This window comes from Ciconia boyciana, chromosome 2 (assembly GCF_034638445.1).
Source record: "Ciconia boyciana chromosome 2, ASM3463844v1, whole genome shotgun sequence".
Classification (NCBI taxonomy): Eukaryota; Metazoa; Chordata; class Aves; order Ciconiiformes; family Ciconiidae; genus Ciconia; species Ciconia boyciana.
The window spans coordinates 157,595,418-157,739,596 of NC_132935.1; the positions used below are offsets into that span (position 1 = coordinate 157,595,418).

General features: G+C 38.9%; 1 protein-coding gene across 1 annotated transcript; it reads left to right on the forward strand.

The window, feature by feature from the left end:
* The first annotated feature begins 46,888 nt into the window (after positions 1-46,888).
* On the forward strand, positions 46,889-111,113 carry VIPR2 (vasoactive intestinal peptide receptor 2). Its single transcript, XM_072854691.1, has 13 exons — positions 46,889-47,138; positions 50,250-50,352; positions 64,671-64,778; positions 68,048-68,145; positions 85,191-85,288; positions 89,768-89,909; positions 92,865-93,015; positions 93,930-93,990; positions 95,328-95,397; positions 100,800-100,891; positions 104,110-104,239; positions 104,326-104,367; positions 106,062-111,113. The coding sequence occupies exons 1-13, from the start codon at positions 47,088-47,090 to the stop codon at positions 106,233-106,235; spliced, it is 1,320 nt and encodes a 439-aa protein (XP_072710792.1). The 5' UTR covers positions 46,889-47,087; the 3' UTR covers positions 106,236-111,113.
* The last annotated feature ends 33,066 nt before the right edge of the window (positions 111,114-144,179 follow it).

Genomic DNA, 144,179 nt, shown 5'->3' on the forward strand with positions numbered 1-144,179 from the left:
TGATTAATGGTCTAAAAGGCCTTTCAGGGATTAGGAATCTGGATGAACTGTTTAAAAGCATCTAGAGTTTTAAGAAGGCCCTTCTAAATGTTTTAAATTAAAACGATAACTTTGTAAATTGCATAATAATAATTCTTACCATATGGTGAACATAACTGCATTCAAAAGGCCTCATTCCAACTTCACTTGCTCTGATTTAACTCTCTATTCAATATATGGCAGTATATTCTTGTCATGTACAGCAGTAGATGAAATACAAATTGGTCACTAGAGATATGAGAAACAAAAACATGTGCTACTAACCCCTAGTTCATATCAACAATGCAGTACTTAAAAAAAACCTTATAAAATATTTGAAATTAACATGGTTATGGTAATAGCACCTCTGCTGTCTCCCTCTGTTTATAACAACTAGCTAGGTCCCTAAGAGGTCATTAGCTAGAAAGAAAGTAAGATCTACCTCTAAATTCAAATCAAAGATTACATTTTAGTTAAAGAATTGGCAGCATTGGTTACTCCTACCAAGTAGAGATTAAAGTTTATTTTGCAGGCTTAAGCACAACTCGATAGAGTGCGAATATGCAGTGAGGCTCTATTGGAAACAAACCCCAGATAGCTGGTACCCCTAACCAGGCATGCCACCTCTTACTAGCACATAGTATTGTGCTATGAGGACCTCCTGATTACAAAAATTATATTTTTTCCAGTTATATTTTAAAAAATGCTATAGATAAATAAACATATACGGTCAAAGACTTTGTGAGAGAATAATTAATTTAAAGAAATATTTACTGACTGACTGTGTCTCATTCCATTCCTGTAATAGCATCTAAATCTAACTGTGGGGAGCTTTTTTAGGTCAGGAAAAAAATTAACAAACAAATAAAAGAAAGAAAAAACAAATCTGAAGTAAACAAAAAATCTAGGCAAGAACTTTTCCTGTTTTCACATAAACTTCAACTCCACCTTATTTAGATAAGCCTACAGCAAATAGGTTAATGAGGAACTTCAGACCCAGTGGCTGGGAAAACTACTCAGAATAAATATACAAATATAGCATGAGTTTCCAAACTAGAATGATGCATAGATGTCTGAATTGTTTCTGGCACTGTTTCTGGCTCCTGAATTATATTTCCTCATGAAGAAATCCATAAAGTAATTTGGAATTCTCCCAACAGAGCTATCAGGTACCATATATGTATTGGAAAAAACTTACATGAATATCTGGATATGCCACGATCCTAATCCTCAGAACCAAAGATAACAAACTATATGTGATAAGAAAGCAGATGAAACATAAGAAAAGAAACCTCTGAAAAATAAAAGAGAAAGTTGACCACAACGGACCGAGTAGTGCCATTTACTGCAGCATTTTCAAACTGAAGAAAGATTTCACATGCGGCAAGGCTTGACTCATCACAGGACATCAACACTGACATCGTGAAGCCCTTTCTGTATGACAGTATCATAAATTCTGGAAAAAATGCAGTTTCCAGAGAAGCAATCTTTCAGCATGGGTAAATGAGAAAATACAGAGCTCTATCAACAAAAGGAAATCAGCCAAAATAAACTTTAACTTCTCAAAAACATTTTCAAAAACTCGAACAGACCCACAACTCTTCCATGTGAAGCAAAATCAATAAAAATCACATTAATAAAAGCAGCACAGAAAAATCCAAGAGGATTTACATGAATAATAAGGAAATTGATACAACTGTTGAAAGAGGTGATAGTAAATCACAAGGCCTACTACATTCATCTATAATATTCTTAAATTATAAGGGCTAAATAAATTATGAAGCTTAACCTGAGAAAAGTTCAACAACAGAATTAATAAGCCAAGCATGCGACAAAAGCATCTTAAAGAGAATAAAGACAAAGCTTAGCAAGAGCAAGGTAGATCTTAACCAGTCTTCAACCACATTTTCAGCCATAGAAGACGAATCAAAGATGCATCAAACAACAACAAATACTTAAAATATGCACTACAGATTTTAAGAAAGTATTTGATAGCCTCCTTCTTGGAATACTGAATAAGCAAAAAGAAAATAAATATGATATGATGGTTTTATATCAGGTATAGCTTGCACAGACAAAGTAGACAGACAATAACAGACGACGTTAGCATTGATGCCAGAGAGTTTCTCTCAACATGGCGTTTGGCACTGAATTTATAAGTTTTTAAGATGGAGTCGGACTGATAAAGTGAGAACAGAGTGGTCCCACAGCAGAACATTACTCGGGTTTTGCTAATGATACAGCTCTTACATAAGACAATCAGCTAACAGGCAAACAAACCAGAAGTTTTCAGCACTGTAAAAAAAGATGAGTTAATAAACAGTCATAGAAACAATATTGAGCACCCAATATTTTTGTATTTCAGCATTGTATTAGAGGGCAATGAGTAGTAAGACAACTTGCTTTCCATGTTTCTTATTAGTAATATGCAGATCCGAGAACTAATCAGATGGAAACTAACTATACTGGGAAGCCAGTTGTATCATTCATTAAACCCAATGAAATTTGGTCACTGCAAATTTAGGAACTCAAGACCAAACTAATCTTTGTTTCAAATATAATTTCCAAATTTACATCTGAATGTCTCCATAATTTTCAGAGCAAGTGCCTCGGGAAAATAGTAAATATTGAGCAGAAATTAATTTAAAACAAATGCATAGATTTTTCCTAAAGTTCAGTAATTCCAGTAGGTGCTAAGAATGAAGCTACAGGGTGTATCACGGTCTGACAGGAAAAGGCCAATGGAAGTAACTTGTGGTGGCAAGGTTTGGGAAAACTTAGAGAACATAAATGCGATGAAGAAATGGGAATAGAAAAGTTGTATTTTTTTTCCTAGGTCTTGTTTGACTGTATGGGAGAATCCAGATTCAGACAAAACCCAAACCATTGACTGTTTTTACACTCAGATCTCTGCACTGTTATTGTTACCTTTCATGCCTTGGGAAAAACTCATTTTTGAAAGAAACTGTTACCTCTCACAAAATCCCTCAATACAGCTCTGAAGTTATTGCTGTTCCTCATGAATGCAGTTTCCTCTCACTTTTATAACTGAGAAATATTGACCTTGGGTATTTTGAACCTGCATTTATAAAGCTGATGATGCTGATGGAATGAATCACACACACTTGCATTTCCATTTCATTCATATGTCTTTTGAATTGAGTCTTTTTTACACATCATATCCTGAATTTAGACCTTGGAAAATTGAATTGCTAGTTGAATTATAGTGCTAAGTGGCACTTTGGAATGCCTATTGAAAGTTCTTAGTTTTTTCTATTCGCCATATGCAGTACTAATTTTTGAAAGTCATTAGGGTTAGCTTATTCTTCTGAAGAACTATTTTTGGAAATGAAGAACTCATCCTGCCTCCCCTCTCCCTGCAGCCCAGAAGAGTTGTTTTGGCTGGTGAAGTGATGGATGCCGAGCGCGTGAGCGCCTGAGCCCCTCAATAACACGCAGCTGGTGGACGGGACCAGTCAGGGAATGCAGACCAGTTCATTGCAGAACTGGCCTTGCAGGTAACCTGCTGGGCAGGGTAATTGCTAGGCACAGGTGAAGCACGCAGTTCTCTAAAGCCACTGCGGGCCCAAAACTTATTTCTTTTGCCTTTGAGCCCTGAAAAGCTGCAGTCATGGCTGCATTGACAGGAGACCTCTGGGTACGTGGCAGGAGGAAGGGGTGCTGGTAAGCCCTTCTCTTTCCACCAGAAGCAGAGCTAATGTTCCCACCTTCTCTTGCTGGCAGGAAACTCTTTGCGGCTGATCTCTGGCTTGGATTTTGTCATGCTTCCTTCCCTTTTTTTTCAGCAGGAATGGACAGGTTTGAGCCCTGGTTCCTCAGTCTTGGAGCAGGAAAATGCAAATGAAATGGTGTCTACACTGCTGAGAGACCCTGAGCTGGCACTGTGGACTGAAAGTATGTCCGTGCATGTAATGCAGACGAGCCCAGGCCTGGCTTTGGTCAGTCTGGGCCAGCCACGTTAAAGGCCTCCTGGAGTATGCCCTCCTAAAACGATTCCCAGCCTGGAGGAAGCTTATGTCCAGCCAGGTCAGAGCTGACTAGAAAGCTACAGATCTTGTTTCCACTTTCTTTTGAGGCTTTCTGTCTCTATATTACGGCTGCCAGCCCTAAATGCATCAGTTCTTGCTTTGCTAATAAAGTAGTCTAGTGTTTCACTTAGTACTGGAAGAATCTATGGAACATCTAAAAATATATGTACCCTGCTCCAGGGCTAAGGCCCTTCTGAATGTGATTAGCCTTGAAAAATGTGGAAATTCCCAGTGCTTTTAGACCATAAATCTGTCAGGATGCATCCTTTTTCTCACTTTGTGCTATATGGCTTGAATATGAAAGGATTATTTTTTCATTCTGCCTTTTTCCAAACTGGAAAGACGTGATATGTATGTATTTATTTATTTACTTATTTGAGGGAAAATTCATTTTCCCATTCTTGATATTCCTGTTTATTTTATGATTGAGGTCATCATAAAGGGCTTCATTGAAATGTTTTTTCTTTCTTCTTGATAGCTTTTTTGATTTTTTTTTTCCCTGTGAAAAGACTACTTTTTAGTTGAGTGAATTCTGTTATTTCTATTGTCTTTTCCATTAAGCTTTTTAAAGTGAAGTGAGGGAGAAGGAATTGGAAGGAAGAAATGGCAGCTCAGCCAGCAACAAAAAATTCAGAAGCATTGTTGAGCTACCATGACTGTATCTACCGTATTTCTGTCGTGATCTGTTTATAATTTCCTGATCAGCCTGTGCGGTTCTCTGAAGACTGTGGCCTTAACGGGCATGGCCTGGGTCAGGTATGGTCCTTAAAAATAAACAAGTCAATCTTTTTCCCGCAGCTGCAACCTGTTCATTCTGTTTGTTCATGTATTAATTTAGATATTATAGATTAGAAAAAGGAGAAAGGAGATAGCTTGCTTCAGATAAATTACTTTTAAGGGCAGATCTAAGTTACAATTCTAGGAAAAAAACACTTTTTTTTAACGTTAGAGCAGGTATTCTAGATCTGTATGAGAGAATTAAAATAATAAGGTCTTTTTTTTTTTTTTTAGTGAAGATTAATCAATACTAGAATATCTCATCCAAAACTTTGCTACATGCTCCAAAACTGAAGGTTCACAGAAGATAAGAAACAAATTTGTGTTTGTGTTGCTTGGCAATATCAAGTCATGTAGCTTTGGGTCATTTCTAAGGTACATCATACGGAGCTTCCTTTTTTAGAAAAAATCTGCAAAAGGATTTTGTCATACAAATTAACATCCTTAAAAGCAAACATTAAAGCAAACATTAAAGCAAACATTAACATTAAAGCAAAAATGTTTTTTCTTAAAAAAAAGAGAAAAAAACAACACAAAAGTAGAATGCATCTAAATCAAATCCAAACAAAAGAAAGTATGTTTATGTAATAGATTATTTGTAAAATAATGTCATGTATAGACTTCAGTGCATAGGACAAAGGAATCTTGAAGACATTCTGAACCACTTAGCTGAGGAAATTGGTGAGGTTCCAGTCAACAAAGCAAACCATGCTGGTGGGATCTCATGAGTGGTATAGGATCTCCTTGTGTAGCTCTCTGAAGGAACTTGACCATAATAAGTATACAATAAAGTTCAGGGTAGTTCTCACATCCAAGCAAATAACAAACGTTCGGGACAAACAAAATCAGCGTAACAAGTATGTGCTTCCTAAACTGCTGACTAGATATACTTTAAGCATGTTCTCATATCAGTCTTATATTTTGGTGGGGAGACTAGCCCATCTCCTGTGTAATATGATTTTGAAAATAATAGATGAGACTAAACAATAGCAAAAGAAATGGAGAAGTAAATATTTTCAGACATGCCAGCTCTGGAGCCAGCATGGAATATTTGTCATGAATGAATAGGTTAAATGGGCACAAAAAAGCAACTAAACAAGCTAAAGTTAGTAATAGGCAGCTGCAGGCTGAAAGCTTGCCCAGTTTCTGAAGAGTGGCAAGATGAAAGATGGTAGAAACCTTATTCATGTTCTGTGTGTTTGTGTTTCCCTCAAAGAGAGCTATGAAGAGTGTTAAGAGGAAGAAATATATTCATACATCCTATATTGTCTGCAATTCTGTTGGCAGTCTGGACAGTTGGCAGAAGTCAAGAGCTTTAGGAGTTTTTTCTGTCTCCGCTGCATCCCAGAACTCTGACTTTCTGTGTTTGCGCCAATATGGCAAAATCTGTGCTCTTCTTATTAAACCTTCTTCAAACAAAATTTTGATTATGCATCTCAAAACACAGCACCCAAATTATGTTTACGCACTGTAAGTGCAAGAAAACTCTGTACATGTTCTCTTTGGTTTACATCAGGGTAATTCAGAGCAAACTTCAGCCAGTGTTTTGGGTACTTATTTTGCTTATTTTTCCTGCTTTTTGGCAAGGTACATCATAGACTGTTTAGTTAATGAAGTCTTGGTAACAGAAGATCTTGCTTCATCTACTTGCTGTTGGAGGTTGGTGGTGTTCAGGGATTTGAACGTTGCTGTATTTACTATCAAGCATTAATGGATTTGTAAAACAGCAAAATGAGAGCTGGCTACCCTGCTTCTCCCATAATGATTGCCAAGAGTTTTAACAACCTCTTGAGAAGTAATGAAAATCCACTGTAGTGGTCCTTCCCTAATAGCACAGATCTGAGTTATATCATTCCTTTCCTGGTCAGAGATTTTGTGAGTCCCAGGGCACACAGCCCCACATACTGGAAAATGTAGCCCAAGGGGAATGTAGCAGCACAAGATGTTCACAGTTTTCATGCTCACAAAATAGAGGCAAAAATTTAAATTAAACAAAAAAAGTGTTTGGGGTTTTGCTTCAGTCACTGAATTTCCCATGTAATCAGAATGTCCAGAAACTCTTCCTAGGAGTATTCAGGCTGCTTCTTCCTTCCTTAAACAGGGCGTAAGTAGAAGTATAGCTGTGGTTTGGTGCATGGGCAACAGAGTAATTTGTATTAATGCCATTGTTGTAGATTGTGGTTGGAATCCCTTTGCTTCTTTGTCTTTTGCAGATGGGAAGTTTGTTCCCCTAAATGCAACAGAATGAGAAAATGAAAACCTCCTCTCTCCCGCAACACAGAGTGAGGCCCCAGGCTGCCAGTGCTGAGGTCTGTGTGCAGATAGGGAGTGCAGTCCTCTTGCCATTGCAGACCTGCTCAGATTTACATTAGCATTGTCACTGGAGAAGATTTTGGGGTGGTTAGAAAATCTCTGACTTTTTTTTAACCACTTTTGGTCAAATAGAGGGCCAGACACACTTAAAATATTTTTTTTTTTTTTTTCATTTTCCATTGCCTGGAATGGAATTCTGCTTCATTTACTTCATTTACTTGTCTGGTCTTTCTTGCTATGTCCGACATTTGTGGTAATACTCCTACGCAGATGAAAATTCTGTTGTTATCCAAAATACCTAGATTTCTGCGTAGGCATTTTCACATTTTAAAACAGAGGAATAGAGCACACTACTCTGACAGCACTGTGAATGGGAATTGAGCACAGTTAATGCCAGAACCAAAACCTAGATGACGACTGCATAGACTCTTGGATTCTTATTATATGTTTGTGCGACTAAATTAAAGTCATGGCATGAACCCGTTATTTTCATTAGCTCTGGAAGTGATTGGTTTTTTTTCCTTATATTAAAATATTTTTGTTACAAAAATTGAGTTCTCAGATCCAAGATTTTCTGTCAGAAAAAGTAGGTTAAATCTGTGTAATCAGAAGTTATAAGTGATTTTGATGTCGGTCAGAATACTACCTAGAATGTGTGAAGTATTCTTGTAAATAAACAGTGTAGAATTCATCTCACTTAGTAATCACCAGTTAAAAGGTAGGCATGACATCTAAGTACCCTCCACCTCCGTGATGGGACAAAGGTACCTCCTGAAGGTACCCCAAACTGTTGGGATGAATCGCTTGTTCCCCAGTGCTTGTTTCTAGAACTTGCTTGTAGAAGGGGACTGGTAGTTTCACTCAAATACTTTTTTCTTCGGAGAAGTGAATCCCGTCTAAGATTAATAAATTTAAAGAAATATTGGCGGGGCGGGGAAAACCCAAACCAGACTTTCTGCAATGCAGGGCATTTGTGTGCCTTCCCACAAGTAAAATTATGCTTTGGATAACAAATGTGCCTATAAATATCAGGTAGCTATGGGAATTTTTAAAGATTGTATGTTGCTGGACGGATAAATAGAGACTGACTGCCAGTGCTAGCAGGATGGTAATCTTTCTCTGAAGAAAAAAACTTGTAAGTTGCTATTCACACGTGAAACATTGTAGAGGACAACATTTAAAAATCAGATATAATAGAAACTGGATTGAACTGATGTGCTTAACACACTGGGTAGATTTCAGTAGTGAACAAAAAGTAGAGCCCACCAGACTCTGGGAATTTTTTGCTAACAGGAAACCTTTTCCCCAAACTTGTAGGTTTTCCCACCTATATTAACTTGTCTCATTGAAGACACCTACTTCTGCTTCGAAACCTGTCTTCGGTATTTTCAACACACTCAGGGAAAAAGGAAGGCAAAGTTATTTGAGCTACAAATTGCACAGAAGCAGCTCTGCAGCCACAGGGGTGATGTGTGTGGTCTGGCCCTGCCTGCCAGGAGTGTGTATGTATTAAAAGATATAGGCTGATAACATATAAATATATGAGATATTTTACATCAAAATATATAGGTAAAAGATATTTATATCAACACCTAAACTTGTATGTTATATTACTATTCTGGAGCCCTGGCGAACTTTGCACCCCATTAAATCAATCTTTAATAAATACTTTTTTACTAGGAGACTGAGAAAATATCATGAGATGTTAAGGAATTTCCTCAACAATTGCTTGTTGATGTTACTATCATTGTCCTAACTTCGTCCAGCGTGACTTAGAAGTCCTTATGCCAAGTGATCTTATCTCTTTCGTCACCAGAAAACTTCTATATTTTTACAGAGAAAAGCAAAGATAAATAACATTTTCCCTCCCTTTCCTTGGTGAGCATGAAGCTTATCAAGGGATCAGAGGAAATATTAAAAGACTATTGTCCCAGCGTTTGCTGTGTGTTATTGGAAGCTAAATGAGGGGAACAGGAATAACCTATATACTCAGGAAAAAAACACTGCTTTGACACTCTACTCTCTCAAGGCATATATTCAAGAGGATTGCTTCTCTCCAAGGATTACAATTTTTTCATTCACATTCCCTGATTCCTAATTGTTGCTCAAGCTAGGGCTCTAGCGAGACATCTCAGCCCCTGACGGCAAGCCCTGTGTTCAGTGAGATGATGATTTCTTTTTCCCCTCACTCTGATCTGTGACATGCAAGTGCAATACCAAGTGTATGGCTCTAAATTTTCAGTTACACAAAATCAATCCGCATACCTGCAGCCAAGAATCATCATATCAGCAGCATGAATGCACCAGCGATTTCTGGTATCCGATATTTAACAGTTTTACAGAGTAAGAGTGTAGTCTTCGCTGACAGTTTAATAAACGAAAAAAATATATACCAAATGTAAAACTCAAGTTGTTTTGGAGTAAAGTATCATTTTTTAATAGGGTGAATTGCCTTATCAAATTCACAAGCAACTTCAAAATCTACCGAAGTAAATCCTCTTCAGGCACAAAGAATGGACAGCAGCAGAAAAAAAAGAAAACCTTCCCCCAAAAGGCCTGGGAAAACAAAGGTCCCTGATGTTACCTTAAATATAATAAATACTAATAGGTACCTGCTAAAATAAGCTTCCAATATAATCTTGCCATTCACACCAATGATTTGTGTGAATGGCGTTTCATTAATGGACAATTATGCTCTGTTTTCTTGAGCGAGTCCAGCAGGAGCTGATCCTCAGTTAACATTCACGTGGTTTCTACCACTCTCTTACCATCATGAATGTTAGTGTGTTAATGACTGTAAGGACTTTACAGTAAAGATGACTAGTTCTATTTCTAGTTACCGTCTATGCTTTGAACAGACGTCATTGGTGATCTTTGTTTTATCTTACGGATTGGGACTTTGGAGAGGGCTACTCTCAAATGTCTGCACAAATTAATTTGTGTACTAGCATTAGATTCTGCAGTGAACACTGCTAGTTTGTGGATTATGAGATTATGAGATCAGACATATGAATGGAGAAATTTTGTTTCACTCCTGTGCCCTTTAAGTAATTCCTTATCCTAGAAGTGAGCCCACTGTTTTCTCCATGGTCTTCTGTGCCACAGATTGCTTCTGAGCCTGCCATTCCTGTCTGCAGGAACTCCCCTAACGAACAGCTGGGCCCTGTTCATGTAGTGTTGCAAAAAAAGATTATTCATTATCCACTTAGAAAGGAGTGGAATAAATGCAGCCAAAGATCAAAATCTAAGGTGTTCTTTTTTTTGATCACAAATTATTAAAATGAGCTCCTGTGCACGTGAAGTAGGAGGATGTCAGACTTCACCTGTTTTTCAAAATCCTGGAGTTGGTGATGAATTTCCTTCCCAGACTTTGGCTCGTTGTACACACATAGTGACTATAGCTGTGAATACTATGTTGAGCTCTTCAGACTCTGCCTATGTCAGGCTTCATTGCAGTTTAAACCAATTTCTAATCAGAGTACAACTGATGTATTTAAATATGAATCACTACATTTGGGCAGAACAAGCATGGAAATCAGTTCATCTACATTTTCCAGGCTACATGAAAGTCAGTAGACAAGAACACTATTTATGTAGAGATTCTTGAATTAAATGAATGTGTTAGTCAGCATGTTCCTTAACATGGCATTCAAAAAGTTATTTCTTAGACTGTCTTCCAGCTGTTGTATAATATTCTGATTTCATTTATAATAGGTGCAGTCACACAAATTCTGTTGACGTCAGTTGTAGTTCACTCCTTATAATTAGTGCATAATACTCTTCTCATGTTTAATGCAGGGAAGTGGGGGAACTATTAATTTTTCTAAAATAATTAAGTTGTCATCAAAATATAATGAAGATAAGAAAATTAAACAAACTCTTTTATGAGTCTGAATGAAATTTGAACTGAAAAAAATAGATGACTATCTACATCTGGGTTTTTTTCCAAAAGTAAATAACCTTACTTAAAAGAAAGACAGTTCAGCTGGTGCCTTGACAAGTGTGTACATCTGTCACATTAGGAGCAACCCCCAAATACTTAAAGAAATGAATAATTAAGAATATCATAAATCTTATGCCACCCACATAATTACGTCACTTTAGTAATTTATCACTGCATAAAACAATAGACTTGGAACAGATTCCTCTGGTGCAGAAGTATCAGAGTGCCGACATCCAGCTTAAAGCTACCTTTGTCCCCCATCAGCTCTTGTCCTGAGCCTGAAATTGATGAAATTCACATTGAAATCAATGGAAAAACTCTTATCGACTCTAAAAAGTCTCAAACTAATGCAGATCTCTTCATAGATAAAAGACAGCATCTAGCCTATTATTGTTATTCATGCCTATTCTAAGCTTGAAGTAGTAACTTTAATGTCTCAATTAAAAATAAAACAAAAATCTAGTATGCTCGTTCAAAATGCTATTACAGTAAAAAATAAAACTAAGCCTGGAAAAAAGAAGGTATGAAGGTAGTTAATTAATTAATTCTCAAGAAGAGCATGAGAATTAGCACGGTCAATGCATCCCTCATCATGCAAAAGCTTCCACCAGTTATTCATTTAAACCTTTTGCAAAACTGCTTTGATAAAAGTATGCTTTCGGAAGAAATTCAAGTGCTAATGCCAAGACTAAACCACAAATACTTCTTTTTCTTCAAGCCTATTGGACAACTGAAGAATATCTATTTTGCAAAAGAGAATCTGAAAAAGTTTTCTTCAAAATATATATCTTCTTCTTCCAATTTGCAAAAAAGATTACTTTTCATTGTTGCAGAAGACCAAATTTGTATCTTTTGGCATGACCACAGGGATGGTTACATCTTGCAGATAACATCTCTGAGAGCTGCCAGACCTTGTAAGGACAGAAAATCCAATGACTAGAAGCATTATTTGTTTGACTGACTTTGAAGAACTCAATGATCCGTGAGCAGACAGAAACAAAAGACTCATTTGCAAGGTACAGCCTTGGGTATGTGGGGCTTTTCTGTGCACTTAATTTCAGGCCCAGTTAGCCCAGTATATACAGCTGAGAAATTGCAGCCTATTTTCCAACTTCTAAATAGGGAAAGACGTGGGACCTGATCCAAATCTCAATGGGCATCTCAATGAAGTCAATGGGCATCTTTCCACAGACTCCAATGGACTTTGAACTGGGCTCTTTGTTCCAAACACTGCTAGTAAGCAAAGCTGTGAGAAAGTATTGTGAGCGGTTGCTCTACTGAGCCTCTTTAGGAAAAAACCTCGTTCGTGAGATGTGGCTATGCACGTGAGAGTGTGTGGGTGTGTATACACGTTACATACAAACAGGACAAAAATATTTTCATAAGCAAATTGCTTTCCTTACACGAGTCCCTCCTATCCCAGCTATTTTGACTGAAAGTACTGTAAACAGAGCAGGACAGGTATTTGTACCATTCAGACAAGGATTTCTCTTGGGTCAGCATAAGAGCAAACAGAATTAAGTCTCTTCTTGAGTGAGGCATGGGATATGTCTTGGTCTCCTCATACGCACATGCAACCTAAGCTTTCCATGACCCCCTTGTTTTTGTTGCCATCTTTTCACAACCACTTGAATCACCCACACTGGCCTTACATTCCCTCCCCACCTCCAAATGGCTGGTGGCTCCTTGCTGTTCCTCCCTTCTACATCACTGCACCCAAATCCTGCCTACCCTTTGGAAAATCCTGCCTGTGTCCTGAATAAACTGTCTCTGTTTCTCCAGGGCAATTCTTAAGTGACTGAGGAGGAGAAAGAAAAAAAAAGGGAAAAAAGCCAGTGGGATTTTTCCGTCAATTCTCAATGAATTTCCATTGGATCTGCCCATCTCTCCCTTCCAGGCTCCAACTCATTCTCTTTTAGCTGTATCTGCAATGGAACATCTTTGCAAATGCAGACTTAACCTTGTCCACTATTTACTCCTTCTTTCACTGCCAGGCAACCTTGATTCTCATACACTCTAATTCATTTTTGCTCAACATATTCATACTATGCAAAGGGACAGTTTGAGGACTTTGCATTAACTTAGCTCTGAAAATAATTTTACTATGCTATAAACAAAAGAGAAACATTGTCCACACAAGCAATGTGTGAAGAGAGCAGGTCCCTAAATCTGCTGCTGAAAAAAAGTGATAACCTCCTTGTGTTTGTCTTGCTGAGCTAGTTGGTAGCTACAATGTTAGCTGCAAATACAGAAGTTCTGACTTGTAACCTAAAAGGAGATTTTGTTTCAGCCTGAGTTTTGGCTGTAGGAAACAATGCACTGCATTCCACCAAGTATCTTGTAATTCATCCTGAAATCCCCCAAATTCATCAGCTTCACTGCTGTTTCCTATTCTATCCTTTTGTTGTAGAGCTACAGACTGCTCCCATACTGTTAATAGTCCATTCAGTTCTTCTTCCTAATCACGTGTAGATACGTGATTGAAAGGTGATGGATACAACTACAATGCAGGCTGCTTCTCAATATGATAAATCAGCCTTTATTAAGGTCTTCCATACCAGAGTTAATTCAGTCAAGGGTACCACAATGCTATTAAGTAGGCAGCAACCCCCCCTGCTCAGAACTTAGGAGCAAAAGCTCATTTTTTTATAGGATTCAGGGATTTGGGGCTGATTGACTGGTTGGTGATGGGGTTTGGACTCTCCTTATAATCACGTCACTGCTCCAAAATTCTGTCATGTAAATTTTGTTTGTTCTTTAAGGGCAACTCAGGGAAAAGGATCTTTCTTGACAAAATTATCTGAGAGAAACCTGGATCCAGCTAAAGTCAATGGGAATTTTGCCACTGAATTTACTGAGACCAATGTCGCACCTCAAGGACTGTAGATATCTTACAACCCTGTTGGATCTGTTCTTGTTACATCTGATCAGAAATTTCTTGTTAGGGAAAACATAGGAACTAAAGCACTTATATGTACTGGATCCTCTCCAGTACCAATTCCTTTTTAGCTTCCAAGCAAGGCATGAAATATAAAAACGAGCACTCTTTTCACCTTCTGGACAGCCTCCCAGCCATCTGTCTGAAAAGTCACTATGTAGAAGCTTGAAAACTATCTTTTTTTTTCCACAGGTAGCTTTGGCTATGGCCTGAAAAGCAAGTTTCACTTGTTGAGTGGAACCACAGTATTGAGACTTTTCACAGTGACTTCTCCTGTTTTGGGGCAAGACTTTTGTAACATTGAGGCTGAAAGGAATATTCAACACTCTAAACCTTAGGCATGTAGCAGGTGCCTAAATCAGGAGCCCAAGTCCAATATGTCATCTCTGGTGGCTCTAGAGGAGGCTACAATGCACATAAGTTAGGCACTTACCTCTCTTCATTGACTGTAAAATTCACTGTGTTCAAAGCGAAGGGTAAAATTTACTTCCATGCAGGCAACCCAAGCAAGTAACAAATCTTGATCTCCTAACAGTGATACTAAATACAGATGGTGATCAGTAAACCATAAACTGTTGAAAAAGGTCAGAACTAAGAACCAACCAAAAGCCTGAATAGTTCTTGAAGCTATTCAAATCCCTTTTATCTGCTAAATTGGGTTGGACAGTCTTGTGAGAACTGTTTTTTTATGAGTTTTTTTAGATCTTTCTGCTTCTGGATAAGCTGTAAATAGCCTGAGAAAAGGCTTTCTCATAGTATTTTGGCTATTCCCACTCTAGTCCCAAGAGACCTGGGGCAGTGTGAAAACAAAGATGGAAAATAATTTTTAAGATTTCCTAAAAGCTTGAAGTTGAAAGAGAGGTGCATGATAAGAGGGTTGAGGAGAGAGGAGGTAGATGATGAGGCCAGTTTTTTGATCTGAGATGACTCCTGTAACACAAGAAGTTAGGATGACATTTGACAAGACCATAAAAATGCAAGAACAGCCCTACTCAGACCAAAGATTTGTCTAGCCTGGTATCTGACCAGCAGCAGATGCCAAGTTAAAAGTACAAGAACAGGACAAGCACATATTCATACCTCCCTGGGGCTGCTCCCAGTGGCTTGTGTTCTATGGCTTTCTTGGGCCGGTGACGGTATCCCACTGCTGAGCACTGCTTATTCAGGAGACGGGCTACGCAGCCCCTTCCCACGGGGTGCAGGGAGATTGTAGTTCCTGCACATCTTCTTTCTACCTGTGAATTCACCGCCCACCTACCAGCAGCTGTCCTCATAAGACACAAACAACCCCTGGTGCTCTGAGCTGATCTTTCGCTGTACAGCAGACAGTGCACAGGGTGTGAGCATGTTACCAGTGAAGAATATTGGGAGGAGATTTGACTTATTTATACCAGCCTAGAAAACAATTCAAAACCACTGTGGGAAATGAGGGAAGGCTAGAGGGAAAGACGGGCGATGAACCTCCCTCCCATTGACTGCTACTGTCAACAACAGCTAATTTCTCCCTGTATTCAGGTCCTGGCTTGTCTGAACAAAAACAGAAAGAGAGCTCTGTCTCCCAGGAGACAGGGATCAACACAGAGGGAGGAAGCGATGGCAATCGGGAGGCAGAATTACCTGTCAGGAAAGTATTCAGTGAGGCACACGTGTGTGTGTTTCCTGCGAACACGCTGGCCTCACAACATCCATCAGCACAGCTCACCCCAGCCCTACAGCCACCGCTCGCTGCTCCCTGGCAGTGGAAGCATAAGCCTGGGGACAGCAGAGCATCCGTGCCTAGGGCTGAGGGCCACATGGAAAGTGGAAAATTGCATGGAGCATTGTGTTAACAGCAAATCCTGATGCCATAAGAAGCAATTACAGTCTTTTAAATCAGGATTAAGCTTCATGAGGCAGAGAAGAAGGGAGGAGACTGGCTGATCTTAATCCAAAGTTTTTATTACTGAAACGTGTTTATTACCGTGTAATATATCTGCTTATTATAACAGATTATATTACTACTAAAACAGAAATCACAAAAAGACCTGTCAGTAAAAAGGAGGCAACATTTAACTTACTTGTGTTACAAATGTACTTTCTATCCTGATATGTCAAGCGGTCCCCTTGTAGAGAATGGGGTGGGAAAGGACTCCCTTAGTTCCTGTAAGTGTTAAAGTAGATGAAAGAGAATATGCAGCTGTAAGAGGTACCACTTCTATGCTTGCATAGCTGACTCAAGAATGTAAGTTCAGCAGCATTAAGAAACTGAATAAACCCCATGGCATTTATAAAATCCCGCTCAGCAACACAGCGGGGTGCAGGAATATTCTCCTTACAGACAAATTGTCCTTCCTTTAACAGCTAGGCAGCTGGCCAGCAGGGATTACTAACCTCATTAATATCTCATGTTTAGTTCTAGCTTATAAATAGAGCCGCAATTATGCATGTACATGGTCTATGCAACTAAGTGTTCTTATCGCTGTTTCCCTCCTGTCCTCTTCTCCAGTCTCTCCATTTATTTTATTTGTTTATTGTGTCTGAATTTAGACCATTAGCTCTACAGATCAGAACCATTTGTTTGTACAGTTAGCATGATGAGATGATCTTGTTCTGACGGGAGCTGTTGTAATACAAATATAATACAAATGCTGCTAATTTGTTAATGTTGTTAATCTGTTTGACAAAATCCTTTTGCAGTTATTTTACTAACAAAGGAATAAACACTCTGGTGAGCAGTATTTGGATTAGAGCACTGGAAACTCGGGCCAGAAGCTACGGCATACTCTCAACTTTTCCTCCTACCTTCATTTACGCTGATTTACACTGTAACCTCAGCTGTCCTTGTGGCTGTCTCTCAGTTCCTTGTGATCTTGGACTAAAGGCAATTGCTCGTTCCTGAAACCAGCTCTCTTTATGATCACTTCCCCTGCTCTTGTATGCTGGGGAAGACAGCAATGATATAAATGCTTACTGTGAACATAATTGGTTTTTCGTAGATCTGCTAAAATTGAACAATCAGTGGGAAAAAAGACAAAAAGTAATGTATTTTCTTTCTTTCATATTAAAAATGTAAACTAGATGTTTTCATCAGTCCATCAACAAAATGTTTCATTTGAATATCAGGCATCGCCCTCAACTGTGCCGTAATGAAAAGATGAGTGTGATGTTAGCCTCCCTAAAACTGGAGTTAGGTCATTGCACTTGGTTAGAGCCCTAAGGTTGACTTCTCTGTTCTTTTTAAAAGGTTCTCACATTCCCCACCACGTTCCTGCCCTGTTCTGTATGAAGTATAAAATACCAATATTGTCACTGAGACAAAGAGTGACATTATAGGATGGCTGTGGCCTCTTCCTGTGTGCAGTTGTGCTTCAGTGACTTCATTTCTGTGATTAGTATTTTATAGTTAGTGGTAGGGTATCCAGAGGGGAGTGAGATGCTTGGAAAGTGGGAGGGGTGCATGCAGATCTCTTCAGGAGAAAGGGAAATTTGATGTATGTTCTCCATTCCTTGGGTAAAAGCCTAACTGCTGTATCAAAGGGTACAACCTCTTCCAGCATTTTGTGAATCTAACTTATGACTTCTCTTTCACTGTTTTGATCAGATTAGCTCTAAAATAAATAGAAAATAAGTTATTAATAACTTTTTATAGTATGCAATAAGTGTATAATGAGTAATAATTTTCATTAACAACTTTTCTCTGAATTCAATCTGCAATTACAAGTGGCTTGGTGTTATTCAAAAGCATATTTTCCAGTTAATAAATGGCTTGTGGAAAAAAATCATCCAATGCTAACATTAGCTACAGATGAACATAATTCTCCCTTAGCTAAGATGTTTTCAGCCTGTTGTTGGACTCTTCGTGATTTCATGTTGCAGATGAAACATGATGATGACTGTGCTGCAGAAAAGTAGTTAAACAAACATCTTGTAGCTGTGAATTTACACAGGACAGCAAAGCTCAGCTGCATTGAATTTTTTTATAGTATCACAGTGCAACCCTGAGATTTTGCAGAAGTTTCTTGATATATTCCACATTAATATTTCAGAGCATCTGAAAATGTTTTTTACTCTATACAAAAGGGCAGTGGAGATACAGTATGCAACTAATGAAACAGCAACCAATAACCTCTAGCAGTCAGCAATCCAGAAAATCAGGGGTTTTTTTGGTTTTTTTTGATTTTTTGAGAAGGATTACTATAGCCTGAAGTTGTGAAAATGAGTCTTGCAACAAAACCTTCTCATATTACTTCAGGATATCTATTTAACTCCCCTTTTGCCAGCTTGTCTTCTTCCTACATCCCTTTTTTTGATTTCAGACAGGCTGTGTGAGCAAAATTTTAGGGCCAGGTGACAGATGTCTACATATAAACCTTCACTTAGGGAAAAAAACAAAACACATTGGCTGTATCCATACAAATATCTTGGCCCATTCTTGAACTCCAGAAAGTGCTTTAAAATTATTTGTAGTCTTTCATCAAAGTCATCAGTTCACTCAAAACTTGAGTCCACAACTTGAGCTCTGCTTTTTGGTATTACTGGGGCAATGACGAAGACTGAAGTCTTGGCTTGCCACGTGGACATAAAAAGCAGTCAGGATGCTGGCTTTCACAGGAAGCATCCACTTCGCACTGACACTATGTACACATGGTCCTGCTTCTCTGCATCCTCCTCCTCTTCCATCCACAATTGCACCCTCACTCCAGGGCTCAGGACTGGGACAGGTAGTGAGAGAAAGTGCTTGAAATCCTGCTGGTTCGCACCGGGAGCTGGAGAAAGTGCTGCTCCATTGTGCTTACAAATAGCACCGTTTCTTATTTGTTGCATCTGTGTTCTGCCATGACACTGCAGACACATTTTTTTCTTCTGTATATATTTATAAATATTCTATCAATCAGCTTAAAACAAATAAGCAAAACCGTCTATCAGGCATACGTATGTATTCATGGTTAATGTAGAGGTGAAAAGGGTAAAGGCAGTGGATTACTAGAATAACACTGGTCAGACTGCCAGTCTTACAGTGGTAAATTAGAAATGCATGATCCCTCCATAAGAATGTGCTTGAAATCAGTCATTTAAGGCCATGGTTTTGTAGACTTAACTATAGGTTAAAAGCATTTTTACTTCCTCAGAGTAAATTAACAAGGAATTTTCAGGAATTAGCACAGCAACTTTTATGGAAAAGTTCCACTGAATTTAATTACAACTAAAAAAATGGGAGGGGAAATTACATTAATTAAATATGTTTATAAAACAAATTTCAAATTATATAATTTGAAAAGAATTAAATAATTGTGCATAATTTGAAGCTTTTACAAAAATAACTAGCATATCTCTACTGTAGAGTTCTCCGAGAAGTTTTAAATAAATTTAGAAAGATTATTATGCTCTGTTCATAAAGGATAGAAATATTGAGTACAGATTTTTTTACTGTCTAAAAATGTTGTGTGCTTGGCAATCTCATTGAGTTCATTGGCAGAGCACAGATTTGATGACAATGGTTTGAAACCCAGAAAGTATCAGCTAGATATCAAACCAGAACAGAGTGAAAACAAAGGAAAATTGCTCTGTGCAATACCCTTGAAACAGGAAAATGCCTGCTTTCTTGAAGGCTTTAGGGATGTTGGTTTTCCAGATTCAATACAGAAAACCTTATTTTGCTCTTATTTAGAGCTGCCATCTAATCTGGGTTCACCACTGCAGTCTTCAAAAGGCGCTGAACATGTTTAGTCATTTATGGAATAAATTTATGCATAACTGTAAAGCTCTTAACTGCAATTGTTTTGTTTCATTTAATTCTTCCTTAAAAAGGTACTTACTGTTTTCAGTTCTGTATAACTCACCAATTTCAAATGAAACAGGAGTACATAGAAAGTCGATAAAACTCACTTGATATTGTTTTGTAACACTCTAAGAAACAGTTCCAGCACTTTCTGTGTCTTACACATCCGCAATTATTAACCATTTAATAAAAAGTGCAAATATACTGCAAATGAACTGGTTTCCTTGCTAAAAGCCCATCAGTGTCATGATGATAAGGCTAAGGTAGCATTATATATAAACATAAACATTTTTTCTATATAGCTATTCTGGCAGAAATTAATGTAGTTGGAATTGATTAATGTTGACCAGCATTTTCCATTTAAGACTGTGTTTGAGGTTGCCTACAATGTTTTATAGAATAGAATAGAATAGAATAGAATAGAATAGAATAGAATAGACTATTTCAGTTGGAAGGGACCTACCACAATCATCTAGTCCAACTGCCTGACCACTTCAGGGCTGACCAAAAGTTACAACATGTTGTTAAGGGCATTGCCCAAATGCCTCTCAAACACTGACAGGCTTGGCAGGGAGGGGGGTGGTGGTTCTGGTGGTGGTGCTTATAACAATTGCACATTAAAACAATCATTCCACTGAGAAATTAGGGGACCTCTGTGGTTTGGAGGATTGTCCTGGCTTTAGTCCTAAGTAAATCTTCCAAAATTTGCGTATGTTGCAAAGTTCTGAAAAATCATTTGGCAATAGAAACTTGCTAGTATTTAAATAGCTAGGTAACTCTCCTGAGATTTTACTTGTACTCAGCATGCTGCAATCCACGCCCGCACAGTTTGAGCTGTTCTTTCCTTGCAATTGCTCTTTTCTCTTGATGGTGCTGAAAACATTAAGAAGGTTTCGCTGATCTCTCAACATACTTATTGTATGGAAGAAAAAGTAACGGCATGGGAGAGAGCGGGAGAGAGAGTCTGCATGAAGCACAGAAGGAGCAAACAGAAGAAAGAGAGGAAAAAATGTTCAGGGCATAATATAAAAATGATGCATAGTTAGCAAAACCTGGAATCCTGAACGCATGCCAGAAGAGCATGCTGAAATCCATGACAAACACTTCAGTGATATTAAGAGGATATCTGCCTATAGGATATATACTGATGTTATTTTACCATTTTCACAAATCGAAATGGCATCCAAAATTAACTTAAGTAATGTAATGGTTGAAAAATCAAGCTTTCAAAAGATAAAAAATACAAGATGTGCATAGGTGTCACATGCACGGGTGTTATGGCGAGGTCCAGGAGACCTAAATCTCACTGAAGAACCTAATACTGAACTCTCATTATTGCTGGACTAATGAATGGCCTCAAGAGAGCCCACTCCATCCCACACAGAGTGGCAGCCCATGGCAGCAACATGTACACCTGTCCTCCCCCGTGGTTTTCACAAGCCTTTTTTGGCACTAGTCGCAGGGTGCTGAGGCGGGAGCCTCCAAGCAGACAGAACCCACCCTGCAGTCAAGCACCTCCATGCCCAGGATGCAACTGTATGATCACCTTGATGGCTATTCCCTCACTGCTTTGTTCCTTATACTTACACATTTCACCCCATTTATTGTTTGCTTGAACTTCCTTCCTCCCTCCCTCCACTGCCCCTTCCTCTTCCCTCTCTCCTTTGCCTCCTCCTGTCCTCTCTCCCTGCCTCCTGCGCTCACATTTCCATGAGTGCCTCTCCAGGCAACTGTGACATGCTTTAACAGAAAGCAGCAGGACAAGCATAATAGGAGCGATCTTTGCTTGGATACAAAATACATGCTTCTGTCATTCCTGATCTGTTTTCTTAAGCTCCCATTTCCCACACGTTACGTTACCAGTATGCGGCACAGCAGCACAGCAGTGCCTGGCCTTCACCGCCCACCCAGAGCCACCTCCCTCCCATGCTGGTGTGGAGCACTTGCCCATGCACCAGCGGTGGCTGCAATGCTCTACGGACACAGACAAGAGGGCAAGGATGTCTGCCTTTGCAGAGACCAGGTCTGGTCTCATTCCTTTTTTAACTCTCCACACACAAACTTCTCTTCCCTTGCTCTTCTTAAAATTGTTGTTATCACAGATCGCTCTGTCTTGGGACTTCTCAAGCTCACCATGCTAGAGAGGGACTTTATACAAAATTTATGCTGGTTTCTTGTCCATTTCACTCCTTACATTCCAATGAGACAACACGGTCTACGAATCACTTAGGGGCCGTTCATTATATTTATCACAGGAACATTTTGGACAAAAGACCTTCCCAGACCTTCCTTATGCTACCTCTGAAACCAGAGCCACGTAAGCTGGATGATGAGGACGATCAAGAGTTTGTGTTTTTGCAACAACCTCGTGGGTAAGGGTGCCAGCAGTGAAAAGGCTGCTGGACGCTGGAGGTGTGAGTGCGCTGTGGTTCATTTGCTATTTTCCTATTTGAGAGTGGATTGCCTTGTCTTTTTCTACCCAGTTCAGTTTTATGGGAGGAAACAAGCCATTTTTTTGAGCTGAAGGCTGAACTACAAGGAAAAGGAGGCTTGAGCTAGGACTTGGTGGTTGTCTGTTTTGTTGCCTTAGGTGACAGAGGAAAGTGGCTTCCTGGCAGCAGCAAAGCGTCAATTAATATTTAAAGATAGTTATGAGGGCTTCTTTTTCTACAGTCACCTGTGACCGAGGAGATCAGAAGTGTTCCACCCTAGCTAGTGTAATAACGGCTCATCTCCCAGATATACCCCCCACATACATAAAAACCCATGGAAGGTTGCCTGACTGCTGTCACCAGGGGACCATGTGAGGTGCTGATGTGTTTTTTGTTGGCTTTAGCCAGGCACGGAGGCTTCCTGCAGGAGGTGGCATCCAGTCCCCAGAGGATGGTGTACATGGGTCATGTTGGCAGGCCTGGCCTGAAGGCCCGGGATGTCAGAGGAGGAGTTCTCCACACGCTGTCCTTCAAAAGAGCTGAGGCCGTCAAGGCTTGTCACCCTGTTGCTAGTAGTCTGTAGGGGCAGACAGGCCCTTGGAGGTATGGTGGAAATAAGCGGCATCACAGAGGCTGAAGTTCAGTCTGGCTTCCCTCTCTCTCTGCGACAAAAGTCTGGTTGATCACGCCAAAGGCAGGAGGCTGCGCCTGCTATGCCAGGCTGCGTGGCAGGTCACAGGGTGGAGATGCGGTGTGGAGATGAGGGGGGTAAGCGCTGGAAAGCCCTTGCAGGATGGTGGAAAGGGAGTGGGATAGACGACTTTCTGGGACCACCTGTCTGGCATTCAATATTGATTTCGTTGGGACTGTCTGAAGCACTCTCACCAAAGCTTCTTAAAATTGCAGTTTGTAGGTTGCTAGAAAGTACTGTACGAAGTCCAAAGCAATTAGGCTCCAGGCATTTCAGCTTGGAACACAAAATTAGGTAGTTAGCTTCTGACCTTCATCTGTAGGTCCCTACAAAGGGCTAATAATAATGTAGCACCTCAGCTGGGTGCTGTGAAAATTAATCCATTACATATGTGAAGTATCCAAACACTCTGAAACTGAGCATATCAGAGCAGCCGTTGAGAAAATTGACAAATCTCTGTTCTGAGGAGGGTTTGGATAGCATGAATTAAGTAAGATCTCTAAGGTCACATACTGAATAAAAATAAAAGGAAATATTATATATCCATGCACTGAATGAGGCAGAGATACTGGGGGAAAAATATGATCATGTAATGAAGGTCTGAATTGTAATGCACACGCCAGAAGGCCAAAAGAAAGTTACAGGCAATCTTACGTCTTCTGTTCTGAAACTTTTGAATGCTTGGCTTTATGGCTTTAGCGCATCATTTCTTTTGACCCTCCTCTCTTTCCTTCCTTCCTTCCTTCCTTCCTTCCTTCCTTCCTTCCTTCCTTCCTTCCTTCCTTCCTTCCTTCCTTCCTTCCTTCCTTCCTCGCCTCCCACTCTCCCTTCCCTTCCCCTCCCCTTCCGTCCCTTCCCCTCCCTTCCCTTCCCTCCCCTCCCCTCCCTTCCCTTCCCTCCCCTCTCCTCCTCCCTCTCCCCTCCCCTCCCCTCCCCTCCCCTCCCCTCCCCTCCCCTTCCCTTCCCTCCCCTTCCCTTCCCTTCCCTTCCCTTCCCTTCCCTTCCCTTCCCTTCCCTTCCCTTCCCTTACCTTCCCTTCCCTTCCCTTCCCTTCCCTTCCCTTCCCTTCCCTTCCCTTCCCTTCCCTTCCCTTCCCTTCCCTTCCCTTCCCTTCCCTTCCCTTCCCTTCCCTTCCCTTCCTCCCCTCCCTCCCCTCCCCTCCCTCTCCTCCCCTCTCCCTCTCCTCTCCTCTCCTCTCCTCTCCTCTCCTCTCCTCTCCTCTCCTCTCCTCTCCTCTCCTCTCCTCTCCTCTCCTCTCCTCTCCTCTCCTCCCTTTTCCTTTCTTTCCATTGTGGTTTAACCCCAGCTGGCAGTTCAGCCCCACCCAGCCGCTCGCTCACTCACCCCCCAGTGGGATGGGGGAAGAGAATCGGAAGGATAAAAGTGAGAAAACTCATGGGTTGAGATTTAGACAATTTAATAAGTAAAGCAAATAAGTAAAGACATTTGCTTACAATTTAATAAGTAAAGACAATTTAATAAGTAAAGCAAAGCTACACACACACAAGCAAAGCAGAATAAGGAATTCATTCACTACTTCCATCAGCAGGCAGCCGTTCAGCCATCTCCAGGAAAGCAGGGCTCCATCACCTGTAACAGTGACATGGGAAGACAAATGCCGTAACTCTGAATGACCTCGCTTCCTCCTCCTTCCCCCAGCTTTTATTGCTGAGCACAGCGTCATATGGTACGGAATGTCCCTTTGGTCAGTTGGGGTCAGCTGTCCCAGCCGTGTCCCCTCCCAACCCCTTGTGCACCCCCAGCCTCCTCACTGGCGGGGCAGCTGTGTAAGCACTGCTCAGCAATAGCTAATTGATGTGTTATCAACACTGTTTTGGTCACAACTCTAAAACACAGCACCATACAAGCTGCTATGAAGAAAATTAACTCGATCCCAGCCAAATCCAGTACACTTTCTTTCTTTTCCTTTCTTTCTTTTTCTTTATTTCCATCCCCATCCCTTTCCCTCTTTCTCTTTCCAGAACAGCATTTTTGAATGTAGTATCTTTTCTGCCACCATGAAAGTGATTTCTACACATATGACTAACAACTTTTTAGAAGACAAATACCTCCAAGCATCTCAAATTGACTGGATTTTTTCCCAGCTTTTTAGAGCTTGATAACATCCAGAAAAAAATCAGAATACTCAGATGTTTTTGGTCTAACATGTGCTGAGCATGTGCCTCATCTTTACTCTGTGCTGAGATCCAGCAGAACTTGGATTCAGGACTTAAAGAACAACAGACCAAAGTGACAGTTCAAGTTTGTTGGTTTGTGTTTTTAAAAGGAATAAAATTCCTAAAACAACGAGAGAGATTTTGGGCCACTGATCCATATAGCTACATTAAGTGGCTTAGAAAATATTTCAAAACTATAATTGCAACCAGTTGCACAGTGCTAATGGGCAGAGTGATGAAAGAAGTAAATAATACTGTAATACTGAGGTATAGGGTGGGATGAAAAATGAGCTTGCAGCTTGTTTCTGCTCTTTATAACAAGCTTGTTCGTGCAGTGTGATCTGTATGGTTACCTCTGCCTCGCCCAGCCGGACAGGCAGGCGCAGCAGGAGCACCTCGTGCCCTCTCGCGGGGTACGTCAGCGGGCACAGCCACCGCCGGGCTCCGGGCTCTCTGCCGGGCAGGAGACAAAGCACCCTTCGTTCACAGCTGTTTCAGGGACTACTGCTTCTGAGCAGCAAAGCCACAGCCCCAACCCCTACCCTCAGTATTAACAGATATTTGTAGAGAGTGTCTACTTGCTGTGTGATCTTGGAGAAGTCACTTCATTTCTTTTTGCCCACAGTTCTTGAAAGTACGTGTCTGAACAGTGCCCAACAGCGTGGAGCCCAGGGCTAGGGCTATCACAGGAGGTCTCTAGGTGCTACAGTAACACAACAACTGGCTATTAACTTTAGAGCTCTGCCAAATCTTTCTGCAAATGCTTGGCAGCATTTGCAAACCACTAGTAACGCTTCCTAAATATTTAAGGCTTCCAGGTCACTGCAAATGAAGCACCTTACCCCGAAAGCTGGTGAGAGCTCAGCAGTTCTGAAAATCTGGTTGGTTTTATTTAAATGATTACATGGAAGACTAGCTCTTCTTGTCCTGTCTTCTTCCCATGTATTTTTGTGAGCACTTTAAGGATATTAATGGTAGCACAATGATAACTGAAAATCAGGTTCATATATTTTAAAACAAAAATGGACTGTTATTACTATATAGTCTGACTTCCTATAGAGGTGACTAAAATTCTCTGTGCAATTCCTTCACCAAGTCTCAGTTCACCTAAAGTATTTATTTAAAAAAAAATGCACATCTGATCAGATCAACATCTGTCTTTATTTAAAGATATCTATCCCATTCTTAATAAGCTACTTAGTAGATGGTTATTAGCACTGGTCAGAAAATACTTTTTCCATTGACAAAGTAATTTGAGGGTGGGAGTAGGATTCCACTTGGAAAAGCCAACACAGACTTGCTGGGGAAATGCATTTCAAGTAAATTTTGCTTTCATTCTTTTCCATAAGTGAAGTTACCTGGTTGAATTACAACTTCCAAGATGCGCTGCGGTCTTTATTCTTCTCAAAAGAAGCATAGTATATCATTGGTGAAAAAAAAGGAAATATTAATTGCAATCGAATTCCAGGTTCTGGATAGCAAGATGATGATTGTACCAAAGCCAAAATATTTTCCATGTGAATATTTATATTAAAAATTATGTGAAAAACAAAAACATGGTGAAAAATATAAAAACTAGAGATAATAAATTATCTTTTACTAATACTATTTTTTCTCAGCTAAAAAACCCAAACAAATGTACTCTCTTCAAGGCCACAGAAGATAGTGCTATGACCGACAGCCAGAAGGCTTCCAGTTCTGTTTCAATATTGGAGCAATGTGTGATGTTCCAGGGAGTTCTTCTGCCTCTGAATAAGATATCACAAAAAAGGAGAAAAGCTTCATGTTGATGCGGAATTTGGGAGACAGATGTTCAATTTCCTCCTTCAGCACAGACTTCCTATACAACTCTGAACACATCGTTTGGGTCTCGGTTGCAGGAAAGGCTCTGATAGCCTGATGCTGAGCCTTGCAATGCCCAACTCATAAGCTGCTGGTCTCCAAAGCAGGAGTCAATAACAGAAAGATAGGTTCTAGATCTCTCCAATGCACAAAGAAAGCACAAACAGATTGTAACTGGCAACACATGAAGCAGGGACTGCCTGGAATAGTCAACAGGCTATCGTGAGCATACTTTGAATTCTACGTCATGCTAGGTCCTTCCTCAGGGTTGCAGAAATAGTCCAGCTAGCTCTACCACCTGATGTGCCAAAACTCTTTAAAAATTGTTTGGGCAATATGAATTATTTTTACAGCTGTTATTGTGCACACTGCTATTGTTATCTCTGAGATCCAGATTTAGTTCCTTCCTCTACTATATCTCTTGCATTTCTGGAAGTGCCCTAATTAGCAGCTCTCAGCTATTGTAGGGGGAATTCTTTGTCCTCTTAGTGAAGCTCTACTGCTTTGCATAAAGCAGCGGTTCATGGGGTAAGAGACAAAGTCCCTAAATGTGAGTCTGGCAGGCTGGGGGGAAGGAGTCCTGCATTTCAGCCACTGGCCTGAGCACTGCTCATGCATCCTACTTGAGAGCTATTTAGGTAAAACACATAAGCAGTGTCCAGGCAAAATGCATGAGCAGGATTTTGGGACTCAGGACTGTCTTTTGAAAATGCTAAGCTGCTGAATAAAAGGGGGAGCTTCTGCCTGTGCTTTAAAAGAAAGAGCACATAAAATTGATTCATTTACTGTTTTTTTTTTCAGGTTCCCAACAGGGGCAACAGATGAAGGTATGTCTAATTTGTGAATCTGGAATGGCCTTTGGGACAATCTCTCCACAAGCTACTTAACTCTGTTAAGACCTGAGATCCTCAGGACATTTGCAGAAGCAAAGCATCGTGCAGCAGGGAAGCTCATAATCATGAATGCAGCATCTGTGAGGTTTTGACTGCTCCAACAGTAAGCAATAGCTGAATGAGAGTTTTGGGGATCACAGTTTTGTACTTGCCCTCTGTTTTCCACACAACGGCTTTTTCTCTTTTACTGTTATTTTACTAGTTTATTCCTTTGTTCTTTAATCTGTTTGTGTCTCAGTCTCTCATCTATGAAACCAGGGGGATGGGCCTACCTGAACTATCAGTTGAGCTCTGAAAGCAAAAGCTATACAGATTTTGAGTCATTATCGTTGTCATTAGGATCATATAACTAAGGTAGATGCTTAAAATAAAGCTAAAGCTGAGGACATGTATTCTTAGAGCAGTATAAATCAATTCCCTCACTTAAAAAAGGTGATATCCAGAAAAATATTTTTTGTTAATTCCTTTTTTTCTTTGTTTACAGTGGACTTTTATATGCAGTATCGTATACTGAGGACAGAGTTTTTTGCATTCAAGTACAAACCCCCAAAAGTCATACCACCTTAGTTACTATGGAAAGATAGCTATTAAGTTGCCAGAAATTCTATGAAAATAGCTGAATCAAAAAGGGAAGAATTCCATCAGTCTATCAATCCCCACATAGGAGAAGAATGCAGTAGTAGTTCAGGCCTTGCTACAAAGAAGAGAATTCATGGAAGACAGTAATGTTAGAAATGTTCTAACCATGGGAAAAATGTCAGTGGGAACTTTACCTTATTAGGCACTGATGAATGCACTCCTCCCTCAAGATTTTTCTTCCATGTGAGTTCCCTGCACTAATGTTCTCACTTAAGGCTAAACACAAATCCTTAAAAAGCCTGTTCTCTTCCATTGGTCCTGCAATTACTTTTTTTGTGGTTGATCCTATTTAGATTTTAAAATTCTAGAAGCCTATACTTTTCCCTAGAATAAAAGTTTTGTACTTTGGAAAATCTGGTTGCCAGTTTCAGTAGCAAGTTTTTAAGCAATTGAATCAATTACATTAGATGCTTATGGAAAACCTCAGCTCTTTCTGTAGGTTTGCTCTGCTAGATAATGCAAGCTAAAATACAATTTCCCCTCTCTATGGGGTATATGGGGTTTAATGAGGTTGCAACTAAAAAAAAAGCAATATCCCTTCTATTCTACTATGGGCAGACTCTAAAGTCTGTCTGGAAAGATTAGTAGAATAGTGACATATCCTAGATCAGAAGTGACATCCCAAGACCAAAGGCAGTGAAACTAGAGCTATTCAGAATAGAAGGGTTTCTATTGTGATACTAGAAGGGATTCTCTCATGGTAATGAAAATGTTCTGGGTATTCAGGGCTCTTTATTATTCGTTACTTAACTTCAGGAACTAAACTAACCCTTTTAAAAATATATGGCATTCATGACATTTGAAAAAAGGTATTAACAGATTACAACAAACATCTTCGTTTTCTCAAAATAATGATCCAACAAAACAAGATAAGAGCTCATATTTATGGTGTTTTTTAAGTTACGGGGGGGGAGGGAAGAGAGAAACAAAACCCCCAAACAATCTACCCAAATCCCCAGTTTTTTATAAATTGTATATAGCAGATACGTGTCAGCAGTGTGATCACAAAGGGCTCACAGCCTTAGGAAACTAGATACAATTTTTTGCAGACCACCTTGAAGACAGTGTTTCAAATTTGCAGCCAAGTATCTCCAGATAAACCCCTTAATCTTAAATCTTAGTGTGGGAGTTCATGAGAGATGAGAAGTTTTCTTACTTAAAAGGCTGAAACCCCAGCTGACATATGCTTTACAGGCTATAACTGAACAGATGTTTCTCTCCATGTTCAGCAAATAAAAATATTATAAAGAAATGTGTATACAAATATGAATCTAAAATGAAAATTTCAGGGTAATAATCTAGAAATAGAATTATGAGAACAATTTTTATTACTATTTTGAGGTCAGCTGATGTGACACTGAAATAACCTTAATCAAAATTATGTTGACACAGTATTTCAACAAGATTATACTATCTTTTTCATCAAGTTGTTTTAATACAGCTTGTTTTAATATCTTTATGCATTTTCGGGCAGGAAGTGGTGGAAGATATTTTACTACCTGGGGTGGGAAGTGGAGGGTATCTTACGTACCAAGTTCATTCACATGTGTGCCTATGCATGAAGTATGCAATGAAGTAAAGAAATAAAAGGCAGTAAATGAGAGATACTACAATCTCATTTTGGAAACTGCTAAAAGAAAGTTTACTTTTTGTTTAATTTGCAATTGGAATACACACACAAGAGAGGAATTGCACAATTCCTGCCCTCCTGGTTTGCTTGGGAATGCAATAACTATACTTGTTCAGGCTTTCCTCAGTATTTTGAGCAGATGCCACAATCTAATCTCAAGAAAATTTTAAGAAGAGCACCTCTTCATTTTCTGCAGTCTAGGAGACCAAATGCTACCTTCAGGCTCAGGAGAGTGGAATTCAGCCCCTGGCCCATGGACTGACCTCAGGAAAGCCACATCATCTGCCTGAGGAACTTCAGCTTCACTGCTTATTTGGGCTGGCAGGGGTCCTGTGTATGTCATGCACAGAGGTACAACTTCAACATGAGAAATGACAAGTGCTCTCCCAACAGAACAAACTTTTTCTGAGAGATGTGCTTAAGCCCCATTAGGTAAAGAAGAACTCTGCTGCCCTGCACACTGATTGGATACTTCTAATTGCAAGGCTCTGGAGCAAAATGATAATTTTTCCTCTCAGTGGACTCTACTCACGGGAGGTCCATGCGATGAAGTGCGTGCCTGAGACCCTGAGCTCCAGTGCACATGCCAGTGCAACAGAGAAGCCTTAGGTCACAGATCTCTCCAGTGTTTTCTAGAGGTTGGTTTGGGCTGGCCCCACTCATAGTGCTGGCTGTTGCAGTTCTTCTGAGACATGACAATTCCCCACGCTCACTTCACAGGCACCAGGGAGAGACTGTTATTACTTCATAATACTACCGATTAATGGATAGGGACAGGAAAAAGCAATTCACGTGTGTCTGAGAAACCACCAGAGAGATGTTTGTAACTGGGGACAGAGAACTGATGCGGCGGCACGGTTTGACTCAGGATGAGTAGGAACAACCAGAAGAAGAAAGAGCTGTACAGAACTCTGTAAGTGGTATGAAAGCTCGTATTTGATGTAATAGAAGAAGTTGCATTGGAGGTATTTAGAAATAAGAATGACTTGATCAAAACTTTTGGCATTGCAGAAGTCTGCATAGGTATATAGACAGAAGAGAGGTCAAGAAGAAAACCAAACAGCTAAAGAGGATGATCAGAGATCAAAGTAAAAAACAAATTCTCCTAGGACTGCTACCTTCTACTGTGGTAGGCACTCCCTACAGAGTGCTCAGTGTATTCAGTACCAATCTGGAGGCACTTCTTAAACTTCCTTATGAGACATATTGCACATGGAAGCAAAAAAGAGAACCTGAGCTTTGTCACTTTACAGTCAGACTTACTTTTAGACAAATAAAATGTTTTAAAGGAGTGCCTTTTTTATATGAATTAAATAGTTGGAGCACCATAGAGCAAATTGCTAAAATGAAAATTTTGCAATACTCTTTCTGTGAAAACTTTATGCGAAGTAGGTGAGTGCAGATCAGGTAGAAAGGCATGAAAGCTATCCAGTGGCTAATATTTGGTCCCATAATCAAGCACTGGTACCAAAGCCTTCAAACAGAATATCTGGGCTATTCCACTTCATCTGGAATGAGGAATTGGAAACAAAGACCTGTGCTAGCATTCAGGAATGTATTTAATTTTCTTTGACCTGATACCCAATTGTATGCTTTAAAATCTGGGGGATAATTCTCCATCTTCTGTTTGTGGATGGAACTGGTTTATAGCTGTTTATCTCATTTGTTTATAATTCAGTAGGAAGGATTTGGAAATTAGATTTATCTTTCAGAGAAAGTTATTATAGAGGAATGAAGCAGTTTGGAACAGAAATAATAAACAAGGATATGTGTTCATCTTAGCAATACTGACCTTGCAGGAAATTAATTTATATTTCTGTTTCTGGCTAATTCCAGAGAAAACTTTACTAAATAATACACAGCTTGTTACTGAAATACATTTTATAAGTATAAATATTTGGAGTTAACTAAACAGTTTGAGAATTTGTATTGGGACTCAATCCAGCCTTGTGGTGTTAAGGCTGCTTAGTCTCCACCTTGCAGCACATTTTTAGGATGGGATCCTAAAATCATAGCCAAAGTCTAGAAACACATTGACACATGCTTTTGGAAATCAGTCTTCCAGGAACATGAACAGGAGCTAGCAACTCTTCTCATTGGGGCAGTATGCAAGTACCAGGATTGAGCCCAGAATTTTCTGAAATACATTTTTCTTTTGTCCACTAGCAATTGGTGTTGGGGCTTATAGGACTGTTTCCTTTTAAAACCTTCCTTTTAGCCATTCTTTGGCCAATATTTTTTAAACTTAGCCTCTGCCAGATTTTTCTTGATTTAAGAAAAGAAAATTAACTGTGAGAGAGATCTGGATAGTCTTTAGAAATAATACAATCAAAGCTAGCCATACTGTCGTAATGAAGATTTTAAAATGACCATTAAACAACATGCTATTGTGTATCTTAAGATGGCCCTGACATACAGTGTTTCTACAGGAATTCGCGCCACATCCGTACATGCCTAATGAGATTCAAGGAAGTAAATAGTCCTTTCTGCATGCACAGAGTTTTTTCCAAAACCCCCCATACCTACTTTGCTGCAGTAGTCATGCCACTTCAAACTTGTGAGCAATGCTAAAGTCTGTGAAGAAGTATCCCACGTTCCCATACCAATGTGGAAGCAATTGGTTCTTTCTATCAAGTTACTTAACCGATCACTGTGGAAAACGACATGTTCCCAAGTAACTAATTGGTGTTGTTAAATCAGTTACTTCTCATTTATTGGTAACAGCAACAAGAAGCAGCTTTCCAAGGATGACGTTCACAGACTATTCCAAATCACTAATGACACTCATACGAGCATAACTCCCCTTCAGGAGACAATCTTTGTGGATATGTATATATACACACCCATGCTCTTGAGCCAGAGGCTCTTAAGTCCTAACAGTGTCTGCAAAAGACATTTCTCCTTTGTGTGCTCTATACTTGAGCTGGGAAGAAACCTGTTTCTCCTAGGTGTGTTTTTGCCTACAGCATTACACCTCACAGCATCATTCTTTTCTTCCTCATGTCCCTTTGCAAAACAGTATATTGGTTTTCCTTTAGAGAGGTATATTGTCTTTTTTCTTTACATTCTGCCTACTTTTTGTTCCATCACTTTGTAATGTTCAGCCTGTGTAAGGGGTTGTGTTAAATTGCTATTCCTCGCATTTGTCTAGCTTAGGAGAACATGATATACCATAGGAATATCACATTTATGCTACCAAGAGCTAATAAAGATCTTTCAGTTCGACCTCTGACACAGGCGAGCCATGCTGCAGACAGTAACTCATTGCTAATGCAAATTTTGTTTGGGGAGTAATGAAATACTGTGGGTCATTCCTGATACGTTGCAAGTCTTTGGAGCTCCCGTTGTGAATATTATTTTAAACTTCAAGGATGAGTGGACTCCTACCCTGTATGAAGTATGTTGTACCTGATTAATTTATAGAATAAGTGGTGTAAGAATCAATTTATTTGCCAAATAAAATATCAATCTAAATGGATCTTTCTGTGCTCGCTAGTTTGGGAACACAGTGTACCATGGACTTGGCTAATACATATTGCTAGTTGCTGCTTCTGCCCTTTAATAAAATCTTTTGAGGTTGATGCGATTTCAGCTTTCCACTTCCTTACAATTAAGTGGACACCAAAAAGTACTTAAGCAATCTTAAAATGACAAGTATATTCTCACTAAAAATTATTAATCTTGCTTGTCAACAAGAAATAAATGTGCACTTTAAACTAGTAAACAAAGTGTTTACTAATGTCTATACACTTACACAAAGTGTATAAAAATCCAAAGAGCAAATTAAAACTAATGTGAAAAAAAATTAACTAAAAGGCAGAGTTTTGATGCTGCCTGCCCTTCTCCTGTTCTTTGTTTCTTTCTCTTTCAGTTTCTTCTTACACATTTTGGGTAGAGCTGTAGAGGATTTAAATAAACAGGGATTATTTGCCTCATTTGTTCATCTCCCAGGGAATTGCTTCTAATCCCAGATCCTGCGCAGCTGCAGGTTACTGAGGATGAATCTGGAGAAGGAATTTGCCCTCTCTTCCTGTTAATTACTTGCAAAAGAACCAGCAAAGATACATTTGCTTATTGAAACTGCTGGAACATAAAAACTAACACCATCAGGACTTCCATACTAATCCAATACCCTGTCTCTGACAGCAGCAAACAGCAAATATGTAGAGCAGAGTGTAGAAACAGGACAAAGACAGTTGGTCTTTCATAAATATCCTCCCAGAATCCAGTGATTTGCATTCAAAGTGTTTCCTAAGCCAGTGGTAATATCTTTGTATTTAAATGTCTGTGGATTTTTCTTCCATTAATTTGTTCAATGTCTAACCTGTGTAAACTTTTAGGAACCCCAGCATCCTCTGGAAAGGTCTATGCATTGTCTGTGCATTGTGTGAAAAAAGTAGCTTGGTAGTTTAATTTCATGTCCTAACTAGTCTTTGTATTGAGAGAACGTACCAGCAATCTTTCATTATTCATCTTCATGCCACCCACACATGTCCCCTGAAATACCATTTAAAGATTTGTACCATATCAACTCACTGCCAATCTTTTGCACCAAAGATTTAAGTAAGAAATTGCACACTATTGTTAGCAGCTCAGTTCTTTCACTTGGGAAATCCTTTAGGATCCTTTGGGAATATTGTCAGACCTGGCAGTTACTGTTCTTTTTGTCTGTTTGTTCCATAACTTCTACCAAAATCTTGACTAGAGACAGATTTTCCTGAAACATCACTTATAAGCAAGGGTCTGCCAAGGTGAGCTCTCTAGACTCCTTCATTGTGATCACAAGTGCAAAGAATCCATTTCATTTTTCTTCTATGGCTTATCTTTTTTAAAATGTTGATGTACCTTGATCCTCTATTGGCTGTACTGATGCTCCCGTAGACTTGCTGCTTCTGACGTGTTTGAGAAAGACTTTACTATTAGTACTAATGACATTTGGAAGCTCATCTCCTGTACTATTCCACTTTTTCACGTGTAATATGTGGAGTTTTATGATTTTTCTGTTTTTTCTCATTTGGGCACATTTTCAGCTTTGAAAGGTTCTTTCTTTCTTCTAATAACCTCTCTTAGCCTTCTGTTCAGCCATGCAGGATTTTTGTCTTTCTAAAATGGGATGCACTTGCCCTGAATTCCTATATGGTGTCTTTGAAGAGCCTCTTTGCTGCTTGCCAGAGCTTTACCCTTTGACTATCCGTTTTATTGAGCTTCCTCCTCTGTATGTAATTCTTCTTTTTGAAAATAAGAGGAGTGGCATTCTTGTTTATGTATCTCCTACCACAACTGAAAATGAAACCACTGTCTAGGCCTCACCCAGAGACATCACTTATCCTTTAACCCAAGAGGCTCAGGGGCATCATACTCCATAGAAAGTGACAGACTGTTGAGTATTATCCTATACACCTTTCCATACATTATCATTCCATGAACATTTATTGCATTTCATCATTCCACGAGCAACCACCTATTTCTTCAACTTTGTGCTACCTCCTTGAATTTGATTCTTCCCTTATGCGTCCTTTCTGCAGCGTCATGTCTGTATCTTTTTTCCCATCAGCATTAACATAATCAGTGCACTCAGCCCTTGGCAGAATGGCAAGCCCTTTGTATTTCATAGTAGCTACAAGCAAACAGAAAAACTTACCATTCATTTTCAGAAACACATAATTCTTTTCAGAAATAACAGAAAGGCTCTTAGTTTCAAATTCAGTTAGGTAAGTGACCTCTACGAGCAATATATTCAAAATGAAGTAGTAATGAAGTTGCTGTGGCTACTGCAGTCAAAATCATAGCCGCTGGGTATTTTGAAATCCAGATACTGACCAAACATTGCACTCCCTAGGTAAGCTAGCATCATGGCGTGACAAGTGGGAGCTGGCAAATGACCTTAAGAAGCTGTTGAGAAAAAAAGAGTGAAATTACTACCATATGCTATCTAGTGTTCAGCCAGTACAAGGTGGATAGACAGCAGCACAGAAAGGCCAGATGACAAAACAATAAACAATGAGAACACGAGTAGATGACGCTTTGAATCTGAGCCCTGTAATTCACCATCATACGACAACCAAAATGCAGATCAGCAGTACAGGGTGATGACTAGCAGTTACGGGACAGAACTGAAGCAAAGACTTACGGGGTGTGTGAGTTGGGGGCTGTTTCAGTAATAGAGAATAAGTAAATGAGTAACATCAACATGTAAGTTTAGTATTGCATGAAAGCTAGTGTTAGCATTTGATCTTACAATCTTTCATGTCTTCCTGTGCCACTATGGACTGAGATACTTCTAGTGAGTAGATGCAGTTAGTTCATGCATAATGTAATTTGGAGCCCGTTTACTTTAGAGCAGTCCATGCAATCAAAGCTCTGTGATGAAAGCTGTTTTTCAAATAAAAAACATCAACGTTAAAGGTTTGTAACAAATTGGCATATGCAAATGCATTAAGAAAAAGGGGGAAAAAGTGGAATGACTATGAAGGGAAAGAGTGCACTGTGTGTGCTCTTGCTATGTTCTACTTGGACAGAACTTCAACATTTCAATCCAGCTTAAAAAAAAAGTAAACCTTAAAATCTCTGCAGACAATTGCTCATAATCATCTTCTAGGACATTCTGAACTTGTTCCTTTGTTTGGGGTTCTTGTCTTGTTTTAACTGCTTTGTGCCCTGTGTCATTGCTAACAACTGTGGAAGGAATATGTAAAATACCATCAAATGTGGAAAAATAGGACATTACATCCACTCCAGCCATTTTGCTCCAATGTAAATCACTACGTAAGGCGCAAGGCAATAAAGACTGAGTACCATTGTATTTCCACAGCCTGACCTTAATATTAAATCCTATGACTGGTGAGTCAGTTTCTGTCTGGTATTTTGACATTTGCCTCTCACTAATCATTCTGTACAATTCCAATAAAACCAGTATATATTAAAGCAGGGAAATTACATCTCTTAGGATTAATTTCTAAGTTTCCAACCCAAAATAGCATTGCAACTGGGGGAAAGTTGAACTGGCAATTCAGTTCGGGAGACTTGGTTAGCTAATTGTTGGCATATATAGTTAGTGCGTATCATTCCTCAATATATGAGGTGCCCCATGCTATAGCTGCGATAAGATACTTAAAGAAGGAGGAGGCTGTGCCATCATTTCCTGATGATCATAGGCCAGCCAGCTATGTGCTCACCTCAAAAAGAGCAGTGTGATTTATAGAAATTTTAGGTTTGAGCAGTATTTACATGGTTTCACAGCCAAGTGCTCGATTGTGTTCCCAGCTGAAGCCAATGGGACTGTTGTCATTGATCTCAAGGTGAACAGGGTTGGGCCAGAAATGCAGGATTAAGGCTAACGAGGCAATACGCAGTTTCTCTTGAGCATTCAATGATTCCAGTCTGAGCTTCCTCGATATCCACTGCAGCTACACAAACCCAAGGACACCCAACACCTCTCTAGAATCAGAGCAAAAGATTTTGGAGTTAGATTCTCAGGACTTAGCACTTGTTGAAGGATGATTCAGGAAATATGGGGCAAGTTTTTTGCCCGACACACATTTTTCCAGCAAAATGTAAGCATCTAGGGCCTACAAGCACTTTATTACATCTATTCAAGGCCAGAGGTGGCAACAGCCATCTTTTGTGCAATACCACATCAATAAACGCACTTTCCCAGGAAGTGGAAAATGTGGGTTTCCAGGGCCTCGTAAGCCTGAGAGGGTTTGAACTTACAACTCCTAGCTGTCCAATCTACCAGGCTCTCTGCTTAAAGACATCCTTCATGTGTCCTCTTGAAGCCAGGCCATTATGCAGCCATGAATCTGGCTGTCACTTTCTATCCATCTATTTCTAACAACTTGCAAACCAGTTAGCTCATCTCAACCAAAGAGAAAGTCTCAAAGATGTAATTTCCCTCCATATTTCATGAAAATGAATAACCAAACAGAAGGAAGGCTTGTCTGTCACCACCGTCAAGTGACAAAGAACAGCACAATCTCAACCCTCCTCTGGTCCCAGCATGCCTGTGGGTTGGTAATTGGGGCACACTCCTGCTCATTCACAATGATGGCCTTGATTCAGGTTGAACTAGGGAAGATGTGGAAATGAAGTCCTCAGCAACCCTGAGGCTACTGTGCCACGAGGGTTCATAGCTACTTTCTCCTACTTTAATGTTGCTTTTTGGTTTTGGGGTGCTTTTTTTAAGGAATTATTTCTGCTCAACTAGGCCTTTGTTTTTCACAAAGCTTTCTGGATACTGAATGGACAAAGGCATCTAATCTCTAGAGAAGGACAGAGCACACATCTGCCCCTAATATTTCATTTTGCAAACAGATGCCTGCTCACCCAAATGCCCGTCTTTCTTCACCCACTAACACTGGCAGCTTGTGTCATGATTGTCCTGCCTTTTCTTGCTTTTCAGATGTTTTCTGTTTAACTTGGGCACCTGAAGTGGGTGGTATTGATTTTTGTCTATGGAATATTCCTGTGGATTACAGGGGCTTGTTTTGTCAACATGTGTTTCTTTTACCCTCCTGTTACATGGGAAAATTCTTCATACAACCTTCAGTAATCCATTCTTGATTAGAGTGTCATTCCGATCACATTACACTGGACAATTAGGCTTCACTTACCACCTTACGCTGTTGAATTTTTCTCTTAATGGAGACAGCCATTTTTAGAGTGTTTAAAAGTTTGATTACACTAAAGATTAAGTTTCTCCTTTCATATCTCCTGGGTAGACTTGAGCCAAGCAATAGAAATCAAGCCCCATATCGATAACTACACTGAAATCTCATCTCCTTTCTAAAATTCTTGCTTTATGTATATCCCATTAGGCTGATGGTTATTCAAAGTTTATGACAGAATTATGTTCTGAATTTCTAAAGTATGCCAAGCTTCAGCCTTTTTCCTGAAGTGTCGAAAAAAACCCCATGGTGTAAACAATATTCTATCCTAAAGATACAAAAACTTAACAACCAAAACAACCTCAAGCTGCAACTTACTCTGACTAAAAATTTACTATGTATTTACTTGACTCTGTTCCAAGATTTAAAATCATGCAAAATTAACACTCAATCTTTTGACTATACTAATGCAATTTCTCCCCCTCTCCCTTTACCAAGACTAGGCATGGCCTGAGAGATTTTTCATCTCTTTTTTAATCATCCTTTAGTACAAGTCTTAATGTTTCATTTTCCCCTGTTTCTGGAGAAGAGCCCAGTACAGGGTTCCTGATACAAATACTCCCAGATTATCAAAAAACGAAGATCCAGATCCAGCTTTTGTAAATTGGCCTAAAATCTGCTTTGTACCAAGAAAAGGTTCCACTGAACAAAAGATCTTCAGAAAGTAGAGCATGGTAGAGACTTTTTTTTCCCCTCTAGTAAAATTTATGGTTGTTTTGAAAAGCCCCAAATGGAAAAAATTATGCAAAAGCGAAATATTTGTATTTCTGCCAAAAAGTCATATTTTTGATGGAAAATAGAATTTTTCCATAAAGATGGGCACTTTGTATAGAAAACTACTTTTTCTGTGTAAAAAGACAAAACATCCAGCAACCAATTTTCCGTAGAACAGTGATTTTGATGGAAAAGTTTGGAGAGGGACTATTTACCACAAAGTAGGATAGAGGCTTGGAAAAGACCTCTAGAAAAGCCCGGTCTAATATTGATGCACAGAGCTACATTACACAATCATAGAATGGTTTGGGTTGGAAGGGACATTAAAGGTCATCTAGTTCCAACCCTCCTGCCATGGGCAGGGACACCTTCCACTAGACCAGGTTGCTCAAAGCTTCATCCAGCCTGGCCTCGAACACTTCCAGGGAGGGGGCATCCATAACTTCTCTGGGCAACCTGTTCCAGTGCGTCACCACCCTCACAGTAAAGAATTTCTTCCTAATAACTTATCTAAATCTACCCTCTTTCAGTTTAAAACCGTTACCCCTTGTCCTATCACTACACTCCCTAATAAACAGTCCCTCCCCATCTTTCTTGTAGGTCCTCTTTAAGTACTGGAAGGCTGCTATAAGGTCTCCCCAGAGCCTTCTATTCTCTAGGCTAAATAACCCCAACTCTTTCAGCCTGTCCTCATATGGGACGTGCTCCAGCCCCCGATCATCTTCGTGGCCCTCCTCTGGACCCACTCAAGCCATGTCTTTCTTATGCTCGAAGCCCAAGAGCTGAACGCAGTACTCTAGGTGGGGTCTCTCAAGAGTGGAGTAGAAGGGCAGAATCACCTCCCTCAACCTACCAGCCACACTTCTTTTGATGCAGCCTAGGATGCGACTGGCTTTGTGGGCTGCAAGTGTACACTGCCAGCTCATTCAGTTTTTCATCCACCAATACTCCCAAGTCTTTCTCTGCAGGGCTGCTCTCAATCCACTCATCGCCCAGCCTGTATCCATGTTTGGGATTGCCTCGACCCAGATGCAGGATTATAAAATCCTCTTCGCTGGCTGACCAAGTTCTATCTTGAAAAGGAATTTATTTTTTTGCCATCACTGTTAAAATATTTGTCCAGAACAGCTACCTGGCTATCAGTCTATGCATTTACTCTCACCTAGATTAATTCACCTGTTATTCTGCCAAATTTCCGTTAGTCTACATAGTTCCTTTCCTGGTGACATATTTAATCTCAGTTTATATTTTATCAGGCTACTGAACCAAGAATTCTTTAAAATCCTTAGGTCTTCATTTATTTGCTCTGCACCTGCTGAATTCATCTTTCTTGACTGTGGATTGCTACATTTATATGCAACACTCCAGATAAGATCTGACTGGTCCTTTGTGTGTTACCTAGCCTCATTACTTTTCTAACTCTACAGCAAGTATGTCTCCCATATGCACTAAGATCACATTTATTTTTCACAGTCATGTCACATTAATACTTGTGTTTGCCACACACTGAGTTGTACACCCAGGACTTCCTGCTATTGACCTTTAGCTTATGGTGGAAACACCCGTTCATTGTTCGTTAGCACATGACCTTCCATTTTGCTCTATTAAATTTCCAACTTTTTTCTAGTACTTAATTTTCAGTTGATCCAGTTCTGTAAGATATCCAGATACTGTTTACTGTTGACAACACCTTGCACCCTTAGCAAATTTTTTTTTGTCAAAAATGAAAACAATTACTAAAAATAATAAAATATTTTTATTTTATTAATAAATAAAATTTTTCACCCAGCCTGATCTCTGAGGAACTTCACTGTTATTTCCTTTTATCCTATTTACACATCAGCATTATTTGTCAGGTTCATTTAACCACATTTTGACCAAATAAATTTTTCATTAAGCTCCATCATTTCAATTTTAACTAGCAATTTCTATGACACTGTATCAAATGCTTTACTGACAGCTATCTAGAATAAAACTAATGTCTTTTCATTGTATAGAAAATATCTCTTAGTAAAGAAAAGTATTGGATTAAGCTGGTACTGACTCCTCTTGATAAATGCTGCTTTTATTTTATTCTATTTTCCATTTGTCTTCCCTTCTGCACTTACTCTTCCCTACGTTTCTAAAGCCTTGCCTGTCACTCTATCCGCTCTTTTTTTCTGCAGTTTCTGAGTTTTGCCTCTAGAGTTTTGTGGCAAAGTATATCCTTTACTTTAAATTGTACAAAAAAATTATCGTCATAATAACAAAACCCCTAAAACTAAAGGGGACAATTTTCCTCTCATTGAATCAGAACAAAAGATACTTCAAATTTTCAGAATAAAAAGATTTTATTTCTTCATGTCCAGTAAAAGACTCAAAAATCACTGATCAAACCTGGAGCTTTGCAGTAAATCATAGCTAAAATGACATTAGCCAAGTATTTTCCATTATGCCAGATACCCAAATTATTTATTTTATATTTAATTTATAAATTTAAAAGATCAGATTCTACTTCATCTATACACATGAATGTAACAGAATACCTATTAATTTCATGTGTTCAACAAGTATTAATGAAAGGACCTGCCTATAATGGAAATATAAAAAATAGAATACCCTGGCCAAGAAATTGGAAAGGTTCATTATACTGAAGGGACTTCTCTCACCCTTTTGAAATTACAAAAGACCTGGGAGTCTTATAAATTTGAGGGAGAGACGACAAAATTGCATACTTTACGCTAACTATTATGGACTACACTCTGTGTCTCTGGTGAACAATGTCCCTGTGCCATATCCTGATGGAAGACGTCACAATTACAGACATGTCCTTAATCAAGCCATTTAAAAGTCTGTGAGTCTTGAGTTTAACATACCAAAAAGAAAAGTCCCTTTGTTTTCATAGAATTATTTGTGTTTCTAATCTGCAGAAACATATTTCTGCGTAGACAAGCTGCTTGCACATTACAGAAAGACAACTCTGAAGAGTTCTTCATATCACTATGCTGTTGGTTAGGAATATGTGCTGTTTGGATGAACGTGGTATGCTGATGTTGGTAAACTGCCATTTCGCAGGCCACTGCAACAAAGCAGCTTGTGGAGCAGTTTGAGCACCATCACTAGAAGGTATGCTCTCAGCTACAGCATGAAGCTACTCTTCATGCCTAGAGACAGCAGGGCACTGCTGGGGATGCTGAAATGAAAGAGAATGAAAAGGCTGAGGTGACACTTAAGGACAGCCTTTCCTTTAGAAAATCTCCCTCTGCATGGTATTGCTCCTTCATCTAAGAAACAAGCATAGGGTTCAAGAAATTATGTAGACATGACGATCAGTAACGACAGCAAAAGTTCGAAATAACTAGGAGGACTTTTTGAACATCTGCTGGAGCTGCAGATAAAATACATTGATGAGTTTCCTTTGTTTATTCAGAGAATCTGCATTTCATCTTCTCTACAACTACTACAACTACTACTACAACTACTACTACTACTACTACATCTTCTCTGCAGCTACTACAACATTTGGTGCAGGAGGGTCAACTGTTGGACAGTAGCAACACTGTGCTGCTTCTCACAGGATGGTGTTGTAGCCATATGTCCCCTGGAGCCTGTCCAAGGTCTTGAATTCCCATTGTCATGAGCAGGACACATATCATTTGCCCCACTCAGGCCTGGCACCTTCTTTGTTGTGCTTCTGTCTGACCATTGAAAGAGGCTCAATAAGATCATCTATGTTAATAGCTAACAATGCTAAAATTTTGGAGAACTTTAATCTTCTCCAATATAAAAGGTCGAAACAGCACATACATTAAAGTCACAATTCCTTTTTCTTGGAAACCCTCTCTAACATCTATTTCCATGGCTGATAAAATCTTCCCTTAAGTATTTGGACTGCAGGGAAAAAAAAGCCTAACAAAATGCAGGATGATAGTAGAGAGTGCCTTTGGGAGATTTAGGAATATCTAGCGACTTCACTAAGTGTGAAGACTTAGGAAGAGCATCCCTTTTGCAATGAGACTTTTGCACAGCGTTCCACATAAAGTGAAAGCAAAAAATATCTCTGTGGTCTCAAAAGCAGGACTCAAAACATGTGACATAGCTTGAGCAGCTCAAGAGATAGCCACCCTTGAAAGAGGCACGTTGTCCAAGATGGCTTGTACACATGCTTTGAGGGAAATCCTTCCAAGTTTTTCATGCAGTTCAGGTATTTCTGGCAACTGTATGTTATGCATTGTGTAAACAATAATTGTTAGATGACTGAACAAAAGAAAATCTCCTTTTAAACAATGAAAGCAATGTTTTTTTAGTCTTTATACATGACAAGAACATGACTTGTGGATAGAATACAAATTGTCAAAACATCTTGAACTCCACAAACAATTTAAATAAGGATTCGGCTCAAAGGGGATTGATTTCATTGCTTCAGTATGGAAAGCTGTCAGCTTCTTCTCCGTGGGCCTGATCAAAATCACATCAGCTACTTATTGCCAACACTGTATCAAGGGACTCTGAAGAGACAGAAGGCCAGGCAGAAGGTACTTGTTACTTGTAACTCTACTGGCATGTACCTTTCCTTGGTAGGCAGACTTTTCCAACAGCTGGAATTGGAGCAAACCTTTTGGCTCCTGCATTTGCCATGGGAGCAGAGAGCTTGCAGTACCTTGGCATTGCTTGCCGCTAGGTCCATTATGTGCCATGAACGTTCCATTTCCACTTTTACTGCCCTCTCTGTAACACCTAGGCTCTGTTGATTCAAAATAATATCTATTTCAATCAAACTGTATTTACTTTTCTACCACCCCTGTTGTGAAGAGAGGATGAATTTCTCACTGTGTTTGGACTCCATCCTTTTCCTCCATGTCTGTGAGTCCTTCTGTGCCTCTTGGATACATCCACAAAATCTCTCTCTTTGCTCTTTCCTTTGAATTTGACAGGCCATTCTTGGAAATGGCATCAAATCTATGCTGACTGTCTAAATTTATATGTCTCCTTGGTTCCTTCATAACCCTCTCCGGTCTTTGCTGCATAAGAGTATCAGTCTCATTCATATATATCTCTATGTATCAACAGCTGTTTTAGTTCCATCCTTTTTCTTTTTTCCCCTCTCTACATCTGCTATAACAGGGCACTGAACTGTGCTATGTTTAAGCGAAAAGAACTTGAATTATGTTTTCTGGGCTTCATTCATCAATAATTTATATTCTTTTCAGGCAAAAAAAAAGCGCACTTAGCTATATCTAAACAAAAATATTAGTATTTGATGCATCTCTTTCATCCGGTGTCTCTTTCATGTCAAAAAGTCACTGGGAACAGCGACAGAAGAATGGTTGAGAAATAACTGACGATTTTTCTTTTTGCCTTAAAATGCTGATTCATTGAACATAAAACATCACAAAAATCCGACTCTGCACAATATTCTGATAGAACAGAAGATACAAGTTTCAAAACTTTTGCCAGTTCTGGGATACGTAGACTGCCTACAACCCGAGATACTAGTTTCTGTCATTCCACAGAAGGAATAATGATGACAGTTCCCAAGGCTGTTTCTACACAGAATGTTAACACTAATTTGTTAATTGGTTTCCCAGGCTACTCAGCTTCACCAGCTTAATGAATCATTTGCTCGAAGAATCAAACACTGGGTTTTGGTGTCTGGCAATGCTTGTGTCCTCAGCTGCTGGGGCAGTCCAGCTGCTGGACAGTCTGCCTGACAGCTCCTCTGTGAAGGGACTGCTGTTGGGTTTACTGCTGGGTTTACTTTAAGAGCCTTGACATCTATAAATTTCACTCATGAGAGTGACTGGATTTAAAGACTGCTTTCTTAGAGGGATGCCAGTCATCACAAAGTGCAAGAAATAACTTCTAAAGAGACAGAAGACAGAAAGGATTTTTCCAAAGCCTTGCAATAATGATAAGACATCAGATTCCTGTAAAATATGAGATTAGAGAAATGGTTTTGAGACTGTTATTTTGGAAGGACCTATAGCTTTTAAGAAATTGCTAAGAGCACCCTCACACTGCATGTGTCAATAGCCAGGAGCACGAAGAGGAATCCTGGACACTGGTCTCAGGAGTCAGGGGGTTTGCACTGTGCAATTCTCCATTTCCAAGAGGTTTGACCTGAGAGTCTGCCTGGGAATCTCAGAGCTAGCAGCATAACCAGGTTCTTCTCCAATCCATCTGTTTTAGAAGTAGGTGCAATTTGGCATTTTGGTCCACCTGTCACATACAGATCAAAGTAAATCCAGAGGGGTACTACTTTCTGTTACAATTACAATATTTTCATTGCTTGATCATATGCCATCCTACAAGTTTTTCTTTCTACATTGTTTCCTTATGCTCTCAGCATGCAGGTTATAACACTGCTCATTACGATTTGTAGTATTTCTTTTTAATGATATCACAGAGGTTATAAACAGGCCTTTCTTCTCAACATATGAAAAGAATTTTTGCAAATGCATTAAAAAATATGAAAATTCTCTTCAGCTTTTTCCTAGAAGTGTCCTTGGTTTGCTTATAGCTGGTTATTTTGGATGGCATAAGGCTATTTAGGAGCATCTTATGTTGCCCACTCAGTCCCTTTTAATACAAAGTACTTAAATTACAGCACATGTAAGACAGTGGAAAGACAACTCTATTTTATTCTCATTCTCAGCTAAAAGACAGCATATAAACTGCTCTTTCTATAACAAAAGGCATGGGCTAACATAAATGACACTTAATTATATATTTTATATGCCTTGTGAGGCAAAACCAAGATCCATGCCTGGTGTAAAGTGCCAGGCAGTAATACGGAGTTGCCTTAAACTGTTGGTCCTCTATTGAGACCTCGAAAAAAACCAGCTTGAGAGGAAGAAAGATTTTGTAACACAGTTGCTGATCTGCGCAGTGGTAAGATTGACCCTGCCAGGGATCAGTTCCCTTACCCCACATCTGTGTGTGGGTTTTCGTGTGTGTCTGGCTTGGGGGGACCGTGCTCGATTATCTTAATAGTTTCACGGGCAACAGGCATCCCAGTGCCGGCACCGGTACGCTGTCAGGACGGGTACCCAGGCCCCTCGGATGTGTACGCATGAGAAGAGGGGCTTCTCCAGCACCTCGAGGCAGGCAGAGCGGGGTAAATGCCGTCCATAACCCGGCGGGAGCCCGGGATGGCGGGGGAGCACCTGCGGGTCGCCGGGATGGGCGGGGGACTTCCCGGCTGAGGGGAACGACTCGCACCCCTTATGGGGGGAGCAACGGCGGCAGGGAGAGGGAGGAGGAGAAAAGGAAGCCGAGAGGGGTTGAGGAGAAGCGGGAGGGAAGGGAGCTGGGGTCTAGAGGAGGAGCTGAGCGCAGAGAGGCGGCGGCGGGCAGGGACTCAGTCGGGCCGGGAGCTGACGGCCGCCGGAGCAGCGGGCGGGCAGGCGGGCGGGAGGCGGCCGGGGGCAGGTGCGGAAGCCGCCTACAGCCGCAGGGCGGCGGCCGCCCGCGGGGCGGGGGGCTCGGCTCGGCGCCCCGGCAGCGCGGCGGCGGCCCCCGGGCCCTATGGTGCCGCGGAGGGACCCGGCCCCTGCTCGCCGCCTTCCAAAGGGGCCCGCGGAGCGGCGCGGGGCAGCGGAGCCCGCCGGCCCCGGCACTTGGCTGGCATGAGGAACCTGCCGATCCTCCTCCTCTCCCTCTGCTGGAGCCTGGGGCGGGTAAGTCACCCCGCGCTCACCCCCGGCCCTGAGGGGTGACTCGCCCCTCCAGACCGCGGACGGGGTGACCCCTACGGCTCTTCCCGCCGCCCCCTCCCTGAGGAGCCTGTGCGGAACCCCCCGGGCTGGCGGTTCCCTCGCAGCTTCCCCCGTTCTCCGGAGGGGGGGGCTCAGCGGTAGCCGTAGCAGGTGCGGAGGCTTCGGCCCCGCCGACTCACTTCGGGAGGCAAGTGACTCCCGCCGCTCGCGCTTACCGGCTGTCCCCGGGCGGGGATCTCGCAGGGGAGGGGGCTCCCGCCCCCGCCGGGACCCCCAGCCCATCTCCCCTCCGGCGCTCCTGGGGACAGGCTCCCTGGCCGCGCAGGCAGCGGCGGGCCGGGCCGGAGGCGCAGGCGGCGGGGGGCGCCGCCCCGCACCCCCGAGCGCTCCTCAGGGGCCGGGACGGCTCCGCCCCGGCGGGGCAGCGCGGGCCGGGCCCGCTCCCCATCCCCGGCGGAGCGGCGCTGAGGGGGCCCGGTGCCGGGCCGTTCGTCGCCGAGTCCCTCGATCCCCGCTGTTTTTCCCGGCAGCCGGTGGCCACCACTAGTTTGCGAAGAGTTTTCCCGGAGCACTGCCCTGGTACGGTCGTTAGCAATCATAATATGGGGGGAAAAAGCCTGCATGATTAATTTCTCTTTCATGCATGCAACCGGATAACAACGTAGAAAGCATTCAGAATATTAAAGTCTTCAAATTTAGGGCATCTGCTTTTAACATCTTTCTATTTTTAAGCGATTCTTCAGTTGTTTGTAAAAGTCTGTAATGTTGCTGGAAACATAATTTACGAAAAATAAAAAAATCTGCCCTCTAAATCTTTCCATTTTTTGTTACTGTAAACTTAAAGTAACAGATCATTTCCACCAAAAGTCGGGAAACCGTGCTGAAGGTAAAGGTAAGCTGCTTGTCAGAAGAAATGTTTTTCCAGTCAAACTGCTGTTCTGGATGCCTTAAAAATTGTTAAGCCACTGAAAATGCAGAGAGGCTCCTCAGCTGGATTTCCAGCTAACTGTGTACCTTTACAATGCGCAATACAGCGCACGCAGTTCTGTATTCAGTGGTTACAAAGGATAACCTGCCCTTGGTAAAGCAGAGGGAAAGGTGCATGAGCACCAGCCCTGAAAGGTGGTGCGTGCCCTCAAAATCCATTTTGGGGTTCTTGATGTGTTTTGGGATGTGGTCAGTGCCACATAGTCTTGAAGCCTAAATCTCTTTAGCTTGGTGAAGGCCATCTGAATGAAACTGGTGTATGTATTAGAACAAAGTATATTACAGTTTGGCATGCATCTGGGTTTTGAAAAGTAATGCTGTGTTACCTTTGGGTACTAAAAAATTTATGTTCTCAAAGTAACCTTCGCTATTAGATGACTGATACTGAGAAACTTGCAGTTCTTTCATAAGTATGAGAGAGAAAAGTCACTTATTTGGCAGGTTTCTTAATAGCAGTAGCTGCTTTGATTTACCCCTCATTTAGTTAACATTTCCATTTACTGGAACCTACCTTTCCAAGACCCAGTAATTATTATACTTTTTGATGAGTAGGAGATCTACTCTCAGGTACCGAATATTTGCAATTGGAAAAGAAAAATATTCAAAATCTGTTATGTGAAATGAAAATACAATTAAAAACATTATATATATATGGGACTTTATTTTACATGAGGGCTCTCTGGAAAGTAGATAATACGTAACAAAACACATATTTTCAGTATAATGCTGAACTTTCTATTATAAGTGCTAGAAATCATAATTTATGTTAAGAATCTGTACAAATTCACTTAAAAAAAAAATCTGCCCTGAAAACATATAATTTCGATATAGAGAAAAGATGGAGAAAAGGAAGTAAGGTTCTGATGTTGTAAATGGTGAAATGAGACATTTGGAGAAGAGACAGATTTTCGTGAGTTTCCGTAACAGCTCCTGCTGTTATGCTTATAGTTGTTAAGCTGTATTTTTAAAAGCTGCGCAAATGGCTTGCCCACAAGGAGACTGCAGAATAACCAGGTTCTCAGTCCTAACTCCGGGTCCTAGGTTCTGAGTCCGTGATCACAGCTTAATTAATTAAGTATTGCCATTTAAAAAAATAGTGTCTCACAAATCAACTATTACCAGATTCTGCTATTAAATGTCTCCTAGGAAAAGTAAGAGAGAGAAAAGGGGAGAGAGAAGCTTGGAGAGAGACCACCCTGTTTGTGATACTGCAAGTGTGAGGATGACTGAAGTACAGGATAGTCACATTTTATTTCATGATGATGTTACTTCATTTGAGCTAATCTCACTGTCCCTTCAGCTCCAGTGACATTCCTGTTTTCCCCTTTGTCACCTACTACAGTCATTTCTCCCATGCAGTCTCTTATGGACTCTGCATGTTTCTCTGTTAGGTTCTGTCTGCCTCTGTGAATCCAACTGACTTCAGTGCAACTTCCCAGTGTCTTATTCCTCTCCCCAATACTGCTACATCCCTGCCTCTTTCCATGGACATAAATAACCCTTTTTGAAAACCAGGGAACTGGAGGCAGGGCTATAAACCAGCAAAGGCAATAGTGCTTTCATTTTTAAAGAAGTGGGGTTTTCTTCCTGTGTAGGACTTGCTTGAATCTAGTAATCATACTCTGGGTCCTTCAGGAGGTAAAATATACATGGTGGAAAAGGGAAGAAAAGCAAAATTTACCATGTCAAATAGAGTGCGGTTTGATCTGTTTTTATGTTCTGTGATTCGTATTAAACTTTCAGCTTCCTAACTTACTACAAAAGCAAAAAAAGCAAATGTGTTTACTTTCCTGCTTCAGTTTAACTCACAGTTTTTCTGGAGGAAAAAGTCTCATGAAACAATATTCGTTAATAACAGGAAGGAGCCAGTGAATGCTGTAGTAGATAACTTTAACATTTTGTTTTGAAAAGTCAATGTGTGAGAAGCTAAAATGGGCAATGACTGTGTTTGTAAAATGCCTAGCACATACTTGGGCAAAACCAGTGCCAGTTAAAGTTGTGGATTTCATTATTGGTAGTTGTATCCTTCATAAAGCATTTTAATTCGTGTTTCAAGACCCTGGCCTGTTTGCTGATTTGACACAGGTGAATGGTGTCCATCCAGAATGCAGATTTCAGGTGGAGATTCACAAGGAGGAAACAAGGTGCATGGAACTTCTAAAGAATGCAAAGCCAGTGGACTACAAAGGTAAGAAAAGATAAGCTGTAATGTAGAGACAACTGGAGTATTCAAGATTTTCTCCCTTTACCTTCTTTGCTGTTGCGGATGCAGTTGCTGTATTTGTCTGTACTGTGCTTGTAATTTTTTGTATTTTAGAATTTATGCAGATTTTGCATTAAAGGTACAGCTGCAGCAAGCATGTTGTGAGAGGTGTGCCAGGCGCTAGGCACGCACTGGGTGGGACATTAGATGGGAGCAAATGCATTCTCATGTTTTAAACTGTTGCTGCTAGTATTTTCTGACTAGCAGAGAAGCTGCAGGCTGGTGATGACAGAACCAGCAGAAAGAACAAGTCTGAGGAAAAGCTGAAAGCCTTGGATCCAAGCATCTCTCTCTAGTTATGGTTGAAAGTAAAGTACTAGTGCAGGAATGATCTCTGGGTTTCCCAGGCAGAAGATGTTTCGGACAGAAGACCAGATTCACATGCAGAGTACTATAGAGTCATGCAAAGGAAAAACCAGACAGTAGTGTTACATCCAAAACCAAATTCTCTCTGGTACTTTATTGTTTTTATTTTCTCTATATATAGAAAGATAAATATATGGACTCAGATATGGCCAATTGTAATTTAATAGAAGAAAGAAGGAAGAGGAGATGTAGTTTATTATTTTTTAATTTTAGATTTTACTAGATTTCCTTGCTACATTTTCATGTGAGTAGAACATAAGATTATGAAAAAATGACATTTTTCATGTAAGTTGGAGCTGCTGATAAAGCCATTTGTTCAGCAAGCAAAATACGAAGGCGACAGATAAATCCAGACAGCCAAATGAAAAGCAAATCTGTAATATTAAAGTAGCTAGGGCAGAACTTGGTTAAAAGTTTTTGGCTTTTTAGGAAAGTTGGAAGCATGTATTTATTAATTTTATTTTTTTATGACAAAGGTATTAATGTTTTATGATTAGTTACATTTTGTAAACCGTATGCCAGAACTTGTAAGCAGAAAGCAGTCTCTACGCACCTACTGGTGAAAAGGTAAAAGTGCTTCTTGGGGTGCTTCATTTGCATATGTTACCTGCCCAGCACTCCTCTGGTAACGTGTAAAATATTGAAGGGAAGGGTGGGCTTTCAGTGAGACTTAGAAAAAGGAGAAAGAAATTTTAGAACTGAACAGCAGCTGAACATTTTTCAGTTCAAAATACAGTTTTGATTTTTACAAAGTAACGTCATACCTAAAACTAATAATTACATTTCTGTTGTTAAATGATCTTTAAGTGGCTGGAAGTATTTAATTTCAAATTAGTTCTACAAAGCCATAAGCCTTATCGGTGTCCTGTGTTTTGATATGGTAGTCCAGGTATGTATCATCTCAGAATAACTGGGCCCCTTGGAATACTACAGCTCTTGCAGTGTGGTTGTTTTCCTTTGGTTGAACTAGGTGATACATAGTGTATTTGGTTTTTCATATTCAGTCCTTTTTGAATGCGCTCTGAAGATGATTATGATACCTCAGGGATCTGCCATCTGCAGTGCCCTTTGAGCATAAACATGAGTCCCAACTCATGATGCTTTCTCCACCTCTCTTCTTGATTTGAATGTGTAACTCCCTCAGTGCATACTCCAATATAAATTTGTATGCAATAAAATAATTAAAAGGATCATCAACAGTTTGTATTTTACTATAATTTTTCATTTTGATTAATCCAGATCAGTAATTAGAAAAATTATAATAACAGTGAATAATTTACATGGATATCTCTTCCAAGCAAAATCTTACTGGAATAATTGATCTACATTTAGATTTTTTTCTTTATACAAGTGGTGAAGAGAGACGGCTGTTACATAAATAAGACTAGTGTGAAGCCAGATGGTGAAATAATTGCTAGCACAGCTTAATGAATTAAATCTTGAATTAATAAATTCAGTATTAGCTATTATACAGTTTTGAAAGTCAAGCTTTCTTCAAGATCTACTTTTGTGATCCAGATGCTGGGCTGCTCCAAGGGTATCCTTGTGATGCACACCACTTTTATTTTGGGTACCCTAGGGGAAGAAGGACGTTTTCTGTCAAAATTTTCTTCACAGCCTCTTTTCACTGGAAGAGGGGTGCCTCCTGAAGGCAAACTGCTGTGTAAGAACTTCATGTCTTGGAAGCAGACAGTATGTCTGACGGTGTTGATTCAGCCCTGCAGGTAGTGATAAAACAGCAGTGGAAGGATTTATATATTTAATTGAATGCCTGGCTGAAACTAAGGGAATATTCCATTTTGTAGGAGGCTGGAATAAAGCCCCGTGGTAATGAACCCTTAAAACCTATATGTTTAATGTTATAGGAGAATTTATCCTGTGCTTCATGTTATAGATACTTTTACCAAGAACCTGTTCAGAAGAGCCTATGTTAAATATATGCATTTGCATTTCCAAAAATATCCATTCTCTATGTGTCCTTATTTTCCTAATAAACTCTCTGTATTCATAAAAGATGTAAGGAGTATTTTGAACGGAGACTTGCAGATTGTCACAGTGATACTCTGACTGCTGATAAAGAAGAATTACTAATGAAAATTGGCAAGCTGGAACTAGTCCAAGTCCTAGCTCCACACCTAAAATTTGTAGTACACTTGAAACATAATTCATTACAATAAATTCGCAAAACCTATTTCACTTTTTCCTGAATAGAAAAGGTGGTTATACAGCCCTTGTCATGCTTTTCTAACTTTAGTATGTGCTACCTGCCTCACAAAAGCTATAATGAAATCTAGTGGAAGGTCCTGTCTAGAATTTGGAAATAAAGGTTCACTGAGATTTTCCACAGGAGGCTCAGGCCTCCATTATCAAAACCAGTGGGAATTTTTTCATTAACTTCTTGGGCACCTGAGAAGCCTTCACGCCTCTATGTAACATGCTCCAGAATTTAGCTGGCATGCACAGCTACTGAATTTTGGAGGATCCAGATTTTATGGGACAGGCAGTTTCTCCTTTGGCCTAGATGGCAATTACGTGTGGAATACCTTATCTAATACTTCTCACCTCCCAGTTAGGGAGACATAAAGGCAAGATTTAAAGGTGACTCTGGTGGTTGGTTTTTTTTTTACATAATAAAATGATGTATAGTAATCTTACCTGAGCTGCCTCATAACAAGGGCTGAAGAATTTCACTGAGTAATTTTTGTAGTGCACCTAAAATCATTGACTACGAAGTCTGCGAAGGACTTGCTTACTTCATGGCTTAATAAAGCAATAGTGTGTTTTGCAAGGAAACACTGTATAAATACTGTGTAAATATTCTTTAAACAATGCTAAGGATATATTAAAACCCCAGGACCCACTTTGTCTACATTCTGCTCATTTGCCAATGTTAAACTGTTAGACATCTGGACCTCCTGCTTTGCACCCGTTGGGGGATTTTCAGGCATTAGCACATACTCTTCCGTTACTAGATAGTATTACACTCCACTTAGGGAAGAAAGTCGCTCTCCAAAGATCTGTGGCAGCACCTTCCTCTCTGTAGTGCTCTCCAGCAAATCTAGTTGTTTATTTTATGAAGACTGCATTAGCTTCCATCTGCATTTGTTTTCTTCATCCTTCTGTAATTTGACACCCGAGGAGGTATGGATGCACCTTAGCTGGAAGCCTAGGAGAGGATTTTCTTTGCACTCATTTTTGGAGGGCAGATTAATTCTGTTGTAAATAGCTCATAATAGCTACAGGTTTTGAGGTCCAACACTAATTCATCTTTTACCTACTACCCATGGCTTCTCTTCTTAAAAAAATAGAAAGCTCCCAATAAAAGTGATTGAAAATACACACAAAATAGCCAACTGCAAATTTCTGTCTTTATTCAGTATTTAGAATTTTGCCTTATAAAGTAATTGATTCATTTCCATTTACCTTTAAATGAAAAGTGAAATCTTATGGTAAAAAATGTTAAAACTCAGTCAGTAGACTTTATATCAGGGTTCTACAACAAAAAGTTCTAAAAAGATCTCATTATGAAAAAATGAAGTCTGGGGTTTGGTTTTTTTCGTTTTGGACTGAGTGGCTGCACAGTTAAATGAGTCTTTCGGCTCTTGCTTTTCAAAATGTGTTTTGTGAGACCCATATGTCGGACAACATTTTTAATTTTAGATATGGCATCTTAACTTTGAGGAGGGGATGTAGACGGAAAGATTAATGGTTTTGGAAAGAATTTCATAAACCTCTCAAAGAGAGGCTTCATAATGCAGCTAGTAATGGGAAATTGAAACAGACAGGACTACCAAAATGATACTCTCACTTACTCATAAATTTAAAGCAAGAGGGACCAATGGCACTATGTAATCTAATCTCCCGAATTACACTGCCAGTAGAATTCCACTCAGTGATTCCAGCACTGAGCTCATGATCTTGTGGATGAAACAGAGCACATCTTTCTGAAAGGTCTTCAGAACAGTGGGATGAATATTCAAATGTTGGACCCATGGCAAGTTGTCCAAAAGTTAGTTTATCCAACTAACCTCTGTGGTTAAGGTTATTTCTCCAGTAAGAAAGGTGCCTATTTTGCATTCCAAACCCACACATACAGACACACACTCATATATCTCTGTATTGTGCAAAAGAGGAACTGACTGTGAGCATAACTAAGCCAACCTGATGATCACTCTCTCCTCCACATCAGTAAACAGGAGACTTACACAAAGCCAGATGAGGCCTTTCTTTTGCTATGTGAAAAGGAATCTCCTCAAGGTTCCCCCTTTCTTAATCTTCCCAATCTCATCAAGATCTTCCATCAGTTTTTGTTTGGTTTTGCAGCTATTTTCTCTGTAAAATGAGTCGGTATTTCAGACTGCAGTGTTGCTTAGTTATCCGAGGTAGCATTAAAGGTAGAATTAAATGAGATATTGGGATCATGGAACTTCCTTTCATACAGCACCTGCAGCTCTTGGCAGGACAAATTTACCTTTCTTGAATCTCTGTGCTGCTGCTTTTCTAGCTGTAGTACAGACATACTGCTACTTTTTGGTTCACACATTTTTTTATGAGGGGAGCTGAAGGGGCTGCTTTGAACGTTTGTCTGTTTTGGTTTCCATTAATTGAAGTGTCATCGTTAGTGACACCACATAAAACTGATCATCCTTACGGTGTTGACAATGTCTGGGCTTTGTGGAAGCTATACTTAATTATTTGAGGGCAGAAGAGAGGCAGAGTTGGCTCATCTTTTGAGGAGGCTGGGCAATAGGTGAGAAAACCTTGAATGAAAGGAGTTGCCTACTGAAAAATAACCAACAGGAAATAAACGGTGAAGACCAAGAAAATGTCCTGATCAGCCTCATTCAAAAATCTCACATAATAAAGGTTACTACGAGTGACAATAACAAACTTTTTTGGAAAGAAGAGAGGCAACACGTGGCCACGGATACATTCTACAATTTTGAAAGTCTGAAATTTCTATCCCTCCGCAAACGTAAATAGACACTCAGCAGCAGACATTAATAGATGGCATTTGGAGCCCTGAAAAAGGAACGTGCACAGTCATAAGTGAATTTATTGTGTTTTTCAGAAGATTCTGAAAGAAATATTGCCCCACATAGTTTTGTGCTTGAGTCCTGATAAAGACAGCTGTGGCCATGGCAGTCTACTCTCCGTGACATCCAAAGTTCAAATACCAAAAGGCAGCAATCTTGAATACCAAAGAAGTAAAAAAGCTCCAACTAATACAACAAATGGCATATGAGTTAGACATAATCCAAACTAACAGAAATATATGGTCCCAATACTTTACAGAGACTTTAATATTTTGTGGTGGGGGTTATATGAACAGGAGATTGATACTTAATGATATTTTTTGAAGAATGTACAGCATGTCTAAATTGGGGTAACACGAAGATGAAGGTACCTCTTACAGCTTCAACTATACATCCATGAATATCTTTCCAGTGTAATAGAAAATGATGTTCTTATGGTAAGATTAGAGTGCTGTCCAGTTGTACAAAAATAAATGCTGTTGTCTCCAAAGAACATTTTGAGCAATTGGAAAGCAGGATTTACTTCGTAGAAAATGTGGATGGAAATATGTTTTCTTTTTCAGAGGGTTTTTTTCAAAGTTTTTAGCTGGCGACTTCCATATTTCCTTACAGTACCCTAAAAATATGTAAATTACATTAAAAATGAAAATTGGCTTAGAGATTTTTGATTCTCTGATGGCAAACTGTTCTTCAGAAAGGAAACAAAGCATTTCTTCTGAAATGTTTCATTTAGTGAAAAGCCAGTAATCCCCTAGAAATCTCAGTAACTGTATTTTTGCCATTCCTGGCTGGCTTTTGAAGACCTATAAACTGCAAACATTTTAGGTGAATATGAGATAAACTCTACTGGTTTCATCATTCTGTTTAACTAGTTAAATCTGATGTATACTGTAGCCTTCCCAAATTCTACTTGCTGTGCATGAGTAGTTTTTGTTGACCAGTAATTAAAAAAGCTTACATTCACATTTCCTCAGTATTTCTGACTAATCAGAGCTTGTATGCACTCTGTACAATTTCACAACAGCGCTTTAGTTCAACATAGGTATATTGGAGCTGCTTCTTGACCGTTTTGCAGCCAGTGTTTTCATTTTCACACAATTGCAGGCCGGCAGCTCCTTGAGGAGGGGGACTGGGGGCCCCTGGGGAGGCAGGGCAGGCAGGGCCTGTCCCACCCCCAGCCAGGGCAGCCAGGGGCAGCCCCAGCCCCGGGCATCGGGCACCTCCCTGGGGTAGGGACAGCTGGGGCCATTAGCCTGCAGGTGGGGGTCAGGATCTGGTCTGGTGCAGGGAACCAGGGTGTCGTGGTTCCACTAACAAGCCCTAGACTCTAACATACAGTAAGGCAGGCAAGCCCTATGGCAAGCACAGAAGCCTGCCGATTAATAGCTTAACAGCAGTAACAGCTATAAATTTTATCTAGCACATTCCAATCAAATCTGTCATTATCTCAAACCCTTTGAGCCCCACGTTGGGCGCCAAAAAGGACTGTCGTGGTTTAGCCCCAGCTGGCAACTAAGCACCACACAGCCGCTCTCTCACTCCCCCCCGGTGGGATGGGGGAGAGAATCGGAAGAGCAAAAGTAAGAAAACTCGTGGGTTGAGATAAAGACAGTTTAATAGGTAAAGCAAAAGCCGCGCACGCAAGCAAAGCAAAGCAAGGAATTCATTCACTACTTCCCATGGGCAGGCAGGTGTTCAGCCATCTCCAGGAAAGCAGGGCTCCATCATGCGTAATGGTTACTTGGGAAGACAAACGCCATCACTCCAAATGTCCCCCCTTCCTTCTTCTTCCCCAGCTTTATATACTGAGCATGATGTCATGTGGTATGGAATAGCCCTTTGGTCAGTCTGGATCAACTATCCTGGCTGTGTCCCCTCCCAGCTTCTTCTGCACCTGGCAGAGCATGGGAAGCTGAAAAGTCCTTGGCTAGTGCAGCAACAACTAAAACATCTCTGTATTATCGACACTGTTTTCAGCACAAATCCAAAACATAGCCCCATACCAGCCACTCTAAAGAAAATTAACTCAATCTCAGCTGAAACCAGGACACAGGGTCAGACACAGGAAGCTGAAGGAAGCTGCACCCACAGACAGAGGAAGCTGAAGGAAGCTGTGTGAGGAAGCTGAAGTCAGGTGGACCCACAACATCGCTGAAGGCCCAGACCTGAGCTTGGATGGGACCCTGGGCAGGGGCGTGAGGCTGATCAGGGCCATTAAGGCCTGTTAGTGCACTCAGGGCCCTGACAAAAGTAGATGGCAAATAACTTTATAGCAAAGTTATAAAGTTATATACTTTTTAGCAAAGTAGCAACAGTATTTTTGCTGCTATCTTCTTCCTATTACCGCTGTAAGCAGTACTGCTGCGTGTTTGCTTTGCTTCCAGTTTGCTAGCTTGCTATTGCTCTAGCACCTCCTTTTCCTTTCTCTCTTATTACTTGTGTGAAAATGCAGAAAGAATTTCAGTCCGTATATGTTCATAAATTCTCATGCGGCCTAAGTTACATGCTGGGGCGTTCAGACCTAGTGTCTAGAAAACATTGCCCATAAGAGGTGAGTTTGCTTCTGCTTTGTCAAGTTAAGTACAAAAATCGAAACTTTTCCCTGTTCAAAAAATAAACCCTGGACTAGCTGACAACTTTCTGGCTGATTTTCAAAGCTCCTTCTCTTTGTTTCATGTATCATGGATGCCTAGACAGTTTAAAAAATGCTAAACCTCTCTTTGAATTGGCAATTTTTAAAATCCAAATGCAAAGTGCCACCTAGTGGTTAATATATGGATAAAATGTATATATAAACAAAACTTTCCAGTACAAACTCAGTGTTATGCATTTTTATAGATGAAGAAGCACATGTAGGTAAGCAAACTTGTTGCTTAAAGACTGGGTCTCAGATAGCAGGATGAGGAGTGTGGTGGCAATACTTACATAAGGTGAAAAAAATGAGAAACAAAATGTAGTTTATAGTCTGTTACGTTTCCTTTCCTTATAAAGTATCTGCAAATGCATCACAAGCATTAAAGACCAAACATTAAAATAAAGTAAGTGACCTCATTTAAACTAACTAAGAATAGCATCTGCAGTATCATCTGGAGGAACAGGAGGGAAGAGCAGTAGAGGAGTGACACCATGGCCACACTTCTGAGCGAGTCATTGAGCAAAGGTTTTCTGGGAAGATTGTTTCCTTGGATATGCTGTGAATGACAAACCAGAGAAATAAATTATGCAAATGAAGATGTTGAAAAGAGATTGTTATATGTAGGGTGCAGAGGACTTCTAGACACCACAGAAATAGAGATGAAGAACCTATTTTTTTCTCTTTGCTAGCTTTATTAATAGGTAAAGAGGGAGGTAAAGAGTATAGTAGTAGAGATGCACAGGAAAAGTTGGGGAGCTAAGGCAGATCAAGAGCTGGACTGGTTTTATATGTGTACATATCAGGGTGAAAGGACAAAAACATTCAAGGCTTGAGAATTTATTGAAGCTGGATGCAAACAGAGACTAAATCAATGAACAAACATAAAAGGATATAAATGTACATTAAAATACTTTTGGATACTTAGAATAATTTTTTAAAAATAAGATAAAAAAATTGCACACATGAAAATAAACATTGGAGCATTTTAAGTTTTATTTAAAATGTGAGGTATTTTCTGTAGAATTATTGGTAGAATTGTTACTAGAATTAAAAGTTAAAACCTTATTTAAAGCTATAAAAAATATGGTTTGTATCTTAATTGATTAATATCCTTTGGAGATAGTAGGAAAGAGGCTTATCTATGCGGGAGATGGGTAAAACTTCCAGAGAATAAAAGCATACATAATGATTTTATGAAAAGCGGCAGTGATGGATGACATTCCAGAAATCCTAACACTGAATGAATTAATGGCTGGACAGAGGGTAGTAGAGAGTAAGTGAATAGAGTAGAATGTCAACCTTGATCAAGCTAGATATTCTACGTGTAGAAAGAGACACATTTAACATACCATTTATTGCACCTTCATTTTCCAACAGTCTAGGTATTTGTAGCACTGTAGGCTGCTCTATAGTCACTGGCAAGAAACAAGCAGTTGTTGGGAGCAATTATTCTGGCCTGTTTTCATGTGTGTTAGGATGAAGTGAATCATGCTCTGTCACCCTCTGACAATATTGCATATGTCATTATTGTTGTAAAAGGATACTATTGTGGGTAAAGAGCAATATCTACTTGAAGACCTGTGAAACTCACCAAGGTCTCCAGTTGTGCCACATCTTGAATTTCCAAGATCAGTGGGAAATTAACTGCTAGTTTCAACTGTGCACAATTAAGCTCGTGCTGTACAATAGAGATATGTTGTTGGGATGGAAGAGACAAATTGATGCAAGTGTAGTGAGAATGGACTTGTTAATTGCATCCCACCTCTGCATAAGGGTGTGTTTTGCTAAGAGAAGAAAAAGATATATGACTGCAATATTGTCAAAAATCTGTAGTAATAGGAGGAGGGGGAAATGAGGAAAGGTGTGAGTTGAAAGCCCAGAAAAGTGCATATTGTTTAACAGTTGTACTTCTAACAGCCCCTAGCAGTGCACCAGTAACACCATCATTTCAATATTCAGCCCTAGACCAGTTTTCAGAAGCACACTGTAGTTGTTCAGTGACTATAATGCCTCCAGGAAATTTCAGCAGTTTTCTCAGATTTCCCGTACCATAATAAATAAGCCTGTAAATATATATAAATTGAGGCTTAATGTTCTTCTTGGAATTCTGATGACAGCCACTCAAGTTTCACTCTCACGACTGTTGATGCATCTGAAGGTAGTCTAGGTGTAGGAAATACATCTTTTGTGTTATTTCATCTATTTGATTTAAGGAGTCTGAAAAAGTATCATTCTCTTCTGTGCCGTAGATGCCTGTAAAGTCCTAAAATACTGAGGAAAAACTGAGGTAAAAAATACATTCCTCAGAAGACATTAGTGACTGGTAATGTTTTCAATGTCAAAAATGTGTACATTAATTTCCTTCCTGCAAGCTAGCTTCGAGATCTGATACAAATTGTGTTGATTAATCTTGGTGGGGATAGGACTTGGACCTCTGTTTTTCTGTATAATATTTCATGTAAGTGAAGCTTGAATAAGAGTTTTGTGTTTTTTTGTGGAAAAGGTACTAATGGAACTCTGAAGCCCATGTTGTTCAGCTGCCTTTTTAGCAAAACCTTGGCCCTGTCCATATAGCAGTGTAGCAAAAATTTATAAAGGCCTCTGAGCTGTTTGCAGATTACTGTAGCAAATCCACCATGTTACAGAGAGTATACTGAACAAAAGGGAAAATTTGTGAAAGTCATCAGCTTTTATGGGTGTGCGTGAACATTTTCATGACTCATCTCAGCTCTCACTTGTTAGTGGAAATGCGGATGAACTAAAAAGGTCTGAAGTCGCACAAGATGCTAATTATTCTTGTGTACTCCAGGGCTTGTTTGTGCTGGCTCAGGCAGTACATCCATCAAAGCCAGAAGAGTTTCATTTTGTCAGTATAGTTCTGAGTGCTGGCAGATGAAGAAAATAGTTTCTTTGTCTTTCTTGTATGTCACGTTGTTGATGTTGTTTCTGGCTTAAAATCAGTTGGAAAGGAAGCATGACCTGAATTGGCTGAAGTAAATATTCTTTTACTTTGCATAAGCCCTGGTGTTGCATCATAGAAATGTAGGACTTGATTTTAATCCAGTACTGCAACTTAGGAAGCACCTAAGCGTGTTTAAGTTCCATTGACTTCAAAGGATATGAAGATGACTTGCTCAGATGTAAACCTCTTAAATTATATACACATAGCCAAGTCAACATCACCTCAGAGATATCATTACTAATGCGAAAAGAAAAGCCACAAGTGCCAGAGGGAGTAGAAGGTAGTCAGGTAAAACAGAGCATAGATAAAACCCATGAGTTAATTCTTAAAGAAATGTATGAGCCAGCTGTTGGGGCAGATACACTAGAAAGGACAAATTCTGCATGATCATCAGGAAAAAAGGAATTATTATGGAGTTCAGAGAGTATTACATTCTGAGTCAGTTGCTAAAAACACTCATTCAAGAGGTAAGGACCAGAAACCTGAAAAGAGTGAATTGTCAATGGCAACAGGAACTTCTCAGCCAACCGTGGAATAAAGATAAAAAGAATGCCACTCTCACAGTTCCTAGTCCTAAGTACATCTCCCTTACCCTCAGGTAAGGCTAAAAGAAGGAATCCAATACATTGGTCTAGGAGTCAAAGTTACTAAAGGAACCAAAACAGTTAGTCCGCTTCTGGTAACTGAAGAGCTTGACAAGCTGAGGTTAGTCACACAGTATTAAGCAAATAAAGGTGGGGTTGATTAGAGTAAAGACAGGTCTAGATTCTGCAACTGAATTAACAACTTCAGGCTCTCTTGGGAATAAATCAGCATTTTTTAGGATGAAATTCTTCTGACCCATTTTAGATGTTTGCTTTAGAAATATTAGTTTAAACATGAGTCAGCCGTTCACCCTTACAGAGAGGAGGTTTAACCATATACTGTGCTACATTAGCAAACTGGTAGATCAAGAGAAGCAATTGTCAGTCTCTATTTGGCTCTTGTGAGGCTGCACCTCAGTGGAGTACTGTGTCCAGTGTTGGGCTCCTGTGTACAGGAAAGCCATTAATTGGCTCAGCAGAGAGCATGGAGATGGCACTAGAATATGCAGTGTATAACGATTGACTGAAAGCTGGGTTTGTTCAGCTTGGTGAAGAGTGATCTGATTGCTGTCTTCATCTACCTAATGGGCTTATAGAGAAGATGAAGCCAGACTCTTCTCAGATGTGAACAGAAAAAAAACCAAACAAAAACCACAACAAGAAGCAATGGAAGCAACCTGCAGCAAGGGAAATCCTAATTAGATGCATGGCAAAATTCCTCATGGAGAAAGTTGTGTGTGTGCAGGTTGCCCAGAGAGGTTGTGATAGATTGGAGATTCGGAATCTCCAAATCTCGGTGGAGATTTTTGGTGCTTGACTGGAAAAAGCGTTGAAGTGAGTATGGGTGAGTGTATGAGGTAATGAACAGTATACATCTGTTGCATACCTCTTTGGAGGTTGATACAGCATACAAGGCAGTGGAGAATAAGGCATTGCATGTTATCTCCCCACACAGATAAACTTTGTGAAGTGTTCCCATTAGTAGTCCCTTTTTTTTAGCATCATCTTTCTGAATATAGAACAGATGCTGCATTTAGAGCTGTATAATCCTAAAAGCGGTGTAGAAAGACCCAGTCCCCATGAACAAGTGACTCCTCTGGAGAATAGCATTTCCTTGGGAAACTATAAAGATGACTCTATGGAATTGGTGACCAAATGCAGAATTTAGCCCATAATCCTCCTCTCATCTTCTTTTTTCATCTCCAAACCCTATTCTTGGTACAGCACAGAGGCTCCCTCCCAACTATCACACTTAGATGTCTTCCAAAGGAAAGCAAGGCCCATGGGAATGCTATGCCACTGGCTCTCCTTCAGGCTGCAGCTAGGACATACCCCCAGGGGTGAATCCAACTGCTGGTTCTGTAACACACTCCTGGGTTCCCTAGTTTACATGTACTTTGAAAGTAACTTAAACTTTGAAAGTAGGATGCTAAACACTTTAAGTCAACACAAGCTGTCCAAGTTTAATTGCACTAAGATGGTTTAACACAAATATAGAATGTTTAAATGTTCCTTTTCCAGCTTCATTTAACTCAGGTGGCTTGATTTTGGGCATGACCTCCCTAGCACAGAGTAAATGAATAGTGAATTACTAATACTATAAATATTCTGAAGAATAGTATTATACATGGATGTGAGTAGTTCCTAATCCGAGTTTCATGTTCTCTACTGAAGGGAACAAACTGTACCTTATACTTTCTAATAATCTCATGGAGATAATACTGGTAGGATAAAAGTTTTGTTTATCTCTTTAGCGTTAATTACAAATTTAAATTGTCGATTGTCAGTTGCCTTACTGGAAGACATAAATGCCCAGAATTTTGCACATGATTTTTTTTTTTTGGAGAGAACTTGAACTGAGATAATATGAATAACATTTCCTTACTTCTTTGTACTCATAATTCTTCATAAGGCTTGAACTCAGAAACCTTCATAACTCTTCACTTAGCTTAGAAGGCATGCATTATAAGTAGTCACCTTTAAACAAATAGCATGCTTGATCCAAGTGCCTGTAGCGGGCTATAGGAAGATTTATGCTCATTCACAAGATACTGCTTTTGAGCCACATTTATAGAGACATCAGCATGGGCAAATCTGTAACAAGTAGTTACTATCTAGTAACTGGTAACAAGTTGTTACTAGTACTACTGTAAAACATGCCTATAACATTTTATGACACACACACACACACACACACACACCCTTCCTGAAATAAATGCACAGAAGCATTCTTTGTTCAAATGTCTGTTATTTAGTTTAGGAGAGATGATTTTGTTAGTCCATGCCCATTGTTCCAAAAATTCTTCAGTCACGATGCGCTCCCGTTGTATTTGTAATGCTGACTCCAATGAACTACTTTTACTTTTTTTAACATTTTCTTATCTTTTCTTAGCATGATCCCATCAAAATGACATAGTTTTAATGAGACATTTTGCAAACAATGTATTAACTGACCTAAAAATAAGCTGGTTAATCAACAGACTCTTATGATTCCCTTAACATTTTCATACAAAATACCGTCTTTGAAACTTTCTTGAAAGAGTCTAATCTGTCTTGAACTACTCATCCAAAGCTTCCACCAAGTCTTTATATGGTAAATACAGTAGGGTCATTTGGACCAGACTGAGCTTTCAAGTCTGTTACTGCTGGTTTTGTTTCAGGATGTGTTGGAATTTGGGATAACATCACCTGTTGGCGTTCTGCAAAGATTGGAGAGACTGTCACTGTCCCTTGTCCAAAAGTATTTAGCCTTTTTTCTGGCAAACCAGGTATTTCATTTTAACATGTATTTTTGCTGGCTTCTCTTTGGTATTTTATAACATAAAATGCTAAAAATGGGGGGGGGGGGTTTGCGCATTAAGGTTTTTATTTTCTTTTTAAAGAGTCAAAATAATAGACTCTTAACAGAGATGTTCATGATACATAATGAAAAGACCAAATAATTGTCTTTGTGGTCGATATGGTGTTCTTTGAGTCAGATACTAAATATATATTCTGATGACACTCATCAAGGCTGAAGACCTTGCTTGCTCTTTTTGACCTATTTATGTTAATTATTAAGGCAGCTGAGCCTGACTGACATCTTTAACAGTTGCCAGCAGGTCACATGCAGGTTGTTGCTTCTGTACTAAGAGCTCTGAAGGAGCTCTGCCTTGCCTTCATGAGAATAATGAGCCAACATTAACACATAATACCTAAAAATTATCACTATTGCAATTTAAGATAGTTATTATGAAACCTTTTATTCTGCTTTTTAATGGAACTTGAAAAGAGCTCATCAGTGTCTCAGACTGCTGAAATATTTAACTGTTTTAAGTCTACCATCTTCTCCACTGTCTTGTCAATATACCGTGGATTAATTTTGCACTTTGGCTTGATAGTGGGGTTTTAAAAATAGATGATGCACACATAGCATTTCACATATGTATCTCAAAATGCAGTAGGAAGAATCTTATCCCCATTGCTCAAGTGAGAAACCTTTGTCATGAAGAGCTGGTGAAAGATGGAAAACTTATCACAGTGACTTAATTCTGCTTTTGAGGTGTCTGTGGAGAGCTTTTTAACAATATTACTTTTAACATAGAGGCTACGTTGGGGTATGACTAAAATACCTTTATTCTCAAAACTTTTGATTAAGTCTTGTTCCAGTAAAAAATAGATAACTAAAACAATCTACAGATGAGCAAAGGTTTTCATTCCTGGGGCTGGTGAATCCTGACTGGTTTATCATGGATAGTCTAAACAGTTTATAAAGGGGAAAGTATGTGTAATCTTCACTAAATCTTGTGAAATCTGTAAAAGTATTCAAATGACTCAAACAAAGATATTAAGGTGTTGTAATGAAACAAGGCAAACTAATAAATAACAAAAATTCAAAATATGAATTGAATCACACTGCTTCTATCTATTTGCCAAAAACTAGAGCATGCACGCTCTCCCTCGAGTTTGGATGTTTGAAATTTAGCAACTGTTAGTATCTTATATTACAATAACATTTTAATTTTCCTATAAAACAACTGTAATAAATACTTAAGTCTGAAACCTTCACAATGCATTACAAATCTACCTCACTTGGGCATGGCGTCTTCAAGACTGAAAGATCACTTCCTTTTTATAAGATTACTTCCTTTTTATAGTTTGCTATAATTTTCCCATATACAGCTTTTTTCATAGCTACCTGTTTACTTCTTGCTTGTGGAACTAACAGGATGGTTTTTTAGAGGTACCTGTTCAATTAAGAGGATTTTTTAAATCTTGTCTTTCTATAATTTCAGAGAAGGAAGACAGCAAACATCTTGCATGGTTGATTCAATTAATATCTAACCAAATATCTCAGCACCTTTATAATTTGATAATTCTCAGGAATATGTAATTTATTTAATTCATACACAGCACATTTCAAATTCACTTGATTCTTATGGCAGAAAATTATAAAAATATCTTTAAACAAGAAATCGAACTCTTTTTATTTAGCCAGATTTGTGAGTTGTATGTTTTAGTTTTTTCATAGTTTAAGAGGAATTAAAATTCTACTCCAAGATGATCTAGAGTTTTATGGAAGTATGGAAGTATTCCAAATTATAAGTAGGCTTTTAAATACCATCAATTCTTTAAAGGATTTCTTAATTTAAATTGTGAATTTAAGAAAGTAGTTGTCATCTCATCTTTACAACTTTTGGAGAACTGGCTCTTCATTTCTTCTGTGATGGTCAAGGTTATAGTTTAAGCATACCACATAATTAGTTCTCTATTGAATATTAGTAACTTTATATTAAATGAGTTTTTACTGTAAAACCAATCATATTATCCTATAATGTTTTTTCTGTATTGTACATGACGATGTAAGTATATGAGTATCAGAAAGTTATTCTGTGAATTTTTTCAAGTTATAGGTTTTAAATGAGGTTGACATCTGAAATATTTAATTGCATGGAACAATGGTGTAGAAGTAAACAATGTCTTCCATAGAACATGGCCTAACTATCTTTAAGTTAGAAGACCCCTTACAGTACTTACAGTAGAAAATACTTCAGCATCTTGAGTACATAAAATCTTTTTCTTGCAAAACTGGCTTTGACGTAATTTGTGGTTCTGTTAACACATTCCCCTGCTCTGCCTAGTCAGAGAATCTCAATGTACTTTTGAAGTGAAGACTCTTCAGAGTGTATAAATAGGTTACATTTTCCTTAAAAAATGCCATGTCTATGCCAAATGGCAGAAATGGTCCTGTTGTTTGAGGAGACACTGTGGTTTGAGGTCAAGGCCTTGTTATAAGCTAGAAAGATTTGGTTGTTGGTTGATCAACCGTTTGTAGGATATTTACAACTTTCCACTGAAGACTTTATACAAAGAAGAAATTCCAGTAACCAATTAGCAAGATAAAAATCACAAAAGCTTTAGTTTGGAATGTATATAAACACATTTGGTTTTTCTTGGCCAAAGTTGATCTGTGACACATAAATTTGTTCTTGTGTGGTGAAAAACAGGCATCTTTAAGTCAGTTAAAGACCAGTGGTAAACTCCAAACTAAAGCAGTATGTTGTTATAGATTTCAAGTATCATGGATATAAAAATTGCTGTAAGAAAGGTGAGGGGAAGTTGCTTATGATTTAACATTGTAAGAGTAAGTTATAATAATTTCAATGACTATTCTTTATTCTGACATCAGACTCTTCAGTTTTCTCCTATTGAAGCTGTTCCATATTATATGAACATTAGTTCATACTGATTAGATTAAGGAGTAGAATCATGGGTTGCCCCAATCTCATCTGCATGAATTCATCTGGGAAAAGAGTCAACTTCTCAGTTCCAACGAAAAAATCATTTTTGTTTAGTGCAAAGACAACTCAGAGCAAGAGTAAAAGCCAAAGTAATATGAATGAAGAGCACATGAAAGGAAATGGCTGGGTTGCTTTAACAGGAGTGCTAGGAAATACAGGATGTTAACAGAGAATGACAAAGTTAGGTTGTCTAAAGATTCGTTGATGAGGAGACTTTTGGATCTTTCTGATTTAAACTCTCAAATTTTGTTTTACAGGAAATATTAGCAAAAATTGTACGAGTAATGGATGGTCAGATATTTTTCCTGACATCTTTAGTACTTGTGGATATAATGACTATGAGGATGATTATAAGGTAGGAAAAATACTTTTTCTATTCATTTAGATGCCAGTGTTCCATACAGCTATCAGACACATTTTGCTTCTAAATAATTCCCATTTTACTCTTATCAGAATTAATGGAGACCTGCAGTAATTTTTGGTAGCATTGATTGCCATATGCTTGGATTGCAAATGTCATACAAGATAAAATCAGAAATGTAGAATTCAGTAACTGTTTGAAACTCAAGGCTATAACAGTTGGTAATTGCAGTAATGCATCTGTATTTCTAATATTGCAATGTTACTGGGCTTATGCACAGTATGTTTTTCATTGTGTTATTTCCAGAAGTTTCTATTATAACAAATCCTAATACTGTAATAATCTGTTAATAATACATGCACCACTTGATTGCTGGTATGTGTTTAAGATGTAAGTAAAATAGAATGAATTTAGGTCATTGGAATTATTGCATATTTATATTGGACTTTAAATTGCTTTAGCAATTAGAAGTGGTTCAAAAAGCTATCAAGAGATCTTAAATACAGTATAAATGGAAAAACAAATTTGTTCACTTTGCAGATCCTATTTCTTGTTCTTTTTGTTGAGGGAAGTACTTTTTCCATCACGTTTTACCTATTTTCTATCTGTTTTTCTGCTGAGCAAGATTTTGTTTACAAGGATGAGCTCATAGTGTCAGTAAAACTCTTGTTATCATGAACATATGAAGTCCTCTCATGAATAAAGATGCTTGGCTGGTTGGGTTTTTCTGAATTCTAGTATGTGTGGAATAGCTCTAGCAGACCTGTTCTGTCTGGTTTGCAGAGATGTGCTGGCATTCTAGCTAAGACATGCAGTTCTTGCCGTCTCTTTCTGTATTTAAAAGCCCAGCCATTCCTGTAGTTGAAAATAGATAATAAATAAAATGAATAAAGTTGTTTTCCCAACTTTTCTGAAGACACATTCTAAAACATTGGTATCATCGGACAGCTTGGGGATGCACACACATTACTGCTAAAACAGCCATTTTAAAACACTGTCATTCAACCCAGACATTGTCATGTGGAGTGAAAATGGGTCAAGGCTTAAAAATTCAAATTAACAAAAGATAATATTTCAAGTAGTGAGAAGTACTTAATTAGCAGATGAACTAATATAATAGAAAGGCAGTTCTTGTTTGACATATTCATTAGTAATTTGAGGGAGAAGAATGAAATGCAAGTTGACTATACTTGCAGGAATGAACCTAGAGAAACTGGATATAGGAAGTAGTAGCAACATTTACAAAAGCCTGGAAAAGAGCAGATAATAAACCAGTGAAGATTAAAAATCAGAACAGAGATGTGGAAAGCAGGTACTGAAAAAATGGTTAACAAAAGTACAATAGATAGAGTATCATAGATCTCTAACATAGATAGCATACAGAATAAATGCATAACATGTTGCAGGGAGGGGAAGGGGAAATGCACGCACTGATTGCATTTCAAGAAACATGGCCCAAGGGCCCTGTCCGTTTTTTCTCACGTACCAGTGTCATTGCTCAGGGAGTATTCTTTGCCTGAAGATCATAAACTGGTTATTTCAATGGGACAAGACAATAATTCTTTTCTAAACTTAAAGCTGACAAGTCAAAAAGTGGATACAATAGTGCTAGCTTGTCAGAAGATAAGCTGTTCCTGTGCAAATATGATATATTTTGTAGTTAAAGAAAGGACAAAGATTATCAGAATAAAATCTGAAAAGGGAAACAGGAAAGCATATATTTAAATCCATCTCTTCATGGGAGACAATATAAAAAATGCAAGTATCATGCAGTTGTGAGATTTCAGGAGGCATTTAAGGTTCTGCATCAGCCAACTGTTACACAGAAAGAAGATGTTTTCTTGAATTCGGTCTTGGCACTCAAAGCACTAGGCAGCTTTTAGTAGCACCTCAAAACAAAAAATCTTTACTCAACGTAAATCAGTTCATTTTTATTTGACCTAGGATTTCAACAAAAAGAACTAAAAATGAAATCCTAAGTATTTGGATAGAAAATGCTTTGGACACAAAAATATCATGCAACAATGTGATTTGTGGGTGATGTGTGAGGTTGCCCTCAAGGTTACAGTGACTAAGGAGATAATATTTTAGAGAAGGTGGCAAAATACTTTTCTTATGGTAAGTCTTAAATTTTCTTCTGTATGCTTTCTCTGAAGACAATGTTAAAGGAGTAGGTAGAAACTGTCTTTGGTGTCAGTCTGGTGCCTGCATCTTCACTGCTGAATGAATTTCCATTATAGATCCAATTAAATATTTATTCCTTTTTTTTGCTGTCTTTTAGGATATGGACTTGTATCTTTACTTCAAAGGGGACTTATTTCTATACATATTTTATATTTATTTATATATATGTACGTGCATACACACAGACATATATATCTCTCCAGATATGCATCTATTTTGGGCAGTTTTGAATATTCTAGAGAAGGTTTAAACAATAGAGATTGGTGAGCAAATAGTGAACAGGGAATTTATTAATAGGTACCAAATTTTTATGCTGAAAATGCACTGAAATGAGAAAGCTTATTTAAAAATACTATAAGCATGTCATCTATTATTTCTCTGCCGAGCTCAGTGATATTGTTCAGGGTATGAAAGAACTTGTCTGCTTCCACAGTTTGCATTGATTTTACTCAGAGTTAAAACGTTCAGTTTTTATTCCATGTCAAATGGTGTATTAGTAGGTTCTATAAAAAGAAATGATTTGCCTAACATTTTGAAATTAACTATAAGTTCCTGATACAGCACCCTTAAATAGAATGTTTTATTTTGTGTTAGATCTTCTGTTAGTATTCTTTAGTGCTCCTGTCTGTATTTATAGGGGACCAATTTGACAAGTATGACAGTGTCTGAACAAACTATCTGTATGTTGTTATCCCATCAAATTGTAGATCTAAACCTTTATTATATACTTCCAGTCTCTTTCCTATAAGTAAACTAGTTACTGCTAACCTTCAAGATCACATTTTAGATTCGTCAAATAAGTGTCTTTTTCTTCCTTTTATATTTCTGTTGAGGTCATGGCAGCACAATGGGAAAACGAATAAACCATGCTAGAAACACATGTCAAGGTGTGTTAACCCAACCCAACCCTCACCACAATCTTTCCTTTCATGTGGACATATTTTTACATCTTCTGTCTGGACTGAACAAGCTAGAGCTGTGTCCTAGCTGTCCTCAGAGCATATTAAACTCTCTGTCAACATTATTAATAAATGGCAAGATGCCTGTCGAATGTAAAGGACTGAAATGTGTCCACCTTACTTAAAATAATGACTGGGTCAGTTAATACAGTGTTGTCTAATCTTAGCGTGGATTGGCCTGAGGTTTATTAGATCACACAAAAACCAATATATACAAGTTACAGGCTATGTGATTTGAATGCATAGGGTCGTACAAAGACAAATTCACAGAGAGAAAGATCCTCAGGGCTGTTAAATGTTGCAGCTTGTTGCATAAGTAGAAGCGTCATCTACGGAAGAAGTATTCCCCTATTTGGCCAGTTTCCTGAAGCGTTCACTCTTAGGCTGCTGTCAGAGATAACATCCTGGGTGTGCTACCCACTACCCAAATGAGGTACACTGCCCATGACAAGTGGAGTCGAGGCAGTAAGGTCAGGACTGACACAAAGAAACACTGTCTTAAATGTCTCTAGCTGCCTTTAGAAAACAGATGCATTACTACTGTCTGTGAAGTGGATCATTGCACTGGACTAATGGATTGGTTGTATTGAGTCTAAATTGAATCCTTCCTTCTCAACAAAATGTAATGCAGGGCAGCCATCTACCAATGCTTTTTCTGTGTGCCTGTACGTCATGCTATATTTACTTATGTTACATTCTGCATTCTTCATTACTTAATGATGCTACTATTATTAAGGGATACTTAAGGCAATACTGGTCTTATCTTTTTTGGGTGATGTTTATGCTTAAGGTGAATTGTAGGCAAAACCTGTCGGAAAGGGGATATCATTAATTACTTGCTTAAACATTGTTAAATACCATGAGGAATACCAATTTTATTACATATATTTTTAGTGAATTCCATTTTGCTCTGCACCATTTAAAAAAGTGTGGAGGTGCCTGATAAGAAAAAAGTAAATTGTCCACAACATGTAATCCATCTCTTTATCCCAGCTTATATTTATTCTCTTATAAGTAAGAACTACAAGATTTTAGAAATTGCTACGGTGTTGTTGAAGTTCATTTTGCAACAGGAAAGAACGAGGGTTCTTTATTCCACTTCTATTTGCATTTGCTCGTTTCAGTGTTTCTAAAGCACTGAACTAATTTGCTAGGCCCAGTTTTACAGTGTTTATATGGTTTAAGGTTTTCTGATATGTTCTTCTAGTATGAATATGTGGATATTATGGAATGTACTTTTACACATGCATCATGAAAATGTAAGACCGCCAATTTTTATATACTTGTAAGCAATCATATCTGTGAATACCAGACTCTCTTACATACAGTATTACAGGAATATACTCGCCCACAGAATAAACAAAATGAAGAGTCACTTGGGATGATAATGATGGTAAATACTTTAGTAGTGATCAATTATATTTTTGTTTAAATGAATAAAGAGGTGTGGGTTTTTCTTTTAAGTTAAGGGTGACATCTGGTCAATAGTAAAACTCCTTTGGACAAAGAATCAAGCCCTCAACTTTCTTCAGAGCGTTTTGTCCTTCAGCACTGAATTACTCTCTCACCCCTAGAGGTCCTTCCAAACCAAGGCTGAGGTTGAAAGAGCCACTGGGTAACTGTCAACTTTGCCTAGGAAGCTTCTGTGCTATGTCTGTTCTGTAAATAAACAGAAGACTTCTGTCTCCTGAACTTAGTAAAAATAACATGAAACTAACTTTAAAGGAAACATTAGCAGAAAAAGGTGTCTGTTCTAAGAAAACAAAACACAAGTGTGCGTAAGAATAGATTTTACAAAAAGGTGTATTGAAGGTAACATTAATTACACAAACTTGTACTAATCCAATTTATTTCTACATGTGTGTTTTTTCGTACTCTTTTAAAACCTGTTAACATTAGGTAGCCACAAAAAAGAGGAAACATTTTAGGATTAGGTCTTTATAGTCTAAAAAGCAGTTACAGATTCTGTAAACATTTCCATAAAATTGTTCTGAAAATCATAAGCCACTGATTTTTGCTGTGCCTAACTGCCTATTGAGTTTAGTTTAGTGACTGTAATTTGAATATTTTCCTCAAAACTTTACAACTAAATTGTTGGATTTCAGTTTTGGAATCAGTATTGCTCAGATAATCATGTGACTATTTTGCAGAGGCCAGCTGTTCTTACTACTGTTGCAAAAGCACTATTTTTGTTAGACATACAGAAAATTTCATGTTATTTCAATTTCAATTTCATAATGGCATTTCAGTTTCATATGCATGACTCGAATCAGCTTATGCTTTGAATACAGTTACAAAATCTAAATGGTTTTGATATTTACTCTGTGTTAAAATCTTTTAAAAATATAATTTAGTTTTAAATTCCATTTTGGTCAATCCATACCTTGTTTGTACTCATTTTACTCCTGCCAATCTTGCAAATTTTTTATTAAGTTCAGAGGTTAAAGCTAAAGTTTAATTGAGAACTGGCTAATTATGGTTTAATTATGTAATTAAACCTGTAATTATGGCTAATTACATAAAAGACATTGATTTTTATGTGTTACCAGATTTGGTATTACGTTGCCTGTTTCTTTTGCAGCAATATAATCTAAAGAGTTTGTTTCTAAATGGTACTGTGTAAAATACAGAGTAGTGACAAATATTTAATAGCTATAACTAAGTCAATATTAATCTAAAGTAATTTCCTGGTTTTCAACTACGACAACATAATGCAGATTTTAATTCTTTGTCTTTATGGGGGTTGTGTGTATATGTAATAAACATATAATTTCAGAACACCATTTGCCAATTTTTTTGTTGAGTCACTAGGAGTTATAGAGGTCTTACAGGCAAATTAAGACACTTCTATTTACACTCATACAGGAAATTTAAGTAGCAGTATGATTGCATCCTCTTTGATGATGGGTCTGATAACGTGCTTCATGCTAATCTTCTAAAATTTTTGCTTGTTTTTTAAAATAATAACAACTGAATTTAAATAATTATAATTTTTGACGCAATGGATTCAAAATGTAGTGGTGTTTACTTAACTTTGCAATAGTTTGAGAAGCAGGATTAATTTTTGATCAGTAGAAAATTTTAAAACATTTAAAATTTCTGACCATTATAATACTAGACCAGTAAAATGGTCTGAAAGAAGGAAATGTGCTCATTAGCCACAATTTCAAGTGTAGAATAGAGAATAACTAAAAATCTGTGTTGTATGATAAAATAATTTCAATTGTGTAATTATTTCTTATTTGCTTGTACTTAGTTTGAACAAAATGACCATGGTCAGTATTAAGGTAATGTCAAAGTACTCTTGGCTGATTACCTTCAATCCTGACTGACACCTCCATGCTTGTCCGTTTGGCAGATGAAAGGCCAGCAGATAGATAGATTCAGTCCTGCTGACACTGACAGCTATTGTGCTGGACTAAAAGTACACAGGATTCTTGTTTTGATTTTAGTCAGACTATTTGTTGTAGGGGTCATGCGTGCGTACAGAATGCCAGAAACATTATTTTAAATAATGTGTTTCTTGTGGAGGAAGACAACGTCTTCTATTCTCTCTAGTGGGTAGAAATGACAGGAGTCATTTTACATCCAGGCTGCCTGACAGTTACTGTCAAGCTCACAGTACATAGCTAAAGGCTAAATTAAAGGCACAGTTACATCAGTGTGGCTGGACAACTGATGCTTTGTTAGAAAGTTCATGTGGGGTTTCACCTTTGTTTCCTTCATTTAAGAATTCTGAAATCAGATACAAGTAAGATGGGTCCAATTTCAAAAGATTCAGTCAATGGAGTTTTTCTGAAATCAAATCTAGACAGATTTTTCAAGATGGTATGGAAAGATAAAAAAATTAAACAAGTCCAACTTTTTTGTTTGGCATGTTTCAATTGACCCAATGCTGTTTGAACTATAGCTACTTTCTTTATGCCAAAGTACAAAACACTCTCTTATTATATAGTCTAATGGCTGAAAAATATTTAAAGTAATATTTTTTAATTCTGTAATATCAACACCTGCCATACAAGTTTGTTTATAGATGGCAACAATTTTGGTAATTTTATGCAGTTAAATGCAATTTATGCGTCTGCATCCACAGTTGGAGTTATTAGACAATAGCCAGCTCCCAACTTGAATAATGGGGTTTTATGATGCCTTCAAAAATTGACAAGGTGAAGGACCTTTCAACTTTGAATTCTGTGAACATATTGAATATAGTTGGTATAGTTCCATCTACTTCAAGAGCCGACACATGGCTTATATATAGAGGGCATGACTCTTGGGAGAATGTAAATATAATGGCTCCTGTATTTCTTGCCAGTGCTATAGAACTGGCCATTAGATGCTTTCGAAGGACTGAGATCATCTCAGTTGCCAGTTGATAATAGCTGAAGCATGAGAGAACTGGAGTAAAGGATGACTCTAGTGGGAATCCTTTATTGCCTTCAGGGACTTCTGGACCACTCACCATTCCCTTTAGCAGATGCTTTTACTACTGACTTTGGAAATTTACTCCTTACACATAAAAATAATCTCAGAAATGCTGTTAGATAAATTTGTGTTGAATTCTGAGACTGCCTACAAATCCATTTAAGCTGCTTCCTTCTCTTTGAATGTTTATGAACAATGTTTTTAAAATAACGTCCTTCATTTTTTTCTGTTATTCTTTTTGTCTGTTTATTTGATGTCTTTGCAAACTGACAGCCTCCAAAGTTGGTTAACTTGGCAGCATGATGGCAGATCATAGTCTAGCCAGGCCAGTCAAGAGCAGACCCGAAAGGAACAATTTGTCCACTTAACCACCAGCACCGAGGGGTTATGAATTAGATATAAACTCTCCAGGACATTGTGGAGGCATTATGACAGACAGGTCAGTCAAGAACTTCCTGCAGTATACTTTATTGGTAAAACCAGCAGATAGTATTTTATTCATAAGGGAAGGAGTCCATCAGGCAAAAAATACCTTTCAATTATATTGTTCTCTCTCCCTCTACTTATTTGAGTTTAGATTCACATCTCAGGAAATAGAGGGTACAAGTCAAAAAGGCAAGTTATACAGTGAGGTATTAAGAGTAGACATAGCTCTGAGACATTGATTGTAAGATAAAAAATGTGTTACAGAAGAGCTTTTAACTCTTAATGTTTTTATCGAAACTTCCTCAAACAAATGCAACATATGGACGCTATTAAAAACCAACAAATTTGAAATTAACATCTTGGTTTTCTTTAACGTACTATCAAATCATTCTGCAGTACTGTCTTCTGCAAGATATCCTTTAAGAGAAAAGCACAGGATATTTTGAACAAAAATAACATCTGCAGTTTACAGCAGCTAGAATTGGAGCTGTGCACACTATGTGCTCTGTGCTCATTTTAGACCTGGTGAGAATGAAAGCTCCTTTTGACCAGTGTCTTGCTTTGAACGAATGTAAATTACAACAGAATAAATTAATTAAAAAGACTAAGGCTCAAACTCTGCTACCCAAAAACTTTAATCAGTTTAACTATGTGGTTTTGAAGTAAGCTGAATTGACGAACATTGTATTTAATTTTATTGAAATTAGGTTTACTTGAATTACCTTAATTTCTAACTGACTTATAAAGTATACGTCGTCTGCATGCATACATAGCTGTATATACATATTAAAGCCCCTATCTGTTGTGAGAATGGTGCAACACAAGATTAAAATCCACAATTTTTATATATTTCCGTGGGAAAACAGTATTTAAAGCATAGCTTAATCAGTAGCTTCTGACACCTGACCTTTTAGTAAATTACCCTTCAAAACTGCCTCCTACCTCACTTCCCTGTAATTTCTCTGTACCAAGCACTACTGGTTTCTTCTTCATTAGTCTTTAGCAATTTTGAGATACATGCTCATTATGTTACATGCAGGCATCACTAGGACTGTGTGCAGTTATTAGTAATAGTATGATGGCTGCTAATGTAAGGACCCATCACAAAACTGAGATTTTTGAACTGTAAGCAAAAAATATGTAGTTTTACATGAGTAGAATTACAAGTCAGATGAATTTCATCTGACTAGATTGTACAATGTATTCATCTGCATTTAATCCAGACAGCCTATGCCTTCTCTACAGTCAAAGGAGATCTAGTCTTTGGAGCGCGGATGGAAATCATATCATCCTAATTTCTTTGAATTGCTACAACCACAACGAAGCACATGAATCATAGTGTAGAAGAGTCTGTTCTTCTCCATTGACTGACCCCCTCTTGGGAGACAATGACTAATTCTGTTGAGTTGCCTACCTTTTAGAAAGATTATATCCCACTGTTACATATATTAAGCTAAATGAGTCTTACCTTATTCATTTCACCTAGTCACCAGTAGTTATTTGAAAGGTTTTAAAAGAATATGTTATATTTTTTCCTCATGATACTATTACTGAGAAAACAGACTTGTGGTATCAGAAATCCCATGAAAGTTGGACCTCAGTTGGCAAAATTCCAAATAAAAGCAAAAATAAATGCCAGACTTCAGATGTTGGCCTTCAAAATAAGGTGGAAAAAAATAATAAAGGAAAAAATCTTAATGGAAATTTAAAAAAAAGTTTTGTAATGCTTTTACTGCCTGATGGAAAGCTGACCAAATCAGTGGAGAAACTCCTGTGACAGAGTTGTGTTGTCTAACTTTTGACATCTGTCATCTCCATCTGCACTAGTCTCTCTAGGTTCCATTCGTATTTAATGAAGAAAAAGTAGGTGTTTTTACCTCACTATCCATCTAAATTATTTTAGATGCCTGTCTTAGGTGACATCATGTCATGAATAGCACTCTACTGCTTCTATTCATTGGTTGTAAAGAGAATCTTGATACCTAGCTCAGATGGCCTCATCCCTGCAAAATTCAGTGGCTATTAGTGCATCTGTTTCATTACTGTACTGTCCTGCACTTTATTCTAACTTCTTTTTGCCCCTGTACTCGGCACTGGTGAGGCCACACCTTGAATCCTGTGTTCAGTTTTGGGCCCCTCAGTACAAGAAGGACATTGAGGTGCTGGAGCGTGTCCAGAGAAGGGCAACGAAGCTGGTGAAGGGTCTAGAGCAGAAGTCTGATGAGGAGCGGCTGAGGGAACTGGGATTGTTTAGTCTGGAGAAAAGGAGGCTGAGGGGAGACCTTATCGCTCTCAACAGCTACCTGAAAGGAGGTTGTAGAGAGGTGGGTGTCAGTCTCTTCTCCCAGGTAACAAGAGATAGGATGAGAGGAAATGGCCTCAAGTTGCACCAGGGGAGGTTTAGACTGGGTATTAGGAAAAATTTCTTTACTGAACGGGTGGTCAAGCATTGGAACAGGCTGCCCAGAGAGGTGGTGGAGTCACCATCCCTGGAGGAGTTCAAAATCTGTGTAGACATGGCACTTTGGGACATGGTTTAGTAGGCATGGAGGTGTTGGGTTGACGGTTGGATTAGATGATCTTAGAGGTCTTTTCCAACCTTAATGATTCTGTGATTCTTTTGAGGAAGTAAACAGGGACTCTGCATTCCTGAGCATGGCAAACATTTACAGGAAGGCAAAATTGCTTATCCTAAAATCAACTTTATAGAGATCTCAAAAAAAATTATTCCACAAAAAAAGGAAAAAATACTCAATTGAATTACACAAACCAGATAAGTTTCAGTGTTGTTACTCAGTGTAATGGTTTCCAAGAGAAAGGGGAAGTAAAAGATATATTGAGTTCAAATTGTTCTTGACATGAAGCAATGCAGAACATATAAGCAGAATCAAGGCTTTGCCATGGGAATGTTGGTCTGACTGCAATTTCCCAATAATGACTTCTGGTCCAGTGTCATTCCTATAAAAATCTTAATGCATGCCATCTAAAGACTATAGTGACTGTGGATCGTTAGAGTCTGTAAATCAGTTGATTCTGTGTTCTTAATTTATGAAAGTATAATCGGTGCTGTGTCTAGGACAGGAATGAGGGGAGGAAAATGATGTAAGAGCAGCGCAATTCATTCTGAAATGAAGATGGGCAAAAATATGGAAAAAGTGAGCAAAGGCAATGCAGACTAAACATAGATATAAATTTGATATACTTGGCACCAAACAATTTACATATTTCCTAAACAAAAACTTCCAAGGCAAGATAAAAATTAAGGAGAATATACAATCTCTGTCTATATCTGGTATGCTTGGGCCTTTTAAAGGATTATTAACATCATAATAATATAATACACAGATGAGAGAATTATATGATGACACAAGTGGTGACTTTTATAAGCAGCAAACTTGTTGAATTGCAAATAATTGCATGAGAAGAAGTGATCAGAAGACAACAGATTTGTTCATACCCATTCAGAGTAGAAGCCAAATGTGAAACCTTTCACCTTATGTGTCAGGTTTTCTTATCTGGTGGACACTGACTCAGCCATGTTCAGAACATCAGAGCAGGTGCTGGAACAAATTTCTTGGTTCTCTCAGTCATGTCTGTGCCAATACAGTCAGCCACATCAAATTCTTTCCAGTCGTTTACATTCACATACTTACCACATATTTTAAAACCTGGAAGGCTGAAATTTAACTTGCAAATCAAAATTCCTTAAGTTAGATATTTACTTCAGATGTATGTGTCTAATCACTAGTGTGTAGAAACAGGGCTTGATGTGATTCCCTAAACATAGGTATCTAGTTTGACTCACCACTGCCATTTCAGCAAAGAGGTCCTTTGTCACATCTGCCATGCAGGTGTCTTGGATACCCGAGGGCATCTCGAGTAGTACTAGGTGACTACATTTAGGCAAGTAGGTACGGTTTGTTCATTATGACAGTGGAACTTGTGTTGACCGAACGGTGATGTCTACTTAAGGGTGAACTGAATGTCTCTCTTGACTGCATTTTTTCAGGTCTGGATTCTATAATCAGTATCTCTGGCTGTGTAAGGAGGGGAGCTAATATGTCTGTTGCTATGAAAGTCAGAAAAGTTGGAGAAACCTTTTGGTGATGTAAAATGTTGCAAGTGGGATCTTGGCAGATGAGAACAGATCTCTATCCTCTCTTACTTGGTAATAAATTATCATCCATGATAGCCAGCAAAGCTGTTCTTATCTCATGTACTGATCTGAAATCAGCTGGTGCTAAATCTGGCATGTTCACTTCAGTGTAGTGAGTTTGTACCTTTGCTTTATTTAGTCTGGCCAGCAAAAAAAGGCAATTTGATAATGGGGTTTTATTGTTTAGATATTTTATAGCTAGAATGATGTTATTCTCTATTTGGTTTCCTTTATGTATTTGAAAGGAGAGAATGAATATTAAAGACTTGAGGTATTCTATACTGATGAGCAGGATGCACACTTTTGACTATGATTTAAGACATTTAAGACATTAAGTGTAAAGGTGCTGATAGAGCTTAACTGAATCATTGTATGTGATAGTAAGACGTGTAGTATGTTTGGGTTTGTGTATGTTGTACAGCCTGGGTTAGTCACTCAGAACAATAAAGACATATTGCCACAGTACAGTCTTTGAAATCCACTCCCTACAGTAGATACAGAAATCCTTTGGATGAATTAATAGTAAAGGATGTTATGACTCATTTTTGAGAAACTAATGTTATATTCAGTGTCAGGTAGAAGCCAAGGACTTGAGTAGTGAGTTCTCAAAAATGTCAAACATGTTCAAGAATAGCTACTTTCTATTGTTGAAAGGAAATGTGCACGTTGAAATTACTTCTTATAGTTGCCAGACTCTTTGATCTCTCATGTAAATGTGGGATAAGTAGTCACTAGCAAGAGAATTATATAATCAAAATTGCTAATATCTTTATTGTAAGCTAAATGTATTTTATTAATTCAAATATTTTTAAGGATCCCTGCATGAAAATAACAATGTTTCTAGTACTGTCAGCTTCCTAATAATTCCTGTGTATCATATGTGTGCAGAGTTCTTCACAAGATCTGCAGAAAAAGGGGTTAAAGGCTGTTGTGGGTTAACCCCAGCCAGCAGCTCAGACTCACACAGCTGCTCACTCACTCCCCCACAGTGGGATAGGGAAGAGAATTGGAAGGGTAAAAGTGAGAAAACTCGTGGGTTGAGATAAAGACAGTTTAACAGGTAAAGCCAAAGCTGCGTGTGCAAGCAAAGCAAAATAAGGCATTCATTCACTGCTTCCCACCAGCAGGCAGGCGTTCAGCCATCTCCAGGAAAGCAGGGCTCCATCACGCGTAATGGTTACTTGGGAAGACAAATGTCATAACTCCAAATGTCCCCTGCTTCCTCCTCCTTTCCTCAGCTTTTATGGCTGACCATGACATCATATGGTATGGAATGTCCCTTTGGTCAGTTGGGGTCAGCTGTCCCAGCCGTGTCCCCTCCCAAATTCTTGTGCACCCCCAGCCTACTCACTGGTGGGGTGGGGTGAGAAGCAGCAAAGGCCTTGACACTATGTAAGCACTGCTCAGCAATAACAAAAACATCCCTGTGTTATCAACACAGTTTTCATCACAAATTCTACAAGCTGCTCTGAAGAAAATAAACTCTGTCCCAGCCAAAACCAGTACAAAGGCCTACCCCAAATGTCAGCAGTGAGAAAGTCAGCACAAGAGACTTTTTGAATGAAGCAAGGAGGCAACAGGAGGAAGTTTAATGCCTAGCAAGAGGGAACTAGTCTTAAGTCTGGAGTATAGAGACCATGGTACTTACAGGAAAGTATACAGTTAGGTCAGTTTAGTCATCTGTTTAACGGCAAATCCATGAGTTGGCATGTGTAAAACTCACAGACTTCTTGTCTCAGAGTTATTTCTGCTCCTTAGGCAAACCTAAGACTGTCTTTGGAGCAGATCTTAAAACCAACTGATAGCACACTTTGGCTTCTCAGAAGCAGAAAGGGACCTTACAGCGGCTTTAAGTTTTTCTAGCACAATAAGAAACCTGAATAGGAGGGAAGAAGTCATTTCTACTGGGCACTGTGAAGGGCCAGGACACAATTTACATCAGAAGTCTGGTTTAAGTTCTTTCCTTTTGAAGGCTATTAACAAATACAAATTACAGGAGGCCAGTGGTTACTTTAACATGTTAGGATTTGTTAAGCTACTTGGTAGTTCCCAGGATAAGAAGATGAGTGGTGTAAAGTTGTCCCTGTGTGCACTCTTACCTGGTGTTGTGTGCATGGCTTTAGCATTCCTGGGGAGACCCCTGTCTCTGCTCTGTGGTAATATGATGTTAAACATCACTGTTACTATTAAAAGGGTATTTCTGCTAATAATTTTTTTCTGTGAAAGTGAACAGGAGAACTTCCACTCCGTATTTAAACAATGCAGATTCATTGTCACTGCAACTTCTTTGCAAATGACATTTATCTCTTTCAAATTTACATGGTGGATGTTAAGAATTTTTGATTTAGAGACAATTCAGACTTCTATTTGTACACTCAGGAGAAATGTGTTTTAGTGGGGTCTGCAAATGCCAACAAGTTGATAACGAATAGAACATATTGTGGAACTGTTGTGCATCATTTCTAAGCTTTACACTATATTTGCAACTCCTGATGTGCACAAGGTCAGGAAATAAAATTCATTTTCTTCCAGGATACTGATAATGGAGACATGAGGCTGCCAAATTAAGTTATTAAGTTAACTCATTTATCGGAGCATCCTTTTTTCATGATTTTGCAGAGCAGGTCAGGTTGAATGAATGAAGGAGGGTGCCCAAAGTATTTGCAGTGTTCTTGGTGCCAAGGGCTGTTGTAATTGCTGCTGAGAAGCTGTTTATCACTCTATTCCCAGAAAATTGCTTGGAGACTGGCTGATGTTCCTTTTGCTATGACAGAAGCCAAGTTAAAGAAGTGTAGGGGTGCTCTGCAGTGCTTGTCTGTAGGCATAGTTTTTAGAGCTGTCCAAAAATGAGCCAAACTGGGGAGTATCATTCTGCCATTCTAGCAGGGAACTGAATGACAGTTCTTCAGAACTGATTTTATGTGAAATTATGTTAACTTTAAAAAAATATTTTTAGACTTGTATCTGAAAACAATTTTAGAAACATTGTTCAAGAAACATTGGACTACTTAGGGTCCTATTTAGCAAACACAGGATTCATGTGGAAAACCAGGATCTTTTGGGGGCATCTGACTAAGTGCAAGTATTTATACACTCTGGGAAGCTACACTTGAATTAGTCACTGTGGGGCCTCTTCATTGTAGAAATATAGCCAATGAAGTCCATGTTGACTGCTTACATAGATATAAGAAGTGCTTCCTAGAAGGCCCTACGAAGAGACCCGCCATTGCCTTAGATGTTTATATTCACAGTGTAGACACTTAACACTAGGTGAAATAGAGTCTACGATTTATGCCCACAGAGAGTCCCTAGGAATGCAGTGGGGCTCTGCAAATATACAGCAGACTCTACAGAGAGCACTAAAGTAATACTTCAGGTTTTACCGTTTTAACCACCCAGGGACACCAATTTAAAAAAAAAAAAGGCAATATTTATTCAGGATTTTAACTGAGGAACTTTCTTATGGTCATTCTAATGGCACTGGAAACTTCATTAAGTCCATATTTTCCTTCTTTATCTCTACAGTAAATGAATATTATGTAAAGCAAACAAAACATTAAAATGTCAGGACTGTTGTCAAAAAGGCCATCACAGCTTACTTCTCTAATTAAAAAAGAGATTTCTGTTTCGTGTGACACCTCATATACCACTTTTAGCTCCTAACAACCATCGCAGTTGCTATGAATACACTTAAGATCTATGGCAGTTATGTTTCCCTTATTTTTCCCCTTTAACCATATCTACAATAGTGCAGTTTCAAGATTCTTCATTTCATTTAACATTTCATTCAGTCTTTTCCATCTCTGTATAATATTTGCTAAGTGAATGTCTGGCTAATTTCATCATGAATTGGGATTGCTAAAGTTACCTCTTTACTTGGCCTTTTAAATGCTGTAAAAATAAATACATTAAGTGGTTTGCTTTTCCTTTTGCTATCTTAGTTTATTTAAAAGTATTGCTTCCTTGCTACTTTTTACAAACATTGTTCAAGAAGGTGAGTGATATAACCATGTGCACTAAATATTGAAATTCTGTCTGTTATACATAGCACATTCTACACTGCTATTAAAAACTTTAATTTCATAACATAGTAAAAAACTTTAAAATTTTAATATTTTATCTAGCTTCAGTGGAAAATAATGTCAGTCTAATGACTTTGTTGCAGGCATAAATGAAGAAGCAGCTTAATTCTGAGAGTATTTAGCATTATTTTTCTCGATGTTGTCATTCAGAATAGGATTTAATGTGGTATGTAGCTGGCAAATTTACAGATAGCTGCAGTTAATTAGTGGACTGTGCACTTCAGTCTGCTTTTCCTCTGTTGAAAAATTTCCTTTCCAAGTTTTAGCAAATAACTTTACTAAAGAGAGAAAGGGTTGTTTGGGTCACAATTTAATAAAGTATTTGAACATTTAGATTAGGAAATTAATGAGACTTAAACATGTCTTTAAAATTAAACTCATGTATAAAAGCATTACGAAGTACACTGGAGCAGAAGGACTGAGAGAGATTCTCTCTTTCAGAGATAATCCATTCTTTCAAACTGTGGCTCATTCTTCTCAGTTTGATTGTGTTTATGGAAGTTGATGAATCTGATCTTTTCTTTGACCTCATGACATGGAATAATCAGCTGAAATTGTACCAGCTTGTGTGTCTAAGTTTTGAGTTCCTGAGGCTGAATTTTCTACTGAGGTCAATTGGCTTGAGAAGTTGCATTGCAAAAATATATTGGAATAAAGATATAGCATTCTCATCACATACTGTAGAACAAAGAGTGAAAATAATGCTATTTATTTAGCCTTCAGAGCTATTTAATGGAAAATGGTATCATTTCACAGTCAATTTTACATATCAGTAAGTGGTGTCTGCGTATATATTTTTCTGTGCAGGTCAACTTCTATGTAAGGGTGAAGGCAATTTATACCCTTGGACACAGCGTATCTCTGATTGCTCTTACAACAGGAAGTATAATTCTTTGCCTTTTCAGGTATGTATTTTTCATGAGCAAATATGAACAATGATAAGACGGTTTTAACTGTTGTGTGATTGCTCAAATACTTAGAAAATGCATCGGTTTTATACTTTTCTCAATTAAACAGCTGACAATAATGTAATGCTAACTTGGTTTTTGCTAGCACCAGTCATATTAAAAAATTTCAAAGCACTTTACAAATTTACAGACATTACAGCCTATGTAAGAAAGAATAGTCATTTAGGAATGGATTATATAAAGTATTTTCTATTGGATTATTAAAATCGACACCTTGAATTGCTCTTGAAAATTAGTAGGATGTTGGTCTCAACACTGGACAAATGGGCAGCCATATTTTGCAGAAGTTTCTGAGTGGTCCGTGAGGGTACTATAATCAAAGGTAATCGTTAATTTGTCCAAGTGGGGTTGTAAAGGTATGGATAATTGTGCTGAAGGATAGTTCTGGGTGTGCATTGTTTTTGATAGGCAGTGTTAGGACAGGCAGTACTGTCCATTGGTTTTGCCTAATTTCTGGGAGTTTTCTGAGACTGAAAGCAATCTCCAACTGGTAAAAGAAATTGCAAGATGGTATTATCAGTATCATAGCTTTTCTCAGTCTTTCCACCTTCATGCCTTTATGTATTACTTCTACCTGTCTAATAGAATAGCCTTTATATTCTCCATTATAAACTTCACACAGCTTTTCCATTCCACTCTGCACCAAGAAAAACAAGAAAATGCATCCCTCAGATTTGGTAGAAAAGAAGTACACGTAATATGTAGAGGACAGCATGTTGTTTGTCAGAGCCTCAGTCCTCTGATGAACTATTCCTGTGGTGAGTTCTGTAAGCCTTTCAGTCTGCCATCAAATTTTCTCAATATTTAAATATTCAGAGACTATTCAGAACAGATACATAACCCATAATTACATTTTGGAATATCTTTGAAAAAAATGAATTGAGTCACTCATGGTTATCTTCCTTCTACCAGCAAATGCTACAGACAGATCATGCATTTTCAAAACTGCTAAAACCTAATAACGCATTTAAGACAGTGTGTTATAGACATCTGAATGTTGTCCATCACCAGAAGTCAGTTATAACAAACAGATCAAGAATTTCAGTACTCAAATTTCAAGTACCCCAAACCTTCAACTTCCATTTAAATATCCAAGTTGAGATCTCCCCAGTCTCTCCGTTGAGTCAGTGAAAAGACTCAGGCTTTCTTTCAGGGGAGAACATAGGGTCTTCTAAGTCTCCCCCTAAAGAAGCCTGTTTCTCTGTTATCAACAGGGTGTGTAGGGGCCTCCTAACATAGTGAGTTGAATTAGGAACCCAAATAAATTGTAAAAATGCCCTGTTCAGTATATAGTTTCCCAAGCACATAGCAAGCAGCCAGTTATTATGGAAGGCTGCAGCTGAAGCAATTGTAAATTGTCAATAATAGAAATGAATGCAAATGGCTATGTGTGTATGTCTGTTTGTCTCTCAGACATGTTGTAGGGCATCCTATACATTATGATCATTTTTAAGGACAGAGTTTGGAAAATAAGAATGGTGTATTATTTCTGTATTTGTTATAGAAATAATAAATTTCTGTAAGTTTTAACTTTTCACTACTCAGCTGGTAACACCTCCTATCCAAGAAACATACTTTGCCTGAAAGGTCCCAGGGTTCTTTATAGAGAATGTCAATATACTGTTTATAAAGATCAGTCACTGAAACACATTCACCTTTGAATGTAACCAGCACACTTTCACCTTGCTGTGTTTCAAAAGGAGAGCAAAGAACAACTCTTTTAAGTGAAACTATCTAAAGGAGATTTGGTAGTTAAGCAGTGAGTTAAAAATCAGAATTTACTAACGCAGTAGGGTTGTCAAAATCCTGACTTCATCCAGCAGCATTAGGATTTGAACTCTGCATATTAGTAATACAAGAGATTATTAAAATTGCACATTGCTGGATTTGTATATGTATGCTTCAAATTATACTGCATTTAGTCCTGAATATATGCAGTATTTTTAATGAAAGAAAACATGGAATAATGTGGAATTTAATTTAATTGTAGGTAATGTGTTCATGACAAGGAAGTGGAAATTCTTTTTTAAGTATTACAACTTGACTTCTGCAGTCCATTATATATTGTTGTGTACCGTCTGGCAGAACAGATACAGCCTCAGTGCTTTGCAGTTTTTCAGAATATCAGCTATAAACACATGAAAGGCAGAACTGTTGGGCAGGGAAAGGAGAGTTGTTTCTGAAAGTTTCCGTGCAGTTGCAATATTCTGGTTTGCATTTCTTCCATAGAAGTGGACTTGATTTTAATCTTTACAGAAACATTACATGGGTTCCCATTATTAATATCTGTAAAGGACACATTTAGAAGCATTGTAAAAGGAAAGGATTTTATGTCTGGCTAATCTTTTAATCTCAAAACAAAGACATAAAACATGAATATCTGTAAATACCTTGGTAGACTAAGCTGACAGCATTTTTCAAGTTACTATGGTGCCACTCCCCACATAATACTCCATGTACTTATTATAATTAAAGCTAATTGGTAACTTTCCAACACAATATTTTCCTGTTGGAGGCTGCCAATTTGTCAGGCACATTCTTGCTTCTGCAAACTTAATTTATAAACAGCAAAGCTAATAATTTTGATTTAGTCAAAATAAGATGCTTGACCCTTCTTAGAATGCAAGTTTCTCTTTATTCATTTTGAATGTCTTAAGTTTTAATATATCATTAAGTTTTAGAAAAGTGGAAATCAAAATGATTGAAAATAAACAGGTTTTTTCAGATATTTTAAAAAAGGTTGGTTTGTTCCAACTCAGAGTGAAAATAAATTGTAGAACAGCATATTTCTACATAACACTGACATTCTAGATCTTACTATAGATCTTACTATACTTCCTTCGGGATTACTCCTGTATAACAAAACCTTCCAAAAAAATGTCAGTTTCTCTGATATGTGTTTCTTACCGAGGAGAAAAATATGAATCTCCATCATTTCTGTAAGATGTGCTGTCACGTGCCTCAACTGTCTGTAAACGTTCCTCAGATGGTAGTTTTGTATCATGGGGTAGTCATATCAAAGGAATAAGCATGGTAGCTTTTGTTTCATTGTTAAAGAACAGCATTTATTTGTTATTCTGAGTCACCGTACATATCCCAAATAAAAATACTTCCTTGCCCACTACCTCCAAAATTTTGGTTTGGCAGCCTTGTATATACCCAACATTTATTTCAGCTACTGAATGGGATGAAGAACTAATCATCTAAATTAGTTACTCAAGAAAAATATTTTCCTCCCATTTGCAGCTTGCATGTATCTCTGAATTCCATAGGAATATACAATGCAGTCTAACATAATAACATAATAGCATTTCCGTTTGTCTCTGTTTCAGCAAGGACATGCATAGCCACAGAAATCACTGGATTTTTGACAACTGCTTTAAGTTCAGCCTGATATTATATCCTTTGCCAAACTGGGGACTAGCAAGATTGATCTGTTATTTATTTCCCTACACTCACTGTAACTGTTCTTGCCTTAGTAGTTTCAGAATGGATTATTTAGTGTTCTTCGGTAAAAATCAAAACGTGAAGACTACTTGGAAGCTGCCACTGCACAACAGGATAACATCCTATTGCATCTTCATTCTTTCATTGCTCATAGTTGCTAAAATACCCTGGCTTCTGGCTTATTTCCAGGTGCAGTTCAAGGTGCTGATTTTGACCAAAAGAACCTCTTAGCAATTTGGTTTCTGGGGATTTGCTATAAAAAAAATTCTGTTAAATGGGAAGATCTTGAAGGGAATGTCTTAAGTGAAAAGCCCTCAACTTATAACTTGCTTCCCCTGAGCACTCATTCACTTACTTGGAATATTTAATTTGTCATTTGTTTGTCAGATTTTCACATGGCTGCTGGACTAAAGATGAGAAGTTTTACATCTCCCTGGAAAGAAAGGATAGGCGATGTAATGTTTTGAACGCATTTTTTAATTGTTCCTGCATACGCTTACATCATAGGATGAAAAGCCATTATATAGCGAAATGCAGGAGTTGTTAAATAAAAAATTAAACCAGAAAATAATAGGTGAGAGCATGTCTGAAATATATCCAGGATAATCAAAGTTTTATTTGCAAGAAAAACACTGGGGTGAGTGCACACACAAGAAGGATATATTAATCTATGTTTACTGTCAGCTTATGTGAAAGTGTGGGAGAAATACCACTGGGATCTTTTGGTCTGTGATACTGAAAAGGAGTAAGAGATACTATATTTGTATATTTTGGACAGCCTATAATGATGATAAGAATGAAGATGATAAAAGAAAACAACAAGGCAGCACTGACAATATGACAGAGAAGGAAAGGGTAGCCTCCTACTCAAGGTTTATATTACTAAGAAATGACTGGAGAGCAACAGTAGTCTGTTCAAGAGCTTTCTGTCTCGAAATCTAAAATGCCTGTTTTTAAATCTCTTCTTAGAAAACTTCATTGTACTCGGAACTACATCCATCTGAACCTGTTCCTCTCTTTCATTCTAAGAGCAATCTCTGTTTTAGTCAAGGATGATATTCTCTATTCCAGCTCCAACACAGCTCACTGTCCACAGGATCAAACCTCATGGGTAATAAACCGCATTTGCTACCTGGTATAATACTGTTGTGTCACTAAATTTTCCTCCCTGATCCTTTCTAAATATTTAGGAATACCAAGCTGTCAGTGTAGACAGTTCTGTAGTGAATATAATGACTAGCAAAATGGTCTATTAGAAGTATCCAGAGAAAGAAGGTTGCAGCACAAGTAAGAGAAGTTAGTGTTGTTTTGCATGTCCATGAAGGGACAGCATGTCATCTGCCAAAACAAATCATGACCAGCTATAGGTCAGAATAAATATGGCCACTGCATTAATCAGCTGGGAGAGTTTAAGACAAACAGGAGTGCCATCAGCTGGGAACGATTAAAGGCAGCTTGTCTGCAAATGTTCCAGGAGCTTTATCAGGGGTCCAGGAATTGGACAGGTATCAATGGAGGGAGAGAAATGAGTCAGGGAATTAATATTTGCAGGATTTGTCTTTATTAATTCCTCTGTACTTTCTGGATATGACAGAGTGTTGTCATCTGCATTCTTAGCAAGCTAATATGTTTACTGCATTTTCATGCACAGGGGTTAAAAAAATCTCAAGTCTTGCTGTTAAAAGACTGACCACTACATGATACTCCCTATTCTCTGCCTCCGTTGTTTCAGTCAAAAGTGCTGCAGAAGAACCCTACAAATATTGCTGAATACCTTCTGAATTTAATTTACTACAGTTTAAGCTTGTGAGAAAAAAAAGGAAGGAAGATATTTTTATATTGATGAAGCCATATTGTTCCAAAGCATAAAGTTCTTAGCAGTGACTACCAAGGTGTATGTATGAATTCATAATCTGGGATATTTCTAATGAAGACAAATAGGCCCTGAGTTAGTAGACGCAAAGTAGGCAAAGTAGTTAGTAGGCAAAGTAGTTAGTAGGCAGACTGCCAGGGGTAATGAAAAGTTCTTAGGTCCTTGAAAGATTAGTCAATGGACTCTCAAAATACTACTTGATTTCTGCAATTTCTTTTATTCTCCAGTTATTCTTGGCTGCAAAGCCTCATACGTTCCTATCTGAATATGTCCAGTTTGGTGGAGTAATTTCTGTTGCATTATATGTGGGATGATCTGACACCAGCTTGGCAAGGCTGTTTTGTCTTGCGTTGGCTGGATGCTGCCTTTCTTGTGTAAGAACATTGCGGGGTTTGCCCCTTTTGTCACATGTGTGTGATGTTCCACAGTTCTGCTGCACGCACAGATGTCTAAAAGCACACAATTCAAAGCACACAGTATAACTAGGTCCTGGATCTGAATGACACAGAGCCGTAATTTTGGCTAGCTCTTTACTGACAGATACCTTCGCTCTTCAGCATCTGGAAATACACCTGGTACAGTATTAGCTGCAGGAGGAAAGGAAAGTATTTTGATGCGGGGTTCTGGTATGTAAATCGAGAATATAATATACAGGGGAGTATTGGAATTTAAAAGAGATTACAAAAATTTTAGACTTTGACTGCTAATATGGTTGTAAGTAGTCATAAGCATAAAAGCAAATTTCAACTTGCATTTTGAAATGTTTAATTTTCTCCATGTTAAATTTTCTGGCCCATTACTGGTCTGCAATGGGTACCCCTTCAGTGGATACAAAGTCCAGAGGTAAAATTAGTCTTACCAAATGAGATGACTGAACTAAGCTGTTTCTCTGGGCTTCTGTCTTTCTCACTGGACAGTTTATCTCATCTGCTTTAAGACTTTCTCTGGACATGCCTGTCTCTCTTCATGAGCTGTATAAGGAGCTAGTTGGCTAGTAGGTGGCTAGCTTTCCCCAGAAACCTTGCTTGTAGGCAGCTAAAATTAGGTGAAATGGATTCAAGCCTTTGGGATCTTATATAGGCATGTACACAGCCATAAATATAGGCACCTATGTTACTTGGGATGCACTGAGATATCTGAGACACCACAAGGGGCCGATGGATACAAAGAAGTATCTCTAGGAGGTCTATGTCCTTCTGCCTTAGCAGCTGGTGACTAGGGTCCCTGAGGGCATCTCACTTCATAATAGACACCTATGTCTAGACAGAGGAATGAATCACTAAATGAGTAAGTTACCTACTTAGGTATTTGGTGTACTTGGAATTTTAAAGAAACCGTGGAGGTATGAAGGGTATTTAAAATGGGGAAGGGAGTAAAGCAAGCAGAAACTACAAGTTTTATTTAGTTCATTTTGTTTAGTCTATTACATTCACCATATCATCACATTTCTCAGCTCAGTCTCAGCAGAAACATTTTTATGTTCAATTCTCACATCCCAGATTCCTGCTGGGAAGTACCAAAGTAGCAGCAGCCAGCGCTGGGGAACATCACCAGCACAGACATGGGAAAATTAATTCTGAAGAGCAGTACACAGACTATGAGTATATTGGGACTTCATTTTATGATACATGCTTATGTGTTTTATTAATTAAGAAACACTAAAGTATTTTCTAAAGGGAGAACATAATTTTTAAAAGTCCAGTCAACTTTTTCTTCTATGTCTACTTATCATGTCAAGTTATATTTTTCACTCAGTTTCCCATTTAGCCTTAAAAAATTCCTAAAGCAGTTTCTTTGTTAATTTTTACTATGTTAGGAAGCCATCTGGGATTTTAATATCTTTATTAGCCACCTAGTTAGATGATCATTTAATCTAATAGGCATTCATCAACTATTGCAAATGTGTGCATTTATTGATAACCACCACCTTTTACAATATTTATGCTATGAAGTTTTCAAAATTTCTGAGCGAATTTGCTACGAGAGCCATTTAAATTTTTTTATAATTCATTTTCTTTTTATATATACAATAACATTTACAATGTCTCGATTTGCTTGACTGAGGAAAAAAAATTTCTACTGAACCTGGGTTACCAGTATTCCATGGAGAGTTAAGACCTATGGGATATCTTAATAACAGAATAATGCAGCATCTTTCCTGCCACAACTTTCATCCCTATTCTCATATTTCAGGTGGGCTGCAAGGCTATTTTGGTGTTTTTTCAGTATGGTGTTATGGCAAACTTTTACTGGCTCTTAGTTGAAGGACTTTACCTCCACATCCTCCTTGTGCTAATATTCTCCCCCAACAGACACTTCACAATCTACCTGCTGATTGGATGGGGTAAGAACTTAAACGTCTTCCAATAATACTATTTTTTCTGTATGTACGTATTAGTCAGGTTCAATATTTCATACCGAGGTAGTCATGCCATTTCTGTTGGATGACTCCTCAGACTCCTCAGTTCAGCTCCAGCACAGGTTACAGCCACTGTACCATGGCAGAGAGCAGGCACAAAACTGCTGAAGCATAACTGCTAGCTTGCTCCGTGGCATGGCTCTGACCTGTGCCAATCTGCACAATGCCCAGGGGTTGTTCAGGATATAGGATGGTGCAAGGGCTGCCACCGCAAAACATGTGATTCAGGCTGCCCTAATTTGGGAGGAAAAAGAAAGTTTAGCTGCACAGCCACAGGCTATGCTATGCTATTTGCCTTTTTGAAAAGCCCAATAATATTGTCCATCTGGTTTTAAATACCTGTATTCCTTTCATTTCCAGAAAGTGCAATGATATTTATATGGAACACTTTAAAGCTTCCAGTAATAGGTGGTCATAAAACATTTAGGTATTGCTGGGAAATGGGAATAAACTAGTGTGCGGGAATGGTTATGAAATGATTTACACTTTGGTTTTGTATTGTACTCCTTGGAAGTGCATTGAGAATGCATAACTTGTATCTATCTCCCTGTAGGTCACCCTGGCAGCTTGAAAGAAACCTAAGAAAGGCATGTTCTTTGTGTATTAGTCATTATGGCTGCATTTTTATAAGAAATAAACCCACTTCCCTGCAGTCTTTGTTTGTAATACATTGCTTACATCACGTAGCTTATCAGATGGGCCTCTCCCTCCATTCACTAAACTGTTTACTATATGCTGTCTATTTGGGGAATAATTGGTTCCTAGCAGACTGAACTTCTTTTTTTTTTGTGGACTTATGTTTTTGTGATCATCCTCTAAACCTCTTTGGGATTTTTCAGGAATTCCTACTATATTCATTATTACATGGACAGTGACACGGATCATTTTAGAGGACACTGGGTAAGTGTGTGGGGGGAGAGAAAGCTTAAAGCCTCCAACTGTGCCAATACAATCCTTGCCTTGGATATGGTGGTGTTCACACAAAGGTAGTTTGCTGTTCTGAAGGGGATGAGCACAGAACTGAAATTTCAGATATGGCAATAAAGGGACAGGTGTTTAGAAGCTCTTCAGCATGTTGTTTATGCTTGCTATTTATTTGGAAAGCTCTAAGGGCAGGAGAGGGCAGAGACAGCTTATGACTAACATTACCCCTTGAGACCCACATTTAGAGCTATCTGCTTTGGAATTCAAAATAATACTTAAAATAGCAGTGGGGGTCCTTGGGTTCAGTGCTGCAATACAGTGCAGTAAGATGCTGGGCATTCTAATTTGCTAACTAGCAACTCAAAAGATTGAAATCTAGATAACTTTGGGTATATCTAAATTACATTCCCAGAAGTGAAGCAATGTGATGTAAACATATGTAAGATGCACGTAGTCAGCTAAAACTATGACTAACTAGAGCTAGGCCTGGCTCCTGGCATGGGAAGGGGAACTGAGGTAAGAATTCTGTAGGAAGACCAGACTTGCTGCTTCTGCTGGCCCTAAGGAATGGGAGAGCATTCCTAGCTAGTGGGACAAAGAGTTTTCATGCTCCTTTTTTTCAACCTGACTAATATTTTTCCATTGATTCTGTAATTAAACTGAAAAATCATGTCCGACATAATTTCTAAGGTTTTTTGGAAAGATCTCTAACATGTAAACTGCAGGCTAACTCCTTTTTCCTTTGTCGTGATCACAGTTAGAGGAACTCTGAAGAGTATTGCCCTTGCTTAAGATTAATCTTTCAGAGCACTTATTCTCAGCATATTTGGACCACAAGTGCTAAGCCCACAGTGAAAATTAAATTTTCAGTTTTTCAGACAAAGTTTCAGGTTCAGTTTCATATTTTCCTAACCAATTCCAGCCATCTGTAACCTAAATATCCCACAAGGAATTATGTCATTTCAATTGTATCTGTCAGTTGCTTTAGATCTTCCTGCTACCCAGAGGCTGGTGTTAAGTGCTTATTGGAGAAGTGTCCTTACACAAAGTGAAACTAAGCTTGGTTTCCCTAAAGGCCAATGTCCTTCATGATGTCTAATGGTACAGTCTAGTGTGCCTGATGCTTTAGCTGATTTGAATATGCATATTAAAACGAAGGAAATAAAAGCAGAAAAAGATTGAATGCCAAATTCTAGGCTAGAACAGGCATTATTTTAGTGTGCTTTGACTTGTATATAAGAAATACTTCTCCTCATAGGTCCTGCTTGCCAGATGATATTAATGTCAACATCATTTTCCCTTTTTTTTTATAGTTGCTGGGATACAAATGAGCATGGTGGTCCCTGGTGGGTTATACGAATACCAATTTTAATTTCTATTATAGTAAGTAAACTTTGAAGCATGAATTATAGATCAGTTCAGCATTGTGCAGCACATATAGCCATTATTCTTTACTGCTAGTTACAGATAGGCAAGAATTCTGTTTTAATGAAAAGAAATTGCGCTGTAGGAGAAACGTTAAACAGATGCCAAGGCCATTAAAATTTGTTGCCTTCGAAATTTATCTGCCTCCTATTAAATGAGCAGTTGCTTTTATTAGTATGTTGTTCTTTCTTTAACATGTCTCCTGTTTATGAGCCTGGGGGAAGCAAAAATCTAATTATACTTTTCAATTAATTGCAGATTTGATTTTGCGTGTAAATAGATAGCCCTGCAATTGAGAATCTGATATTACTGCAGCCATAAAAAACTATGGCTTTGTATATCTTTCTTTAATTGGTAGCCTACTGAAATATATATTGAACTGAAGCATTTGCAAAGGCATATCATTTGAGAATGTTTCATGGGGCTTTTCCTATGTGGAACTCATTAGAATTACTGGAGTAGCATAATATAATTCCTGTTCACTATGATGATTGTGTAATTAACTTTGGGCATAATATACTATGGTTATATGTCCATTTCTGAAAACAGTCACGGTGCAAATTAATACATTTCAGATACACTTGCTTTATTTTTAACATTTTAGTCAGAAAAATTAGGGCAATACTAGATTACACAAGATTTCAAGAGTCCAAATTCCAAGGTGCAAATTCCAGGAGTGAAAATTCCAACTGATGCTTGGGCTTGCCTTTCAATCTGTGCCTGCTGAAAACCATTTTGAGAGAACTTCCTATCATCTTCATCAGAGTGAATTCTACAGTGTTTAAAGAGAAAGCAGAGTAGGCATATGTGTGAAATGACATAAGGTAAGGACTGACAGAAAAAATGTTTTATGATATGAAGAAATGGGCATGCAACAGAACTACAGCATGAAGAGAATATGTGTACCTCAAAGGAGCTGGAGAATGGGCAATGGTCCAGAATAAAGAAAATATGCTGAAAGAGAAAAGCAAAACAAACCACCTGGTGTTTACAGAAAGATGAAAGTCTATTCTCTGGATGTTCACTTTAAACAGCGATCTGGTAGACAGCTGAGACTTCATGTGCCAGAAAGCAGTGCTTCTCCAAAGAAGTCCTAGACCTGGAAACGGAAGTTATCCAAGTGCTCATTGGCAGGCTTGAATTGCAGCTGGATCTTAGCAAAGACTGGGAAATGAGTTGTGAGTTGAGAAAATGGAGTACTAGTCAGTCAGCAAAAGTCCAGTATCTCATAAAACGTGGACCAGAATCACTGTTTGAGGCAAAGGAACAGTCATTCTTTTTTTTTTTTAATGGTTCTATTACTGATTTGATACAAAGGGGTTGTAAGGCATAGGGAAACATTTTGCAAATGGCCTTTTTTGGCTTGCTGCATGCACATGTTTAGGATCTGCTGTGTCCTTCCAGATATGTTTCTTCTCTTAAACAGCATGTTTTAGGGATGAGAGCAACTAAAGATGGCCAAGTCATTCTGCAGTGTGTACTGTGTGAAGCCACTTACTTCTCCGATTAGATGATTCTTCAGCTGTTTGATCAACTACATTTTACATTTGGGAAGTTAAGCTGTGAAAGGGAGTTTATAAAAGCAGTGATACTCACCCTTTCCTGCTGGATAAGTAACCTATCTTGTTGGAGCATTGAACTACAACCAGCACGTTCATTGTGGCAGCTAGGATGCTATGCAAACTTACTGCTGTGCAAAGTAGAGTGTGCATTCATAGAGCAAGAGGAGCTAATGAAACGTCACCTAAAATTGGTCATTGGTGAGTGAAAAATACTACATTCATGAGAACGTAATTTTCAATATACATACACCATGATAAGCCTCAACATTTCCTGTTACCTTCTAGAAAAAATAGAAGTTGAAGATTCAAATCTTTCAATAATGAGGTCAGTGCTGCCTGCCATTCAACGATGAAAATAGATCACTGCAAGTTCTTTGGATAGGTGTTGAGAAAGAGTCACAATGTTTCTCAATAAAAGTATGAGGTACTTACATCATACTCACTCACACAGTGCCTTCAGTCTGCTCGAGAATGTAGGAAGACTGGAAGACTCACAGAGAATGGTGACAAGGATGACCAGCAATAACAAATGGCTTCAGTAGTGGGAAGGACATCTGTGTAAGTAGTCAATGAGGTGAACACAGGAAAACTCTGAAAGAAGTTGAATTTCAGCAAAATAAAGGAGAGCAGAACACCTAAGCTGAGAGCTCTCATCGACTGTCTTATGTAATGGCATGAAAGAAAGCCCAGAGTATGGCTGATATTGAAAATCTTTAAGAGATGGAAGAAGAGTGAAGACAAGAAGAGTAGAATACAGCCTGATTGTGAGGATGATGCCATGGATATACTTTTAAAAGACAGAGGAAATCAAGCAAAGGTTTTAAGGAACAATGGTTTAACCGCATTAGATTTAACAGGAAGTCCACTCAGTCTTCATGCCATATTCACTCTTTTCCATAGATTTCTGTGTTAACTCCAAACTTTTTCACTGCTTAGATTATACTTTCTGTAAGGTTATTATCCAACAGTAAACAGTATTGTGAGAGCAAGTTCTGAAGTCACTTCTCAAAGTGGGAATGGCTTCAGTTAATTCAGTGTATCAGAAACCTTCCCTGGCATCTCCTCCTGACAGTTTTGGCTTGAGAAAAGTGATTTGGCAGGCTTCCACACTTCATGCTGTACACATTTCAGAGTTATTTAATTGGGGGTGACTATTCCAAGCAGTTAATGTGGTGTTACTCATATTCTCCATTTAGCAAATGCCTCCACAGCTGCCTTCTCCATACTTCCACTTGCATAAACTGCTTTCATTTGGGAAGGAGCGGTGTTCAGGTGGAAACAGGACTTCTGTCACATCAAAGTAACTGAGAAATATTTATCTTGTTATCTCACATTGCGGGTAGTGTAAGGGACTAAATAGCAAGAAAGAAGCAACATGAAGACAGTTTAAATGATACATGCTCAGGCAATGTGTTTAGACTCAAAAACTTATTGTCAGAAGAAGTCAACCAGTAGAAAAGGGTACCAGCAGCATCTTGCTTTTACTCCATTAAAAAGGCATCATTTGTCATCACTCTCTTGCAGTTTCTCTGCATTCACATTATTTTCTCATTTTCCTTTTCTTAGGTGTTCATTGAACAGTGTAGTGTACATATTCTATTTTATTTAAAGACATTATGCTCAAACGATTTTGTGGGACTGAAAAGCTACAATACTAAAAGTAAAATTCCAGGGGACTAGTTGTTTCATATTTTATTGAAACATACTATTCTAAATCACATATATACTTCAAAGGATTTTAACAAATGACTTCAAAGGATTTTAACAAATGATCAATTCAATAATAATCTTAGAGAAATTAATTTGCTCCACTGCAGTAAGTCAGTGGCAGTTGCCACTTTTAGATCTTAATACCAAGTTTCATCTGGCTGGATTTACAAGCTCAGTAGTGCCAAGGACTGTTACAAACTCCAAATAAGAATGTGTGTTTTTCATTAATCCAAGATTGTGCTTACAGACAGAGAAGTATGTGTTTGAAAACAAACTTAAAAGTAATACATGAATGTCAGTCAAGAATGTGAGTCACCTGAGTGTAGTTTTGCAGATTATTTGATGCTTCAGAAACCAAATGGATGACAGTTTATTCTGTTACACTGGAAACTAGGGATGCATGTGAAGAACAAGAAGTTATTCTGCCAATCCCTTTGCAAATACAGAATAAAGATTTTTTCCTTCTCCTATTTTGTGGCTAACAAATATACAATGAAATGGAAGCTCTCTCCCTGTCCACTAATACTGGCTCCAGTGCATATGGCAGACTTGGTATATCCCTTGGTCTGTACGCTCTGCTGTGGTAAGTCTAGATACAATCAGTAATAACAGGCTTCTGCCTGTTACTTTTATAGGAGACTTGCATCAAGGAAAACTTCGAAGTCATCATCTGCCTGAAAAATGTATGTGAAGTTCAGTAAAGGCCTATATTTTCTAACAATTCTTTTTTATTCTTCTTTTTTCAAAAATACTAGATTTATTGTTCCTAATTTTTTATTTAATCCCTGTCAGTTCCTGTCACTTCCCTTCACCCGTCATTTCAAACAAAATATTAAATACAGAGGGGCGTGCAGTTGTTATGATCATAGTTTATTAACCTCACAAATTGTACTGGGTATGTCAGAGAAGACACAGAAATTCATTGAACTTGAAAAGCTTACAGACAAATTGTTAAGAATGAAAAAAGAAGAGTTCCAGCAATACATCAAGGCAGAGACTGAAGGTTTATAACAGTGAGGCAGGCACTGTGGTTGGGTACCCAACCTCCTGATTCGGGGCTTTCAGATGGGGTTAGTTAAAAACAATAAAATGCTCATTTTCACAGTGATAGAAATGTTTCTCTAGGTTGATTTCTTCTAAAATGTGTGCATTTGATGCAGCTGTTTATGTAGCTGTAGTTTTTAGCTCACGTCGTTTCTGTGAAGGTGTGGATTCCAAGTGTTCCCTCACTTTAGTACAGGCATGCTATATTTAGCGTGTGGTTTTCTAGATCGCACCAAACAATCCAGTACCAGAAGGGCTGGTGAACACAAGATGCCAAAAGCCAAGGATGAAGAAATAATGGGAGTGAGACTTAGGATCTACTGAGTTGTATACTTCAGTTTTCTGGATTGATCAGGGTCTGATCATAACTTTTCTTATGCAAGTGCCTTTCTAAGAAATAAAATATGAAATAAAATAATTCTGCTGTTCTGTCTTGGAGGGCTGTCATGAGAATTAGCCTGCAAGGATTCAGTTCCTTCAGTGATAATGGCTGCATCAATACCCAAGACAGACAGATACTTCTGAGAGGCCCTTTCTGTGCTTAATTGGAGTGGACAGATCACCTGTGCAACAATCATCTCTTCCCCTAATTCAGACAGAAAATTTTAAAAGTTAAGGCGAGAGGCAAGAGAGGGTCAAAACTGTGTATGGGACTCACATTTTCCTTTGGGCTTCCAGTCATGAATCCACATGACAATTTAGGACAATGCTTGATGGCACAAAATCACATCCAATGTCCCATCCTGCTAGGAAACCTGTCTTCAGCTGAGATTTTGGAAGGAGGGCATTTCTGACAACTGGGGCTTTCAAAGGCTTTTGCCAGCCAGACTAGAACTGGTGGCCATGCAGAGGTGCACTGGACGTAACAAACCTAGCGAGGCAGAAAACAGACAATAGGTTTGACAGTGTAGAGCTTGATGTGTTCTGGCAGGAGGTGCACAACACCCACTGCTGAGTTGATTTGTCTGACTGGATGAGCTTTTCTTTGTGCTGCGTATTGAGTGCAGAATTCAGAATTCACCGTTATATTTGTTTTCTTTGCAGGTGAATTTTATACTTTTCATTAGTATTATAAGAATCTTACTGCAGAAGTTAAGATCTCCAGATGTTGGAGGAAATGACCAGTCACAGTACAAGTGAGTCATATTTTTAGATGTTATATACAGAACCAAAATAATATCTGTAAGATTTCCTCTGCTGAAACCTGCTACCAACAATTGCTGTGATACTATAATTACATTTGACTCAGAAGTACTTTTACATGTGGTTTAATAAAGATCTTATCACTATGCTGAAATAGAGGTGAACATAATTTTTTTTTCAAAGACTAAATTCAATAAAAAATATGCAGTTTCATAAAGACCAACAAGCTATTCCTGAATTTGAGTTTAATCCGTGAAAGAATATGCTGATACAAAAAATATGGAGAGTCATGTCTTTTAATGTATAAATATTTCATTTCAACATAACAAAAGTTTCAAGATCAAATCACTGCTTCAACCTCCTTAAAAACATTCTTTTTTAATTTTTCATTTCTAAAATACTTTTTGTTGTAATATTTACATATATTTGAAGAGCTGGAAAGAAGTTATGTTGTTCCCCAAAAATAAAAAATAAAATATAATGTTTTATGTTGATTTAAAATAGCATCTTTATTTTTCTAGAGGAAAACAAGTGTTTCTGATTTAGATCAACTTCATTCGGATTAGGCTTTCTTCTTTTGTGTTTTGGTTTGAACATCAAATCCTAACATCCATTGCTTCCACAGCTTTAGAATCAAGGAATATTGGGGGGCAATTTAAATACATTGCTAAAATTTGATTTGTTCTTTATTATATTCCCATACCAGTTATTGTTGTTTATTATAATAGCTGCTGGCTACTGTAATCCAGAATCAAGAGTCTGTTGTAGTAGGTCTTATTTTAAAGCCCACATATAGACACTGAGTTTGACACTTCAGGATGTTAATATGATATTTCAATGATGAAACCTAACAGGAACACTGAAAATTCAAAACCATGCAAGTGACCTTTGAAAATGTGCTCCTGGATAACACCTTTTCTTCATTTAAAAAATACTGAATTCCTGTCCTAAAAACAGATAAAACATGGTGTGCTAAAGTAAAGCATATCTTTAAAGCCAAGAGAACTAGGACCTTATGTGTTTTGTAAACAATGTGACAAATTTGATGCAAAAAGTGAAGAATTCTGATGCACCATGAAAAAGGCGACATGACTAGATTGATATGAGGCTTTGCTTCATAGAGCTACAAGGGTCCTTTTTTCTGTTTCCTGCTTGAATTAACTAAACATGTGGGAGAACCAAATCAATCTAGATTAAATGATGCAGTTGCCACATTATTATTTAGCACAATGACCGACCTATGGGTAGGAAATCCCCCCAAGTTTACTTCTTGTGACAGGAACTTTTCTTTGTTTCCGTGTGGTATTTATGTATTTTATAAAAATTAGGCATTCCCTTCCAATCAGTCCCATCATTTTCCACAGTTTACTGTAGCACTTCGTAGTATAAAATGTTGTTCATTAATAGCACCCTTGTCCTTCATTATTCAGCCCTGTGAATTCTTTGCTTTTAGCATTTGATTGCCTGATTAAGTTTGGATTGGATGGTCTTTAGCCGATACCCATGGGAACAGTAGATTAACCTCCTCAAGAAATACTGCATCTACAGAGCAAATTAAAGGTCTGGAAGGCTCGTTTTTCAAAATGCAAATGCATTTTCTAAAATACAGAGAAGAATAAGGCTATTTTGTCTGTCCCTTTCCTTCACTAAAATGTAAGTGCAGTATAGAGAAAGTAACATCAGCTAGACAAAAATTATTAAAACAAGAATGGAGTGAAAGTGAAATATGGGTCTAAAATGAATACTACTCATGCAAGTCACCATTTTTCTTCCCTTCCTCTGTCCCACTTGCTTGTACCTGGTTCCATCCTTTTTGTTGCTCATTTTACTTTTGCAGTGGGTAAGGTTAAGTTGAAAGAAAATCAGTTTTCCATTTCACTTGGGCAACCAGGAAATTTGCTGCCAACCTCATCTCCTCCAGTTGTAAATGAATGTCTTCTGCTAAGTAAATCCTATTTGTCCCGCTTACTGGTATCACCTTTAGATGTGAGGGTTTTACTATTCTTGAGAAACTTTGCTGTCAGAACTAATTATTTCCACCTAACCAGATGCAGCCTCTGGGACATTATGAACAAAGGAAGGCCATGAAGACTGACGCGGAAAAAATAAAACTGCTTGAAATACCTTGACTTTTCTGTTAAAATAGGTGAATTCACAACAGCATCCTTTCATTGTTGAATCAAGTTATATTCATCAAGTCAGTGATGAATTATGGGACTCAACATTATAACTTCTTGAATTTTATCTGATACCACATATCCATAATCATGCATGACTGGCCCTGTGTAATATATAAAACTGATGTTATTAGAGTGAAATAAGTGACAGATAAGGGATAATTAGCAATTCATCATTTCAGTGGTTTCACAGGCAGTTTGTCAGAGCTGCTCTGCTTAATAATGTAAAGTTCTCCTCCTTAACTTCAGTAGTGTCTTGTGCTAAAATATATTATGTAATTGATAACATTAAAAATTTGTTAATGGTATATGCTTAATACCATCAGTATAGTTATGAGATTTTTGTATTTGGGGGTAAATCTGAAATTGCTCATGAAAATCTCACAGTTGAGATTATCCTGGATTACATTTCCTAGGTACTGTTTGCATACTGCATATGTGCAATGTACAGACTAACCATACAGTTGCACATTTAAAGGAAATTAACATAAATTCATTTCAAGAGAGGTTTTACCTTCCGTACAAGAGGATGTGTCAGTATGACTTTGCAGGAAGGCATTATTCCCTTCCACTCTGAACCCTTTATGCCAGGTAAAAAATACCTTGAGAGATCTGATGGCAGCTCGTGACACTTTGCCGAATGTGGTCCTGTGGAATAATGCAGTAAAACTCCACTGCCAAAAACTGCCATGAAACCAGGCTGGGAACTGAATGTGTGTCAGACACAGCAGAGGGCAACTGAAAAGGGGTCTTTTGGTTTAGAGAGGCCCTGCAGCCTTTTGCCAGCTTTCGGAAGAGTGCAAGGTCAGCAGGATCAAGTATAACGTGGAATTGCACACGTTAATTTATGAGGTTACTATGTGGCTAATCTCATAGCAAGCCTGAAAGGAAAACAATTTGCAATAAATGACTCTTAGACTGTTTATAAATCTGAAGTCATACAAGGTTTATGTAAACGAGATTGCATCAGGTTCTTATCTTAGTAAAACAAGAGCTTATCATTAAACTCCAGCTTTTCTCTTTTATTTTCCCAGGAGACTTGCAAAATCCACGTTGTTGCTTATTCCGTTATTTGGAGTTCACTACACAGTGTTTGCTCTATTTCCTGACCGCAGTTCCAATAATTATAAAATAATCTTTGAGTTGTGTTTGGGATCTTTTCAGGTAAATTTTAAAGTTTTTATTCAAAAGAAGTTTTATTGACCGAGATTGGTGCTGCCTATTAACTAAGGAATATTGTCTCTTTCCAGGGGTTGATTGTTGCAGTCCTGTATTGTTTTTTGAACAGTGAAGTAAGTCTCACCTTTCCTACTGAGGATGTTAGATATTGTTTCCAGTAAACGTATAAGTGCCCCTATAATTCCACTCTGATACACGAAGCTGTTTTAGAAGATGTTTGCATTCCTGTATATAGAATATATAGGTGGCAGTTTCTATGCAACAGGAGCAGTTAGTGTATTTGGGTGAAGAGTTAAAGGCTGTTTGAAATCTAATTCCTCCCAAACCAAGGTGTTAGTAAGTGTGTCTTCTGTTATTTAATGTGATCTAATTCTAGCTATGTTACAAGCAATGGGGATTGTGCAAGTGAGGTGCAACAAGTCTAGAAATTTATCCAAAACTTGAAACACCATTTAGTAAGTATTTAGGGGTAATCTGACAGAATCTAACCCCCAGAACAGCAGCAGATTTTCAGAAGTGCTCAGCATGTAGCAGCTTTCCTGATCTCAACTGAGGAAGATGCAAGGAATTCCTTTTGATGTCAGCCACTTTTTAAGGTAGAATATACATTAAAGAGCATGCAGTGTCTGACAGGAGGAACGTGTCTGAAGAAGACACCTGCTTGCACAGGGAATTGACATTCAGGTCTCCTGAGTGCTATTCTGGTCTTGATATTCATGAGATAACTGATTTGGGGCTAATCATTTGATTCTGTGCTTTAAGTATGTGTGATTAATAGCTAGATACGAAAAGCTAATGTTGCAGCACAAGTGATACAAAACTGATTCTGAAAGTGGCCTTGGGACATCTGTTCACAGGCAGTGTAGATACAGTCTTCACCTCAGTTTTTTATTCTTTGTAAAAACTGATTTGATACTCTAGAGGGAAGGGATGCCATCCAGAGGGACCTTGACGGGCTTGTGGAGTGGGCCCCTGCGAACCTCATGAAGTTCAACAAGGCTAAGTTCAACAAGGTCCTGCACCTGGGTCGGGGCAGTCCCCAATATCAATACAGACTGGGGGATGAATGGATTGAGAACAGTCTGGCAGAGAAGGACTTGGGGATACTGGGTGGTGAAAAGTTGGACATGAGCCGGCAATGTGCGCTTGCAGATGAGAAAGCCAGTCGTATCCTGCATCAAAAGAAGCGTGGCCAGCAGGTCGAGAGAAGTGATTGTCCTCAGTACAAGAATGGCCTGGACCTGTTAGAGTGAGTCCAAAGGAGGGCCACAAAAATTATCAAAAGGCTGGAACACCTCTCCTATGAAGAGAGGCTGAGAGAGTTGGGATTGTTCAGCCTGGAGAAGAGAAGGCTTTGGGGAGACATAAAGTCTTTCAGTATAAAGAGAAGGGATTATAAGGAAGATGGAGAAAGACTTTTTAGCAGGGCCTGTAGTGACAGGGCAAGGGGTAATGGTTTTAAACTGAAAGAGGGTAGATTTAGATTGCATGTAAGGAAGAAATTTTTTCTCTGAGGGTGGTGGAGGCACTGGAACAGGTTGCCTAGTGAAGTTGTGGAAGCTCCATCACTGGAAGTGTTCAAGACCAGGTTGGATGGGGCTTTGAGCAACCTGATCTAGTGAAAGATGTCCCTGCCCATGGCAGGGGGGTTGGACTAGATGATCTTTAAAAGTCCTTACCAACCCAAACCATGCTATGATTCTATTCCTAGAGATGCCTATTCCATTTGACAGCCATTAAATGTGGAAAAGTTCCTCACGTAAAAGAACATTTTCAGCTCATCTTGTGCATTTTCTTTTTAACACAGGTGCAAGGGGAGCTGAAAAGAAAATGGCGGAGTTTGTGCTGGAAGCAGACAGCAGGCAGAGATTACAGACTTCACAGCTCTTCGATTTCTCGAAATGGATCAGAAAGCGTTTCTCAGCTCAACCAGAATTCAAGGGCTCAGTCATTTATGCAGACAGAGACCACCATGATATAAATCAGCTAGGTTCCCCAAAACATGAAAAACTGTGGGATATATAATTCATTATGCAGCTTGATGTGATATTTTATAAAATGTACAGTTTAGCGCTTTGCTTTTCTATATGTTGGTATTTGGGAAATCGGTTTGTGCAGCCAACCAGTTAATAACAGAGACACCTGCCCCATGGATGCTTTCTGGTTTTTTTAAATGGTATTTATATTAATTCTGATGTTCTCTTGCCATTTACTAGCCGTAACTATTCAAAAACTCATTTACTATAATGGTCCCTTTACCCTCCAACATGTCTATGAGATAGATGTATGGTATCCTGCTCAATGCAGACTGCTTTGGTACATATTGAAAAGGTTAAGATGGGAAGCAAGAAAATTTCTTACACTTTATTTATACTTAAAGAAACACTTATTTCCTTAAGGATTAGGAAAGTCTTTCCTAATTATGGAAAACAAAATACAAATAAAGAAATGTAAGACTATAATTAACCACACTGGGAGTTTAGTGTGCTAATCCAGGAAATCATTAACATTATTTATACAGAGGGGAAAAAAGGTAGTACTTCCTGGCTAATTGTATAAATTTCAGATTACTTTCTACAGAGTTTGATTCCAATCCTGTTGTTCCTTTCAAAAGTGCCTGGTTTTATGTTTAGGTGCAGAAAGTAGGGCTACCTTTGCAGTCCATACAGAAAAGGTTACTGTAATAGTTTTGATTAAAACATCAGCATTCTCCAGTAGTGCTATTGCAATCACCAGTTGTTCTCTTCTGTTCAAAACAGAAGAGTTGATCTTGTGTTGATCTTTTATTAAACAGTTTTCTGAAGAGGTGCTTTATTGCTAGAGCATAGGATAAACAGCCTTGGATAGCATATTACCCATTGAAAATATGATTTTTTATATAATATTTTCATTGAAATATGTCTCTAGAACTACATGCTTGGCAGCTAAAACAAGGAATATTGCAATAAAGTTACAACTCCCATTTAAGGAATAATGTAAGTTCTTTTAGCTTAATTCTATTCTGTATCTAGCTGAGCTGATTTAAAATTTAGTTCTGACCATGACTCCAGAAAAAAAAAAGACAGAATCCCTAAGAATTACTATAAAAGGCATAAATAGAAGGAATTCTCAACATCAAGCCTCTTATGTAGCCACTTTGTAAAAAAAAAGACATAGAACTGACAGATTGTTATAAATATACACAGAACATTTGCACTCTTCAAAAGAAATAAACCAAATGATGTTTACTTCCCATGTCACGTTTAACCACGTCCACTCTAAATAGCAAGTGGGAATAATATATATTTGCATGAGTACCTCTGATCCATAAAAGCAATTGCCCTGATATTTCAGATAACAGATTGTATGGAACTGGCAGAATCCAAAATCCATAATATTGCCAGGTAAAGGGAAGAAGAGCAGCAAGGCCATGTCTTGGCAGGCATACATGTACACTCTTGGAAATAGTACCAGTACTGGGAATATTGTTGGCAGCTGTCAAAGTGTCCCTACACCTCTTGGTCTGATTTAATTTAGCTATTTATCAGTCAAACACAATTTATTTTAATGGGATTACCCTGGAGTGATACAAAGTGATGTCAGACCAACGACAGAAAAGGCCCCATGGTTCACCTGAGTACTGTGGAACAGGTAACTGTGAATGTTACATGACACTAAACTTCACACAGTAGCTGTCATTTGAGTTAAACAATAATCACTTGATGAATTGTTACTTTGCCAAATTCGACTTTAAAGAAGCTAATTGATCACCTCCAGTCATTCAGTGTTTTCTGCTGTCACTTGGTGAAGTAACTATGAGATTCTGGAGTGAAGTAGGCTGCCCAATGACAGTCCCATGGGGTCTAAAGGTATGTTCCTACACATGTATTTAAACTAAATATATTCCCAAAGGCTCAGAAACCACTGCTAAAATTTAGTATTTTTCCTGGATCTCTGAACAACCTTATCAACAAACTCTTAACTGCAAATATGTGAAAACACATCGGAGCTTTGGGGGCTGCTCCTATACCTGAATTAAATACGTCTGTGCACTTTAGGCTTCTTTGTCTGAAGTGGCATTGGGACTGCTCAGATGTGACATGCAGGATGTACTTTTTTCCCCAAATTTCTAGGGTAGAAAGGCACACATGACAAGCATTCAAGTGTACTCATCTTTATGTTCAAAGGAGGTTCTTGGAGTGAGTTGGCACACAGACAGAATGATGGTATAGAAATAGAGATTTCAAGCAATCAGTTCCATCAGTCTGTTCTGCATGATGCATCACCAATTATACGTGTTTATAATTCATTGTATCCTAGAGAAAACGATCTTTGTTCTAATTAGGTGAGCATGGAGAAAATCTGCATTTTAATGATTTCTGGATTATAAGACAGAAAAGCTTAAATAAGAAAATACATTTTAAGTTGCAATGAAACAGCATACTTTCCTTTAACAGGGTGCAGATGCATTTGGACTTGATTCTACTTTTCAGGCAGGGAGTAATGCCATATCAGACAATGAAGTTGCACCAGTGGGAGAACATAGATGGTATCACTAAGTTTGTAAAGGACTATGTGGGCATGTGAAGAATGGCACACAAGGGAGGGAGGTGCTGCATATATTTTTCTTTCAAACTAGTGAAAAGTGCAGTACTTTGTAGAACCTCATCCCTCTATTAAAAATCATAGAGTCTAAATACAGAAAATACGTTTTCTGTGAGACAGTTTAACTTCATAATGCTTTGTGCAAGCATTTTCATGTCAGTAAAGGCCCAGAGGGCACTGTGCTCACTTGTTTTTACTCCCAGAAAATTCTGATTTCCAAATAATTTTATGCAAAGTTACAGCATCAACCTTGTCATCACCTGTTTGACTTTCAGCTGCCTTTTCACACAGATACACACCATATTAAAATGTATGTAAAAGCTGCAAAACTGCTTGACAAATCCAGTACTTGATCAATGTTTTGCATCTTTACGACACCCAGAAACAAGATAGCTTCTCATGGCTTTATGTTGCATTACATTTTGCACAGGGGTGTGGATTTAAACGCTCCTGCTCTGTGCTGTGGTGACTCTAAGAGTCAAAAGGACAATGCAGGAAAACATCGTTTGGCCTTCTGTCATCCCTAAACCTAGTTCTCGCTCAGTCCTAGCAGCATCAGGGGAGGAGGTAGAGGCAGGAAGACAAGCGTATGCTTTCCTGGCACAGCCTTGTCACATAGTGCTCCTCCCTTTCTCTATTCCTTTACTGCCTTTCTCCCTTTGGTTGCATCAGGGTCCAAACTGAGTTGTAAAGTCTTCAGAGCAGGAAACCTGTTTTTTTGTCCCCACTGAAAAGCCAGCAGCACATCATGTAAAGTTACTGAGCAAGAATGGTAATACAATTCACTCTCGTACTGCGGTTAATTGTTGTACTTTACTTTCCTTGGAGCTGCCAGGGCAGCACCATTCGTTCTGAGTGATTTTTATCAGCATTACCTGCTGCTGATGCCTGAGGGACACAGTGACAGAATACTCTCCAATTGCTAACCACGATCAAAATCTAAACATATAGCGAGCGTTGACTTAAATTTTACTCTGCAGAGTCGATTTCAGCTAGGTGCTCAATAAACTCAGGTGAAATTCATCTGCCCTGGTTTCGGCATCTAAATGCTGGATGTCTGTCTCTGAGCTAAAGACTTTTTAAGTGCCTTCCATAGTCATCATAGAAAAATAGGCACTAGCTGAAGATGATTCATCCCATGTTCAGCTGGGCATCTAAGGTAGGTAAGCTGAATCACCTTTTTCTCTTAGACCCTCAGCAAACCAGAGAATCTGTCTGGGACGGCTTTATGAAATAAGGCATTGCCAAGTGCCCATGTCTCATACTCCATGTGTAAGGACTAAGATGAGTCATTTGCATTATTTGTCTCCTATTTTTGTGTGTTCTAAAAAACATCTTCTGTTGAATTTATCCATTTCAGCAAACTGATTGTGAATAAAGCCCAAATTCACTTTATACAGAATTTTTTCAGATATCTCCAATGAAAAATCAAGCATTAAATATGTCTGATAAAAAGGAAGAACTGGCAAGTAACCTGCAGAGAAAACTGCTATGTATATAAGGGTTATTGTCCGAGCAGTTACTGTCTGTGCATAGGGATGCAGGAAACACTTTTACTAACAAAGTACCTTCACATTACCATGAGTGCCTATGTAAGCTGTGGACTGTCAGTACTACCCTGACATAACCAAATAGCAGAGGTTAGTATGCAGTGCTATTCTGTTGTTGAAAAAACAATACTAAAATAATAATAATGTGTTCTAACATGTATGTTATGAGAGTACATCAGGATAACATTTAAAAGGAGCATTCTGTGATACGGTTTAACCACTTTGTGTTGAACCTGGTTCTGCCCAGTGATAACAGTATGTAGTTAAATCTAAGTCAGTAACACTTCCATTGTCAGCTAAACCAGTGGCTGAAATGTCCCAACCCCCTTTATTTCCCAAAGCACTGTAATAAGTTTATGATAACGTGCAACTCTTTTTTTTTCCTGGCACATTAGTATGAGTATTGTTTTGAAATGCTCCTTTGTCATCTTTATCAATAACTTTTTGTCTGTCAAGTATGGTAAAAATTAAAGATTATGTAAATGAATGTGATTATTTTTTACAAAATGTACAGACTATGATGTTGTATAGATTAATGTGTGTAAATAGATTTCATACTGTAATAATGCACTATACGTTTCTTCTGGTTTTGCTCTTTTGTTCTTTTCTGTTTTCAGTTTTTAATGTCACATACCTAACAGCCTTCTCTGAGATATGTTACATATAAAGCTGTGAACAAATAAGCGTTTACATCTTTATGCTATTAGAGATAATAGTAGTTAATAACACCATAAGGGACTGAAGAGGAATCGGAGAATAAAAGTTTTAAAGGTTTTGCACAGAACTTCTTTTATTTATGTGATTTATGTATTTATGAGATGCACTCACAAACCATACTTTCAAAACTGAAAATGGTCCTCGTGCCTTGACAGCTCCAGGTTCCTCAGCAAGCAATGTAATTAAAATTGAATTGTATTGCATGGAAAGGCCGAGGCTGCTCCTGCCATGGGAACGGGGGCAGGGAAGAGACGCACCAAGGCGAGACTGGCAGTGGTGCACTGCTGGTGGGGCCAGGGAGGGAGGTGAGCACATGGAGGAGGAGGTGGCATCTCATGGGGCAGCGTACTTCCCCTGGCAGCAACACCCAGCAGGGACAAAGGATAGAGTGCTGTTTTGCTGTCCCTCACGGACCAGGGAATCTGTCTCCTTCTGTGTCTATCTACAGTTATCACAGAAGCTATGTCACCAGGAGGGGTCTTCAGACCCTTTGAGAGACCTGAGCTCTCATCCTCTCCCACCTTATGTGTGTGCCTGTATGAGCTGCGTATCAGTCTGAAGCCTTTGCGTTCAATTACATGACTGCAAAGCACTTGAGTGTCCTTGCCCACATGCATGTCCTCTCTCCCCCATTGCTAATTGGGTGGCTCCACAACCAGATCACCTTGATGTCTGCAAGCTTTAGGACTGATGAGCCTGAACGTGCAGGAGAGCCAAGGTGCAGGTGAGCAGGGGGGCTGGCAACTGGACTGATTCCCATCAGTGCTGGCAACAGCACCTGCAGGTTTCCATGGCAAGGCTGAGTCCTGTCAAATGCAAAAAGTGGATCCCTTTAAAAAATTCTGGATAATTTTAACACTGTCAATGCTGACAGACTCCTGTAGCTAGAGAAAGGGATGTCTCCAGAATAAAAGCAAAAGTCAGTGTATTGGGGAGGGGAGTGAGTAAGGGAGCCTGCACTCAAGAAGCAGCTTAAAGAAACAAATGCTTCTGCTACGACTTCTGCATGGTTATGCTGGGCAGTATCAGCTGCAGGAGTCTCTTAGCTCTGCACCCATAACCACCGGCGCACAGGCAGGCTTGAAAAGAGCACAAGGCTCCCAGTTTTCACTGATTGTACCAAGGATCTTCTAACTGGGACATTTGAAAAGGTAAAGGAGATCAGCGCCTGGGATAGTGAAACAGTCAGAAAGACTGGCTGCCTTCCCCTCCCCTCCTCTCCGTAAGAGAGCTGAACCAAAGAACTACAGCAGACAGCAAAAGGAAAGGTACTGCAAACTGTGTGTGTGTATTTATGTATGTGTGCATGTAAGTTTGGGTGTGGACTGTAGAACGAGGTTGCTTTTATAGGACATCTTGTTTTCCCTTGGTAGTGCGTAAGCCAAAGCCCACTCGAGCTCCCAATTCCAGTTCTGTTTGCTTGTACCCAGGCAGAGGTCGGCCCTTAGGTGACAGAGTGACAGTCTAAAAGGAGATTTACACAGACCACGAGGAGGAACCGGGCGCTCGGTGAGAGGCCTGACAGCCTGCGTTCAGGAAAAGCAGCAACCTACACCGCAACTGCAGTCTGCTGTATAAAGCGGAGTTGGAGTGTAGCCTCCCTGCGACACCGCGCTGTCGGTGGAGTCTGGGGGATGACTTCTACTGCAGTGACTGGAAAGAGGTCATTCCAGTTTGCAAAGGGGATTCCTTGGACCGCACAATGCTATTGAGTTAATACAAAGTTCCAAATCGTCAGACCCTATGTGTCCAACTGAATAAAATAAAAGGCTTTCTATTAATTAAGTTCTATTATTTACAATTGACTGTATTGTAATACCCTCATCTTTCCTTAACAACATAGGCTGGGATATGTTGTGAGCTAGCTGACATGCAATTTAGGTTGAACTATTGCATCAAACCATTTAATAAGTATATGTTGTATCAAACCATTTAATAAGTAAGTATATGTTGTATCAAACTAGTTACAGATTTTTCACATAGGAAAAGTAAATATTTTTCTAGCAGTGTCCTACCGAATATAGTCAGTACCCTAGGATATTCAGTTAAATATGAATACTGGATTTGGAAGACAAAAGAAATCAAAATGAAGAGCTGTGCTTTATGTTGAAGCCCTTCTGTATTTCTGAGCTAGTGCCTTTGTAATCGAGACTGCTTCTCAACACAATCCTGTTAAGCTGTGAAATTCTCTGTTCAGAAAGGCTTTATTTAGCAATAGCTCCCAGCCACTGCTTATCCCTGGTTTCCTGCTTACATTCTTCACCTGCTCTTAATTAGCACCTTGGGCTTTGGCTGCTTGTCTCTGTAGGATATGAAAAAATAGTCTGCAAATAATGAGGGAATCAGTAAGCAAGTTTTTAACAATATAATTAATAATGGATCCTGACTACTAGGGGACATTTTGTTATACAGAGCTGTATTCATGAGAAGCAATTTGAAAATTAAAATATAATCTGAGTAATACAGAAAATTGTGCTGTAGAGGATGATTGTGTCTTAGCCAGGTGATGAATTGGACAATTTAATCATTCCTGCAGATTCTAGCTTCTGTTATTCAGATAAGTACCCAAACCATATGGCCTCTGTTAAAAACCACTTAACTTGACCTTATTACTCACCAATAAAAACATGAAGAAACATACTGTTTCCCTCAAACACACACTATCTTTAAAGAATCATTTTCATTTTGCCTATAAAGACCATAACTTCCTGTTTCTTGGATTAGGACATTAATTTATCAATTTAGACACTTGAAAGTACCATTTTCTCTTGTAACATATGGAATTAATATTGTTAATAAGTTTTTTAAAAATCCTTTAAAAGCCCAGCATATACCTTGCTCAGGGTATAGCTCTGGTTACTCATCCCGATGCCCCAAATACGAGCTGACTACAGCTTGGAAGACACAGGCAATACTGGTTTTTGTCATTTAGGCCCATTTTGTCAGTTCATTTCTCTCTAACTTTAAACATCTCAGTTAAGTGTTCTATTTATAAATCCCCTTTTTGGCTGAATGCAAAGCCAAAAATCCAGCCCGAGCGCTGATCCCGCCTCTGGGATATCTCACATCCTGCCCCAAGGGAGAGCTGCACTAAGGACCTGCCTGACACCTGCGAGGGGCTGCAGCGGGGAGACCCGTGTCCCCGCAGTGGGTTCAGCAAGCCCTGACAGTGCTGCTGCCCCTCGCACATACATTTCCCTCTCGCTGGCAGTCTGACAGGGGTGTGCTATAGATATGTTGAGGTTTTCCCATTCTTTCAGCTGCTTATGAAATCTGAATCTTAATTTAAACCGGGTGATCACTAGTTTTATTGTCCCACTCCCATGACATTCAGTAGGAAGATACTTACTTTACAACCTTCTCTAGCTTCACTGCAGTGAAATATTGAATTTATAGCAATGCTTTGAAACAGCCTAATCAGGAGGGGGATGGTTTTATTTAAAAGGATTAGTAACAACTGTTCTTGGATGCACAAATGTTAGCAGAAGGAGTTTTTTATGGTTCTGCTACCTATGCAAATTTCCATACAAAAGTCAAATATTGACTGGCATCGCACAAACTGAGGCTGGAAGTCAGAAAGTTGTAATCACCAGAGGAGTGAGGTTTTGAAAAAGCCTCATGGCATCTAAGGAAAATTCCACTTTTAGATTCCTGTTTATATGGCTTAGAGGGAGTAATGTGGTATGAATCTAAAACAGCAGGGGATAAGACCTCATGACCCATGCACTTACACTTCCTACTCTCCCATAAGACTATAGGACCTTAACTGCATTAATATGTCCAAAGTTTTGGAAAGAAATAGGAGAAGTTAGAAAAAAGTTATAAACTTTTCCAAATCTGAGAGTTTAAACACGTAAATGAATCACAAAAATCATTAGGTTCTGACCCCTTCTCAGTTGCTATCATAAAACTTTCTATTAATGCTATTTCAGTCGCTTGTTTCAGCTGTAGATTCAGTCTGACATGGCTCCTTTGTTCCTGGATGAACAGAAACTGCTGTTGACGTAGACACTTTGGAAGAAAATGTGAGTACTATAAAGAGAATTTTAGTCTAAGTTCATCTTCTCCCTCTATTGTGCTCTGCATTCATCCCTAGCCTAGAAAAGTTCTTCCAATTACCTATTCATATACTGATCCATGAATAGTACAACTGTACTTCTATATATGTTCTCCAAATGTCTGGGCTGAATAGTTTATTTCCTCTGAGTTGTAATTATTCATCTCAGCATTTGGCAACGTTTCTGAGTGGTTTTAACTTTCCTCATGCAATGTGTCATCAGGTTTAAAAAACAGTGGTTTCTTTGGACGGTCTGGATACTGAAGTATTTGGTTGGCTTTTAGGGTGGAAAGTGGCTCCTGACCTTCACAACTAACTTGCAGTCGACTGCTTTAGTACATTTTAAAAATTCAGATTAACTCAAAATGATAAATTAAAAGAAAAAGGATGTTAAGTTGGGGAATAAAATGGGGTCAAAGCTAGGATCTTACTTTGAGGAAATAAGATTATACTCTAGGAAGATGGAAGAGCGAAGGGAAGCTTGGCTTGAGGGGGGGCACATGTAGTACGAGGTGGGTGGAAAAAGGGTTGTGATAGGAAGTCAAGAGCTTTGCTAAAGATCCCGTTTGAGTCAATCACTCCCTGGGGACCATTTTCATGGGGAACTGCGAATGGTCTTCCAAAAAACTTGCCATTGTATATGTATGAAGCTAAACTAGAACTTAAATTTTCAGAAACGTGCACTGCATATAAAACCTGAGCAGTTTTGTTCCAGGTTGCAGCTAAGTTATACAGGCTGAAAAGTTGAGGTATTCAGGTACAATCCACCTATCAACTGATAGTCTATATTTTCTCTCCTCCTAAATAGAAATTTTATGTATTTTAGGTGACATGAAGGCCATTTTTTGGCTCTCTACATATGACAAAATGAAAACTTTTCTGAGTAAAGAATAAAGTTGGGGTTGTTCAGCCTGGAGAAGAAAAGGCTCCAGGAGACCTTATTGCAGCCTTTCAGTACTTAAAGATGAGGACAAAATTTTTAGCAGGGCCTGTTGCGATAGGACAAGGGGTTTTAAACTAAAAGAGGGTAGATTTAGACTAGATATAAGGAAGACATTTTTTGCAATGAGGATGGTGAAACACTGAAACAGGTTGCCCAGGGAGGTGGTAGATGCCTCATCCCTGGAAACATTCAAGGTCAGGTTGGATGGGGCTCTGAGCAACCTGATCTAGTTAAAGATGTCCCTGCTCGTTGCAGGGGGGTTGGACTAGATGACCTTTAAAGGTCCCTTCCAACCCAAACTATTCCATGATTCTAGCATTGATTCATCTGCTAAGACAGAAAAGGCAAAAGCCTTTCACACCACCAGACCAAGAAAGCATTTTTACACCAATAGGGAAATAAGGTAATACATTTGGGAGGCATTTAATATAAATATGATTCTTGTTCTCATCACCAAACTTAAACACTGTGGTATTAACTGTGTCAGCTGAAGGATTATGTTTGCTGTGATTCCCAAAGACAAAATCGGTAATGGAAAAATAAAATTCTCTAGGCTTTCATATGGCTTGAAGTATTTCCACTATATCAGAGATTTTTTTCTGGACCCAGCATGGCTTTATTCTTCCATTCTCCCAAACCAAAACACAATAATTTTGGCTTTCACTCTTTCACTAGTGTCCAGATTGTACCTGTTTAATTGCAAATAATTCACTAATGGTACAATCCCAGTAGCCAGCAGGCTGCTAACCATCAAAGTATATCTCAAAACTGGCTAAGCAGAATGCCAGTGTTTTATGACTCATTAATTTGCCCTTCAGTTTTCTAGTTGTGAATAGTTAACAGTTTGTTTCTTAATTAATACAGCTTGAAGTTTGCCATCTGCCTTTGTAAAGCCATAAATTTCAGACATGCAGAGTCAAATTCCTGCAAGGTAACCTATTGCCTATCCCAACCTCAACTATGTCTCTGCTGTTCCTGACATATTCGTTTGAACTGTTCTTCATGTCCCTCAGCAACAGGGACTAAACAACCTTCCCAGGGCAGAAATCCCACCAGGGAAGGTCTTTGTCACAAGCTGTGGCTGGTGAAAGACCTATGCTTTGTGTACAGCCCTTCCTCAAGTGGGATCCACAGATGTCCTGGTATCATAGTAGTTCTTGGCAGGAAAATAATTGCAGCTCTAAAATAAGTAAGTCTTCTGCAATATGTTTTAGTTCAGCTTCTGCAATGAACAAAAAACAAAAGCAGCAAAAAGCATCTGGATATCTGTTTACCATAAAGTTTTATTGCTTTAAATTCTTTAATTTTCAGCTACTGCTCTACTGTATCTGCTGGGGGCATACAAGTGACAGTATGGTACCAGCTAGGAATATGTGCCCATCTCCTACAAAGGAACATTCTCTCAGGCCCATTCAAATATCTAGCTGAGTACATTTTGAGCTTTAAACCTATATTTAAGTCCTAAAACATCAGCCGGTCTTAAGGAGCTGTTCTGGGGTTTTGCGGATAATAAACAGTTTACAGCAGCAGTGCTTATTCTTCCCCTGCTTATGCTTCATGGTTTCAATTAGGTAAATTATATATGATCTTGAGAATCCCTTACCAATACTTACCCATCTTATAGCATCTGTTTGTAACTCATCTTTTGCATTTCCCCAGGATGCAATTTCTTCTTTTGCAATACTGGGAATACTTTATGATGTTGTACATATTTCCCTTTAATTTATATAGACATTACATGTTTACTGGCATTGGTCTGCACCTTATTATTGTCTCTGGATATATTTTCAGAATCGTTATGGCAGGAGGAAAACAAGATCAGAGCTACACCTGAGATGAGACAGTCATGAGACCCCTCAGGGCAGGAAACTGAGACTGGAACTTTAAGCTAAGAGGGCGAGTGCCAAGGCAGAGAGCTGGAAGACCAGAGCATGTCAACATGCTGCAGGAAAGAGCCTTGAGCACCCATACTGTCATGGGCAGAGCCAAGGAGATACAACCAGAGCCTCCCACAGAGGGGTCTGAAACCCTTTCCTAGTCATCTTGGTGTTGACATAAATTGGCACCCCACTGGAAGAGCATAAGGGGAGGGCTTGGATCAGCTGCACCAGTGCTAGGGGAGCTCCTTGGAAGGCTTTAGTTGACTTATTTCAGCAAGTGATTTTAAGGGACAGCAATCTCATCTGGGGCCGTTGGACAGCAGTGCAGACAGCTCCAAACTTGCAGTATGACCTCCCAGTTGTGGGTTCCAGTGGGATCTTTGGCCATGCATCAAAAAGTCTTGCTATCATTGCTCAAGATTTCTGTTTATTATTTCAGATATCTTCTTGCAAATACTTGTTTTAACTCCTGACATGGTGTTCCAAGTACTGAGGTGACCGTTAATTACGGATCTGATATATGGCTTGAGAATATCATTGGAGTCACTTAAATCAAGATGGTTTTTATCATTGTTAATTACTAAGAACTTGAGAGATTTGATGTAGCACTACTTGGAATAGATTCTACCAGGCCTATAACTATGTTACAGTGCAAGAAGAGAGCTTGAGTAAATTAAGAACAGTTTCAGATTTTGAAGACACAGGACGCACTGTGCTGTTCATGAGACATAAGAATGACCAGCCAAGATGCAGAGGACCATTAGGCCAGATTTTGTTTCTTCTTTTCTCGGTCAATTAATAACTCAGAGCTGACTTCTAACTGAATTTCAACTAACGTTAAACAAGTAAACACTTATGCAAGTCCATCTAGGTCCCAGTATCACTTACCGTTCTTTAAAAATCAGCCATTGTAATGTAGATGAGGAATTTAAACAAGTGGAGAGATGAACCCACTAGATTTTCCTTCTAACCTCCAATGCAATCCTATTTTTTAAACTGTTGTATGTTCTGGATGGGTAATAAGAATAGTAGTCTTGTACAGCTGAGTAATTTGGAATGACATTTACAGCAATTCCTGCTTCTTCCTACAGCCTTGTTTCTCATACATAGTTTCTTTCATCTTTTCTCCTCCACACAGCAATTTTGTCTGTGATTTATCACATGCTGGTTTAGTACCAAATTAACAAACCCCAGAGGTGATGACTGGACACTGAAAAAATAGGACGTAAATCACTGCACAGGACACTGAATCAGTGCAGATGTTTCTGTGCAATTAATGATTGTACTTGAGAATGGTACAGGGTATTTAAAGTCCTTAAAGATCTCCAGTAAGTCTTACACCATCCAAATGAGATAATTCTTGTTAAAATCATGTCTTTGATGGGGAAAAGTAAGAAAACTAGAACTTGTGACTTTTTCCAAGTCAACAGCAATATCAGTGACTGAAAAACAGAAGTTTGCCTACAGATAAAATTAGTGTTCCAGGAACAAACTATGTGGACTTATAAGTAAGGGCTGACTTTCTATTTGTCTGCATAGTGTCAGATTCTTATAAATTTATTTCAAATACCATTTTACTCCACAAATCATTCAACTGGATTCTACAAGGAAAGGGAAATAATCCGTGTAAAACAATGATGAAGACTGCAACTATCTGTTATAAACTGAGTATCATGCATATGTCTGCTAGTTTTCAAGAGGATTTTGTTTGGTTTTTTGCCTATTTACAAACATTTCTGAATGCATTGCTATATCATAGATAGTACAGCATGGGCAAATCAATGATCTTACGGTCACCTATACCACATGCTTCAGGAAAAACACATCTAAACATTGTTACTGAACAACCTCTGCTTGGTTTCTTTCTAGCCCAAAGTGTTCATGATCTACACCCAGATGCATGCAACACTCAGCTCCCTATGTTGCATTTTAACTATTCCATAACACTCCTCCAGGACTTGTTTTTTTCCACTGCCACCCCACCGTAGACTGTTCTTTCTAAAGGGTAACTTTCTTTTCAGCTATGGTTGTTGAGCTGACCAATGCATTTTCTAAGTAAGTAAGTGCAATGTTTCCATGTTATATAATACAATACTTCCAGTAGTCTAAAGTTTCCAAACTAAGACATTGCATTTCCTTTTTGGCTTATAGCCTCTGGGCTCAAGCATTGCTCTGTGTTGCTTCATGCTGCTTTGCTGCACATCAAGAGATTTTCTTGCTGTTGCTGATCACTGGAAGATGTTCCTTCCCCTTCCCCAGCCCTTAAGATAGCAATTTCCAGACTGCTTGCGCAGATGAAAACACTTTGATGTACCCATGCTTTTTCTCAGGATTTCCACTCCCAGAGGAATGGAAAGCTTCATCACACACCAAGTTTCTCAGACTTTGCAGTTTCATAAACCTTATAGATTTGCAGGAACAGATACAATTGCAAAACAGCAGCAGACTGTACTTAATAATAACAAGCTTCCTTGGTTGCTTTCATCCCAATTTCAGCCAAGGTGGAATTAACTCTGTGATGTTAAGATGAAGTTTGAAGATTGTCCAAAGCAGCAACTTCTCCCTGCCTTCCCTTGCTTTTCTTCCTCTTCAGGGACAGGACCCAAAAGCCAGAGTTTTCACGTGCTCACACAAGCTAGAAAGCCTTGGTGTGCCCATTTGTCTGTTATAAAACTTTGCGTCTTAGTTTCTTGCCGTGGCAAGGGAACACCTTATGATACCTCTTTTTCCAATAAGGAAAATTTTCTCCTTGAAATTCTGTAATATTGCCCATTTTATACTTCTATTCACATATTTCTGCTTTCATCTGTCATATCCTTTTGAAAATGCTCTAGTAAAACCTTTTCCGTCATCATATGAATAATTGTCAAAGCACATTTTTTGCCAGATTCAAAGCTGTTTTCTCCCTGTGAGGCTGTAAAAAGCTCTAAAGATGATATCACATGTGGTGAAACTGGAACAAAGCTACTTAATTTGACTAATATCCCTTTCCCTAATACATAGTGTTTAGGACCCCATTCCATTTGTATCCTATTCCATTCACATCGAATACATCATAGGCATATTAGCAGTATTTGTGGGTTTCAGCTCACAGTATTTATTTCTGAGGGTGACATCCAGAATGTAGATAATGCAGCACACCCTATGTATTGCCAGCTCTGCGTGATTTTGTGTAAGGAAGTGCAGCTTACTTCTGTATGGAGCTAGAAAGAGCAACTGAACTGGTTTTGTTGGAAAGGAGCAAGACTGTGATCAGGCAGTTAATTAAGCAATCAAAGTGTTTTGTTTATGATACTGCAGGGGCTGTCAATTCACATTATTTGTTAGATTAGTTTCACTGGAGTGGAGCTGAGAGCTAAGGGGTAGGTTTCTGTCTCTCTCCTGGAAACCAGCAGTGATAGCTGGTGCAGAGCAATCTTAAAAGTTCTAGGTCCAGCAGGCAAGGGAAGGGAATGGCAGTATACGTGCTGCTAATCTGTCTGACCTTCTCTCTCTGATACTTTGACAAAGGCATGATTCTGTCTCTGTGCATATCCATCCCAAAAAGAAAATCACCCTGCAAACTACAGTTATTTTTAGCTTAGAGCAGTTCCCAGCTGTTTCACCACGCTGCCTGGCAAATGGTTAATTTGGCACACTGAGAGTTGGTGTAGGCAAAGGAATGGGGGTGGGAAAAGGGGGTCAGAGGCTGCTTAAACCAGAAAGGAAGACTCGTCACACTGTGCCCATGTGTGGAGATAAGATCCTACCTGTGGCCTTTCAGAGGAGCTACAAGTTGAGTTTTCTTAGAGCAGGAGCAATTGGTAAAGTATGGATGTAGGGAAATTCTAGTAGCTTGAAGAGAAGGAACTGAAGAATGAATGATGACAAGAGAAATCAAAGAAAATTAATTTTATCAAGCGAAAGCTAAGATTATGCCAATATTTCATGTTTAAAATCTGCAGTGCATGAATAATTTAGACTCCTACCAAGAAACAGAATAAGTTCCAGGTGCAGACACCCTGTAATGCACAGTGATGAAATATAATTTATATTAACCTTTTGCAGCTCTATACTGTCTCAAACAAGCATGTCAAAGTGCTTGAAAAATATCAGCTAATAAATTCTCCCAGTTTATTAGTTTGATAGAACTAATCACATTTTTCCCAGGAGGAAAACTGAATATTTCAGATATGCTTAGTTCATACAGGAAGTATGCGGCAGCCCAGGATGTAGTCCAGACCTTCTGAATTCCAGCCCTGCTATTTAGCTATGAATTCAGCTTTCCTTAGACTTGACTTGTTTTGAGTCACATCTCGTACTCTGAAATAGCCTCCTCCCGCGCCAAAGTTTTAATTCAAAAAGGATTAAGGGTATGATTTTGGGGTGTATTTAGGAACTTTTGGTGAAAATATGCATGGAGGCAAGCCACAAATTTACCAGCAGACAGGCTGACACCGATAAGGAAGAGAGAACACAAAAACTTCAAGAATAGACAGTTTGGAAAGTTTTAAATTGACATGTTGCAAGGTTGCATGTAAAGCATACTAAGTTGAAGCATGATGTCATTAACACCATCTACTCCTTTTCTGGATGCCAATGTCTCCCAGTTTTCTCCTTTTCAAGAAATATGTGCAAGTTTACTAAAACATTGTAGACTGTCCTGGACTATTCTTGTGAAATCATTCTGGAGGAGATAGATAGTGTGTGCAATGTGCTTTTCTTGAGATCTGAAAATTCTTACGCTGCATTCCCTCCTTACCTGCTATCACAGTATTAGCATGATGGAGTCTTTCAAACTTTACAATATTCAGAGCTTTGGAAAAAAAGTAAGACCATAACATTGCAATGTATCCTGCAGTCCAGACTGCAGCGACCCCAGAATCCCCTCTAGATTAGGTTTCTTGATCTTTTACTTCTATTCTATCTTACTTATTTTTAAAAATGTTAATTGGTCTAGGTTATCTTCGACTAAAGTTTGACTTTGTGTTTAAAAGCCCCACAAATGTTTTGTGTTTTATGACACGCTTCTTAGAATTAAAAGGTCTAGGCAGATGCATCCCAAATCCTGGCTAACTCGTAGTCCTATCTTGCTCTTTTAGCACCTTTTTAAGCTAAAATCAATCTTTCCTGGGCACAGGTTACTACAGCTGTGTAAAGCATCCCACTTGGAAAACAGCATTTTCCCAAATCACTTCTTATTTCTACAGAAAATACCTTACCAAACACCTGGAACTGCCTTAGAGTAGCAATGGCAGTTCATAGTCAATGATGTTACTAATACATCAGTCTTTCATTAGCTCATTCATTCTCATAGAAACACAGAAATGTGATTGGAAAAGATCTCTGGATCCTTGGTCCGGTCCTCCTCTCAGAGAGAAACTGTTGCCATCCCAGATGATGACAGCTTTAGCTTTGTCTAGCCAAGCCTTAGAATCTCCAAGATGGGACTTTGGTTCATAGCCAAAGTTTATAGTAGCAGCCCTTTGCACAACGGGCTTCCATCTCACATTATGTTTAATCCCATTTCTAACATTTTGATCCTCCAGTGACATGTAACTATATTTTCTTTACACAACAAATCCCTCTTTAAGGATGATTTTTCTTGACTTTGTGTCATCAGCAGGTTTCATTAGTAAATTCCTACATTTCTGGACCAAGGCCTTATGAATTTAATTCATGATTACTGTTAAATAAGATTAGTCTCAAGACTGATTCCTGAGGAATTCCTCTGATATCTCCCTGCACCCTAAATAGAATTGCCTGCCATTTCAGCTTTTTTTCTGCACTGCTTATACTAATCCCCATCTTCTCTGCCTAACTCACATTTTTAGACAGTCAAATGTTTTGCACTAATTCAAGTACATGTAGCACTCTCTTTGCCTAAGAGATCAGCTGTTATCAAACAAGGATATCAGATTTTCCAGCACAGTTAGCTGTGGCAAACTCATATTTGATTTCCCCCTATTTTCTATTTATTCCATTTCTTAAGTTACTTTTTCCTTAAAAAAAAAGGAGGTGTTTTAAAGCTTTGCATCCCATTCAAGTCACACTACACTTGTAGCTGTCTGATGTCCTTTCCTTCCATATATATGGTGACTATGCCTGCTATTCTCTAGACATGTTATACAAGTTTGGTGCTTTGGGCTATAGAGTTTTTGCTAGAGGACTTATGGTTTTGTGTGCCAGTTAGTGATATGAATTTGTAGTTGGCACTTTTAATGGCAAGTGACACTCTGACCATGAGCTGACTGCTGTGCTGATAAATTCATTCAATAGATTTAATGCAGTTATTCAAATCTATTTCTCAGAAACATGTATAGCTACATGCTGGTAACTATTTAAATGACTAGAAATTCATTTGTGTTTCTTTTCTGGTCAGAAAGGGGCTATTTTTTAAGTTTCTACCTCCAAATTCTTGTTTATAGAAACCAGTGGAGATGTCCCTGAAGTGTGTACTATTGTAAATGAGGACAGAGTTGGTTTACCAGTTCCCATGCAGCTATGGCAATGGGAGCATTTTGCTGGAATCCTTGTGTGGCAATGCTTCTGACCCTGTGAGCTGCACACCAGATATTTCATGTGGTCAAGAGCCATGAGTAACATTCCACATATGCTAGATAACTAAAAAGAAGAGGATCTCAAAAATTATGTGAATGGGTGAGATCATAACAGTTTCCATGGCTTCCCCTATTTCCACCCAGTTTGAGGCTTTTCTGGGTCCTATGACATCATCATGACTAGTCCCACTGGCTGTGGCTGGCTCACTTCCACCCAAAAGCCACTCAGTTTATCTACCAGCCTTCCTGGCAGTCCCATGGGGCTGTCCTGGCATGCAAGCACACTCAAATTATTTGCTGGCCAAGTGCAGCTTGAGAACAGTCATCATGATTTTTGAAAGTTCAGGTTATCATTTTAAAACTTAATTGAAATAACATTCGAATGTCAACTTGTCGTCCTTTTCTGCTTGCTTCAACTGGAAAACATACAGAGCTCTGCCTGTCTCCAAAAGGCATGTATAACTGGAAGTATACCTGGAAGTATGCACCTAGCACGATTCTCCATGACAGTGCAGCCTTGCAAGGCAGAGTGGGAGAAACTGCAGGGCAGCACAACATCAGCTAGTGTCTGAGGTCATCAAGGTACCCTTCATGCACAACCCAGAACCTCCTTTGCCTTTCTGGTCTCGGTGCCTTTTCTCTGCTGGTCATAGCTGACCTTCCCAGTTGTGCTGGACTGAAAGCAAGGTGCAGAGGACTTTGCAAGCTGTCTGTGAAAGGGATGTGTTCCAACCTGAGGAAAGCAGGAGTTCATCATTAAAGACCTGGTAAATAATGGCCTGCTCATAAAGAAAAAAAATGGAAGTAGAATAGCTTGGAAACTCATGAGCATTTTGAAATGGCAGGAGCCATGTTACCCAGCATCTGAAATACATTTAAATGACTATAAATGTTGTGGATCAATGATCACTAAACTGCATACTGGAAGGAAACTGGTGATATAAAAAGTAATGAGAAAAGCCAGAACTGAACATTAGTAATTTTCTTCATAAAAAGCAAGTTTCCATGACTCATTCATATACTATCAATTACATGTGTTTAGAGGCTGAATTTTAAGATTAAAATAGTCAACTAAATTTAACTGTGCCATTATCTTTATGTTCTTGCAGAAATGTTTTGCCCTGGCAAATGCAGAGAACAGCAAAGTGATTGTGAGCATAGGTTATGATAACATCCGCCCATAAACTGCATTTACTGCTTATATCAACGTGTGGATAAAGTTGAGGGGTTTTTCCATTCTTCTAAATATTTGCTTTCCAAGGTGACACTGTTTAATTCACATCTCCAAAGAGCTTTATTTTTACAGATGCATTTTTAGTCTTTTCATAAATATGTTATTTATGTGCAATGTGAACTGAACTTCCTAATGTCCTGGACCACGACGTTTAGAAAGCCAGGCTAAAACGTTAGCAGCCATACCGGCTTACGTTAGGCATGATGATTTTCACTTCTTCAGTCTTGGTTTGCGTTCACCTGGGAATAACTTCTTTGAGAATAAGAACGTAAATGCCATGCTATATCAATCCAGAGATAAGCCCAGGTGATTAGTCTGTCTCTGGCAGGAATTTGTGGTGGATGCAGGGGGAAAAGTGATGGGAAGAAAACTATGGATAAAATTATTCTTTCCTGCATGTGTTCTCCCAGTTTGCAGCTTATAGTAGTCTGGGAATACCTTGAGTCAAAGTTGCATCCAGCAACTGCTTACTCCTTAATACTCACTGTTAGGTTTGTCCTCCATGAACGGGACTGAACACAATTATACCTTTTGACTGCCACAGCATCCTCAAAGTCTGAGTACTACAATTTCACTATGCATTGTCTGAAAAAGTAATTATTTTTATTTTAACACTGTAACCTAATAATTTCATCGGGTATCCCTTAAGTTTTATATTATGAGAAGCTGTGAATAATGCTTCCCTTGTTGCCCCATTCGTGAGCTGACTCTTGAGTAGTCATCACTCTTCTAAACCAGGAAGTGCTAGGACATTGTCCTGGGTTTGGCTGGGATAAAGTTAATTTTCTTCATAGCAACCCATAGGATGCTGGTGTGGATTTGTGACCAAAACAGTGTTGATAACACACCGAAGTTTTAGCTATTGCTGAGCAGTGCTTACACAGCATCAAGGCCTTCTACGCCTCTCACGCGGCCCCTCCAGAGAGGAGGCTGGGGTTGTACAAGAGGTTAGGAGGGGACACAGCTGGGACAGCTGACCCCAACTGACCAAAGGGACATTCCATACCATATGACGTCATGGTCGGCAATAAAAGCTGGGGGAAGAAGAAGGAAGGGGGGGACGTTCGAAGTGATGGCATTTGTCTTCCCAAGTCACCGTTACGTGTGATGGAGCCCTGCTTTCCTGGAGATGGCTGAACACCTGCCTGCCCATGGGACGTAGTGAATGAATTCCTTGTTTTGCTTTGCTTGCACACGCAGCTTTGGCTTTACCTGTTAAACTGTCTTTATCTGAACCCATGAGTTTTCTCACTTTTACCCTTCTGTTTCTCTCCCCCTTCCCTCTGGGGGAGAGTGAGTGAGCAGCTGTGTGGGGCTGAGCTGCCTCTTGGGGTTAACCCACAACAGCTATTTAATCTGTCCCGATATGGTACATGCTCTGTCCCTTTGATCATGTTCTTCTTCCCTCTTCGTATCATCTATAGCTTTGCTGCATCCCTTTTCCAACAGGAATCGGAGCTGCACACAGCAATAAAGAAGTGGGTGCACCATTGATTTCTATGATTTAGTGATTATTTCAGTTTGTTAAAAAATACATATTAAAGGATCTTAATTAAAGATCCTTACTTAATATTCTCTTTGACCAAGGCAGCATTTTCACAAAATTGTGTAAAAGCACCTTTCTGAGTGGCTACAGTTCATGTATATGTGGCTGTAGCCATATATACATACAGCAACGGGTTTTATTCTCCATCTGCATTCTTTTGTCAGGAGTAGCTTCCAGAATAAAACTGACCTAAAGCAAAATGAACCTCAGAAAAGAATACATCAGAAGTTTCTGAACACCATCCATAACGTATTCAATTTCTTCTTTTCAGAATGCCCTACCTTGAAAGCCTTACAGCACAGAAGTCCTATGGATTTACATGAAATATTTGAGCAAAAAAGAATTGTTGAACATGAATCTGAATCCTTCTATTAGCAGAATATTCTTTTCTGTAACATTTGGTCTCTCTTTTCATTATATGGCATAGCAGGAGTATTTTGAGTTGATTGAAAAGTAATTTATAATCAGTGGAAAACAGAACATAAAAAGCTGAATTTAATATCCATTTCTTTTCACATCCATCTCCTGATGAGCCTCTCACTTTTTTTGTCACATGATTTTGCCTTGTCTTAGGAAATACTGCAATTACAGTCAAGTAAATCAATGCAGCCCTTAATTAGAATTATTTGATTCCTAAGGAAATGGAACAAAAAAGAAACCAAATAACTAAAACAAGTTACTTCAGCTACAGATTTTTGGTATGGCTGTATTTGGAGAGCTTGTAACAGAATGCCTCTTCCTTCAGTAGGAATGTTTTTATCTAAATTAACAAGAAGAAGAAATTCTAATTCTCAAATATTAGCTAGAAGGCCTTTTCACTAACAGTCATGATCAGAAATTGTTGAGAGATGGTTAGAGGAGTTTCAGTTAAAAGCAAGTCATTCTTATTATTTTATCATGGATTATCAAAACAGTTTATAAAATGGGAAAATATGAACAGGTGAATAATCTCATGGAATTTATGTTAATTAAATCAGGTGAATAAAAATAATCTAATGAAGGACTTTTCTAGAGAGACAGAGACTAAATGGTTGTTAGGTGTTTTAAACCTAACAGACATTCTGTTATTTTTCTCTTTACAAATAAGTAGTTATTAATAATAGGTAATAAGATAAGCCTATGTCTTATCTTCAGGAACATCTGAGAGCCTAAAGAAAGGCTTCCCAAACTCAGTTTAACTGAATGACAGGATCAGTTTGAAAAATGTTATGGTACATGAGTTTCTGTGGTTGATTCCCCTCTCTGCCAAGTCCTGACGTGTCTTGAGCAACAGCTACCTTTGGAGCCATTGAATTGCAAAAGCCAGCACTGATGTGGGTGAGGAGGTACCTCTTTAATCACTGTTATTTTGACTAGCCAGTATCATCTTGCCAAGTCCTCCCAAAGTCTGGTTTAATAACGAAAATAGTGTTTTTTCCATTCTGTTTCTGTCTTCACCGTTTCTTCCATGTTACAGATTCTTTCCTTGCTCTTCGTTTTTTCCTGTATCTAATACTGATTTGATGGTCATTCCAACACGCACTTCTTATAGCTATTCTGACTTTGGCTTTTTCATAATTGCAGTGCACGTACAATTGTGATACTTCATAATTTCAGAACTTGTGAAAAACAAATCTGTAATGATGGAAAGGTCATTTTTCTGCAGGAGCATTGCAGAGAGGGAGGAATACAGCCTTTCATTTCACCTTTTTATATGGTTGGCTTAACAGTTCATATAATTTCATTTGTTGCTTTTATTTAACTGTTTGTTGCTTATTTTGCCATTGCACCTACAACAATTCAACTTTTAACAAGACAAGATTTTAGTACCGTACACTCAAGTGACTTTAAATCCTCTGACAGAAAACATTCTATTTCTTCTTCTGTGCTTTTGCAATAAATATTTCTTTCAGAACTCATATTTTAAGGAGCTAATGGGTTATGTTTCTCTAGAGTATTCCCCAGGCCAGGGATAAGAAGCATGGCACTCAGATCAGTGTTTCTCAGAGGAACTGTGTCTCCCTCACAGTCCCTGAAGGACCTAACTTCATACCACACTATTGCCATAGCAGTGTTTTGTCATCAGGCTCATCTCAGACATAAACGATTTGCTGCTGTCGATGAAGCAGGGTCGTGATTTTCCCCACACTGGATGATTTTATACTGCCTTCGCCATTGTGATGAAAACCCTCAAAGCAACTTTAAACTGGCAGTTTTAATTTATCTTTTAGTCACTTGACTCTTCCGTTTCTGTGGGGTTTAGCAGTGGTTGAGTTATTTGTGAAACGAATCTGAATGCTATACTGATGTCTTAAATAAAATGTGGTTATCTGGAATTCCTCTGGTGCTTTTAGTCTTTTTTCATATTTAATTCTCAAATAAAGTCTTTAAATCTTGAAAAATATCACCAAAAAACACTCTTTCTTCCTACCTGCCCCTGCAGGCCTGGTCTCCAGGCAGAGGGCCGGAGCCCTGCCGGCCGGCAGCTCCAGGCCTGTGGAGGGATGAGGGGGCCGCAGGGGCCTGTGGGCAGGCAGGGCAGGCAGGGCAGGCAGAGCAGGCAGGGCCTGGCAGGTCCTGGCAGGGCAGGCAGGGCCCGTCCCACCCCCAGCCAGGAAAGCTGGGGGACAGCGGGGGCAGCCCCAGCCCTGGGCATCCGGCACAGCCCTGGGGACGAGGACAGCCAGGAGCCTCTCCCCACAGCCCAGGGACAGGGACACCCGCCGCCCCGGGCAGCAGCAGCAAAACCCCTGACATGGGGCTGCTCTCAGAGCCATGACAGCCTGTTTTTTCTTGATTTAGTAAGGATTATTCTTGAACATTGCCAGATAATAAATTTCCCTCTTAATATAAATTATTTGTAGCATTCTTCATTAAGAATGACTCATAGCATTCAAGGCCCATTCTCACTTGCCCATTAGTCATGTATTATGCACATAGCAAAGAGTTCCCAGGCGTGGGTTTGCTTGATGAAGGTTTCCATCAAAATGCAATGTGTTTGTGAACGTATTCTCAGCAGACATTTATCCTTGAATATTAGCACGTGGTTACTCCAAAAGAAATCTATGAAATGCCTCATTTGCTAAGTACTTTGGTGAACTGAGTCAAGGCATAAATTGTCAAAGAAAATAAATCCATTCAGAAAAATCCAATTCTGCCTAGTCTGACAGTTTTTAAACAAAGCCTGTATTTGTGCAGTGTCTTGCGGTCTGCAGTTGTGCTTGTCATGTGCCATTTGTAGAGCAGGTAATTAAACTGCTTCATGGATAGTCTCAAAATTTGCTCAATGAGTTTAAAACAAAGCTTGGTTTTATGATAATTTCATATCTTAGCATTAATAAGATTATTGTGAGATCAAACATCCAGGGAAGAAAAATAATAATTAATTTTTTTAAATTATTTCATTAGCTGCCCAAGGAAAACAAGTGGAATATATGGATTGTTAATCTCACATTCAGTAGCTCATACTTAACCTGATGCATCCTCAGCAGTAAAAGTCCCAGTAAAACACATCAGTTTGTATGGACACCAGGGATAACTGATGATGAAGATCTATGCAACGCCAGCTGAGTTGCTGCCGGGTTGCTACAAAGCTATTTAAGTTAATTTAATGGCACAATATCCCTGGTTCAGTGTATTCAGTGAATTAGTATTGAATTAGTTCAAGTTACAAGGAAGCGCCTCAGAAACCAAGCAGCGTTAGATAATTACCATTACGTGCTGACAGGATAATCTAATTTTTTTCATAGACCTTGACTAAGCAAATCACTCATGTGCCTGCTTCCCTGGCAAAACATTTATATTCGATTAAGAATGCCATACACGTGAAGCATGTGCCTGAGATACAGTATGACCAGTCATCACCTGTTTTTCACGAGATTTAATTAGACTTTGGCCCAAGTCCCAGACTGCAGTGGTCTAGTTCCTTACAACACTCTCTTAACTGATAAGAACCTGAAAAGGTCCTGAAATTTTATTTTATAAAGATCTACGTAACTCAACAGAGTGAAGAGAGGGCATACAACACTCCATAAAGTTAAGTATTAGTGTGCTACTTCCTGGTCCTGCAAAATATTATTACATATTGCTAAAAATATTATCTTCCATTGCTTCTATTTTTCAGTTCTCTTTGGTCATGGTTTGGTACTAAAAGTAACACTCAAGAACAGGCTGAAGTGTTCTTTTGGCACAAACGTTCAGTGTACGTGTCTCTCAAGCTGAGATTTTTTCAAGCAGTCTAGAGAAGTCAGCTCATAGTTATAATACACACTTTTATGTGTGCTAGTGCACTGTTTACATATGGAAATAGCCACTTGCATGGTTTACATGACGCAGGGTTGAAGGCCTTTGAAAATGTCACCTTCATAGAGCCTAAAATGAAAGAAGAATCAGAGAGCGCTGCAGAATGACATCAAGAGCTTTTCACTAATAGTGACTGTGGTATTGTATTTCTACCACAGGCATGTAACAAATGCAAGAGTTATTCCCTTTGTTATCCTTCATATGAGATATGTTGCTAACACAATACTGAGTGAATGCGTGAAACAAATCAAGTCATTTCACGTACAGCAGTCATTTAAGTGTCCATTTATTTAATCTTGGTAAGAAGTACAACCCACATCCTGATGCTGCTGAATTCAATTGATTTCATTTGTCTGTTCATCTCGCTGCTTTTATGTTTGAGATTTTTGACATCCACAGAAATGGATGTCTTTAGGCAAGATGCGCCATTCAGTGTTCTATAATGAAATAGCACTGACCTATACATATGCCAGCAATAGCATAAGGACCACTATACAAAGAACATCTGAAGTCCATTTCCTCCAAATTTTGTTTAATGAGTTATTTGAAAATGTTTTCTATATTGTTGGTAAAGGCTTATATGTATGTGAAATGCTTCTTTAGTCAGTTCTGGTCTTTTTTATGCACCTTGTGAGGCTGTCTGTCAGCTCTTAGTAACATCTATACTAAACGTTTTGTATGTCTTAGTTTGAAGTTTTATAATTTACAGGGAAGATGGACCTTTGACTTTGTTTCTGCAGAATGGACTATAACCAAACAAGATGGGCAGTATAGTTTAATGCAATATAGCTATACCTGGTATTAAATGCCTTCTAGTTAATAAGCTAACAAAGCACTCCATGCAGTCTTAGAACAGTGACAGAGATAAGAAACTTGTATCCATAGCAGCAATTCACAGTAACCAGTCTCTATTTCTACTTACTGTCTATTGTAAGGAAACTGCATAAAATGTTCTGCTCAGCAGGGAGGAAAGAAGCTAGTATCCCACTTGCTGCTTTTGTTAATAGGAAAGCGGAGTGATTAATCATTAAGGAACAAAATGTAATATATTTTGGGGGAACAATGTTGCTATCAGGAAGAGCAACACAAAGGGCACCTACAGAAGTCGCAAATCTATGTTAAAAGATCTTGGGGATTATGGTATTTTGGATAAAAATCAAGACTGAATTCCTAACAGTTTTCAAATCTGTGAATGTTTTTTATTTTTCTAACTTCTGTCTAAGTGTCTTGAGGTACAAAGAACATCTTCTACCACCTCTGAAACCAAACTCTCAAAGATTTTTAGTGATATTTATTCCCTTTTTAAAAGAGTGGGTTTACAAAATGACAATGTTCAAATGATCTTCCTCAGCTTGCCACTTTACTCAGCTGTTCAGTCCCAGAAGCATATTTCAATACCATACTGTTAGTGTTTGTTTAGGGGTTGTCTTTTCATTATTTCTTTCAGTTAGCTAAAGTGTTTTATGATTATTTCTACAATGGCAGACCAAACACACAAAAACCACAGGCACTTAGAGAAGAAGCAGAAGATATGCCAAGACAGTAACTTCTAGTGCAAGAACCCAGGTTGTTAATTTAGTTCTTCAGGTTGGAATCATGACGATAGGCCAATGCTCCCTTATTCTTTAATCTAAACTGGAGACTGGGATGTGAATCACCTGCTGAAGAGCTGCTTTCAAATAGCCATCTAGAGAGAGAGAGGCTTCTTTTCTCAGTCTCTGCAAGGGAATTTTCTCATTTCCCTTTGCAAAGCACAAAGGCTAATAGAGAAAATAAGATGGAGACTGATGTTTTAGAAGCTATTGGAGCTCCAGTCCTGACTCCCACTGCTGCTCATGTTTTTTGTACTGCAGACCATTGACTAAAATACATAGGTGACAGGGTGTTGCCATACCCCGAGCCCCTTCTCCCAGAAAGACTACTCATTAGCAAGCAGCACTTTGGTTCCTATTTTGTGACTCTCCATTTCAGTCTAATGGCTTAGCTTCACTAGGAGGGATGAAGGGCTGCCACATTTTATAATCTGGTGTTAGTCTTTAAGCAAGAGAACGACAACACTTTTGTATGTGACTGAATTGTCTAAATAATTGTTTAATTAAAATCAAGTCAGTGCTGTACCAAATAGGTTCCCAGTGTTACAGTTACAGCTCCTTCTGTAGTTGGCCAGGGACAGGAATGACAGGAAGACTGTGACTCTAGGACTGTCTCCTTTCTGTTGTCCTCATGAAAACAGGAACCCCTGGACCCATCTTTTTCTTCATGGGGCATTATAGATCTTCAGAGAAATTCTGAGGTTTATCAATAAGCATTGGACTCATTTCCATCCTCCAATTTTACTGGGTTCTTTTACTCTCAGGACCACTACGTCCTTGAGCAATGAATGACAGCTGCAGTTGGATAGAACAAGTCACAGGGTTTAGAGCAGGTACTAGCTTGACACATTTTCTTCCTTTCCTAGAAACCTTTGGCTTTGGAGTCTCCAAAGCATGGGAAGACATCAGGGATACCTATTCACTATACTGATGTGCTGCATGCTTAAGGGACAGGTTTAAATTCTAGCAGCCTGGGAACTGGTTGTGTTATCTATCTGAAAAGATAGAGTACTTTCAGTAAGTTTATAATGGAACAGACATATCTTTTATAATATTCTCTGGGAAAGCACTTCAAAGAGCTAATTCCTGGAAGAAGAGCATAAAGTCACAGGCGATAAATCCAGCTAATGTTTATAAAATATGTAGAGTTTTGAAACTACTGAATAAAATATACTCACAGAAAATCAGACAGAAAGACGACATTTTGTTCTTGGCCTTATAGTTTGTTTGGCAGTCCGAATGAAATGTGGGGTGACGGACATTCTCACTGTACCAAAGGCAGGAGGCAAACATTTATTAGTGTAGGAATGGGCTGTCCAGAGTCATGCCTAGGGTATAGAGCAATGAGAAGATGAGGGAGTGAAAAATTGGTTTTTTCTGAGGCCCATAGCACTGCACTGGTCCTGAGTAGTTCATTATGCACCAGGTCCTTTCTGAAGATGTAGATATTCCTAAAGGTTTTCTGTTAATGAAAGTTCAGAGCAAAATTTTGCCCATTTAGTGTCCAGCTGAGATGTCACTCTCTGCCCATGTGCAATTCCAAACTGAGACATGGCAGGTCCAAAAGGAGTGAGAGATCACCAAAAGGTGCTGCCCAATGAGCCAAGGCTTACTGTAGACCAGAGGAGTGACAAAACAGTTTTTTCCCCATTTTGTCCATTTTGTCCAAAATAGTCCTATACTGGATGTATGGGACCAAAACACACTGTGGCCGTAACTGTGAGATACTGGCCATGGGAATGCTTTCCATTACAGCCTCTCATAGGGATCTTCTTTCTGAAGATCTTTTATCTGTTGCTGACTCTGAAGCTGTCTAGGCAGTGGTCAGCTTTCGAAATCAGTTTCACTGTGTTCTTTTGGTAGTTTTTTGTGTTGGTTTTTTTTTTTTAACTGTAAAAAACTTTATTCTTCTTAATAAGCTGAAAATAACAATTGAGTTTCGTCACTACTAGGAAAGTCATGTCTCCTGATGAGAAGCTGTGGCTTCTCAGCAACTTTGTTGATCAAGCCATTTGGCAAGGAGTCTGACACTATGACTCTGGAGAGACATAAATATGTTATCAGATGCCAGTGGATGACCCCAGAGAAAAAACTTCATCTTTCCAGATACATAGGTACCACTGATGACAGGAAGACACTTTAAAGAAGATGGCAGCTGAGAAGATGTGTACTAAATCACAAAAAAGTTCTGATGGAATGTTAAACTTACAACATATCATCAATGACTACGTTGCAGTGGACTCCAGCCTGCACCACTCCAAACCGTGCCACCTCTTCTCCCCAGAACACCCAACAGCCAACTCATGTGCTCTACCTGAATCAGGACAGCCCACACTTAGCAAAGGATGTTGTAGCACATACCCTATAGTGATGGGATAAAGTCTGTTACCCATCAAGGCCATGCAAATTTCTGTGCATTGAAGTAAAGTATCAATATCTCAAATATAATTTCCATAAACAGCTACAGAAATACCAGCCTTTAAGCTCCTGATGCAGAATGCTGTTCTACTTTTATTTATATATGCATATATATTACTGTATATTCACAATATATGCACGTACACTGCCTTTAACAACGGAAAAACACCACCTACGTGCAACAGATGGCTTCTTAATTCCTTTTTGTTTAGTAAAATATCTATTTAAATAAATAGTAAAGCCTCTTGAGTCATAATTTCTTCAAGATAAAAAATCAGGTTGTAGCATAGTCTCAATTAATGGAAATATTAATAAAATAATGCAGCATCTTTAATAGCAGAAAAAAAATGGAACCTAATAATCAGTTGTAATTAAATGAAGGGCCACATAGGAGATTTTGTCTTGGAAATAACTTTCACATAGAAAACAGATAGAGTAAATCAAGAAATGAAAAGAAAGAGAAACTCAGTACACAGCTCACAATTCAATAATATTTTCTGCAGTAATCAGTGATAAATGCTTTTTCAGAGATATCTATCTCTGCAGAAGGGGAAAACATCTAATGAAATATATGCTGCTGTGCAGAAAATTAACGAGTGAGTGAATTCATTGAGTAGAGAACATACTATATATAAAAATGAATCAGCATACAGATACATCAACACCATGATATTGGCATTAGCATAAATATACAAGAAAAGAAAGAGAATTTCTCAGTGATATCCACACTGAACTTTAAAAAAAAATCCCAGAAAGATGATTAGGAAATTTATTCTAGTTCTAGAGAGTTCTGCCTTGCCATTTCTTTATCTTAATTTGTCCTACTTAATTTGACTGGTTTTGTAAATAGATCATAGAATCATGGAACCCCAAACCTTCTGTAAGCAATCTCAAGAAATCAGCTGACTTGAAACCTCTGTCCTCAAGGATCAGCTAAATCTAAACCATTACTTCAGCACTGTTGTGGCACGAAGACTGAAGTGCCTCTCCTAATAAACCTTGCTAAATGATTTCAGAAGCATATTGCCTCATCTGTACTAAAAATCTTCTATTAACAGAAATCCATAGAGTCATTGGGCAACATGCTTAGCAGCCTTTTTATTTTTATTCTGAAGCGTTCAATATCTTTCAGGCTATTAGTCCCCTGATAAACTATTTTCTGCTATAATGGAAATAGTAGTTTACACTCAGAATGACTGTTTGCCATTAAATTACATTTAGGGAGTCCAGTGTACATTTTATTTATACTTCATTCTGAATTTTTATAGAAATACCGTGTGGCAAGTGCAGTAGAGGAGATGGAAACCCTTTCTTAAATCACGCCATACTGTCATCCCATAATATTTCCCAGGACATCATAGTTCTGCTCGCTTTTTAACATCTCAATAGAAGAAGGGAAAAGGGAACAAATTATATCATCTTAAATTTCTCACTGCTTAATTACTTTTGCTGACATTTACATGGCAATACTTTTCATATATTTCAATTTCCTAAATACAGGACTGTTTGAGAAAATCACTTAAATAATCATTAGATCATTATTGCCATTCAAAGAGAAAGCATTTAAAATGTCATCGCACCGCTTATCCCATAAATCAAGCACTCAAAAACTGAGTACAGTTTTATGAGGGCTGAGCAGTATTTTGCAGTTAGTGTGCTTTTCTGACGATGAAATATAGAAGGACAGCCCTTTTGCAGTCAGAGATATCCTCATGTTTTATAGGAATATGTTTGTATCACTGCCATAGCTTGACTGTTCTCTAATTTAAACTAAACTAGTCAGTGCCTTCTTAATGACTGTTCTCAGTTTGTTATACTTTACAGCTTGCTCTTGGATGTAACAAACATATCATATATCTCCCAGAGCACTTGAAGATATACTACACCTCCTGAGCAGTCTTCCAGAGCACACAGCTCTGTAGCCACAAGCTGAGGACACGTTTTGTCTTCTTGTTTGCTTCACTTAGTTTTGAGGATTTCCCTTCAGAGTTAGAGCTCAGCTAGTCGGTACCACCAACGCACCCACTGGCTTCTCCTCTGTACCAAAGATGCTCCATGCATTTGCTGTCTCACGCTCATGTAGAGATTACATTTGCATTTCACTTTGATTATCAATTCAACAGATTACACTGTGAAAAATTGCTCCATTGGGTAGCCTTTACTATCATTTCAAGTAATATTAAATACTAATTTCTGCATTGTGCTCTTCCTCTGTTTTTCTGTCATGTACTTATTTGAAGACATGATACAAGAAATAATACTCATTTGGGGAGATGACAGCTTCCAACATTTTTCACAGCTGATGGTAGAAAGCAAAGAGAAATTTACATTCGTGTATTTTGCCTATCAGAGAGAGCACGAAGACGCATCTGCATTACTGGTGAGAGCAGAGTTGATTTCAGCTGGCTCTGTCTCCAGCCACTGACTGCCCGCGCCGCTGCTCCCTCTGACACAGGGTCCGGGCTGGGGTTACCATGCTCCACGCTCAGGTTCACTCTCTGTGGTCGGGGTAAACTCAGCTGTGAGCATTTCCTCCCAGCTCTGAGTGCAAAAGCTCAAGCCCAACCTGACAAACTTAGCACATGCAAAAGTATCCTTGTGAGTGCCCTGGGTCTCAGGCTAAATCTGAACCTGAGTGCATTTGCATGCTAATGGTGTGAACTGTAAAGGAGGCTGGGCTTTAGACCAGGTCTGGAGATATATTTAACCAATGGTGTAAGTACATGGGAGAGGAAGATGAGCAGAGTCTGGTCTGAGTAAGTTTGACCATGATGTCAAGAAGATTAGTTCAGTTTGGAATGAGAAAGCATTAAAGAAATCTTTTCCAGACATGGAGTTACCCTCATTTCCCTCATAAGTTTTAAATTTTGTTTCCCCTTCATCTACTGAGGTGATAATCGCTTGGGACGGGCTATCAGTTGAGCTTTTTTTAGGTAGTGCTGCTTTCTCACTCCAGTGTCATGACACTGGAGTGTCATGAAGGACAACTGTCTCAGTGAGAAATGACCGTTTTGCCTAGTAGCAAATCTACCATTTCCTTTGTTATCCAACAGCTTCTTTCCACTGTGGCCAAGGACTGTGTGTTCAGCCATGGACACACAGTGCAGGCCTGCAGGAAAGGGAAGATGCATAATTTATCCTGCAAGCCAGCACAATGTCTCGCACACTTTAAAACAAGCACTTCCTATTTCATAACTTTGACCAATTCCACAGCTGGAGAGGGCCTCTGTCCCATTGCGCATAAGCCTCCTTTGCGTATTTCAAAGTCTTAGTTCTACAGCAGAATTTCTTTACTTAAAGGGAAATGAAAATTTCCTTCACACTATCAGCAACCTCAAGCTAAATGTCTTTCTTGGCAGGCAGCTGCAAAGAATAAGTGCTAGCCCAGAAAGGGAAAGATATACATCTTGTTCCAGGTACAAATTCTAATAATCGGAGAAATTCTGCCCTTGTCTTCAACAGCAATTAATCTCTGGGAGGACATAAGCACTTGATTTTCCTTGTTGCTTTGTTACACCAGGTGTCACTTCAGCCCCAGCTGTGGTACGTGTAACCCTTCTTTGCTGCCCAGTGAAGCTAGTACAGATGTGAGCCTGATGACCCAGCGGAAGGCATTCAGATATTAAAATGCAGACACGTTGCATTTCAGTCTGTCTTTGCAAGGCTATGATACCTGAAAGACGCTGACAGTACTTAGGGCAGAAAATAAATCAGGATTAAATGGTAGCCAGCATAACTGAAAGATTGGTCCTTTTTCCTCAGCAGGAGCCAAATAACACCACCCAAAATGATGCCATGGAAGTTTCTTGCTGAATGGAAACAGTAAGAAGACAGAGAAAAAACAGGATAATTATTTTATGAATCATCTCTTAAATAATAATATATTAAGTGGCGCTGTATTACTGGCAGGGGGTCAGTCCATGACAGATTTGCTTTGCTCTGCACTCAGTCAGAATTGTGATAGGAAGAGTTAACGGCATTTTGAAATAATTTTATTTTCAGTGCAAGTCATTCTACATTTTCATTCCCTTTATACAGCTTGATTTATTTAATGGAGAGTTGTTGCTGTAGTACAGCATTTTGCTCTGGACATTTCACTTAATGTTCTAGACAAATGAGAAACTGTTTAGAGAGAAATATGATAACAAAAACTTTAAAAACCCTCAGCCTCATAGGAAAAGTTGGAATAATTATCTTTATTCATTCTAGAACAGAGAATTGTCACAGAAACATGATAATAGTCTTCATATACTTGCAAGGATTGTTACAGAGTAAGATAATCCAAGTTTTTCCATTTCCACCACTGTAAAACAATATGGAATCAACTTCATTTGCAGTCAGAGAAGTTTGGGTTAGGAAAGCATGTGTTCTAGAGGAACTGATAAGTCCTACAGTAGATCACCAAGGGAGATGAAAGAATCTCCAACATGTAAATATACATTAAAATTTATGTCTTGGATTATACACTATGTGTGCATGTCTTAGACACACATCTGCTAAAGATGGGTTGGTCTTACAGATGCAGAATGGGGTAATTAAACGGCAGGCCTTTCCCACTCCTCCTTTCCATAATTTATTTGAATTTATAACAGGGAATCTCAGGACAGAATCCAGCCCACTCAGCAGTTAGCAAGGCACATAAATCATAATGACTCTTCTAGAGAAGATTTCTAGCTTTCACTCTCTAATACTATCAATGTCTAGACAGATGCTGAGTGACCAAGAAATCAGCTTGCTGGTTTTTTTAAGCAACATAAAGACATGAAAAGGTTGTCTATGCTGTACCTCCCATAACATTTACTCTGATCTAATTAATTAGTGCTGATGGAAAGGTCAAGAAGGACAGGTTGCTTTTCCTAAGCTGAAGGGACTGACTCATCCCTCGGTTTCCCAGCTACCAACTGGGACAGCAATGGGCATGTTGTAGAGTAGAAAACCACCCCTTGAGTAACAGCTTCTCTCTAAATTGTGCCAGGTTATCTCAGAAAGTTCAAATTGAAATCATCCCACCATTGAACTTGATGGGAATTTTTCCACTAGCTTCAGCAGAACCAAGGTTTTTCTCTCATGTCTGGGTTGGATACCTCCCAGAATGGAGGATGTGTAGCTGTGAACTGTCTGCACTAACTTCATCACTTTCAGCTGTGGGAACACAACCTTGCTTTAAACTAAATGAATAATCTGAATCTCTGGAATCTGTAAAAGCTCATCTGACCAGACATGACAGCTGTGAAGTACTTTCACTGCTTGAGATAGGGAATACTGGGCCCATACACTGTACCATCAGGTTCTTGTTTTGAATGTAGCCAAGATGCCAACTTTTGTAGGCTTCATTTGGAATAACTTCAGAAAGTCAGCGGGAGCTAAAAATCCTTGGAGATCCTCCTTAGCTCCCTTACTGGCCCCTAACACACTCATTAAAAATACACAGCAGCTCCATGCAGGTCTATATTTCTTGCATCCCCTCTCATTTCCTAGTACCTGCAGCTCTCCACTGTGGGATCACCCATGCCAAATGACCCAGCCTGGGTCTCATCCACCCCTATATACAGCAAAGATGCATCCCCTAAAATAGTAATGTGATGTACCACACCCAGCACCCCACACACCTGTCTTCCTTATATATGTGAACTAATGGTTCAGGCATGAGGCAAAGGTAGTTTCCTTCATCAGATATAAATTTGTTTGATCAATCCTTAATGCAAAACATGCTGCCTGGCACTAAGTATGGCCTTTAACTCTTTACCAGGCAGCCTTTTCAGGATTTCACCCAGCATTTTCCTTTCTTACCAATTCCAGGTGTCCCAGAGCTTGGAAACAAGTGTGATTTCCAAAATGTGCAGCTTAATCAAACTGCTTTGAGACTGGAGAAATACCATGGTATTCACCTCACTGACTTTCTGACTTTCTTAAACCTTCCTAAGGATCTGGTGCCAGAAGACATGTATTCCTTTCAGTTGCATTCAGGCAGCCAGCAAGCTCTGTCAGCTCCAGTAAGCACCTACAAGCTTTTCTTCTACAGTGGTCACCAGCATGGTATAAAAGTGAATATTTAAAAAGATTATTCCTTACTCTAAGACTCCCCAAGATGCTGTGAGGTGCTCAGAAGGCAGACTAACGTTGTATTTTGCTTCCAACAATCTCAGGAATATTTTACTGACTCATTTTCACATTTAAGCTTTCTATGGTCTATACCTACCCTAACCATAATCTCTTGTATGCTGTTTGAGCTCTTGACTTCTGCCTAAACCGGTATATCTGCATGCAGTAATGTAAACCTTAATCACTGTACCTTTCCTTTTCCATTACGTACAATTGTATATTAAGATGTTCATAGCCATTGCATTATTCTCTTGAATAGCTCTCCTTAAAGTCTACCTCCACTATGACTACTACAGACAATTTAACAAAAGTTATATAGATGGAGTTGCCATATGTTATTTATAAATTGCTGTTCTAATAATTTGACGTACAGACATTGTTTTTGTTGTATGAGATGCTATTTTTATAATTAAATATAATAAATCTTCAAAGGTCAGCTTGGCAAAATAGTGTCTTGATGATGGAAATCACTAAAAAGAAATACATTAAATCAAGCGAAGCAAGTTAAGATAAAACTGTAAACAGCAGTTTGATGGATAAAAATAACCATCCAGGGCTCTAGTAGATATGTCAATGGTAGAGCAAAGTAGGAGGAGCAGAAACTGAGCCAAGTTAATAGGAAAGTATTGCTGCTGATGCTGGTTAGCAACAATAGGTGTAAGAAACCTTGATAAAGGTATTTTGAAAATAGCCAGACACAATAGAATGCTATAGAAAGGATTTTTCACTTTTGAATTGGTTACTGCACTTTTGAATTATAAAAGAATGAAAAAAAGTCCTAAAGAAATATGTTGCAGGACACATATGAGTTATGAGGTCACCTGGTTCTTAATCAAAAGCTGAGAAGCCCAGAAAAGATGCAAATCCACACAAAAAAACTTAAGCTAGCCTTCCCATCCCTTTGCTGTAACAAGAAAAAAAGAATTGAATCACTAAGAGGAAAAGTTATTGAATTTGCACACCCTACTGTTTCATATTTCTCTGCTTGACCTTACTACATTTTCCTCTGGGATATCCTGTAATCATCAGAAACGGCTACTACTGCTTGATGCTGCTCCATCTCCACAGAGCTGCTGAGCCAGCACTTGCTTTTTGCTTACCTTAACTGCAAAGTGAAATGAGTTACCTCAAACCACCTGACTTGTCTCAGCACCTTTGGGACAGTCCAAAAGTCAGTAACCAACCAGTTACAGAAGCTGAAATTTGCTTTGCTGCTTGCAGCTAAGGCTGTAATATGAATACCTCCTCTGATGTGAGGACTGTCCACATGCTCAGCATTTATGACTTCTCATACTTGTTTGAAAAGAGGCAGATGCTTAGACTATTTTTCACATGTGAGCTCCTTTGTTTTTAACCCTGAGTACTGCCCATCTGTGAGACTTGAGCAGTATTGTTTCTCCTGGGACCAGTCCACACAAACTGCCACCATGGCTACCAGCAGGAATGAGAGGAAGCTTATCCAAAAACTTTACCGTGGGCAAAATTATACGTAGTTAACTGGTCTGTTCTGTCATGCTGAAACACCACCAGTTTTGCAGCAAGACTCTGATCTCCCCACTGCCCGTGCAAAGTATATGCTGGTTCATATTCAGGCTCCTTTCTGGCACAGGTCAGATAGCTTGAGGCAAGGAAATGCAGCTGGAACTGGAGGCTGGAGCTTTCAGGGATTTCTCCTTTATATGTAGGGTGGGTATGACCAGTGACCAAGGTACAAAAGCAGTTATACTCTCTTGAGCAGAAAGATGCACCAAAGCTACTTGGCAGAGAATTGGAGAGCAGTTCTTAAATAGTGGAGAACAAGCAATGATTCAGCCATGCACTGCAGCACATACTTGCTTTCACGTGAATGCTTAAACTCACCCTTAGCCAACAAAGTTTAAGTTTATCAAGGGCTCGGTGAATCCTTACCTGAATTAATGTCAAAGAGAGCCAACTTGCTCTGAGGTCTCAGAAGGATTTGGAGAAAAATGTGTTCTCCCTTCCTTCTACCCAAACCAATTTTTGTGCACAATAATGCACCACACTTTAAAAAAGTGATTGAAGTGATGCACAGAGCAATCCTAGCCAGGCATTGATTGTGACAGCCTAATACTAATGTGCAGACATTCAGGATTAAGCTGTTTTTCAAATTGTGACAATGATCAATAATTGTTACCAACCACAAAAAACCCCACACCTGAAATGGTATTTATGCCCAGCTTGGCATTTGCACAGTGAACATCATTGTGTATATGTATGCGTGTGTTGTGTCAAACTGCACACAGAACTGACAGCCAAAGCAAATGGGGCTTGACTTCACTCCCTGACTCTGTGATGATTTCATCCTTAATAGCTCACGTTGAGCTGCTTCAGTTTTTCTTTCTACTATATTATCACCATCCTCCAAAGGCAGCTGATGGGATTGCGACCTTTGCTTGTGTATTTGGGCTATTTCTGTTCTGCCACAGGAGCACACAGCATCGAGTGCCAGTTACCCACTCCT

Excerpts from the sequence above, each read along its gene's own strand:
- VIPR2 (XM_072854691.1), top strand. The coding sequence starts at position 47,088 with ATGAGGAACCTGCCGATCCTCCTCCTCTCCCTCTGCTGGAGCCTGGGG. Across the intron at positions 47,139-50,249 it reads TCTGCTGGAGCCTGGGGCGG|GTGAATGGTGTCCATCCAGA; the intron begins GTAAGTCACCCC and ends GATTTGACACAG. Across the intron at positions 64,779-68,047 it reads CCTTTTTTCTGGCAAACCAG|GAAATATTAGCAAAAATTGT; the intron begins GTATTTCATTTT and ends TTTGTTTTACAG.